This window comes from Drosophila willistoni, chromosome 3R, assembly GCF_018902025.1.
Source record: "Drosophila willistoni isolate 14030-0811.24 chromosome 3R, UCI_dwil_1.1, whole genome shotgun sequence".
NCBI lineage: Eukaryota > Metazoa > Arthropoda > Insecta > Diptera > Drosophilidae > Drosophila > Drosophila willistoni.
In genome coordinates, this window is record NC_061086.1 from 17,888,041 (window position 1) to 17,990,708 (window position 102,668).

Genomic DNA, 102,668 nt, shown 5'->3' on the forward strand with positions numbered 1-102,668 from the left:
ACGCATTATGACAAATCCGGCTAAAATATGCAGCCGGCCAATGGCCGCAGGTAAACTGCCAGCCAAGGCACAAAAAAAAACAACAACAATAATAACAACAGCAACAAACAAAGAAACATCAAGCCAAACGACGCCCACAAAATTATGCATAAAATGTCCTCAGGCCTCGGGAGCAGACGCACAATAGCAACAACAACAACAACAACAACAGCAACTGGAAAAAAGGAGCAAACAAAGATAAATTCCGCTGTCCTGTCAATGTGCCGCGGGCCCATTAAATGACGGAAGTAAATAAGCTTGACAAATTTCCACTCATCATTTTTGCATTAATTCTGGCTCCTTTAACGCACACCGACCAACAGAAAAAAAAACCGCTAACAACAACAGAAACACACACAAAAAATGTCCTTTGATTAATCAAAAAATTTACCACAGAGGCGCCAGCGGTGGCCAAGGCGCCAAACACAACACATGAGGATGAGAAGTGGGGGACAGAACAGAGAACCGAGATAAGAGTGGGAGAAAGTAGGAGGATGTGCGCGGCTCGTCCAAGATACATCTGCTCTCGTACCCGCTAAAACATTCAAAAACAAACCAAAAAAGGAAGAAAAAAAAAAGAAGGAAGATTTCACAGATTTTTGCACGCGATTTGTCAAGCTGACATTTCCGCCGCCAAATGCACAGTGGGCGAAATGATTAAAAGTGCCGCTTAAAAATTGAAGAAAATCAGAACCCAGTTCAAAGTCAGTTGCAAAAAAGTTCAAATTGTTTAATTATAATGGTGATTGCGAATAATTGTTTGGCCCAGTAAAATCTTTTATTTTATTTCAAGTAACTAGTCTTAGTTACTAAGGATTGTCTTATATTTATCAAAAGACCAGCTTCACCTCACTGCAAATAATTCCTTTAAGAATAGAATTTAAACATAACTTAATATATTTTTTCTAAAATGGCAAAATGTTTCACAAATAAAGGATATCTTATAGAACAAAACTAACCGGCAGCAATTTTTTATCCATTAAATTTATTCTTTTTCTTAGGTGTACTATACCACATCATGTTACTTCAAATATTCGTTTCAAAAGTAGTTAGAATTTAATGAAATTTAGATAACTTAAAAATATTTAAAATAATGCTTAAACAGGTCTTCTTTCTAACTTCATCATAATCGGCAAAATTAGAACTAAACCACATAAGAAGATAAGACTGAAGCAATCACTATACCCATTTCAGATTGATATTTTTATTGATGTTTAATGGATTAAATTTTTCTTTGAAACGTTAAAATTAGTTAAGGGTGTTCAAGACAAACCACAAAGAAAGAAGCCTTCTTTAGAATAAAGCAGAATTTTCATTTTTTTAATTTTTAAAAAGAAACTAGACCACGGTGCGAGTTGCCTTTGGTCCTATCGCCCAGACGACGTCGTCATGGCTGGGAATTGGAATTGGATTTTGAGTTTTTGTTGCCGCAAACGAACTCCAACAGACCCAGCATAGACACCAACAACAACAAAAACAACAGTGACAACGACATTCAACATCAGGGCAGTCCAAGTTGATTTAGTAAGTCACGTGGCCGCGAAACTGTAAATTGGCTCATCCTGATCCTGGGTAGGGGAGCGTGTGAAATAAAAGTGACGCTTTTGTATGTGACTGGCTTTTATTTTGGTTTTTTTCCCCCAAATTCTTACTTTTGTCCTCAACACAGTGAGTGCGATGGGGGAAGGAGTAGAGTGAGAAGGTAAGGAATGCAAGAGAGGGCAAGACAAGGAGGCTCTATTTTCTCTAAGCCAAATATTTTTGCACCCAATTTTTTGGTAGGAAAGGCAAATTTATCCTCCGGCCATGAATAATGTTAGGTAAGAAGAGAAGGACAATTTAGGCCGATATAAACCAGCAACACAAGCACAACACATTCAGTACAGTGTATCTTGGCTAAATGTGAAATATCTAAGAAACTTCTAAGCATAACGAAAATACATTTTCCTTTTCAGTTAGTCCTCACTTTTTGTGATTTTATAATTTTGTCTAAGAAAATGTTTTAAATTAAATGAAAACAGTTGAAAAGACCATGGAAACTCTGGTCACCTGCAACCATGAGGGGTGGGACTAGGGGGGGCTGGACATGTAGTTTTAGGCAAATTATATAAAAGCAATAGCTGTACATCATGTGTAAGTAAGTAAGATTTTCCACTCGTTTTTCTATCCCTAGGGACTTAGTAATTTAAAGCCATAACCTTAACCGCTAACGGCATTCAAATGAATTTCTATTTTTCAATCATGGAAAAACTGCCAATCATCGACTTTTGCCTAAAATGTCATTTCAATGGATCACATGGCTTCAGTTGTTGTTGTTGGGACATCAATGCGAAATGTACACTGACACTGATTTAAATTAAATATTTGCCCACTGTCAATCTGTCGATACAATTTCCCATTCTCAAAGTCATTTAATTGCATTCAATATTGTTGGCTTTAATTAAAATAACTAAAATTAAAATTACAACTAGTATAAATCGTAGACTATCTATCCTCTGGGTGTCCCAATTAACCATCCCAGTTCCCTAATCACTTTAAGTTCTAACGCTTAGGCTACTTCTTAGATTAGTCATACCCTTAACTCTTTTAAAAAATTTAATTTTGCAGAGCTTCTAAAATACTATCGACAAAAATTTTCAGTCAACCGATTGGAAATGGCATACACTGGCTTTGCAAAACCATTCAAGTCCATCTCAGTGTGGGGAAGGGTAAAGCAGAGAGCTGAAAAGGGATAGAATCGCATTGATTTTACACTCTGAGCCGGAGCTGTCAATCAAAGTGTTGCTAGCCATGACAAGGCACAACTCACACTCACTCCGGCTCACTTGGTAGCCGTCGGAGCTGGACATGACATGCGTTCAACGCGATGATGGCAATTTAAACATGCACAGGATTTGTGCAGTGGCCCTCCCATTTGTCCGATGATGGCCATGTCGGGGGAGATTTCGCCTGTAATTGGCCCAAGTTTTTAGGCAAAGTTAGCGGGGGCTGTGGCTCTTGCTTTGTTGTAATTAAAAACGCAACGGTCAAAGGTGTGTCAGTGGATTGCAGAGGGGGCAAGAGGGTTCGAGTGTCCCAATGTCCCAAGAGCACTTTGCCAAAAAAGTGCCATTGGCAAAGGTTGTCTTGTCGCTTGAGTTTTGACTGTAACTCTGTCAGTTAAGTCAATGAGACTTAGTTTTTACCCTACATATCGTGCAATTTTTCTTTCCTTCCTTATTGTTTTTTTTCTTTTGCCTTTTTGCTGCAAATGCATTGACATATTGCTGCTATCGGCTAGGGGGCACATGCCTTGTGACTGTCAAAATGTCGCGTCACATGATGCCAACAAGCAAATGGCAATTGCAATCGCCGAACCGAATGCCTATGTCCTTGTCAAGCATCCTTGTCGCCTGTCGGTCGATAGAAAGCCTTTGGCTTTAGCTTTGGCATTAAGTGGACTTGTAATTAAACGATTTGCTCGCTTAATCGTGTGCGTATTTATTGTTCATTGAATACAATCGTGATTATCAATGTTGTGAATACGTTCGGTTGAGTTTCATCCCTCGTACATACATATATCTGTCTATATGTATATGGAGCATACACAAAATCACTTGCCAATTATGGTAACTTTGTAATATCAACTATATAACTTTTGACATATCTTCTTCATAGTCCATGGCAAATATCCCACATGGGTACCATTTAAGCAATATGTCATATGCCAGCCAAGATGCTTAACTTTCCCAGTCTTTTGGGCCATTTTTTATGACACTCTCCCACCCGCAAGCAAACTCATGCCAAGAAGGACTCCAACTCAAACCAGCGAACAACAAAAAATAAATGGGCAACCAAACAGGCGTGCAAAATGTTAAGAAACCTTATATCTCATATACCACATATACTTATATATGTATATAAAAAGGCATATCTGTAAGTACATGGGCCTAACAAGCGGCACAGGAGAGTTACATTGAGGGTTGAGCCCGTGGGCCAAACTGAGCGACGCCGCCGTGTAGTTATAACAAAAAAAAAAAGGAGAAATTTTTATCTTAAAGCGCCTGTCAGTTTGTCTGTCTGCTGATGAAAACGAAGTTGACAATGCGAATGAGTTTCTTATAACAACACAGCAAAAGGCCGTGAAAGAGGATGAGTTTGGGGTAAAAACAAGTTGAAGCGACAGCAAAAAGTGCGAACGTGCCGCCAGACAAGCCGTGATGACGGAATGAATATGGCTGGAGACATGGAGAACTTTTCCTCCATTCCGGCAATCCCATTGGCATGGGGTAAGGATAAGCACTTGGGTTTGCCATTCCTTCCTATGCAAAAGAAAAGAAGTGAAAAATACAAAAAAGGCCAAAAATAACATTTATATACGTATGTACATGCCCATAACAGAGGCGTAGGATGTGTCCTCGTGCAGAGTTCTTATTTACCAAAATCGCTAACCTTGACTTACAAGAGTGGGCCATCCCATCCCTATTGATACGCCCATGTATAATGAATGAGAGATATAAAATACATATGTACTTCTGTTCTGTCGGCTCTTGCTGTGTTTGTTAACGTTTAATAAATCAAAATTACTTTTTATTTCTATGACAGTTATAACGGGGCGTTGCTCGGCATTTGGCTTTTCATTTTTTTATACTCTCTTGGCTCATCTAACAAAGGGTATATAGGAAAATTTCAAACCTTTCTTAATCTCTCTTTTGGATATGCCCAATTTAACTCATTTTCAATATTCCCTCGCTAACTTATGTTCTGTTTAATTGGAATGATTAGGCAAGAGAAGACCTTGGAGCCCTTTAACTCCTTATTAGAATACAAGAGAAACAAATGGAATGGTAGCTTGAATTTTAGAAGATGGAGTAGAAACCGCTGGTACTGAAATTAGTTTTATACAGAATTAATCTGAAAATGATCCAAAAACGCCGCAGGTTATACATAGTAGAACACTCTAAATAATGTTATTAGATGAAATCCCAATACCGAATTTAGAAAAAGGGTACCAAATAGTTGGACCCAAGTTATCATTTTTAAGAGGATTGTTTCCTCATTTCTTTCGCCTGTTTGCCCCTTCCTTTTTTACTTGGTTTGGTCGTCACCAAGTTGCCAGATGAAATCTGTGCGTTAAGGATTCTTCTCAGTTCGTTTCTTTTCTTATTCTGTTTCTTTTTTTTTTACTTGCCACATACTCATGCTTAAAGCTTATCGTCTGCTAAGTGTGCGGATAGCGGGTTTTCGGAAGTTGTGCGGGGGTCGGCGAGGTTTTGTGGTGTGTGCACATTGTTGATTTTTATATTGGGTGCTAAATTCAATGCGCTCACGCCCCCTCCGATGAAAACAGAAACACCAACAACAACAATAAGAAAAGCGAACAGAAGCAACAACAACCACAGCAGCAACAACAAAAAAAAAAGTGTCATTTAATTTCTGGCAACCACCAGCCACAGGAGGTGCCATTCACTCGCACACACAGGATAACACCAATTTCGCTTATGACAGTTATTACAAATGCTTGTTGTCTGTTCCTTGAAAAGAGCAGCAGCGAACAAGAAACGCTGCCACTTTGTGCTTATCCTTCAAATGAAAAGTTATTGTAAGGACCTTCAGCCCCAACAACAAAAACCACCCACCCAACATTGCGCCAATGATGTCTTAAGAATCGATTGTTGCCGCACAAAAAGCACATTAGTGCAGTCTAAAGTCAAAATCGACATTGACTTATACTGGCAGCTTCCACAGCATCTTCTTCTTCTTCTTTCTGTCTTTCTGTGTATTTGTCGGCTTGTCTATTTTTTGTTTTGTTTTATTTTTCATTTTGTTTTTATTCGTTTTTGTTGCTGCTTGGTTGGCTCTGCTGCAATTTTCATTGAATATCAAAATGGAAAACATTTCGAGACAGTAAATTAATTTTTCAAAAATTGGCATCCATCTCATTTTTATAGAGTATTATAGAGTGTTGAAAATGGGTATATTAAGTTTTTAGTTATAATAAGAATCTTGCTCAAAAAAAAAACTTTTTAAATGAAATCCAAGCACAGGGGGACCAAACAACTAACCCAAAAAAGTGTTTATTGTCTTTTAAAACATACATAAACTTAAAATTTGCTGAAAAAGTTCATTCAAAAACCACAAAAGAAATATCAGGTCAAGTTTTTATATTGCTAAAATAAATAAAACAGAATTTTACTAATAAAGTATTAAATCAATTTACTTAACTCCTTAACTTTCAGAGCAAGATATAATAGATAGAATCTAAGATATTATTTCTTAAGAGTAAACAACATTCGTCTTATTTATTGCCTGGCCCCATCTCTAGTTTTGCCTTCTTCAGCTCAGATGTTGAGTTTATTGCTAGCGCATTAAGCAACATGATTTTGATTCCTTTTTTCCATTTTTTTTTTTTTTTTGCTTTTCTTTCGTCTTTTTTTATTTTTATCTGTGAACGCTTGTTCATTTGTTATTATTGTTATTTATCGTTCCACATTGTTTGGCTATTACGATGTCTACTCATGGAATTGAATTATTGACAGCCAGAATTGATCATTTCCCAATGGCACAAGCAAAAGAAGAGAAAAAAAGAACGAAAATTTTTTGCAGGATTAAGAAAGAATAAGAAATGAAAACCAATTCTGAAGTGCTTTAATTATTTTGCTTTACAATCTACACAGTGGCAGTTAAATGAGATTCCATTCATCTCTGGTTCAATAGAAATGCGAATTGATTGTAAATGTATAGAAAACAAATATAAATGCTTCAAAATAATTGTTAATTTTGATATGCCAATACAGTTTATAATAGAATTATTAATACAAGTCAGAAGAGCTCAAATAAACTGAATGAGATTATTAGACATCTGATGTGGATTATTATTGGCAAGTCAGTTTAAAAATGCTTTCAGTTCAAACAATTGCAAAAGGTACTCGTACCAGTGAGACAATTGTTCAATTTAGACAGATTTCAGATGGTTTGTCAAAATGAATTTGATTAAATGATTCTTATCCCATTTCTGCTTATTTTGATTGGCAAATTGTTCAAGATAATTTATCCACTAAATATGCAGGGAAATGAATTTACTAGCAGCTTCAAGAGAAAGACCACAAGCTTCAGGTTCAGCTTCAGCTTCATCTCCTCCTTTCGATTTTGTTATAGCCAGTTGCTGTGGGGCATCCACGTCTTTCGCTTTTCGTGTAAACCAAAAATAGCATCACGTTTTAAATTGCTGCTTATCAAAACATGTTACTGAACTGTAATCTGTTTTTTGCGCTCGCGCGCACGTCAAGACAAGAAAGGAAACGAAATGAATACCACCTTGCCTTCACCTGGTTGCGAGGACTTAGCCCAAAAGCCCAAAAAGAACCCATCAAAGCGGTAGCCTCGAGTGAGCAGCGGCGACGAAGCATAAAATGAGTGAAACCAAGTTGGAAATAAAAACGCAGCCAGCAAACACAAACTGGCACATCATTTATATCCTTAAAAAGAAGAAAAAAAAGACCAAAACGAAAATAAACCCAGTGGATGGAGACTTGCGCGTATGTAAATTGAAACGAGAGAAAACTGCCGGAACGATACCAAGACCAAGACCATGCACAGGGCCAAAGCCAGGACAAGGACCAAGCCGACCCTCACCTGGCTAAGGCTTACTTAGCCAGCGGTAAGCATAAAATATGTACATTAGCACGAATGACTAAACGAGGTGGAACCTGGCTACAGTTACATATGGATCTGGATCGCTCAGGGTTAGTCACACCCGCCACTTGAGCTCAACTCCCAAACCCACCCAGAGGGCCAATCTCTGCTCACTGGCATCGCATAGCAATCTATCATCTGTGCTAGCTGTCGGCGCTCCATAAATTTGTGACACTTTTCTACGAATTTATTACACTAAATAAATCGCGAGATGCAACCTTTCCCCACACATGTTGATATGCTGATATGCTCATTTGGTATTCATTAGAGATGGCCTTGTTTTACCTTTTTGGCCAAGTTAATTAATTGATCAAGACTTGGTAACTGGAATGATTGTGTCAAGCTGACAGCAACTCAAAGTGGAACATTGAGGGGAACTTTAAATGGATTGGATTACTTATTTCCTCTCACTCTCTTTCTCTCTCTCTTTCTCTCTTGTTCTGCTCTTGCCAGTCTTGTCTGTTGTTTGTTGTCTGTTGTCTCTATTGCAAAAGGATGATACCTCAACAATATTGTCCCTCTGGTGACATTGGTGTTGATTTTTGAAATTCCTTGGCACTTGAGAGTGTTCAAGTGGGCCCCAGTGTCTGTGGCTCTGTCAACGTGAGGGCCATGATTGAGCAGCAAAATAGCAAATGAAAACGGAATGCCAATGGAAATGGAAATCGAAAGGGGAAAAAAGGCAAATTAAAAAAGGGTAAATGGAAATATGTTCACAGACTGATTCAAACATACATACAAATTCGATACAAGCTTGATAAAGTAATATTGATAATTAAATTTGATTCCAATTTCAGAAATATTTCATTCTTACATAGATTTCAAATATTAATTCTTCATCTTTTTGAAATTCATTTTTCTGAAAGTAATTAAAAGTTTAACCTATTCATCCCATAAGATTTTCTTATGTTTCTTTTTCTTTTTAAAGCTTAAAATCTGATGATTTGCTTTAGCTGGATCGACTCTTAATGTGAATGTCCCAGTAAAATTTATATTCTTTACTTCAGTTTAAATTAAATTAGATTCCTGACATTCTAAATAATATTAAAACCAAAAACAATATTTTGCATATTATAATAAAAAGCTTCTTAATAAATAGCGTGCCAAGCAGTATCAAATAAACTCATTCGGAATGCCGTATAAATTCCAAGTGCCAACCTAAATCTGGTCTTAAGGCTTAACAATTTGTGAAAAACCTTAGCAAATTATTAAAGCAGCCGCCATGACAAATCCAATTTTTATCATATCCATATATCTAAGCAATCTGAGTGCCCGACAACGTTTTAGTGTTTCTTTTTTTTTTTCTTATTTTTTGTATTATTTATTTATATATTTTTATATACAAACACATTGCGTATACGCAGAGTGGCCGGGACGAGTCATAAGTTAGGTCATCATTATGGATAAACGCAATGTATGTGGGTTTTATGTACTTAACACTTCAGTTTCTGTTTCAGCTTCACATCCAGCCGAGAAATGCCAGCAATGAGTTCAAGTCGTGCAGACCGCTTGATGGGCGATGAAAAGCAGGGAAGGCGGATGGGAGTCGGAGGCTTAGTGTGGCTGGGTGGGCTGCTGGTCGTGGTCGAGGTCGAGCAATGAGCAATTTATCTCGCAGCTGTTTACTGTTTCACTTGGATCGCCCTTGGCCACCATTGCCTCACGCTTGGCTAAAGCCACTTATACCCACACCAACAAGCACGCGTCTGCGTGTGTTGGTGTGTGCATGTGCGGGTGTGCGTAGCTGTAAATACATAAACACATCAAAAATAAAAAGAGACAGCCATGCCAGAAAATGCCAAGTGTCCTTGCAGTCGACGTATGTAGTATTAAATGAGCAAACTGTGAATAAGGCCACGGGCCGTCTACAAAAGTGAAATTAAAACTAAATTGAGGCAAAAAGGGGGTCGTCAGAGTCGTCAATTAAAAGGCAAACCCCACCATGATGCCATGCAGTTTGCATTTCATTTTGCGAAAAGAAAAAAAAGGCGTAAGAGAGGGCTGTTTGAAATGTCTTACATTTGACACAATAAACAAATCAACAATATCACTTATAAGTTTAAGAGCTTCAGTCACTACAAAACTAATATGAATTTCGCGTAGTACTCAATTTAATTTAATAAGATTTAATAAAATTACTAAGAAATAGTATTCTATTACACAAATAAAAAAGGTTACCAATCTAATTTTAGTTGTAAAACATATTTCCACATTTTTGGACTTTTCGTCAGCTTTTTGTTTCGGTAGGATGATCTTTCCTGTACCCGATTTCAAAATTTAATACAAATTTGATTAAATTGTTCTTTTAGTTTAATTAATCCCACAGAGAGAAATCAATACCAAATATTCCAACTAAATTCTAACCTTAGATTTTATACATTTTAATTATTTAAAAATAAGTGTTACAGAAAGAAATTCTCGATTTTTAATAGAATTACCCTCGCATATACAAGTCATGACCACACACATTCAAGTGACAGTTTTTGCAGTCACTACCTCACACGCATAACGTGTACACACATACATACATATATGTATATGCCACGATCTTAAGCATGCTAAATGCAACATCCACACCCCCATTCTACCCTTGAGCCCCTGCACTTGCCGTTTTTGTTTTTTTCCTCTTTTTTCCCATTTTTTTCTCACTCGTTGACGTTTGTTTGTTTGTTTGTTTATTTTGTTGCCTGCTTTTTTTGCCATTGCTTTTATAAGCGCAAAGTGCTCTTCATTATGCGCATCAAGTGAAAGGATAAGTGCAGCGAATACACAAACACACACACACACGCACGCATAGAGTCGCATATGTTATGCCTTTTATGCTTTTCAATAGCCTGCAAACAAAAAATAACCATGCAAAATTACCTTAAACTGTGTGAAAGGAATGAAAGCAATATACGTCATAACGTTGCTAAAAGTCTAACTACTTGCTCAAAATGCACATGATCTAAATTATACATTCTCCTACACTTGCAGGGGTATTTAAAAATGTAACAAGGAAACAAATACCAAAAAAAAGTGTCACATATTGAATTAGGTTTATCCTAGCATTTTTTACTTTGCATTAAATTACCAAATCAATTTGATTTGATAGATAGATGAGAACTACACAAATAAGTAATTAATTTTCTTATTTTTCATTATGCTGGCAGCAGAAAACTACTAAATACCTAAATATTGGTATATATACTTGGTTTTGACATAAGTATAAAAGGTCTCACATTCAATGCACAAAGCCACCTTATATATACTTACACTAAGCATCTTGCTTAATTAGTACGTTAGTCTACAATTAACAAAATTACAGAATGTTCTTCTAATCTAAGCTATGCCCGCCACTGTGCATAATACAAATCGCGTTAAATTTGTAGTGCAAACCCCCTTTAATTGAAATTCACTCATGCATATTGGTGAGTGTGTATGTGTAACGGGTGATTATATCTGTGAGTGTGTGTGTGTGAAAGTATATATAATAGGCGTGTCAATAATCCAACTTATCGAGCCCAAAAACCGATTACCTCACGTTTTGCAATTGCCTATAACAAAAAGTCAACCAGAGCCACCCCCGACAATATATATCCGCAAACCAAATCAAGTGACACACTTGTAAAACTCTTTTTGGTTCTTGGCAAATCGATTGCTTGTCAGGGTCAACTGGCAGCGCTTAGCTTATGACCTCCCCTATTGACGACCTCTTATGGCCAACAATCTACCCATAGAAATCGACGCTGACTGCATTGTTGTTCAAAGGCTTTACGGTTTTAAATTATGTTAGACATGGCCAAGCATAACCAGGCAAAGCCAGCAAACCGATTTGAATTTTTCACACAATTTTCTTGGTAACCATGAAAGAGAATGGTCGTTTCAGTCGTGCTACCAAAGTTTTTTTCTTATTTTGTATACCCTTTTTTTGGACAGAGAGTATATTAAAATAGCAAAAGATTGGAAGATTCTCCATAGTTTTCTCATTTATTTTAATGTAAAATGGAAACGTTTAAATTGTTTGTGGATATTTAATGACTAAGTAATATAAGTAAAAAAAGTAAGGGTATACAATTTTTGATACAAGAAAAAGTAGTATGTTACTGAAACAAATTTTTTTTTGGCCACTTTTTTATCCAGTTTGCCATTGACAGGAGGCAGACAGGCAGACAAAAGGCCTGTGACACCTTTTATATAAGCATCTATGTATACATGTATGTGTTTTTTTTTTTTTTTAATTCCATTTATTACTCGTACATAACAACTTATTAACGTAACATATATAAAAAAGAATATAATAAACAATAAATATTAAGCATCACAAATCAAGGAGAGAACAATACAGTACACTCGTGAAGTTAGAGGGGGGGAGGTGGATACGAATACAGGGTCAAACGGGACTACTTTTGGGTACTGCTTCGCAGGGCCCTGGGCGATCATTCCACGTGCCTCTGACGCTCGAGCCTCCTGAGCTCCTTCATCACCACCGACGCGAAAGTACTGACGGCCTCCCAGGCTCGGGGATTAGCGACCATCAGCCTGGTCAAATTTTCCAGTGTTGCGCGATGCCCCATTGCGCACTCCATGGAGATTCTCGCCGCTTCAAATCTGGGACAATGCAGCAAAACATGCTCGGCGTCTTCGGGTATTCCGCTGCCGCACCAGGTGCATTCGTCCGAAGTTTCGTGGCCGAATCTCTTCAGATACGTCCTGAAGCAGCCGTGACCACTCAGCAGTTGAGTCAGGTAATAGTTTACCTCGCCGTGTTTGCGCAGGACCCACGCGCTAATGTCAGGGATGAGCGTGTGCGTCCACCTTCCCTTGGTCGAGGTGTCCCAGCGCTCTTGCCACCTCCGTATACTGTGTTGCCGCGCTAGACTGCGTGTTTCTCCCGGTCCTACTGAGCTACCTCGTCTGGCCTTAGCGACTGCTTCGATGATCGCTGCCTGATCTTCGATCGGCATCATTCCTGCGATAACGAGCGCCGCGTCATCCGAGATCGTGCGGAATGCACTGCAGACTCTTATCGCGCTTAGCCGGTGGGTTGCTTCGAGTCCTCGTCGGTAGCTTTTCACTCTCATGCCGTCGATCCACGCTGGTACTGCGTAAAGCGCCGTCGATGTGGTGACGCTCGAGAGCAGTAGCCGTCGTCCCTGCCTCGGGCCGCGCGTGTTTAAGAGGATGCGCGATAAAGCGTGTGCGGATTTGGCTGCTTTTTCTCCAGCATGTTGCAGATGCTCCCTAAAACTGAGCCTTGTTTCCAGTAGAACGCCGAGATATTTGATAGCCCTCTTGGATTCAATCACAGCGCTGCCCACCCGTACTTTTGCGGATTCCACAGTCTTTCTGCTGCTGATAAGCACTGCCTCCGTCTTGTGAGCTGCCAACTGGAGGCCGGCGGCCTGGAGCCACTGCTCGACGCTTCTAATGGCGGCATTCGAGCGTTCCTCAACTTCCTTGACGGTCTTAGCGACCACGGCAAGGACTATGTCGTCCGCGAACCCTGTGATGTGGGTGCCAGGCGGAAACTGCAGGCGTAAGACTCCGTCGTACATTGTATTCCAGAGTAAAGGTCCCAGCACCGAGCCTTGGGGCACTCCTCCAGACACTGTCCGCACTACTGGGCCATCATTTGTGGTGTAGCAGATGGTCCTTCCTTGGAAATATTGTCGCACACAACTGAGGAGGTAGTGTGGGACTCCAAAATCGGCTAATGCGACTAGGATACGGCTCCATCTGGCCGAGTTGAAGGCGTTTTTTATGTCTAGGGTGGTTACCAGACAGTACTCTTTCGACCCCCCTTTCCATCTAGCACCGGCGATCGCGTCCGCCGCAAATATACATGTATGTGTGTGTGTGTGTGTGTGGGTGGCTGGTTGAGTGTGGCAAATTATAATGCAAATATCTGAGCTATGTAAAGCAAATTTCTAAGCCAGCTTAGCAGACAAAAGCTTTAATGGTAGAATGTTTTATCTATTTTCAAATGTTAAAGTTTTTGCAACAATTTTCTATATTATTTAATAAATACGCAGAAATTCTTGCAAAATATGCGCATAAATAAATATATTTCATATACTCTCTAACTATATAATCGTGTGCGTGTCTGTGTCTGTTATATGGAAATAAGCATGTAACTCGTCCACAAAGGGAAAAACAATCATTTCGCCATAATAAGCACTAAATATGCAGACCACAAAGACCCACCTCTTAAATGGTAAATCATCTACCTAAAGCGCTACTCATATTGAGAAAATATTAGTTAAAATATGAATAAATTGTGTGTGAAGCAAGTAAATGCAAGAGTATGGAAGAGAAGACCACCTGTATATGTGTGTGTGTGTTTAGGAGGTGTGTCGACAATTCGCCGAATGTTCCGATGTTCCGTAAACATAACGAGCTGAGTAAATTGATTGCATGACGACGCAATGAAGCGCGTCCTGTAAAACCACTTAAAACATGCCCCAGTACATGCCATAAACTCAACAACATTGGTAAACCATTCTCCCCAAGATGGCTATGTGTGTGTGTTTGTGAGGGTAAGAGCGTGTGTAAAAGCAAAGCGCGAATACTCAAAGTCCTCTATGTGTGTGTGTGTGTGAGCCTTGCGTTCTCTTTACTTTCCTGTTTGGTGTTTCATACGCATGCAAAACCGGCAAACATTTAACCGCCGGCTATAAAATTCGATAAATATCGACAAAAGTTCTTTTTTCTGCTTAACTTGTTTGTTGGTTGCTGCTTGGCAAAGTCGAAGACGAGTCAAGGAATCGGCAACTCGATGAGAGTTTATTAAATACAGGATATAGCCCAACCATAAAGGCGTCAAACTTATGCGTACAGTGGTACAAAAACCACAAACGTCATGTCGATTATTATAGAACAATAGGGTAGGGTAGACTAGGATGAAAGGATCACTGTTTCAAGTGTTCCTGATAATCATTTAGACAAAGCATTGCAAAAAGTGTAGCATACTTCTCGGCATAAAGTTGAACTAGAAAAAATTAAAAACCAACAAACAATTTAGATGGGATTTAACAAATTTTTGACTTATGGATTTCAATTCGTATTCTGGTTTAAATAGGAAGATTTTGTCCACGACTCCAATATAATGTGTTTTATCTTGATTGTTTCTAACTGATTTGTAAAGGGACTTTAACAATTAGTAAATTATGTTCAGGAAAACTTTTATAGTAGATCAATATTCTGTGCCTATACTTATTATTATTTCAATCACCCTATATTCTCTTTATAAACACTGTGCAAATTTGGCGCCTTTAATAACGACCACTTGGACCGAATCCATAGCAAAAAGGCGCTACTTCTGCATAAACATCTACCATCCGCTTTTGGCATACATTTCGCTTTCCTCTGCACACAGTCACGAGTACACTCCTTACACTCAGACTCCGGCTCAGACTTCAATTACGTACGTTTCTACCTCTATGTGTGTACAGACATACATACATACATACATATATGTCATGGCCCCCGGGGGATTATCGCTTACATTTTCAGTCAAGTGCGTTCGTTTATTGTGAAAAGTTGAGATGAGTTCAGTTGAAGCTGCAGATATTGTTTGTATGCCGAATGGATGGTTGGCTTTGGCTTGACTTCACCTATGAGGTAAAAGTGAAAAGCAAATTGTCGAGCGTTGATTTGAAAACGTCATGCGGATATACGATTGTATGTATGTACATACATATATATGTAGTATAAGTAGGCACACGTGTTTCCCACTCCACATCTCTTTCTATCTGCATAGCAGCGACATCTTAAGGTACTTATGAGTTATGTGAACGATTTTAATATTTTCCAAAAAAAAAAAAGAGCACAGACAAAATATATGTACGAACATTGTATCTTTACATATGTAAATTGGGAAATTACATATGAGTATAATGTTGATGTAATAGGGAAACGTAATAAATGATTCAACCATTGCCATTTACATTAGATCTCAAAATAAAAAGGGGGAAATTTGCATTTTGTTGTATACAAAACGAATAAATTTGTTAACATGCTCTTCCAATAAGTTTTCCATTGCCTTTTGATCGATGCAAAATATCAATAACGATTTTCTTTCAAGTATATAGAATACGACATTATTTATTTTATCTGTACAGAACCCATCCAAAAGGATTTTTAGATCAATGAAGTTTATCAAATTATAGAATAATATCTAACAGGCATTGCAAATTTAATTGTAAGACTATCTAAATAGTCCTTTTTATTTCACCAATACCTAGATCGACTAATTTCGTAACAAACCAATTTTAAAGCAAGAAACACAAGCTTCCTTGTAAACTTTTATCCTCGCAGAAGTATCAATCTTTAAGTAACCCTAAACAGTTTATATAAACATTAAGAACAATTTGCATTAAAGTTTATTTTGGTCATGTTAATAGTAAGAGGGTCTGCCCATTTTTGGGCAAAGTCTTTAGACTTTTCCTTTTTTATTTGTATCAAGCCAATTTTGTAATCCAATTATGGACTTGCGATGGAGTTAAGCGAGATTTCTGCATCATCCAATCAATGAGTGTTGCTTATTTAAATTGATTTAAATTGTGATTCAATTGATTTAAAGGCGTTGACAAACAACAACTAAAACAATGGTCCATCAAACGACAAAAAAAAATGAAAAAAAAGATGACAACAATCAATTTAATTAAAACTTTTTAACAAGCTTTGGTTCATTTCACTTTTGTTACCGTCAGCGTCTCCGTCTCCGTTCCCGATTCCCTTTTTGCCGCTTTTGATATTGGGCCATTTCGGGATGCTTTCGGTTATGGCAACGTTTCATATTTGATATTAATTAAAAAGTTTACACTGTCGTTGGATGCTTTAAAACAAATTGTTGGCACACAAGCGCCAAAGAGAAATTCTGGGAGAGAAGGAAACGGACAAAAACAACAAAAAGACAAAAAAGGAAAAAATTATTCTCGAAAAAATGAAATCTGTGCTATGTGATGAAAAAGCCAAACACAATGGCAGTTGCATGTTATCCATTCATTTCTACACGACATGTGTGAGTCTCTTTCTCTCTCTCCCTTTCTCTGTCTGATGGCTAGAAGGGAGCTCGTCGAAACGATGGATGAGGAGCAAATGGCAGCGGGACCTCTGGTGCGGGCTCATGTAGTGCCATCGCGTCAAAAGCCCGCGGCGGCGACAGCTGCTAATGTCACGCCTGTCCTGACATCAACTGGAAAAAATGAAACAAAACAAAAATCTACGAAAAAAAAATATACAACCAGTGAAAAAATTAATAAAATCTCTGACAGGACAACAAGAAAATTTTTTGATTGCAACAATCACATCGTTGACCTTCAGTGTGATGTTTGTGAAATGAAATTGATACAAAATACAAAGTTTAAAATTTTTGAAATGTGTAATCACATATGTACACACATACAAGTGTGAAAAAAACTTATATATATTTTGTATTATATTTTGTAAAACAGGTAACATTTTTTTCTAGTCTGACTCTTTAGATATTCACGTATATCTAAAGCAAAACTCATCAACTAATTATAATGAAATCGTTTTTCAGTGAACTGACAATTAGTCTTTATACTTTAATGAGTTCAAGAAACTGTAACTAAACTGACTAATTCAATCTATCATATATCAAATCAAAAGAAACAAAGGCCACTAAAAGGCAAATTAACCTGAAGAAGTACAACGTCTTAACTTGGAATTTAGTAATAGTTAGTTGTAAAAATTATCCAATTTATATTATGAACGTAAACAAACTATTTAAAAATTTACATTCTATGAGATTTCATCAAGCTGTAAAGAATGTTAGTTATGATATTAGTTGAAGAAATGCTTTTACACTTAAATTCTTTTCCTGTCTTTCTCTGATTAATGTAAAACGCTTGCCCTCAAATGATAATGAAATGACCAACAAAAAAAAGGGGGAAAAAAAGAAAATGAAAAGTTACACACAAGAAATTAACTTGTTGACTGACAATTAAAAGGCAACATGCTAGATGAAACCAACGTATGGAGGATGAAGTAGTCTGGTTTGCCCATAAACATGACAGGTTATTCAGACACAAGAGCATCTGTCGCAGGAGCAGATGTTGCTGCTGTTGCTGCTGTTGCTGCTGATGTGGTTGCTACCACAGGTTTATCCTGGTCATGGACATCAACGGGCGTTGCTGGGGCTTCAGCTCATTTAATGTAGTTGTTAATGCATAATGAGCCAAGCGGCTGTTGTCCTTCACTCGCATCAGAGCCACTATAACGACAGCAGATGCGTTTGTCGATTTTTGAAAGCGGTTTAAAACCGAGCGATATTCTTTATACACTGATACATGCGTGCATGTGTGTGTGTGTGTGTATGGTATATAAATTTGTATAGTTTTTATATATGTATTCATGTACCAGAGGGGAGTTGTTTGGGTAAATGTGTGAGCATGCAACATGGTGCATTTTTTATTGACTGCATTTTATATTATTATTTAAAAATTAATTATACGCCACGTTGCATCGCAAAGGGTTTGGAGCTGCATTACTTGAAGCATTTTTACCCTATACCTGCAGGCTAAAGAAGTATTTAAAAGCTTTCAAATGAATACATTCTTGTATATCAAAATATATTTATATTTTTAAAGGTTTTGCCCCTTATCTAACCTAACCTTTTTAGAAAATGTAAAGGAAAAGTTTAACCATCAAGTTAGCCGACTTAATTTTGCTACAAGGTATCTATAAGTCGGCTAAACATTTTAAATGCAAGTAAATGCTTTATTTCAGTTTTCATATTTTTAATTTAAATATTTAAAATATGGACATAATGCTTTTGTTGCTTCTTGTGCTGTTGCTGCTGCTTATTATTAAAAAATAGTTATCACATATTAATCGACATTTACTGTAGTTCAAGAAATTTCTGAATACTTTTCAATCAAAACCGAACAATTTTATAAAAAGGAAAAAAAAAATTTAATAAGCTTTGACATTATTCCCATTGTCTTCTGGCAAATACCCGTCTAACTATAGGTTCTGAATCTTCGTTTTAACCCCACCCCTCGAATCCCTTTCAAATCCATGCAATAGCCATTGTCGAGGTTGTGCTTCTTTTTGCCATCCACTCGCTTTTTGTTTGCCATTTCCGGCATGAGCCAAGTCAAGGCAAGTGAGATCGTGTGCGCGAGACTCATAAAATTGTTGGCTATTTGAACGTTTTTTTGTGCAACCCGAAGCCAAAGCATTGAAAAATAAAACGTGGCAAGTGAAGCTAAGCCAAATACACGCTACACACACCCCCAGACACACACACACCCACAAACACACACTGTCCGAGAGAGCTTTGAAAAGGGTGCAAAGAGTTCAGCGAAAAATAGAGGAAAATCAAGCGCTTGGCTGGAATTTCATACTGTTGGCATGTCCACTATTCCCCTGTGTGTACGAGTCTAAGAGTGGGTCTATGTGTATGTGTTTGTGTGTGTGTTATCCTTTGACAAGCAGCATAAATGTGCAGCATGGCCTGTGCTTCTTCTTCTGGCCTCTGTGTCCCTATCCCTGTCCACATCGATGTGTTGGCCATTTTATTATATTTGCTCGCAGACATTTTTGCTCTAATACGAAAATGGGATTTTAGGATATAAAAATTATGATAGATTACCGTTGCACTCCCTCACATACTCACATAGACAGACTCACTAACACCCACCCACCAACCAAACCCACACACACACACACACACACACACACACACACACACACACATGCAATTGACGTTACTTGACTTTGTTTGGCATCCTTGGCACGACTCGTAACGTCCTACAATCGTGCCATCCTAGTGTCCGTCCGACTATCCGCATCATTGTGAAAATTGCGCCCAGCTTAACTGAAGAAAATCATTTGATGATAAAAGTGGCCCCTCAATTGCTTTGTTGCTTGTTGCACGTTGCCCGTTGCTTCTTGTGCTGCTCATGCAATGGGTTTTCTTTTTTATTAAATTTAAGCCTGAACCAACGAAAGGATAAGAAGGATATGAGAAAGATTGTTATTACACAGCTGACACACCAGCTGACATCAATCAAAATAATAGTAATTCATTATTATTATATCACTCTACATGTAGTTTATTAGAGAGTCACCTATGAGCATTTGATTAACTTTCATTTGGAATTTATACATTTGCCATTAAGCCATTCATATATTAATAATCCAAATTCAAACTAAACAGGACACCTAATGAAAATAACAAATATCGAAGTACTGCCTTGATAAAGTTTCAAAAATTGCTTACTCATATTGGTCTAATAAATCTAAAATAGTATAAAAATTTATACTATCTTGACCTTTCTCAATACGAAATTATTGAATCATATATCAAAAGTGGGTACTCGTCCATTTGAGCGGCCAAAGCGTGAACCATTAATTGTTCAACAGGGCTTCAACAGAGCTCTGTTAATAAGCTGTAAGAAAGCTTCTGTTAACATTGAAAGCCCTTGAAGCGTTATAAAGCTGTCAAACAAAGCTTTAATAAGCTTTGCAATTAAAGTTTTGCCCGTTATAACTTTAAAAATATTGGCCAAGGCAAGTCAAGATCGAAAGGTTTTAACACTAACTATAAATAGGCTACGAAATGAATTCTGAAGCTGTGACTGGAAGCATGTTCTATGTAAAATACAATCGTAATAGTTAGAATTAAACCAAGTAGGTATAAGACTAATTAAATGGTCTATATACTCTAAATACATAAATCTGTTTACTAAATATAGAAGAAATTAACCTTATGTTTAATAAATAATGAATTGATTTCATTTAATTTAGTTTTGCAATCCAAATGTTTAATTTCAAAAAAAGACACATGTAGTTAAATTGCAAATTCGAAACTGTTTAAGAGTTGCTTTATTCGGTTTATACCGGTCAATGCTGTTTTATTTGGAAAGATAACTAACTAACTCACCGTTTGCCAGCACCTGCAGTTACATTTGACCTTGTGGGCACAGAAACCAAAATGACAATAATTTTGTCACAGTTTCGCAAAATAAAAACAATTGAAAATAACATCACGAATATGATATACCCTTACATGGAGTGAAACATATAAAAAATCAGCTTTCTGTTAATTGTAGAGCATGACGATAAGGTCTAAAAGATTAGCTTAATCGCTAATTGACTTATACTTCTTCAAGTCCAACTAAACTAATGAAAAATAATTTGTCTCTTTTCAATCGTTTTGCCACTGGCTTTTCCTTGCATCAAAATGCAGCCAACTGAAACGCGATGGTCAGCCAGTCAGTCAGTCAGCCAGACAGTGCGTTGAAAATTATTATTTTGTTTTAATTAGTTAGACAATGGCGAAATGACTCCATGCAGAGGTCACTGCGATTAGCCAACTGCCCAACTTGTGAGCGTCCAATTAAACAGCTGTCTGGCTCCAAAGGTGACTCACAATCAAAGCCACGAGTTCCACTTCTCCCCAACCTCCCTAACCCCCTTCTCTGTCAATCGACTGAGAAGTGTCGCGTGCTGCTTGGCTTGCCAGAGGCCATCCCACTCACTCACATACACCTTCCATCTCCTTTGGCCACCCGATGACTACCAGAGCAGCGACGACGACTTCAAACAAGTGGGCAAAGCAAAACCGCGTTTTTCTAACTATCGTTCAGTTTCATTCGGATAAGAGTAGATAAAACACTTGCCCACTAACCCGTAAGCGGGAATGAGCGCTATTAATAATTTGTTGTTAATTATTTAAGAGAAATCCTTAAAACTCAATATTTATATCCCAGTGCATGTGTTCCCAAATTTTAAGTGGCCTTTTTTTGTAATTATTTAAAGAACATTTTGTTGAACAAAGTTCGGTAAAAGCAAACATTGAAAAATGGGTAATTCCAGTTCCATTTGTGCCGATCGCAATGCCATAGGCAATTTCGATGAAAATGGGTAAGAAGGAGAAGAGAATTAAAAGAATCATTACGAATGAAGAGACCATATAAAACGGGAGGATCACAGCAATAAATTTACAGAAAAATTTAAATTGTCAAATTGTTATTAACAACTTTAAGTTTTTAACTATAACTTCTCCAATCAACTTTTGATAATTAAACAACAATAAAAGATTTTCATCAGATAAATGTTCCCTATTGTGTTAAAATCGAAAATTGTTCTTTACTCTCTTATTTGACTTTTTTCTGGTTTTTCCTTACAATAAATAAATCGTATTTTCAAAGTGAATTGACAATCTTTTGCAAATATAATATTCAAAAAGAAAATTGTGTTGCAGTTGCAATTTATATATTTTTGTTTATATAAACATCATTTTCTAAGCCTTATATAAATTCAAAATGAGCAAAAATCTCTTTGTAAAATTTTTGAAAATAGTAATTTTTTATAATTAGAAACCAAAAAAAAAACGATTAAATTACATATATGTTTTGAAAAAAACTGAACCATCTTTAAAAACCCCAAAAGTTCCTTTAATACTGGTTAACATTAGTGATCCAAACGTTTTTAATTGAGAATTAAAAATTTAATTTATTTAGAATCCTAAGAGACCAAAGCAAATTGCTCTGATTAGATTTAGATTTATAGATCCTGCACTCGATTACAAATGTCCTTTGTATCTGTCTATCACTGGTGTTTGGTGCTATCCATTAGCAACACATTCGATTTGTTTGAAATCTTTATTAATTAACAATCACTCTTCCCAGGACAAACCTTTGTCTCCTTCACATTCCCGCAAAGTTGTCGTATATTTACACACTTTTTGACTTGTAATTAGCATTTAACGATGCGATTTAATACCGATTTATAGCCACTAATATAAAAGGCACATGGTGCCATCTATAATTTAGTTTGACAGTTGAAAGGCGAATGAGTGTGGCATTAAATCCATATTGTATTACTTTGCCGTACACCAAATGTCTAACAACAAAATATTTATTAACCAATAGTCAGTTAACTTATAGCCGCCTTGTACTTGGTCATGAAATCCTCGGATAACAAAACAAAAAACTCAATTAATATTTATGAAGGTTACCGCAACATGTGTGTACCATATAATACTCAACTTGTTACTTTCAATTTCAATGTAATAATCGGTCAAAACATGCCATAAAATTGAACAGACTGAATTTAATTCGGGCATGTAATTATTTCAGGTGCAAGCATCAAGGTAAAAAGTTTTTTGAAGATTCGTTCAAATATTAGGCGGATCAATAAAAAATAAACAATGTTAGAATATCTTAGTCTGTTAATTTATGAGTTTTAGTTGACCATTGTTAAAGTGAAATTGGAAAATACACTTTAGCACTATGTCAAAGTCTCCAATTTAAAATCCACAGTCTATTAGAAACCGTTTGTGAAAGGCTTTTAAAAATTGACTATATCCTCTTGCTACCTTTAGGAAAATTTTCCATTTAAGCCCAATATGCATTTTTTTCCAATTTATTCATTTTTGCCTGAGTAGCATTAATCAGCAAAAAAAAACATTTCAAAATATTAATTTAAAATGCAAGAAAATGCAAAACCAAAATGAAACTTGTCCCAAATACAATATCAAACACAAAGCGGAAAATAAAGTATTTCGATAATTATTTAAATTCACTTATGTAGGTTCTTTTCACAAAGTACTTTTCATATTTAATTAAATAAAACTGATATTTTTTTAACGCAAAAGAACATTAACTCATACCTATTTCCATTTATGCATCTGTCAGTTTCCGTAAAAGTTACTGACCTTTATGTGAATGACTTGTCAATAGAGTTAATTTGTACCTTCTTAAATGAGTTAAATAAGTTGCTCAAGTCTTATCCATTGAAAAATTCGTGAATGATATTAAATTTTCGTTCTGGCTCTTCTTTGTTTCCCCATTTGAAGGGCCGCCGCCTCTGCAGTCATAATGAAATAATTGTCTAATAGTTTTCACGCAGAGACGAAATGTTATTTATGCCCTGATTGATTGCCATGGAAAGGCGAATGGCTGGTATTAAAAGTGCTAATAGAATATTACCCATGTATACATATATGGATCCCTTATCAGTTCAATGTACGTAGTCAGCTGCTTTCCATCACCCCCACCACCAGCCACTATCAATTCGTTTCCTTGCAGTGCCATTCTAATCAGTGGAAAGCAAGCATAAACAACAACAAAAATTGCAAAGTGTAAAGTGTAAGAGGAGAAATAGAAATCATAGTGAAACCCCAACAGAAAATCAGACGCTGGTCTCAGTTCGATTCCAGTACTGTAGCTTGACAGTCAAAAATCCAAAGAAGAGAAAAGACAGTCCAAAGAGTCCATCATGAGTTTGTCTCTGTGTGCCGGTCTGCAGCGTTATTCGAAAACCTTTGGACGGCTCAAGTTGTTGTGAGTTGCGTATTTTTGTGATTTTTTTTTTTTTGATATTGATTAGACACAGTCAAAACAAGTGGGCGTGACATTAAGCTTATCAATGGCAAGGCACTTTGCCTTGACTTATCAAAGCGCTACTCAAGCATCACCTGTTCCGCTTATGCCAATTTAACTGACAGACAGAAGATGATGATGTTGATAATGGTGATAAAAGTCCAACAAAGTGAAGAAAAAAACAACAGAAAATGAAAAAATTCTCACAGAAAAATAAATATATGGGCATTTGTAAACGTGTTGGCTCTTCATGTTTGTAATTGAATTACAAAGGGAATACCCGCATAACAGGGGCGGAAGAAACCATTTGGAGGTTTATAAATTGAATTTACACAATTTACAATGAAAAGGATTATGATACATTTCCTAAAATGAGTAGAAAGCTTTTCATTATATAGAAACCTGGAGTTTTTTTTGTAGATGGGTGTATATCTTTTAACTTCGTTATATAAATAACCTTATTATACAGACAAAAATCCCAGAAATCAATGATCAATTTGATATATACATTTCATTCTTGATTTCATTATTAGCTTCGTGTTTACTGTCTAATTAGAAAGTCCTACAGAACATTCTAAGGGTTAAAATTTGTTAACAAATTCAAAAAGGATTGCTTAGTTTTTGCACTTTTACTCTCCCGCATTTAGTTGTAATCCGTACCTGTTAGCATAGCTCAATAATCAATACTCAGCCAGCAATTACAATGTCTCTTACACTCACTACCAAGCCTCTCTCTCGCTCCCTTTCCCATATGCTTTCTTCCTCCCTTCCTCAGACTCTCTCACTATGTGTCACTCACTCTGTGTCTCTTTTCCCCCCAAACAGCACACCGATTTACCCAACAGCAAATAATTCCCAAAACCCTTCCAATGGCCAAGTAACGCCATATCATCAGCTTCGGCACGGCTACTATAAGACCACAATTCCCGTTGGCAGTGGGAGAGCCACCAACAACACAGCCACCACAAGCACCACTACCACCACCACCGCCAACGCCGCCAGCAGCTGTTGTCATTGTCGAACAGCTGATATTGGCTCACGCGCACCTCAATCGCAGCTAGTGAGTAACAACAACAACGACAACCACAACGACAATGAGGCACTCAAGCTCTCTCACACACACACCATCAACGATTGTGAGTGTAATTGTGGCAGCGCTGAGACATCATCGGCAACGGCATCGGCAGCGATGTCGGCGCAAAAATGGCGCAGTAGTCGTGTGTATAAAAATCATACGACTACAACGACAACAACACTCGAATACGAACTTTCCAATTTTGCAAAACTAACAACACAAATCAGTACGCATAGCGACGTCGGCAAGGCAACACCATCAACAGCTGACAACACTTCCAGGCAGCAAGAAGAAATTCTATTACCACCACCAGCAACATCATTCACACCACCACAGCCAGCAGGACCCTTTGTATCCTCGTCTTATCATTGGCAGCAATTGCAACAGTCTCTGCACGCTCTACATCAGCAGCAAATTGATAGCAACAACTTGCAACAACAACGTTCTTTTAGTAGCAGCAGCAGCAGCAACAACAACGACAACATGAGCCGAGCCGTCAGCATTGAACAATATGCCCCAAGAGATCGTTGTGGCCTATGGGGCACCGGCGACAATGAAGTCGTTGGCAAAGTCTCTGGATTCGATCGCCTTCACGACAAACGCTATTCAAAGGTAAGTCTCTCAAAAAGACAAAAACTTGGACACACACACACAGACACACTCACACATTCATACATATATGTGTGAATTCAAAGTGGAAAAGTACCAAGACGAAATTTTTGCCAAAAGGGTGGGTTTTTTTCGGTTGTTGTTGCCCTAGGCCTCAATGGGCTTTCATTTGAATGTGTGGCACAAGAAGCAAAGGCAAATGTAGATTCTATATTTAATCCTAGTTGATAGCAAAAAAAAAAGGAAGGCAAACCAATCATCTAATGGATAGATAAAGATTCATAAATATGAAGATTAGTTTTATTCAAGTAATTTTATTGACCCAGAATATATACAAGTTATATTGGTGGCCCTTCTTACTAAACGCTGCCAAAAAATAAACTCTTGTGTTGGCTATTTTTAAAAAATCATAAAACAAAAACCAAACTACTGAAAGACCACAAAAAAAATGTCAGCTAAACAATTTTTTTTTTAAGAATTTTTTGTCATTTCTCATTTTTTGGTTTTTTGGCGTTGTGGGTGACCTTTAGATGACATAGAGAAAGAGACAAGAGGGTAGTGGCTACCGAATCGAGTTGTTGGAGGCAAACACGCGCCACACTGGAAGACCAAAGCTCATGTTTGTTGGTATTTTTATTTTAGTAATTTATTTTTATGGTTGATGTCAGAACAGCATTCTGAGTCCACAGAAAATCGATAGTAAACTGGCAATAATTTGACCAATTAAATTTATTTTGTTTAACATGAAACAATAGAAAAAAGGGAAAAAAGAGTATTGGGTGTGAGTTTTTCTGATGAACAGTTGTTTCGGATTTTTCAATTTTATGATTTTTTTTCTCAACGAATGCATTTTCAAGATCAATGCCAATTTTCAGAGGCACCAATTTTTTCTCTGAGAGTTGACTTTTCCATTGAATTAGCCAGAATGAGAGAGAGAGTATGAGAGCAGAGCAGAATAGAGCGGAAATGAAAATTTGAATGAAAAGATATAAAGTCTGATGGGAGAGTGGGTGTAAGAGAGACACAGAGCGAGGAGAAGTAGAGGGAGACTGAGAGAGAGCTTGCGCATGTGGGTTGTAAGTGGTTCGGGGTGGGCTATTCCAAATAATAATATTTAATTTGCTGTTCCTCTTGAAGTTATTACTTTTTTTTTACTTATCAAGATATTATATTGTGGTACCCGGCCCCTAAAAACAAAATTTAATCATGTTGTCTCTTATCATATTAAATAAAAGACTACGTACATACATACATATATAAATATTTTGCACGCAATCCAACACCCTCTGAGCACACACTGAGTGTGTGTGTGTGTTCGACCTCTCGAACAGCTGATGTTTACATTTTCTTATTTCCAATGGAAAGTTTTATAATTCTTCCTTATCGGCGTCGTGAAAACCATGGAACAAACAAATGACACAGTGGACGCAACCGCATTTAGTCCACAAGAACCAAAAACTGACCTACATTTAGAAATAAATAGAAATTCTTTGATTTAACAACAAAAAAAAAAAAGCGAAACCGAATGGTGATAACTTATATTGTCTGTATCAGCGAAATATATATACATATAGTCTGCGGTTGTCTGGCTCTAGTATCTATCAATTTGTTTTGTTTAACATTTCGTTCACTCTGATTATACACTTGCAGAATAAAGTTATATTAGTTTTAGTCAGCAGCAAGAAAAGGTTTACTTTTTACAAAGCTTTTAGATTTGAATAAAAGTTCAAGTACTCGGCTTCAATCTTCTCTAGACAGTATTTCCAGCTAACAAATAACTATTAATTGGCTTAAAACAGAAGGATTTACCCATTAAGCATACATTTGTAAGGGTATACAAATTTCCCTATGATCTATTCTATTCACTGTCTTCCTCTTTTTTCAAAATTTATAGCCTCACGGAAAATATACAACGAAATTGTTGTAAATTATTCAAGCGGTCAATGTGCTGAAAGACTTGAATTTATTTTAAACAAAACACATTCCAAAGAAAATAGAGATAGAAAGATAGATAAATAGAAATCTTTACTTAATCTTTGTACTGTAGTTGCAGCTTCTTTTGTATCATGATATAAACTTTAGTATCTGCCAGGGTATATCAACTTCGAGGTAAAATAATAAACTTCCGTCTTTTGCATTTTTATCTTTCTATGGACTATGTGCTAGAATTTATCTCCTCTCTTGTTCCATTTATGCTGTCATTTGCATCAACCTCTAATGAGCCTTTTCATCTTTCACTTTGTCATCTTTTTTTTTTTTGTTGTTTTCTGTAAAGGGAAACAATTTCGTTTATATGCCATTCAGTTGAAAATCGTTTTGTCTGTGTCACTAGAAAACGCTTTCGTCATTACGGATGATGATGATGATGATGATGAATATGCCTGGGAGGGAGATAGACTGATTATCAACTTGTCGAACGAGACTAGCTCCAGACAGTCGCCGATCATCAGCTGAGCCAAGCCAAAGCGTGTTTTGATTTCAATTTTGCTTTCTGTTGCCTTTTCGCAGCTAATTTTTGTTTCTTTTTTTGGGTTTTTGCAATTCCAAACGAAATTATACGTATGCGTAATCCCCAGACGGTTCGATTTATTACGTATACACACAAACACACACGCACACAGATGCAGAGTTTGGCAATGTTTTTTTTTTGCCAGAGGTGTCCCCGGTTTCTTGGAAACACTTGTTGCTAGGCGTTTTGAAAGAAATGTTTTCATGCTTATCGTCCATTCAACGATTAAGTACGACGTTACGTTGTGAACGTTTTTTTTTTTTTTGTTTTCAATGTCAACGGTGTCGTTTTCTCACATATTATATTTCACCAGTACGGACTGCTCCTCCTCATGACGTAGACAAAAGTCATTGTTTTTTTTTTGCGTTTTTTGTATATCAGTTATATCAGTTAACAGCTAATAAGTGTTTATGGGGCTCGGTTCTGTTGGGTTTGTTGTTTTGTTGGAGGGTTCACTCACTTCCCGCACGCACACAACGCATGAGTATTTGCCCCTTTTCCAAGTACATTGATTAAATTAATTTAAATGTCATGCTAGTCGGTGATAGTCACTCATTCTTCCCCCCCGGGTACTTTTGTTTAAATCAGTGGCATGAGTGTTGTTGAAGTAGTCGAGCAAAAGCCTTAGTTGACAGTCGAAAACTTCTGACAAATGACCAAAGACTTAATATCATAAACTATTTACCACTAAAACTCATCATGAATTGGCATAAAAATACAAACAACACAAGTCACAATGACTGTAAAGTTAAGCAAATTTGTTCTGGTTTATCCAAATGTATGGGAATTTTTTGCAATACCAAGATAAATTCATTTCGAATTTCGTCATGTTATTAAAGTAAAACGCCTACATATTTTAGTTAAACGAATTATTAACTGAGAATATTACATTTTTAGTAATCGAGGTTTTAACAGATTTGAATTGCCTAAATTGCTGTTAATCTATTTGACCTTTTATATTTTATTTCAGTTGAATATAATTAGATAATTGTGAAACTAACACATGTTATAGACTAATCAAAAATCCATATTAAATGTTAAAACCAATCACGATAGCTTCATATGTTATTCTTTTACTTATTTCTTAGCATTATCTGAAATCAAAAATTGATTATTTATGGTAGTCCTTCTTCATGCATGACTTTAGAAACACGATAATAATGTTTTGATTCATCAAATTACATGTTAGACAAGTATATATAGCTTCTTGAGTGACGCAGTTTGACGGTAAAATATCTCACAACCTTTTAAATTAACTATTCTCCTTGAGGAACTGTTTTTTTGGTAGGCATTGGTAGGCAGTTATTGTTAAAGTTATCTAACTTTTTCGAATATAGATTTAATCTCAATACAATCAAACTTGCCTTTAATGTATTTCTAATGTATAGTCAACAAAGTATTTCTTAAAAATTTAATAATTTTTGTAATTATTTTTCACTTTCTTACGTATGTTTCTTGTTTCTATTCAATGATTTTTGCTTTTACTGTTTTCCGTAATGCAAAATAAAAGTTTAAGGGCTTCAATTATAGATTTAATTTAATTCTTCCAAAGTATTTCTATAATATCGGCTTTATATAATGTTATTATATATTTATTTTTATGTATTTTTGGTACGTTTGATATTTTTACTAAATATTTCCATTTGGAACCCAAAAAATTCTCAATAATTAAACTTAAATAATATGATTTACAATTTTATTCTTATTGTTTTTTTTTATTTTCGCACAATCATTATTTATTTTTTACTATTTTCCGTTACGTATATTAAGAACGCTGGTCAGTAGGAAATGAAATGGTAAAAATTATTATTTTCGGTCAATTTCTTTTTGTATTTTTAATTTAGCAAAAAGTATCTCCAAGGTACATTTTTGTATCAGATTATGTGACTTTTCCTGTTGTCATATAAACACATTTTTAATATTTTCGTGCATTTAATTTGAGGAAGCTAAATTTTAGTTTTTTGCTTTTGTCAGGTCACGACTTTTGGTATTATCATTGTAATCATGACTAATTATGTCCTAATGTGCATATTAGCAGGTTCATTCATAATTTGTTGATGAATTTCATAAATGTGGCAAAACACATCGTAGGAAATTGCGCCAGGTGCACGTTTTTATGTATGTATGTATTCATGTCTTTGCCACAAACAAAGTCATTGGGGATTATGGAAGGGGAGGGTCGAGGCAATTAGCTACGCCCGCAATATAAAATACTGTTACAAACACTTTCAAAATCAACAGCATCATGGGTGGGAAACGAGGCCATACCCAGGGGCTGGTTGAGTCATATCGGTTAAGCTTTCAAAATGCGTGTACATGGATTTGAATACCGGTTTCCATATAGGGAGAGTGCGTTTCAGAATTCGACTTTGAACTTGAAATACGACGGAGCACTGCAAGGTCATGGGGTGTAGATGTCAAGGGAGGCAGATTTCATCTCAGTTGGCGCGTGTCCACGAAGATAAGCAACGACAAACTTTTCCATACGATCATTATAATGATTTTCCATTAACCTCTATTTCTCTTCTCTTTCTTATCTCTTAGGGTCTAGGATTTACTCACGAGGAGCGTCAGCAGCTGGGCATCCATGGCCTGCTGCCATTTGCTGTGCGTAGTGAGGAGGAGCAACTTGTCCATTGCCGCACTCTTCTTGATCGTCTGGAAAATGATCTGGATAAGTACATGTACTTGATTGGTCTGTCGGAGCGCAATGAGCGTCTTTTCTACAAGGTGCTTAGCTCAGACATCGCCCACATGATGCCCCTGGTGTACACGCCCACCGTGGGTTTGGCCTGCCAAAAATACAGTCTTATCTATCAGCACAACAAGGGAATGTACATCTCGATCAAGGACAAGGACCATGTGTACGATGTGATCAAGAATTGGCCAGAGGAGGACGTGCGCGCCATTGTGGTGACGGACGGCGAACGTATCCTGGGTCTCGGAGATCTCGGTGCCAATGGCATGGGCATCCCTGTCGGCAAGCTGTCGCTGTACACAGCTCTGGCCGGCATTAAGCCAAGCCAGTGTCTGCCCATCACCCTGGATGTTGGTACCAACACTCAATCCATTCTGGATGATCCCCTGTATGTGGGACTACGTCAGAAGCGTCCCTCTGGCGAGCTCTATGATGACTTTATTGAGGAGTTCATGCGTGCCTGTGTGCGTCGCTTTGGCCAGAATGTTCTCATCCAATTCGAGGACTTTGCCAATGCCAATGCATTCCGTTTGCTTTCGAAATATCGCAACGATTATTGCACCTTCAATGATGATATTCAGGGCACTGCCTCGGTGGCCGTGGCTGGTCTTTTGGCCTCTTTGAAGATTAAGAAGACAAATTTGAAGGATAACGTGTTGCTGTTCCTTGGTGCTGGTGAGGCCGCTTTGGGTATTGCCAACCTTTGTACTATGGCCATGAAGGCTGAAGGTCTCACCGATGAGGAGGCCAAAAAGCGCATTTGGATGGTGGACAGGTAAGTTACGATAATTCAATAAAGAGGATGAAGTCAACTAATCATAATTTTCCTGTTTTTCTTAGCCGTGGTGTTATTGTACGCGATCGTCCAAAGGGTGGTATTACCGAGCACAAGTTGCACTTTGCCCAGACTCACGAACCCATCGACACTCTAGAGGAGGCAGTTCGTCGCGTTCGCCCCAATGTGCTGATCGGTGCTGCTGCCCAGGGCGGTGCCTTCACTCAAGAGATTCTCGAGCAAATGGCCGAAATTAATGAGACACCAATCATTTTTGCTTTATCAAACCCCACCAGCAAGGCCGAGTGTACCGCCGAGGAGGCCTACACCCACACCAAGGGCAGATGCATCTTTGCCTCTGGCTCACCCTTTGCCCCCGTCACCTACAACAACCGCAAATTCTATCCTGGCCAAGGCAACAACTCGTACATCTTTCCGGGTGTGGCACTTGGTGTTCTCGCCGCTGGTATGTTGACCATTCCCGAGGAGGTGTTCCTGGTGGCCGCTGAGCGTCTGGCCGAGCTTGTCTCCAAAGAGGATTTGAACAAGGGCAGCCTATACCCGCCACTCTCATCCATTGTCAACTGCTCGATAGCCATTGCCGAGAAGATTGTCGACTATGCCTACAAGAACAAATTGGCTACCGTGCGCCCTGAGCCCGTCAACAAAGTGGCCTTCATCAAGGCCCAAATGTACGATCTGGATTACCCACGTGCCGTGCCTGTCACCTACCACTTGTAAATGGACTGATTATCTTGTTGTCTTTGTCATCAGCGCAATGTATTTGCCATTCCATTAGCTTCGAAAAGCCCAAGGAATACAACAACACACACATAATATCACACGACGGTAATGCAGCGGGCATGAGCAGTACTTTTACTCATGTTATTTATTTTATAATGTCGCACATTTCTTTCCTAGCTTATAGTCAAATTGTATCACACCACCACCTCAATCCACATCTATGTATCCTCCTTCACACCTTCGTTCTGTTTGTGATCTAATAATCTAAATGAAATATAGCAAACTCTTTACTTAATATTTCACATCAACTTTAACAAAAGGCAAACAATTTTTATGATTTTTATTAAATATACAAACATATGTAAATGGGATGTTAATATGCTATAAATATACATATATATACATATGTCAACACAAATTATATTAAGTATCTACAACTACAAAATATAAATATTAAAATATAAAAGCAAAGTATACAAATTATATTGGATTTAGATAAATGTGGGATGATTATTTTAAATTCTAAATGAAATCAACTATCACTATTTATAAGAAATATGTGAAGAAGCCAGGGAGAAAGTGTAATATTTGAATTTACCGCTTGATTCAAAAACTAGTCTGGCAGCCCTTATTTCATACGATATGGCAACACTGACTTAAATAGTGCTGGACCAGTTGTAGAAGAAGAAAAAAAGTTAAATCAACAAAATCTCCGAATCTGTATGCAAAAGCAAATTAGAATTGTTTTTTGGTTAATTTCTCATTTAAAGTTACTTAAGCTTTTTAATTTTAACAACAATTTTGTGATATGTGCCGAATAATTAACTGGCCGAAAAATAGCCAATTCGACGGCAAACAAGCTAAGATGTCATCACTGTTCGTTGAGCAAGAGTGGTAGAGTGTGGGTGTTCTTATTAACAAAGCCGAAAGCATTTCACCTGCCCGAAATAAAAAATATGGAAAAGCTCAAGGTAGGTTCATAGTTCAACTTGTTAAAATATAAAGTATCAGATAATTATCACCCGATTCGTTTTGCACCCACACAGCGACGGTGTGAGCAGCGCCAATTGATGGACGAGCTAAAGCAGCGACAGGTAAGTTATAAATAAACCTCAATTAAATGCATGTACCAACATTATAGTATGTGAATGTGTGTCTCTTTGTCTGCAGGTCATAACGGATAACCTACTGCAAAAGATACTCTACTCTAAACGCCTGCTAGTGGATCATGTGGAGGCCCTTGAATTATGTATGCAACAACTGAATGAAACTTGTCCCTCCCCTCACCGACAACTGTTGACCACGCGGAATGCCTGCCTACTCGTGGGCTGCTCCGTGCTAGAGCATTTTATAACTCCAAGAAGTATGCGAATCTTGCTATTGCCTTCGGCCCTAATCACCGGCACTTTTGGTGCTCTGTATGCGGTTAAGAGTGTTTTCGTGTGCCGCAACAAGATAGTGGAGCGCAAGTTGGAGCAGCTGGTGCAGACCATTGATGAGTTTGGCAACTGCATAAGACGCAATATGACTTACTTTCAAGAGATTATCATTATGAAACAGGCGGAACTTATTGAGTAGGCAGATGAATCATTGGAAATTGTTATGAAAACTAATTTTTCTTTATACATTCTTAAAGATCCCGTCAAATTGAACGTGCCTGGGATTGCATAACAGCAGCCAAAGAGGTGACCGAAATACTGTATGATGCTACCCGTAAACTGGAGACGGATTATCCCCTGCCAACCAAATACGGCCCATATTACGCCCCCATGGAAGAGCTGCGCGACTGCGACTATTTTAAAACCAACGTGACGGACTACAGTCCAAAGCACATCAAGGTTTTTGAAATGCATCCAATCCATTTTTCAATTACTTTATGAAATGTTGTTTCTTCTGCAGGATTTCCACAACATCTTTGCCTATGTGCAGTCACAGTATCTTCTTCGACTAGCATTGACCATCACAACAAGGCCGTCGATTTCCCAGCTCAGTGACGAGTTAGTGAAAATCGATTGCCTGGTGCGTCAGTTAGTCCAGGAGGAGGAGCAACACTTTAGGAATCTGGCGACAGCTATGCAGAACAAGAAGCAACTGGAACTAGCCGAATTGCATGCCAATAAAACGGAGCAACAGCGAAGTGGTCCCATTGCAGTGCTGCAACACTCCTCCTTGAAACTGAGTGCCTGCATGGTGGCCGTAGCCGGCGAGTGTCAAGCCCTAGATGTTACTCTTCAACAATTGACCGCCGCGGAGGCAGCCAACAAGAACAATGCCAGCCAATTGGCGGCAGTGGCCAACAATATGCACGGCATTGAGAATGCCTTGGCCGTTTGCTGTGATGACTTCCAACGTCTAATGCTGGTCTATAACAAGTTTCTAAACAGCAAGCTCGATTTGGATAATAAGTCAGCGTCTCCTGTCGCCTCAGCCCAAGATAAGGAATTCCCCGAGAGTATTCTGCGCGTAGAGTACTCACAGAATTCCAGTGAACCGCAGGAGAAGGATGACTTCTATGCCTACATGTACGATGAGCATGAGGCACAAGATTTTGACGCTGACCAACAGCAGGCACCCTTTCCCACACCCGAGAAGCAGTTACTCAATTTTGAGAAACGCATTACCAAGGGCAAGTTCAAGCCGGTATTGAAGCAACTTAAGGATCGCATCGATCCCATACGACAGGTCATGTTAGAGAAGGAACGTGAAGTTCTTGCCTCAAAGGGCATCAATGTGGACGAGCTATTCGCTCAAACGGAAAAGGAACAAAAAGATAATCGTTTGACCGACCAGCAAAGGAATTACGATGGATCTGTCTCTGGCTCGGAATCGGACTCAGCTGAAGAATCACCCGCGTTCAAGGAGCGCACCAAAAAACTCAAGGAACGTGATAACTTTGCCGAAATGCGTCAATTTCTGGCACAAAAACAGAAACTTAATTTGTTTAACTTAAATGGAACGGAACCCATACGACCACCAGTTTCAATTGAAGAGGAGCTGCTGGAGAGCGAGTGTTAGAACCATTTACATTAACCAAGTTTTTATCAACATCCCCCAAAATGTTTTTTATCTGTTAGAAATGTTTTATCTGCAACAACAAAAAAATATCTATTTAAGATAAGCGCAACAAGAAGCGCTTCCTCTGATAATTTTGCCGTTGATTTTGTTCCTTTTATTTGCGTTTTTAAAGCTATTTTTAAATTATTGCTGTACAAAACAAATGGCACGCAAATTAATAAACTTTCTGATGTACATATACCTATATAATAATTTAAAGCAAGACTTTTATAAACAAAAAAAACTGAAAGGAAGACAATTTGGCTTTTGGATTATCAATGAAGAGCTAATAAAATATAAATTTAAGATATTCTATTGATCTAGAAATCAATGAGGGCAAAAAGAACTTACTCTTTGAATTATTAGTAGTCCAATTATTCGACTTTGTCAAAAGTTTGTATAAAATTGTTATTTATTTTAAGTATTGATTACATGCTAGTTAATCGGAACTTAAGTACAATACGAAACATCGGATGGCAAGCTCTAAACACTAAAAGTAAAATGGGATCAAATCGGTAGGATCGGTCTCACATTTTAATTACATATACATATGTACAGGTTAAGCACTCACATGCCTCTTTGCAGTGGGTGGAACAATTCGTGGACATCTTTGGCTCAAAAATTAATACACTGTATTACTCTTTCTCTCTCTCTATCTGTTTTACTGATGGCTCAAGCATTCGCCGCCCCGGTGACAGCAGCATTGGATGGATTTTGGAATTTGCTGGTAACCGAAGCCGGTTGGAGCTGTGAGAATGCTGATAGGTTGCTGCCCCTTACACTGGTGTAGCGTATGGGCTGGACTCCATAGTCACTGCCCTTTAGGCGACGCCTCACACACACCACAATGAAGCCAATGATCAAACCGAGGACCACAACAAAGCTGGCAATGATGGCAGTAAGGATTATATAGCGGCGACGCAGGAAACGTGGCGGTTCCTCATCGACTGCTCGATATTTCTTCGGTATAACCATATTGCAAATGTAATCGGCCGTCAAATTAGAAAGTTGTGCACCAGCCAGGATATAGGGCGTATCGCAGCGTGCCACATCCGATGACTGTTGAATGTGTGGTCTATCGGCCAGGTCCAAAGCCTGGAAGAGATCACAATTGCAAAACCAGGGATTACCAGCAATGGCGAAGCTGCGAAGTCGTGACCAGGTTGCATTGCTGCTACTCGCATTCAGGGTGAGAGTGGTCAATGCATTCTGAGAGAGATCCAGTTGGGTCAGATTGCGACTTTCCACCAAGTCATCGAGCTCTATACGCTCAAGTTTGGGATTATGAGAGCAATCCAATTGCTCCAGAGCGGGCAATCTCAAAGATCCTCGATCTAAGACACGCAGAGAACGATTGTCACTGATATTGAGACGACGCAATGCCTCCAATTTTGGAAAATTTTGTGCATTGAAAACGACAAAAGCATTGTCCGCTAGATTCAATTGTATCAGCGATTTACCCAACAGCTGAATGCCACTTGGAACCTGTGCAAATAAATTTCCAGACACATCCAAGAAACGCAAATTGCTAAGAGTTCCAAACAGTTCAGTTGGCAGCGTTGTCATCTCATTGTGAGATAAATCCAAACGCTGCAAAGTGGTCACAGCAGCAATTGAGGCTGTGGTGGCCGCATCCAAGACATTGAGACGATTATAGGCCAAAGCAAGCTTGGTCAGTTGTGGTGTGTGCTCGAATAGCTTACGATCCAAACGGGCAATACGATTATGGCTAAGATCCAAATCTTTCAGAGCGATAGGCTCATATTTGGTAGCCTTGAAGGGACCACGAAACAGATCAGGTTTCAGTGCCTCGTCTGAAATCTCATTCCAGCTGAGATAAAGACCCTCCACATTGGGCACATCCATGAATAGTGGCGCCTGCAACTGTTGCATGCCGCAGTGGCGACACGACAAAGTCAATGTTGCATTTGTGGCTGGCAATTGCTGCAAGAGACGTATACGATTGCCCGAGTAGGAGGCAACTATCTCCACTCCTGTGGATTGGGTACCAAACTCTGTGGGCCAACGTGCCAGAATGTGTTCGAAATTCTTCATGGCACAGTTCAGAGTTTGATGAATGCGTTTACTACTATCCTGGGTGCTGAGGCAGACGCATGTTTCGCATATATTCGCCACAGGCTGGTATGGTATATCCTCATGCTGGGCATAGACCTGGAACCGAAGCAGCAACGCTATGCCACTGAGAAGCTGCAAAAGAAAAGCCAAGATTAGTGACTAATAAAAGGAGAACTTTATAGTATTTCAAAAAATATCTTTAACCATTAAAGTGTAAGGGAAACATATGAAAACTAACCCAACATTCTTTGTTTATTATGAATTTATTGACCGATTTGCAAATGCGTATTCTTTATATATAGGTCGATGCCATCGATCGATTTTAAAGTGGTTTACGGCAGTTACGAAATTTGATTGAACCTTTGTGCAAGGTAAGAAGATTAATGATGACTGTTTTGGTGAATAAACAACAATATGGATATGAGTCAGTATACCAAAAATATTAAACCTTAAAAACACCTGGTGAGAATATTATTTCTATAGTCTTTGAAAACACTTGCATTTGAGTTTACGTGCCTAGGCCACACTTTAAAGTCTCTACATATTGGTAAATTATTATAACGAAAACTGATACTTTCATATATTATTTTTCTTCCCCCCTTTAACTACATACATATCTCTGACCCCGAAACGTAGGGAACTAGAATGTACAAGATAAGATAATAAATTTTGTCGCATACCTACACTCTTTTTGTTTTTTAGTTTTTTTACTTACCAACAGCAAAAAGGTGTGCTTCATTTCTATATACGTATGTCGTTTATAATTTAAGATTTCGTTGAAGATTTTTCCAAAGATCTGCAAACAAAAATTACAAGAGTTTCCGTTTTGTTTTTAGCAATTTTTCACGAGCGAACCAAGTAAATGCAACAAACCGATCCGAAGAGCTTGTGGAAAATAGAACTAAATTAATGAATCAAGCCGACAACTGACTACAAGAGCCCGTTCGTTGGCATTATATGTATTTGTTTTGATTAGATACGAGACGGAGAGATACTGATAGGCGATCACTGAGAGAGCGAAAGAGAGTCTGACAAAACAGTTATGGTAGTGGGCTTTGAAATACCCTTTACCAACTTCTAAAAGAGATATTTAGTGTAGAACTCATAATGTTCTTGAAATTGGCATCAAAGTCCTGCTGTCCTATCATTTGGTATGCCTATTCTATACTCACTTGAACCAAGGCAAACGTAAACATATTTTGTATTCTTGTTCGATTCCCATAAAGTCGTCTATATGGTGAAAATATATTGCAACTAATATTTTTAAAATAGATATTGAATCCATTCTTCGCAACGTTGAAGGAGTTCAAAGTAATAATTAATTATTATTAACTTAACTTGATTCAGCTATTCCCTAAAGTATGCTAAGAATATCAAAACAGCTAAACTCTAAGCTTATTCCAAAAAAAATTGAATTGAGATGTAATTACTCACCCTTTACGCTAATAAAAAAGATTCTAATAGGATTAAAACTAACGTAATGACTTAGAAGTTGTTACAACTTCAAGATCTTGGTCTAAATCAAAATATATTCCATAAGGTGTCGGCTTTTACTATACTTTAAACTTAATATGCCTTTTTGAAGCTTCTTCGTTACTGGGTATACAAACAAAGACTGCTCTCTGCTCTTTATTTCTGGGAACGTCGTAGAATATGTCTTTTTCTTTCTAAGTAAAAGTGAATTCCATTTGAGTCATTTACCATTCGGCGGCTGCTGGTTCTATCTCTTTACCCGCAAGGCCGTGGCGGCATCGGCGGCGGCGGCAGCGTTGATGTTTCTTTAATACTTTGGAACCACACTGAGACACGGCGGTGACTAAAGTGCAGCTGCCTCACGACAACAGCAACAACAAAGACACTATATATGTATGTACATTCGTATAGAAATGATGATTTTTGACTCCAGATAAGATAATAAATTGTGTCATGTCGCAAGGCAATTCGTTCTCATTTCCATTCACATTTCCAGTTGACTCAAATGGAATAAAATTAATAGGGAAAGAGTCTCTTCCAATTAGAAACAGATGGCAATTACAAGACGGGCAAGTGTCATTGGGTTCCATTGAACTTTTAAAGATCAAATTGAGCTGTTCGCCACATTGTACCGCAAAAATAAATAAAAACAAACAAAACACAAATGCTTGTGGCACTATGGAAATTGGTTGCATAAACACTGTGGCGAGACAAATGGCCCCAGTCTCGGATAGCCAGCCAGACAGGCGTACAGACCGAGTTATAGAAACACTGTACAAATATATGTGTTTTAGTGAGTCATGGATCTTGCGTTATGTACCCAGCACACTTATAGGAAGAGTATATTGAGACTTTCTAGATCTTGATCTGCATCTAAGTAACTTAATATCAAACTTGACACTGACTGTTTGAAAACACTGACACAAGATCGCTCTACCCAGTTTTCTTTTTAATTTTCTAGACCTAACACAAATTGGTAGTGGGTAACACAAAGCCGTTTCACTTGTTTAAGCCATTGCATAAAGTACGTGCACTCACAACAACAAACTGAAAAGAAATACGTAGATATATATATTCTAAGATTGAATAGACAGTCTCTTTTACGATTTTGTCTTGCAGAAGTTCAGCTCGATTTGGCATACATTTATGATGGGTATACGTGAGTAAACGTCTTTGACGTATACGTGATAAATTGAAATTTCACTAGCATTGTATGTTCGTGATAACTAACTTCTTTTTTTCGTAGTGTATTTCACTAATTTCTTAGATGAACTTTTCATAAGAAACAGCACAAACAAAACATAAAACAGTCGCGACTTGGTCTCGGTCTCGTCTCGGTTTTTGCCTTTTCAACTTGCAAATGAAACCCGTTTGCCGTGTTGCAGCACTGTTTGCAGCTGCCACAATCGATGCTCATCCTCAACATCCTCGTCTTAAATCAACGCGCATTGAAATTGAAACCAAAATAAGTGAGAGAACAATGCGAACTTTGCAAACGAACGTGTTACCTGCCTCTGCCTGTTGCTCAAAATGAACTGAAACTGGAAATTTGTTTGTGGCTGGATATCGATTCCCGTTCCCACAATGCTGGACACACACAGCCCTCGTCCGCCAAAAGAAACCGGTCGGTCGTTGGCCGAATTTGAAACCAAGACAGAGAGAGAGAGAGAGAAAGAGAGACCTCAAGCACACACACACACACACATTTATCTTGTTTATGCTATTGTCGAGCAGACTTAATATTAATGGAGGGCAGCTGGTTCTTCCAAATGCAACTTGCAACTGCAACGGAAACGCCGTTCGTGGCAAGATCGTTAAATATTTAAGTATATACATGTACCTACCAGTACTTCCTGCGATGCGGTAACATTAAAGTGAATTAAAACCAAAATTTCGTCATTTAAAAGAACAAACATTTATGCAATTAACAACTATGCCTATCTATGGTGCATATAATAATCAATAGCCGTGGAGAAAGCTGCAAAACCTAAGCCGCCGATGATGCCAGCTTTAATGCCAGCCCGGAGGCCAATCAAACCACCTGTTATGCCACCTGCATATGTGCCATTTCGCCAATCGGTGACTCCGCGTTTCTGTGGGAAAAATGAAGAGGCGTTGTATTATTTAACTGGGTAATCTTTACACTCTTTTTCAGTCACTTACGCTCTCTATGGTACACTCAACAATAGAGAACACAGCGCCAATTAATGCAAAATTCTTGGCATAGGAATGCGTTGTGGCACGCATCTCACGGAAAACCTCACGAGCCGTTTGTTTCTTTTCATTGGCAAATGGATCAGCCATATTAGGATTAACGGAGGCACTGAACAAACCCAAAGCAGCTCCCAGGCCATATCCTACAAGGGGAAAATCATAAATAAAAATCATGAAATCTAAGCTTTGCTTCGTCCTTACCCATAACACAGGCCATGGCACACTTAAATCCACAACTCTCAACAGCCGTTTCTATCATTTTCTCCTCGTTGGTCTTTATCTTGACAGGACCATTGGTTTTGGGTATAACTATATTTTCACGGTATCTTTGAAAATTGCCCACAAATTTCAGAGCCATTTTATCAAGCTCGGCATTATCAAACATCCGCGGGGGAGTAATTTCTTTGGGCTGCTCCCCAGAATTGGGCAGCATGGACATCGTTAATGTTTATTAAATGCTGTTTCTTTTATACAGAAAATGTACACTTTAATTGAAATGGAAATAAGCGTGTTTACGAGTTACAAAAAAATAATTGTTCCAAAATTGTTATCACATCGTTGAAACAGCTGTTATTTTCGAAGGGCTGGATTAACACAATTAGTGTTACCAGGTCATCTGAGCGTAAAAAAGCTAAATAAACATTTCTAGCTTTTTTTCCTAGAGAATTTTAAAAAGTTTTTATTTTAAATTATTGTAAACTTTTCAAATCGTTATTAGAGAAAATGCCTATCGGCTAAAATATTCTGGATTTTAAACAACCTTAATATATAATTAATCCACAGAAACGAATAGAGCTTGTTTATTAATTGGATAATCAAATTGGTGCATTAAATAATTTAAATGAAATAAATTATATAGTTTGACTATAGCAATTTTTTAGATAATAATAGATAATCTGTTGACTATTTGCTATGTTTCTTTCAACGTTTTACTTGACAGACAATTAGCAATTGAATTCTGATTGCCACTGCAATTCTAAAGTTCTTTTCAATTTTATACCCTCTCAGATTGATGTAGATTAGATTTCCCACTTGAAAAGTCATTACCCTAATTAACTAGAGACTTCCATTGCTTACTTTAAAAGTGCTGGTACTTATTTATAAACTAATTTGATTGAAATTGTCGACTTTTTAGTGTGGAAATCAAATTCAGTGCCCAATTATATGTGAATGATTACCTAAATATTAAATTTTATTTCTATCACAATTTAATTATACACAAATACCATGAAACGGAGAGAAATATACGGAAACTGCGGATATTAGAAGTTGAGTCAAGTTCATCTTTGGAGTGCCCTTTTTGGCGGAATTGGAAACGTTAGTTAAAAGCATATAGCAGTAACAAAATGACACAGAACCCTATAACGGCTCCCAAAATAAGGGAATCCCGGCGTTTTTTGATATTAATACGTTGAATAAGACTGCAAGAAACCAGAAATTAGTTACCATTTCATTGCACACTGAGATACTTTGTAGACTTACCTGGATATTAAGGGAAAACGATTCGATATGTCATTGAAGCGTGTCTGCATTCGCTTGAAGGCATGCCGCTGGGCATGCAGATTTTCTCGCGTCTCGATGGCAATGTTGATCTGATCGTTGATCATGTGGCTGGCACTGCCCAAGTGGCCGCTCTCCTTCATATACATTTCCCGACGACTTAGTCCCGAAATCGATGGACTACCGGTACTGGTGGTGGCCAAGCCCGAACCACGTAGCAGTTCCTCCCGCTCGATACGCGTAGTGTGATTAGCGCAAATCTTATTGAACTCCTGTCGATAGCCCTGCAGTATTTCCCTGTGACGCTGCAGAGTGTGCATGGCGGCTGCACCTGTTGCGGGCAGGTCAGACATGGATTCGTTTAGCGATGATAACTGTAAAAGACAAGTAGCCAAAGTGAGTCACACAAAGTAAAGAATCTGTTTAGGGTTGGTTAATAAACTTCCTTCTACCTTTTCCAGCATTTGCTCAATCTCCTCCGACAGGGATTCGAAGACATGTTCTCCCAACAATGGTGATGTGTCAGCTGTTATGCTGTTGCTAATGCCACCAGCTCCAATCTTGCTAAATGCCACAAGTTTCAGATCGATTTCATTTTCGAGTGTGCGGGCCTGCTTTCGCAGCACTAATCAAAAATAGGAAGAGGTTAAGGCAGAGTTGTAACTGAATTGAAATGTCGAAATCAGGATATAACTCGGATTACCATCATAGCTAGAGCCTCCCATTTAATTTATTTGTTTCTAAGCCTTTGTGAGTCGTAAATTTAGTGTGACCGTTCTAAACACAGAGTTTTATTGTAATCGATACTTACCACCATATGACACTACTACATTCGTAATATATTTTAATTTCTAATCAAACTCACATCACAAGCTCAATGCAATTCAAACAGTCAAATTGTATAAAGAATTAAATTAGTAGGTTAACATCCACAATTAATGAAACTTACCAAAAATAGTGGATTTTAAATAAATTTACTTTTAACTTGTCTGATTAAAGCTAATGGCGTGTTATTTGGGCGTAAAATCTTTTGCACATCTGTATGTACCAGGGATGGAATAAATGGTTTTTTTTTGTTTTTGCTTTTCGATTTGTTCACCAAACGTCACAAAAACACAGTTATCTGGCGGAAATTATTGAGAAATTTATATTTATTAAATGCCAAGGCGTTTCAGGAAATTGTCTACCAATCATTATGGCACCTACTAACTCAGCCAGCGCCAGTGACAAGATGAATTATGCTCTCCAAGTGGCTTTGCAGACCATGAAAGAGCGTTGTATACAATTGCAACAGCGGGTCAGCAAAATGGAGGAGGAGAACCTGCGTCTCCGTGAAGGCACAAATATGCAATCGGACTCAGGTGACAGCTTGACTTTGCGGTCGCAAGTATCGGAATTGCAACGACAGAAGGAGCAATTAGAGGAACAAATCAACATGGTGTCCAATGAGAATCGTCGATTGTGGTCACGTCTTTCACAGATTTCTAAGGATCAACAGCTAGAAGCATCTCAGGCACAGACTGCATCCAAAACCGACGATGAGTCGACCACTGACTTGCGTGCCAATCAAAACCTTATTCGTTCAAAGACATTCACACAGCACTCGCCAAATCCGCACTTGCGTCAGAAGATGATCTCGGATGAAATGAGTCTTGAGGAAATCGCCCTTGATGACTTTGGAGCCAATGACACAGACTTGGGCTATCCTTATGGCCTGCAGGTGCCAATGCATGAGACCGGAGGAATATCGACAGATTCAGATGCCAATTTGGATGCCAAACGTTGCATGGACGGCTTGCAGGATTTGCGTCGCGAGGCCATGAAACAGCAACAGGAACTTACATCGGTCCTAACACTGCTAGAAAGTCGCATTGGTAAGAGAACCTTGACCGCTTATCAGAAACTATTAGTCAGTTATGCGATTTCTTTGTCTTTGGTTATCTTATCTAGCGTTGCAGCCCTGTCCTGAATGCGCCCAAAAGGCTGCCCATAAACCGGAAATGGCCGATAAGAGCCTCGAAACAGATGAGAGCCTCAACAACGAATTAAAGCAGTATGACAAAGAGCAGATCGATGCTACCCACAATGGACATGATCAGGGTCATGGGCCAACACCTCCGCGCCTTAATATCATACAGGAGAAAATCCAGGCCGATGCCATGGAAAAGACATGCCCCATGTGCGGCAAGCTATATTCCAGCCAGATATCGTTTAAAGCATTTCGCGAGCATGTCGAAATGCATTTCATTGACGAAACAATCGAATTAGAGAACAATAGCATCGATCGACAGTTCGAGTTTGTCTCTCATACTGTGGGCGATTTCTGACCCAATAAACATATCCATCTATCTTATCACAGAGCTCTTACAAAATGACTATTTCTGCTTCTGTGTTCAAGTTGCAAACCGTGTGCTCTTTTAATTTCAACCTAAAACTGTTAAAGTTATATTATATAAGTGCATACTTAATTATAAGCGCGTGTATGTATATTTTAAGTTTATTGTGACTGGATTGCAAAATACAATATATTTGATATTTATCCCAGCTCTCAATCTCGTGGACAACTTTCGAAAATTGAAGAATTTAATTTTTTTCGCCAAACTATCAGTAGCAAAACTATTGAAAAGTGAAACTATTTTAATTGAAAAGTAATGGAAAAAATTAATAGAAAACGCTCGTTACTGCTCCCATTATGATTTGGCATTGTTATGACGATTGTGCCGATTTAATGTCGGAAGTTAAATAATTATACTACGGTTATCAAAAGAAGCAATTATGGCACAGCAAAGGTGTTGTAAGAAACCAGTTTACCAATGAGAAGCAACTGAAATCAATGAATTGTGACTAAAAAAAAAAAGGAAAAACATAATCTACAAACCAAAATTTACAATCAGCATAGACTTACTCACCTTTTGGTCTACCCCATGACTAAGTGGGCCATTCTTATAATTAATTCACAAGAATATTAACGTCACCGTTCCACAAGCTCTGCCCAAATTTTGCCCTTGTTTTAAATTAGTATCTGTTACTATTTCTTTTCATTTTTTATTTGGTTTTATTTGCTTTACAAAACTTGTATAACATTCCAATTTGGCCAATTTACATATTTGCCAAATCCAGTTGCGATTTTTGTCTACATATTTTAAATTATATCATCAAATTTTTTAATGCTCTCGGTTAGTGAAGAATTTGAAGAGTTTTTTGTTACCCTCGGAGAGGGTATTACAAATTTGTCAAAGTGTTTGTCATTCATTAACGAATTTAACCGATTTTTATTAGGGAGAATGTTAAATATTATCTGCATTTAGTTTGTCTATGATTTAGACATGACTTTTAGTTTAAACACAAGACTTTAAGAGGGGATCTTATCAGTTTTCTTCAAAATTAAGTGGAATTTGCCTTATGTGTATAATTAACATATTAAAATTTAAACTAAAGTAAAAAAAACTGTTAAAAAACGTCTTAGTACGTCGCCCAGAAAAATAGCATAATTTTTTGATTTTCCCATATTTTTTAATAACAGAAATAAAAATTAAATGTTAGCTTCTTGATATTGAACTACTGAAGATATTTGAATATTTTGCTTTATATAAAAGAGTTTATAAATGTTTTCTCGTAAAGTGCCTACAATATTCGTTGTGACGTGATTTTTTTTCAGTGACTAAATAAAAAATTATATGGCAGAAATGGAAATGATTTAAATTCGTCTAAAGATGCTGTTAATTATATACTTTATGGCCAAACATAGTAACTGTTTAATAGAATAATTAAGCAAAATCTCTAATAGAGCTACAATTTTAAATATTTTTTTAATTGTATGTGTAGGATATAAATATTTGTGGGATATTGATATGGAAAAGGGTCAGAAGTTTATATTAAAAGTACGTTTAAAATCTACTTGCATACGAACATTTGCATATGTATATTTCAAAAGATTTCATAAACTTTCAACATAGCTTAAAATACTTACAAAATATTCTTAACGAGTGGAATTCATTAAAAAATGTGGCAAAAAGTAAAAATTGAAGTTTTGGAATATTGTTGGGAATTCCCTTAAACATTTTACCTCTATCTACATGTGTTACTCAATTATGTTAGGTTCCATATGTATTTGTAGTTGTTGTTGGTGTCTTGCACCTATAACTTTTACATAAATCAAGTTGAAGAGAAAGATAAGTTTAATGGCATGTTGCTATGTACAGTATTTGACGATATTTCCGCAATTCTGAATGTTACGTTCGAAATTTCAAATCAATTGATCGATCATTCATCATTCCATTTCGAAAATATAACTCAACTGAAGTGGCAATTAAACTGCCACATTATTGCTACTGTTTGACGTTTTCCTTGCCTTGCCACATACACCCCACATCTTAAGATTCGTTTCGATTCCGTTTCCATTTCCCTTCCAATTGCCAACCATAAGCCAAGACAGCGGTTGGCGGTTTGTCTGCTAACCGCTCTGCTCCTACACATAACGTATAACTTCAACTATAAAAGTTATGTGGCGCTTTCTGAACCGTTTCAGTTCAGTTGTGCGTCGGCCACAGAGGCCACCGTTATACACATACATATATCTCATAGAAAAAAAAAACAAACAAACTAACAACAACAAATTATGCAAAATAATTGTCAGTGTGCATCGGAATACAATTGAAATCGCAATCAGAATTAGAATTACAACAATCACAATTCAGACAAACCGGCATAATGCAATCCAGTGTTTTTCACAGACTTTTTCTATTACTACCGCTCGCCTATCAGCATACATCGAATGGTATTGTAATTGTTAAATGGCAAAATACATATATCTCAATATTTTTATACATAATTTTGTGCGAATTGGAATTACTCAGAGCACACACACACACACACATAAGATCAGAGATGTTGGCTCTGCCTTTTTTTTTAGGGCCAATAATTAATCATCCATAAAAAATCCCCACACTAATTTGTGTCTTCAGACCAATTTGGAGTGATTGGTCATGGTCTTTTTTTTATAAATTTTATAAGAGGATTTATCAGCTGCTTAGTGCGTGAAAGAAAGTGAAAATATGTTGTTAGCTGAATCGATTAATGAATTGTGTATAAAAATCTTACAGATGCTGATCATAAAGTGACACATTGGAATTATGAATACCATGGCACAAATTGGGGCGGCACTTGTCAATCGGGTGTCCAGCAATCTCCTATACAATTGGCCTATGACAAAGTAAGCTATAATAATAAATCGGAAATGATCTGAACTAAAATTTATAATGTTTTGAAATAAGTGAAAGTGCAATAGATCTTAGCTCACGTTAGTTGGTTAATTGTTATTATTTAATTTCTGTTCAAGAACAAACAAATGACTTGAAATATTTCTCAATAATTTCATGTAATGATAAAATTTCACGTTAACATTTTCTTGAGTTTAACTATATGAAGTTGTATTTAGTTTTACCTTTAAATGGGTTTATTCCCATTATGAGCAACAAGTGGTAAGGTATATTAATAACTATAAAATGTGTTAATGTTTTCATATAATCGTGAACATGATATAGCTTGGTCGGTCTCTCGATTTCGAGACAACCTATTTTAGTATTCTAAAAGATCGTCAATTACAAAGAGAGACATAAAATTTTGTTTACAAAACCAAAAGCTAAAATTGTTAAGTTTAATGATTTTCAATTCTTTTTGGTTACTTCAATGCGCAAAATAAGTTTTAAAAGCATGTAGGGGACTCAGGCCCAGTTGTGACATTCTCAAATATTTTTGAAATGCGGTATTGAATGACAGTTTGAGCCCTGTAAATCATGTTTGTTAGACGTTCTGCAGTTTTTGGACAGACCCCAACGTTAATAATCGTATTGTATATACGCGTACCAAACATCGTGTTGAAAATCGTGCGAAAAAAGTTTTTTTCCATTTTTTTCAAAATACCAAAATATTCTGGAAGATCTCGATCGGGAATGTTCATTCGAAGTGCGCTAATATGCAAGCAAGTTATTTCGCTTGCAAAAACTGCGAAAGTGACATGGACGACGAGGGCTTAAAATCGTTCTCATTTATGGCCATTTTCTTTTGGGTTTTTTCATTGTTTTTGGCTTTGAAGCCCTTCAAAATAAGTAAACCATTAAATCACAACAATTCGAGTGACATTCCTTTCATATTTTCTTATTTTCAGTGAATTTCTTAAGTTGAGTCATAACATAAAGTTAAAAAAAGTTATCCAAATTAAATCTGTTCCAAAATTTTTTGAGTAACTCAAATAAACATACATTCTTTGGAAAAAAGTTGCGTTTGGTTAATATTTAAATGTTAAACTTCTTAATTTTTCATTTTCCCGAACTGAAGAAAAAATTTCGAGGTTTTTCAAAACCCGGGTCATAACTGGGCCCTCTCCCCTACATAAATATATAATAAGTTGATCTTGATTAAATAATGATATCGTTTGGTGTCTCTCTTTAAAGACTGAATTTTTTGGTATTTTAGTATTTGACATTTCTTTAAAGAAAAAATTAACAATTAAACAGTTTTTAAATCAACGATCACAAATTCTATATAGTTTAATCTTTAGATTTGAAAAAAAGCTAAATTAATTATAAAGATAATGCTTTACAGCTTGATAGCATAGAAATTATAGCCACATTTGTATTGAGGAACAACATATCCTTAGATCGCAGTAATAAAATTGAAATGCATCTTAAAGTTTTATTAAAATTGTAAAATATCTCTTAGTACCAAAGGAGAAAAAGTCGTTTGTTTATCCGGCTTAAAGAGTTAACAAAAAGAGTCTTGGGGACCATGATAAACCTTTATTAAATAGATGGTATGGCAAAGTCGTTGAACTGATAATTGACTTAACTATTTGTACATCTGCTTTGTATGTAAAGTTGTGAATGTATATGTAAGTGTACCTACTGTAATGTGAGTGAAAGAATTTCTCACAATTACCCCTTCGATAAGGTAGACGACGCCACGTGCATCTTTCATTCATTTGTTGTCTAGCAACTTCACGCTATGATTTTGAAATAATCTTCAGTTGCAGTCATTGGCAGTTAATTTGATAAATGAGTATGATGTATAAATTACTTCCGAATTGCCCTAATTTAGGCACTTTTCAAACTCACTTTTCACAAAATTACAATAATTTAGCATTGATATTTCCAATTTACAAGTTACTTAACCCCTTTTTATGTCATGCTTTCTATGCGCAGGCGTACACAGTTCCCTTACCGCGAATTGTATTTAAAAATTATGATGTAAGGCTAAAAGAACCATTGATATTGGAAAACAATGGGCATTCAGGTAAGTTTCATAGTCAATCAATACTCAAAGAATAAGGTTTATTGATATTATTGTTTTAAAACTAGTTCATATGGACATACCAGAGACACAGAATGGTAATAAACCCTACATTATGGGAGGCTTACTTAAAGGACGCTATCAGGCAGAGGGTTTTCACTTCCATTGGGGATCCCCGAAGTCACGCGGATCTGAACATTCAATCAGTGAGAGGCGATTCGATGTTGAAATGCATATTGTACATCGAAATGTTCGTTACGATGATTTGAAAGAGGCTGTCAAACATGACGATGGTATTGCTGTCTTGGGAATAATGTTTAAAATTGTCAGGGTTAGTATGAGCAATATTTTCTAACCAATTGGAGTTGTTTATATTTATATTTTAATCTTTTATTACACAGAATCCCGATCGCATTTATCCTGGACTCAATAAGGTCTTTGCTGAAATGTCAAATGTCGTTAAGTACAAATCCGAATCAGAAATTTCTGGCTCCATAAGCGTTGGTCAATTATTGGGTGATTTGGATACACGTAACTTCTTCACCTACAAGGGATCACTGACCACTCCAGATTGCAATGAGGCTGTTACATGGACGGTGTTTTCTCAAGTTTTGCCCATACCTTTTGGTCATGTGGCAAAATTATGGCGCATCCGAGACTCTAGTGGTCATAGCTTAATTAACAATTATCGTTCGACACAACCACTAAATGGACGTAGTGTTTTCTATCGAACCACCATTGATGGTACAATGGGCAAGTGAACAAAGCTAAAGCCAAATATAATAATTAAAATAATTATATTTATTTTAAATTTTAACTATTTATGTATGCTTATTTTCAAAGAATTCAATTAAATATTGAAAATATTGATATTAAAAAAGGATTCCAGCCTTTTTATAAATTAATAATAATTAATAACTCTTTAATTTAAAGCGTGAAACGCGCAATTTATTATGAGAAGAAATCTGAAAACGTAAATATCATTTGAACACCATAAAATTAACAATTTGTCACGTTACGATATAATCTTTTTATGACACACAAAGGGAACTTCCACTATCCAGATTATATGCATCTATAAACAAAGAAAAATACACAAAGATTGTAATATTAAGTAATTACTCAAAACTTTTTCAAATAGTGTTCGAATAGTGTTCAAAGTGTTTGCTGTAAAGTGTGATGAATTTAATATAATAAACTTTACAAAAGCAGGTAGGAGAAAGATGAATATATTGGCAGAGGCTCAGGCCTAAACCTACAGACGATCAAATTTCTTAGGTGACATTGACTAAGAGAACCGTTTACCACTTCAAGGCTACTTTCATCTCTTGACCATAGTAAACCACCTTTGTTTACTATATTCTGTTTACTGGATCAAATTGGAGATTAGCTCTAATTGCTTTTGTTTCGGTTCCAGTCACTTCCTCATTCTAGTGAAAATTTAATCTACTTGAGTTTGGGCTTTAAGAAATACAGTACTGTAAACAACAAGTTTGTCCAAAATGTTTTCATTAAAATTCACGGAAATCTAAAAAATCAACGTTTATGTACGATAGCATAAAAATTGTTAAATGTGTGGCCAGCACTGTACGTTAAACCTTAGATATGTATATATTAAAGTGATAGTGTCCACTTATTGTTTGAGTAAACATTTCAAGAGAGTTTGATAGGAACAACAAAGCACAGTCAGCAGATTTAATAAACGTTTATAGAGTTCCAAAGAAATCTGTTAGTTGAATATTTACAATCTGAGTGAAAATCATTGATAGCCTTTGAGATCATATGGCCATCTTAGTATAAATCCGCAACATTGTAATGGTAAAGGAGTTTCATCCCAGTCTCGAGTCAATTGCCTGCCCTTCTAACTTTTAAAATATTGTGCCATAAGTCTTTGGATTATTTAGCTCATCTCCTCATTCGATATAAAATCTTCAAGTCCTAGATGATATACTTATTTATTGGATCGTTCAACCTGTGCAACAGGCTTTAATTATTGGCAACGGAAAGAAAAATCACATGTGTGGATGAGGCGGCCTTTGCAAAAGTTAATTGTCGAGCTGGTTTTGCAACTCTAACAGCGCTTCAATCTCTATGTAAATTTAGCAATAGGCCTAAGACAGGGCTGGGCGGTGCAAGCAGGAGGGAACGGGGACAGGGACTGCAACGGAGGGCTTCGCTTATCAGCTTCTAGGAAAGTCATTAGAAAAAGTCGTTGTCGCTCTGTTTTTTCTTTTTTTTTTCTTGCGTTTTTTAATAATTTTTTTGTGTTATTTTTATTGGACTGGTAGGTATAAATGGTCCTGCTTGGCTCGAGACAAGTCACAGTCGAGTTGGAAACTTCAACGGGAGCAAACAGAAAACAGAAGAGTCAAATATAAAGAAGAGTTCTTAGTTGCAAAAGATGTTTGTTTTAAGGTTTTGGTGGCCATTGGCTATACTCAGCTGCTCGTCGGCCCTGATTGGTGAGTTTTCCCATAGGAATATACATATATAGTATAAATTATATTTCATGAATATCAAGCAGAGATCCCAGCTGACTATTTAACTGCCATAAGACAAGATCGAGCCGACGAAGATGCAGCTGGTGATTATAATTACGATCATCAAGGAGCTGATTGGACTGGCACCTGTGACACTGGACAGAGGCAATCGCCCATTGATCTCATATTCAGTGATGTGAGTTAATATTCCCGAAAAGATTTCTTAATAACTTGATCTTTGGTCAATTCAACAGTCCACGCTGAGTTCCATTCCCCGCATACGTTTCAACAATTATAATCAATCTCTGCGAACTCCGTTGGTCCTCACAAACAATGGACATACAGGTGAAAAGGCTTTTCCTCAACCAAAACTCTTAACTGAACTTTAAGTCTTTAGCCAACATGGTCTTACCATTGACCCGAGGAGGTCAACGTCCTTATATCAATGGCGGCCTGCTGCCCGGAGACTTCGAGGTTCAAAGTGTTCATTTCCATTGGGGATCTAGGTCGAGCAAGGGTTCAGAACATGCCATTAATTTTGTGCGTTACGATGTCGAGATGCATATTGTGCATAAGAACAGACGTTATGAATCCATGGGTGAGGCCACCCAACAGCCGGATGGTTTAGCCGTATTGGGTGTAATGTTCCGTGCTGTTCCCCGGTCACGTCCCAATTCGCAGCTCTATGGACTCAATAAGATCTTCAATCAAGTGCCACGCATTGTTGAATACAATTCAAATGTGACCATTTCGGGGCAATTGAATGTTGGCCAACTGTTGGGGGATGTCGTCACTGGCGAATTTTATACCTACAATGGTAAAATGAATGTCATTAAAATGTTTAAGCAGTTATAAATTAATTGATCATACCTTTCAAGGCTCTCTAACGACACCCGATTGCGCTGAATCTGTGACTTGGACTGTCTTTAGTGACATACTTGATTTTCCCGAGCGGCAGATAGCGAAACTCTGGACTCTCAAGGACTCGCGCAGTCGTCCTTTGATCAATAACTATCGTGACATACAGGATACAAATGGACGACCTGTCTATTATAGAGCATTGCAGAAACTATAAAAAAATAAAAAGAGGAAAAAAACAAATCGATTTTAAAAATTTTATCTTGAAAAGTGTCTTCTAATTCACTGATTAGTTTGGTATTCAACAGAGAACAGTTGATCACAAGTTTTTAAAAAATATATTTACATCAGTGAGAACAGTTTTCGATTTCGTCTGACTGAATTTTAAGTGTTGCCCTTTTTAATCTTAATCTCTTAACTCAATCTTGCACGATACGTTAGACCCACGTTTTACGTCTTCTTCTTTGAGGTTCAATGTACTCGCTCCTTGTGTGAATAAACCCTAATGCTTCCCCTTTTAAAGAGACGTTTAATATATAATTAGTTACGTATGAAATGTATCTGTGTTGCTTCAGTATCGCGAATTTCATGGCTTCCAGCTTTCAATTAAATGGTCCAGCAATAAAAATCCCTTTAATTAATGAACTAGTTTTAAGGTAGGTACTATAAATCGGGTTTTCCATTTGATAAATTAAAAATAAATTACCGGAGTTTGTCTTTTCAGAGTTAGTCTTATTGATAAATCCCAATTTTTTAACATGTTGAGTTTAAATAAGTACAGAATTTACCCTGCATAGAAAAGTTAAGGACTTATGAATCTAGATTTCTTTCATATACTTTTCTAGGACTAAATATGTGTATTTTTAATACCAGAGTGGGCAGAAATGATACCATATTTGTCGAACCTCTCACCAGTGCATAATTGAGTGATAAACGAGTGGAATTTCTATGACAAAATTAAGACCTTAATAAAAGAATAACAACAAGCACGACATAATTTCGATTGCCAGTTATTGAAACCGCCAAAGAACTTTTTTTGAATTGCAATGGTCATACTGTTTCGTATCGTGCAACTTTTTATCGAGCTGCATCAACCCTCGGCTTGCTAACTTTATTGCATACTTAAAGGGGTAGCAATGCATTTTTCGAGCTCACTTGAGAATCAACTGGTGCTGAGTGCAAGACATATAAATTTGCTTAAATTCATATTAAACAAAAATTGTGAAGAATGATGAAACCACTATCAGAAAAAGTGTATCAGGAGGATAGGAAGCTTGATGAGGTGGTCTGGTTAAGACGAGAAGATGTTGGTAGCAGCAAATTGCCAATTGTTTACTCCAAAAAGTATGCGGTCCGCTTTGCTGGCCTTGAAAAGTTGCATCCCTTTGATGCAGCCAAAGGAAAACATATACATAAGGTACATACGCCCACTTTTTACTTCAAACTACTTTTATATTGTAACTCCCACTTACATCGCCCATGGCTTATGGCCAAAAATAACTCTTTTTGCCATTCGTAGAGACTATGCGCAGAACTCCTATTGGGAAACGGTGACTTCTATGAACCAAAAGAGGTTACCAAAGAGCAATTGCGCCGCATACATACTCGAAAATATTTAACATCGCTGGAGTGCAGCATGAATGTGGCATCAATTGCTGAGGTCCCACTGCTAAGTTTCGTACCCAATACATATGTCCAATCGTGCTACTTGCGTCCGATGCGTTTCCAAACTGCCGGCTCCATTTTGGCCGGCAAGTTGGCCTTGGAATACGGATGGTCTATCAATTTGGGAGGTGGATTTCATCATTGTTGCACCTCGAAGGGTGGCGGTTTCTGCCCTTATGCCGATATATCCATGCTGGTCGTTCGACTCTTTGAGTTGGAACCGTTTCGTGTGCAACGCATTATGATTGTGGACCTGGATGCTCATCAGGGTAATGGACATGAACGTGATTTTCACAATGTGGCCGCTGTTTACATTCTGGACATGTACAATGCATCCATCTACCCAAAGGATCATGAGGCCAAAACCACCATACGATGCGCTGTAGAGCTACGTCCGCGTACCGAGGACTCTTTCTACTTGAAGAAATTGGCCCAATGCCTAAAAACGGCAGTTGCTGAGTTTAAACCGAATGTGGTGATCTACAATGCAGGCACCGATATACTCGACGGCGATCCGTTGGGCAATTTGGCCATCACACCGGGCGGAGTTATGGAAAGAGATCGCCTTGTGTTTAGCACATTTCGTGCATTGAATATACCAATTATCATGTTGCTCAGTGGTGGCTACGTCAAGAAATCGGCTTGTGTTATAGCCGACTCGATTGTTAATCTACGACGAAAGGGTTTGCTTAACTAAATTGAAAATTAGCAATGTATGAATGAGAGAAGAGATTGTGCTGATAAAATCAAAGAATTTATAAACCAAAGGATAATTGTGTGCTGTGAGGTATAGAGGGAAAAGTGTTTGAAAAATGAAACCACATTTAATCCTAAAAAAATATATACTTAATTCAACAAACAATAATATATGTATGTATGTCTACTCAAAGATAAATGTTAGAGGATGAATTCTACAGATATAAACTATTTTTGTATATTTCGGACAGTTTTGTAAACGAAATTCTAACAAATATCCAAATTTTTACCATTTATCCTAAGAATATTTATTTATATTCGTTATAGTTAATTATAATTCAAACGATTATGAAAATTATCATAAATCCTACTAACTGTGGTAAAAAATTTGCTAAAAGCGCTGTTAAGTTTCAAAATCACAATCCCAGACTATACAATATAAATTATAAATATATTTTTGTAGGAGCTAAAATTTTAATTCTATACATTAAGGAACCTATTCTTTAACCTCTTAATGGAAATTCAAAGATATCTCGAAATTGACAGTCATTTGATCATATTTCTCACTTGCTTTAAATTATCTATTTTAAAAAGTAACATTGCTAAACTTTACCATTGAAAGATCCTGTAAGCTCAATAGTTTATTCATTCATCAATGGAATAATAACAATAAATAAATGAATCGATATATTAAATTACATAGATATCACGTGAATCGGGTCAAATTAAAAAAGAACTATATTCTATATACCTTTACAAGAAGTCATTTGAGATTCCATTAATTGTCTAAAATAGAGGAATACTTAAAAAAGAGAGAGAGATGCCATTAATTGTCTAAACTAGAGGAATACTTAAAAAAGAAATCATCATTTGAGATTCCCACAATTGTCTAAAATAGAGGAACACTTAAAAAAGAAATCATCATTTGAGATTCCATTAATTGTCTAAAATAGAGGAATACTTAAAAAAGAGAGAGATGCCATTAATTGTCTAAAATAGAAGAATACTTAAAAAAGAAATCATCATTTGAGATTCCATTAATTGTCTAAAATAGAGGAATACTTAAAAAAGAAATCATCATTTGAGATTCCGTTAATTGTCTAAAATAGAGGAATACTTAAATAAGAGAGAAATGCCATTAATTGTCCAAAATAGAGGAATACCTAAAAAAGAAATCATCATTTGAGATTCCAATGATTGCTAATATATCGGAATACTTAAAAAAGAAATCATCATTTGAGATTCCGTTAATTGTCTAAAATAGAGGAATACTAAAAAAAGAGAGAGATGCCATTAATTGTCTAAAATAGAGGAATACTTAAAAAGGATATCATTATTTGAGATTCCAATAATTGTCTAAAATAGAGGAATACTTAAATAAGAGAGAGAAGCCATTATTTGTCTAAAATAGAGGAATACTAAAAAAAGAAATCATCATTTAAGATTCCGTTAATTGTCTAAAATAGAGGAATACTTAAATAAGAGAGAGAAGCCATTATTTGTCTAAAATAGAGGAATACTTAAAAAAGAAATTATCATTTGAGATTCCTTTAATTGTCTAAAATAGAGGAATACTAAAAAAAGAGAGAGATGCCATTAATTGTCTAAAATAGAGGAATACTTAAAAAGGATATCATTATTTGAGATTCCAATCATTGTCTAAAATAGAGGAATACTTAAAAAAGAAATCATCATTTAAGATTCCTTTAATTGTCTAAAATAGAGGAAAACTTAAAAAAGAAATCTCATTTCAGATTCCTTTAATTGTCTAAAATCTCTATTTTATTCCTCTGAATACTTAAAAAAGAAATCATCATTTAAGATTCCGTTAATTGTCTAAAATAGAGGAATACTTAAATAAGAGAGAGAAGCCATTATTTGTCTAAAATAGAGGAATACTAAAAAAAGAAATCATCATTTGAGATTCCAATAATTGTCTTAAATAGAGGAATACTTAAAAAAGAGAGAGAAGCCATTAATTGTCTAAAATACAGGAATACCTAAAAAAGAAAACATTTGAGATTCCATTAGGCGTCTAAAATAGAGGAACACTTCAAAAAATAAATGTCTATTTTCAATGTTTAATAAAATGTAATTGAATAAAATTAAAAGATATTATTCTTGATATTGGTTGGGAATCAAAACAGCGTCGTCAAAATGCATAAATCTTTAAAATTCAAAAGAATTAAAAAAATCAATGGCAACAAAAATACTAATTTATTTAAGCTTTATTTTCGCGCTCAGCATTTGAAAGTTTGCTAATAAGAAACAAATATGGTCCCACATGTAAATTGAAAACATCTACATAGGCCTCTATCTACATGTAAAAAACTTTCGAAATTGCCCGGCAATGAAAACAAATATGAAGTAAAAAACACAAAGTTTTTATGATTTTAAAAAAAAAGAAGAGTTTTTCTAATGAAAAAATGTGAACTGAAAAACTCACCGACATTTTAGGCATTGCATAATTAAATAAGTCTACCTTTTAAACAAAGATTGAAGTACAACTAATTGGATTGTTCTGAGATTGATGAACATATTTTTTATATAAGTTTAGGATAGATAATTTCTTATAAAGGAGATACCCTGTATACCGGCACTTTAATCAGTGACAATCCCCAACTTTGTTGCTGCTCAGCTGCTTAGTCGACTGGTTTCTCCAACGCTAGGCTTATCAATTAAATTTTACGTTATATACTGATTGGATTCTGTTATATTTACTCTACTGACGAAGTCCCAACACCTGCAAACCGCATTGTTTTCATTTGTAAGGCCAAACACCTGCCTTTACTCCATTAGTATCAAAAAGCCGATGGATTGATAAACCCCACACAAAAAAAAAAAATTGCTCATCGTCTGGTCAAAAATTATCATAGCCAAGACGCCAAAACCGTTGGCTATTTAAACTTCCTCACATTTGGGAATAGTTTCATTCACAGTATTAAAGTGCGTTTGACAGCACCAAGTGGACAGTTGAGATAACAAAGAAGCAAATCAAACTGAAATTTCATAATAAATACAAAAAAATGTTGCGGCTAGAATTTGTGCTCTTGATAATCGTTGGTCTGTCGACCATAAATGCCACCACGGTGCAAGAATGTAAGTTGCATTTAAAATTGCGATTTATTTAAACGAAATTACAAGGAACCTTTGATTTGATTGTACGGCTTGACTACTAATCATACCCCAACAAAATTAGAAATATGATTTGTGATTCATTCAATCGACTTTAAACCTCGACATGTTTATGTGCAGTGTCATTAATCTGATCGCGATACATAGAGCTTCTGTTATTTATAAGTTTTGTGAATTGGTAACAATCACCTGTGAGGAAATTAAATATGTACATACACATTTGATATTAGACAAGTGTGGTAAAATACTGTGTTGATAAGTCCTTATCAAATACTTTTAGTTTTTTCCTTTTTTTTTTATGCCTTTAAAAAAAAGACAAGAATTTTTTTAATGAACAACTGTGAATTGAAAAAATCAGGGAAGATTAAAGAACAAGTAATAGAATCGTTCAAAGGATTGATGAACATAATTTAATATATGCTTTGGATAGGGAGAATTCTAATGACAACAAGTGACAATCTAAATAATTCTTTTCGAAGGACATGTACTATGTAAGCAAAGCATTTTGTTGAAAATGTTGATTCTAGAATTCATATATAACAGTTTTATATCCAAAAGAAGCATTTATAAATTCCCCTTGATTCGGTATGTATTTGTATATTAGAACTTTAGGCAATAAATTAGGAAACACTCAAAATTCGATCACTAGAAACTGTTCCCTTAAAAATGGATTATACGTAAAAATTTTTCTAATGATATACATATTTGCAATTAAAAATGATAATAAAAATCACTTCTTTAATAATTTACGTTGTGCCAAGTGTTATATTTTAGTTAAAAGAGTCAATTTCAATACATTTTGAAGTCTGTTATAGAAAAGCTTTTCATTTCGACTACTTAAAAAATTTCATTGCATATTTTGCGGCTTTTGTCTTCTAAAAGATACAATGGAATTTTTAACAAAATTGCTGTAATTTCCCTGATGCATTCTGACCTTTTTTTTATATAATTTCCAAGTTTCAAATCCTTTGGCTTAATCCTTATTTTCTTTCAATTCCAGGCAAAGATAAACCCTTTCCATTGAGTGTGCGTGTGGAGAACTGTGAAGAGCCGCCGTGTGTTGTCTACAAGGGCAGCAGCGCTGTCATGGAGGTACACTTTTTGGGCAGTAAGTTATTCACATTGATTGTCCTTTTTTGTAGAGTTTTTGATTTAGTTTTCAATAATTTTAGATAAGAATGACATGAGGAACATAACTGCCAAAACCACAGCTAAGGTATTTGGCATGAATCTTCCTTATGAACTGCCCGAAGAGGTATCCGATGTCTGCTCGAATCTAATGTACGGCGCCATTTGTCCCATCGATAAGAACGAGGATGTAACATATAAATTCAACTTCTATGTCGAGCCATCGTTTCCCGAAATAACAGCTGACGTCACTGTGACACTGAACGATGAACAAAACGAACCGATCACTTGTTTCATCTGCAGTTGTAAACTGCGCAAGGGTACGACTACCCAACGCGAGGAATTGGTGTTGGATTGGCGTGTCCAAAACTAAAAGAGAGGAGGGCTTCCACACACCACGACTGTTGCTTCCAGACTGATTTTGGCATTCACGACTGGCTGAATAATAAACTCTTGACTTGCGAAATGATAACTAATGTTTTGTTTACCTTGAATACGTCATCGATTCCAATGCACTCGTGCAGCCATAGATTAGTCAATTGATTAAAATAGATTTATAAGAAAGAAGTCATCGATGACGTTGTGATTTGCACCGAAATACAAAAAACTTTTTGTGATTAAGTAGCACAAATGCTAATAAAATCACTTTTGATAATCATTTATTGGCCAGTAGCAGCAGCAGCAGAGGCAGCAGGTGAAACAAATTGTCCATATGGTTAACAGGTTCCGATGGGAATTCTTATCAACTTCTGTTTTAAGTGCAAATGAACACTTTAAGAAATTTCAGCTAATATTTCTAAGAAAATTTTAAATGCCAGTAAATATTTATACAATTCTATTACCTCGCTTTTTCTACGTATTTATAAAGAAATTAGGTTGAAATTTATACAAATAGTTTGAAAAGATTATAAAACTGAGGACCTGAAGCAAACACAAAAAGAAAAAAGTAATCCAAAGACAAATTTGGAAAGAATCTGCTTAAAGTTTTATTTTTACAGTGTATGTGTTTTTGCCCAATCTGATAGCTACTATTTCAACTCATTGATAACTGGGTACACATTTCTTCTTCTTCTTCTTAACAATACAATTGGCTGCATGTCCCAACAGGTGTGTTAGGTCTGTCTATAATCATACATATTTATAACGTCGTAAACCACTTGAACTGGACAGGACAATTTGTCGTACAATCGATCAATAATTGAATATGAGCCAACCGATTGAGAAACTAAGCGATTTTTTATGGCCAATGCACTTGAAAACGCGCAAATCAAATCTAATAAAATGCCCATCTCAACAAAGTTTCTAGTAATAAACATGAAATAACAAACTAATAGTTAAATTTCTTACTAAAATATTTTTAATATAATAAAATTTGCTATTCAAAAATCATCTATCACAGTAATCAATGCGAATCTAGCTAATTAGTTTAGGTAATTCATCTATAATTTAGTTGAGATAGTTAAGCTCATAGACTTTTGTGCCTCCAGAATTCTTAACAACCTTGATGTCGCATACAAAACACGTGGCCGTCTCTCCATCTTGATCGGCCAAATAAATTTCTATTTTCACTCCAATCTCAGGATATTCACCAATGGGAAAAGTAAACAAATAAGTCACATCTTCGGTTGGGTAGAGAGGACAATAGGCTCCATACATGAGATTGGGACAGACAGCAGCCACCTCGGGCGGCAGTTCATAGGGCACTGTAATAATGCCCAAAGTGGTGGCCTTCACCAAGGTAGTAAGCTTGGTTATGTATTTATCGACGGCAAAATCGATTTCAAACTTCTGAGTTGTTCCTTTGACAACAAGACACGGTGGCGTTACGCATCCATGAACACGGACCTCCAGCGGAAATGGTTTACTCCCAGAGCCTTAAAGAGAAATATTTGATTAATTTTGAATGCCGTTTTTTATGGTATCCTTTAGAACTTACATTGTTTCACTTCAGTTGCGGGATTTACGTTTTCAGCACAAGCGCCGATGATAAGGCAAAGGCCAAGGTAAATTTTAAAGTCGATTTTCATATTGTGTTATAGTACTTGCTCTTTGATTTTATGAATGTGGTAGACTAGCTATGTTGCCAACATTTATATAGCATATGCTAAGAGAGTATTAACGGCGATTTCGAGTGATTTTTGCTTTTTTTTTTGCTAAGTTGGTTAATCTTATCGGCCCAACCGACACCAAATTTCATTTGTCGAACGGAAAGTAACCTCACTGGTCATCGAAAGCAATGCTTGCCAAATTGTCTCTCAAAGTTTGAGAAGCATTACAACTTGAACACGCCCACATTATTGCTCAAACATCCAATAAAATAATAATTTATAATTAAAGAGCACTCAACAACCTACTTGATATTGTAGTATATCATCCATTATCGATTATCAAGTGCTCAATTGAAATCTTTATCAATGAGCTTTACAGCTAAGCCATCCTTTAAGAGGACACCTGTTGACCAAACATTCAAATGGGGGCATTTCTTGGCCGGCATAGTTTTCAAAACAGATAGGCAAAACCTTATCTCACACATATTTAGATTGGCTTTAGTAGGCAAAGTAAACTTGAAAAGCTTTTGCCACTTTTGACATTATCACTTTTCCGTTGAACCGCTCTTAAAAAAAATATGCTAGTTGTTAGTTTGAAATTTGATTTCCTTGCGTAAATTAAATATCATAATCTCTGGCTTTTAAAACGTTTTCCATATAAATTGATTTACGTGTAGGGGCTTTTGATACCGAATATGAATATTTAAACATCGCCACTATCCGTAATAGTTTCATTCACTTCTACAAAGCGTTTGTGAAAGCATTGACAAAATGTTGTTAATCTATTTGTTTGTGTCCTTAGTTGGATTTGCTGCAGTCAATTCTACTAAAGTTCAACAATGTAAGTCAACTGAATTAAGTTAAAATCGAAAGAGAAAATGAGTTGACAGAAATCTTAACAATTACATTGACTTACTTACTTCTACTAAGAGCTTCGAGAAATCTCCACTCCAACTTATATAAACTTTGTAAGAGATTTAATAAAGTGTGTGTAATAAAATACGAGATTTAAAGTGATTAAATTTTGATGATGTTAAAGGTTTCAGTTTGAGAATATAAAGTTCGAGAATGTAAAATGCAAAACGAAATAGTTAAAATTTCTAAGAAATCTTTAGAATTTTGAAAAATTTAAATTGCGACTATAATTTGAGACTTAAATCCTATCCTATCTCTAAAGTTAGATCGAACTGCACATGGTGTGCGAATTTTATTATAATCGGTTAAGTGGTTTAGGAGTCCATTGTGACACGAGATTTATATATATTAAGATGTGTTTAGTGACATAAACAATTTACGTATGTAATGTTTACAATATTTGACAACGGTTTTAAATTTGAAGCTTTATTATCGATACCCAAAGAATCTGTCTAGGCGCAATCATCAGTTTACATCAGTAAAAATTGCATTGCAGACTTAAATTATTAATATCTTACAATTTAAAGATAGACTTAATAAAGCTTGCTTAAAACCCATAAAATTGTCTCTAAATTGTAGAGATTTGGTACTGACTTTTCATCATACCTCTATCTGCACACTTATTTCTTAAACGATAGTCCTTTAGAATGAAATAGTATGCAATTTTTGGGCTTACTCATGGACCATTAATAAACTCTGAACTCACATATTTCCACCACAACCTCAGTACAACCTCTCATATCCTATATCTGCTCAGAGTCATCTATAAGTATAAAATATTAATCCTGCCCTATTTATCTCTTAGATTTAATGATTTTTAGTCGATTTGTCTGTTTTCTTTTTTACTGCTTGTTATACAAAATATGTATATTATATATTATACGGCTTATTATACAAAAGCTGTAAATCCCCAAACCTCGTCATTAGTCTAAAATTAAGACTTTACTTTAACAAATGTTTACAATGAGATGAATATATTAAAAATATCTATCGAATTTTAGGCAATGGAATACCCCTACCTCTGAGTGTCGCAGTAGAGAACTGCGAAGAGCCGCCATGTACAGTGTATAAGGGCACCACAACTATTATGGAGGTTCTATTCTTGGGCAGTAAGTTTATCTATTTAACCCTTATTTAATAATTGAATTATTTTATGATTTCGTTTGAAAACTTGAAACTTATTTCAGCCAAGAACGACATAAAAAGGATCACAGCAAAAGCCACTGCCAGGGTTTTTGGTATGAATATTCCGTATCAACTAGCCGATGAGATATCCGATGTGTGTGCCAATCTAATGTACGAAGCCATTTGTCCCATATACAAGGATGAAGATGTTACCTACAAAATGAATTTCTATGCAGATCCTTTATTTCCTGACATTACAGCTGATGTCACGACCATATTGTACGATGAGGAAGATGAACCAATAACTTGCTTCATTTGCAGTTTTAAGGTTCGCAAGCCAATATAAATGGCGGGGATTTGCGTCTAATTTGATTTGGCGCCATAATTTATAAAGTTTTAATCCAAATAATAAAGTTTAAATTCTAAAGATGATAGGCAATGTTTACCTCTACTACGTCATGGTTTCCAATGCACTCATGCAGACTTGGCCATTGATAATCGAATTGTATCGCTGATATGACGTTGCAATTTGCACCTAAACTGATTAATTAATTTGATTAACATTGTGGCCACGATAATCTTTTATTGATCAGCAGCAAGCCAAAGAAATTGTCCATATGGTCAGTTGGTTCAGATGGCGAATTTCTTATCACCTTCAATTTAAGTGCAAACAAACACTTGAAAAAATCGTTGCGAATAATATTTTTGCGTCTGATTTGCTAACATTGGCTGACCTCCTTTCACCAACACAATTTAATGGGTAATTTCTTACAGTGCATTATGTTTGCCATAATCTAAGAGAAATCTGATAACCGAGTACGTTTTTTCCTGCATTTGCCAACAGGTGGGTTAGGTGCGTCTAATAGCCATTATCAGGCATTAGGACTTTTAAATAATTAATTGATTTACCAAAGCATTATTTCCCAAACTTTTTATGGCTTATGAACTTAAAAACGAGCAAATAAAATTCGCCAAATTGCTTGTTCTATAATTGGAATATGAAAGCAAATATCAGATAACTATATTTAAAATAATGTTTAGTTTTTTGTTGATTAAATTACGCTTTATATAACAGATTTCATTTAAAAAAAAAATGTATATCACAGTAAATTATAAATAGAATATTTAACTTTAGTTGAGATAATTGAGCTCATAGACTTTCGTCCCTCCGGTATTCTTAACGACCTTGATGTCACACACAAAACAAGTGGCCGTATCTCCATCTTGATCCACCAAATAAATTTCTATTTTCACTCCAATCTCAGGATAATCACCAATGGGAAAACTAAACAAATAAGTCACATCTTCGGTTGGATAGAGAGGACAATAGGCTCCATACATGAGATTGGGGCAGACAGCAGACACCTCGGGCGGCAGGTCATAGGGCACTGTAATAATGCCCAAAGTGGTGGCCTTCACCAAGGCAGTGAGTTGAGTAATATATTTGTCCACGGCAAAATCGATTTCGAAGTCCTGTGTAGATCCCTTGACAATATTGCATGGCGGAGTGACACAACCATGAACACGGACCTCTAGCGGAAATGGTTTACTGCCCGAGCCTATTTGAAAAGGACATATATATTTGTAAATAATAATATTGGAATGATTATCCTTAAAACTTACATTGTTTCACATCAGTGGCTGGATTTGCATTTTCAGCTTGAATCATGGCAATTAGGCAAAGGCCAAGGCAAATTAAAATGTTGACTTTCATCTTGTGTTTCAGTTCTTGTTCTTTCAAATAACTATTATGACTGACTAGCTAAGTTAGCAGCATTTATATAGCTGAGTCTAAGAGAGCCATTTAGTTCATATTGAGTAAAGTTTCCCAGGCTTCATATCTTATCGGCAAGAAACCTGGCAATTTGTGATTTGTTGAGCACCGCAATCATTGGAAATTGAGTGAGTTAATTTAGACTGGAATACAAATATTAATGGCAATTTTCTGTTGGAATAATTAACAATAAATTAACAAATTTATAAAGTATTTTTGGAAAATTTGTAGTGCGAATCCAAAAAATATATTTACTAAAATTTGTGGCAAAAATTGTTAGCACAATGAAAAAAAGAACCACAAAGGCTATGCCAAAAATAAATCTTTGAGCACTCAACTGACAGTCACTAAGCTCAAAATGCGAAAAAAAAGAAGAAGAGAAAAGTGAAACCCACAGACATTTGTGCGTCGACCAAAGCCATTGTCAATATGTGAAACTGGCTAAAAGTAAGCTTGAAAATATAATTTTTCCTTCCCCCAAAATATTTTAGAAAGGTAAGCCAGAGAGATGTGTTTGAAAACTTTATGAAACTAGTTAGACTGACGATTATATTCTTTTTCGAGACAGATTTAAAAATGGAAGACATCAAGAAAATTTCCCAAAAACAATATTCAAAAAACCTATTAACATCCAAATGATTAGAATAGAAATCTTAATTATTAAAAACGTCTGTTAAGAAGTATTCCAGAGTCAAATATTCTAAGAATCATTTTAAAACCAAATTCTTAAAAAAGAATTTTACTATCGAATGATCCTAGACGCATCGTTCATAAACATAATTTTTAGGTAAAGATAGAGAAGAAATTTCAATCTCAATTAGTTCCAAAGCAACCCTCTTTCATTTTTTGTTGTTGCATAACCAACGAGGGTGGCAACTTGGGATGTTGCACAGCATGAGATTTCCATGACATGCTTTTGAACTTGCTTCCTGTCTGCCTCTTGGCCGTATCCCTTGCCTGGGCCCCAGAGACGAATGTCACATGCTGCAGAGTTGTAATTGTTGTGACATTATTTAATATGTCAAAGCAATGGGAAAAATTCTACACAAAAAAGAAATAGAAGAAAACAGGAAACACGAGAAAAGGAAAACCTCAATGTGCTTGTGTGTGTGTGTCTTTTTACTTAAGGCTTTTACAAAAAAGGGAACCGCAATATTTGATTAGCATCACCATCGATGAGACCTTTCATTGATTTCCTACATATATGGGATTCTACTTATTTTCAGTGTCATTTAATACAATTATCTGATCCGGAAAATCGAACGAATCGAGCAACACGTAAGAAACAACATACTTTTACTGCAAGACATTTCCGTTTTAACCCCATCCAAAACATTTCCGTTGGCACTTTGCCGGAGAAAAAGAAATTTTACATATGTGAAAGCTTATCTCACATATTCCCCAATGCATTATAAGCTTAACTTTGATGTGCCTTTTGAATTCGATAATACGGAAAATGGAAATGGATGTGCTTGGGATAAAAATAGAAAACATTTTTTGCTTATGAATATTAAATATGTGAAATATTTCAACTAGTTTTCTCCCGCCCTCCTAAGAATCTGGCATAATACTCTCCCTTCTCTTAGCGAAAACCTGTCAACAAACTCAATTAATTTGTCAAATCAATGCCAACGTCAAAGGCCAACAATTTGTCACGCCAGTTATTTGTGTTCTCTCCATGCTGGTTGTCCTTTTGTGGGTCCTGGCTTCAATTTCAGTTTGATTTTTGTTTGCTTGTATGTAATCTAATATGAGCAGGCATTGTGTCTCAATTAGTTGACATTTTCTTTCTCGTGTTGTTAATTTTTCATTAAATTTTGTTTCTCCACTCATTAGATATGGTTTACGAGGGTATATTAGTGTGTCTAAGGACTAGAATCGTTCTGTAATATATGTATGTAGGAAGTTAAAGCAAGAAAGAGTTGACTCGAAGTTCAGAAAAGACTGAACTGGAGGGATTTTGAAAAGTATTTTCAAGCATATTCCTAGACTATTCCCGTGTAAGGTAAGAAGGAGAGTATAAATACAAGGTATTACATAGCCTACAAGACAATTTAAGCTCACAAAATTTGTCACTTATTTCGGTGTGGGCAACATGTGTTGTCAATTAATATAGGAATTCACAATTTACCCACCCTCTCAACAGGTGTTTGGGTGTGTGTTTGTATGATTATCAAACAAAAACTCCCTTTATCAGGGTAACTTTACTTCAAGGCTTTCGCTTTCGTTTCTCTTATTCTCTTCCTGGTTAGTTTGAACTATCGACGTGCATTCAAGTGTTAGTTTTTTAACAATCTAGTTGTCGGTCAACTGACCAACTGGCCTTGAGACAATTTTTTTTGTAGCTCATTCAATGATTTTCACCTGCAGCCCAGTTGAATACACTTTGATGTGGTATTTGCACAACCAATTTGCATATGCCGTCATGCAAAAATTATTAAATTTTTCCAGCCAACGAACGTAAGACCTTTCCCCTCACTCAAAAGTCTGTTAATTAATTTACATCAACCCTCCGATTGAAGGATTCTGGCTGGCAGCAGGCCTTAGCTCTGTAATTAAATGAATGCAAAATTCATGTTAGCCAAAATCACAAAAAACATGCGTTTCAACAAAATTTTCTTCCTTTCGAGTCACCTGACGTGTTGGCATTTTCTAACGCAATTTCCCTTTGGACTTTTCAAGTGAAAAATAGCTCGCATCTTATTTGCATAGGGTTAGAACATACATTTGAGGTGTATTTACAATTAAGTAATGTTACGACGAAACTTCTTGTGGTGCACAATTATGTAGTATGGAGTCCCCCCTATAATTTTTTGTGGATATTCAGGTGCATTGCGCTGAACTTTTAGGTCAAAGTTTGAAAATTACTTGTAGTGTAGATGAAATTTTCATGCTAAGCAATGCGATTTCTATAGAACTTTCAAATTAGACGTTAGCTGGCAGAGGTAATTTCTCAAGAAAAATGTTAAACCATTGATGGGAAACATGTTTTGGATTTTTTATTGAATACACTTTGTAAAAAAAATCACTTGGCTTTAGTTTGAAAGCTGAAAAAATGAAGTACTCAATGGAGGAAAAATAGATAATCTATTTTGATAAAAGGTTTCAATTAAAAACTTTCAAAGAGAGAATAGAAAATGATCAAATAATAAGAGACAAATAAATTATCCTTCTATAGTGGAATGGATAAACCGAGAATAACTAGGAAATACTTCTTATATATTGGCTTGTATAAGAAATATTAATTTTTTTTTCATATTATGTATAATTTTTTCAATATTAGTTTCCTCTTAAAGCGACTATAATGAAACAACAAACGGCCCAAAAGTATTCCAGTATTTAATTAGACTTCCAGCAACAATTTATAATAAAGCATTTAAATTTTTAAATACCGTTAACTACAGGAGATTAGGAAAATACAAATATACATAGATAACCCTACATAATCATTCAAATATATTTAGAAAATTTAGATTTATTAATCTTTTTTAATAAAAATTCCGAAGTAAACCAAAAAAATGTCACAGAAAAGTTTCATCACATTTTTTTCTTTTAGTTAATTATACAAAGTGCAATGCAAATTGAATTCAAGCAATTGAGTGCTTAAAAGTATTTCATCCTTACATTATTTAATCATTATTAAAAAATCAATTTTCCACACACACGCAAACATAAACACTCACGCATACACACACACACACACAAATTAACTTATTTTGGCAAGCTGTGTAAATCGCTTAGCTAATTTGCATTTAAAACAGTTGAATTTATGAAAATATTGATGAAATTTTTGGGTAACAGAACAACAAGGTCGCAAGTGCCTGTCACCCCATTGACTCGGTAGACTCTGTAGACTCTTCTCTTCCAGAGTCAAGTGGGTGTAAGAAATTGTATAAAACTTGCTTCAAATTGCCTATGCATATAAATTGATGTTAATGCGACTGGTAGCTAACAGTCGATCGTGTGCTGTCCGTTGGGGTTGCAGCCCTAAAATATGCAATAGAAATTCTGAACTTGAAGCAAAAAATGTTGCTACCCATAAATCATGGTTAATCGCTTGTTAATTTTATTTTCATTTAGCCCCGGCGTTGATAAGTCAGTGGCAGTTTGGGTTCGTTTGCACCGAATCCAGAACCCAGAAATCTATACCAACAGGTGTTTGGCTATAAACACAAGTACGTACTCATTTAAAAATAAAACGGGGAGTGCGTAATTTGCCTCTAGTTTCTAACAAAAGTTCACTTGCACTGGGATATCATTAACACAGGTTAGCATGATGTGACGTTTAGTTAAATGTACTTATGTACCTCATTACCTTCGGGCTGAGTTAAAAACGGGGGGAAATACATACGTACGTCCATTTAAATATGAAATTAAGTAGTGTTATCAAAAACGTGATGCAATTTAATATTCAATTAAGTTACTTTGTTTACTAGCCGACAGGTTTTAACTATTATAAACTATTGATGATAAATTTACCTATTAAATTGCTTGACCAAGACGATAGGGAAAAGGGAGATAGAAGAAGTGAGCAGTGCTCATAAATATGTAAAGAGAATGAATAAACTCTAGAATCCATAGATTCGACCATCTTTATGTTCCTTCTAATGTTCATATCCAAATATTATAAACAAAAGTACCTATTGAAAGATCTTTATAGAGTTTTCTGTTTACTTTTAATATTCTTTAGCGGAAAATGAATGTGAATTTAAAGGGAAAAGTCTTAATTTACTTAATCTGACTGGTATTTGCTCAATTTTTGGAAATATGTATGTACTTACCTTATCAGGAAATCAATTACTTAGCCAAAATATAAAGATTTCAAGTTAACGTAGCGAGTGCAGAAAAATTTCTTAGTACATTGTTTGTACCAGTTAATCAAAGTGATTAGATTAACACGCTGTTCCGAGTGCAATTGAACGTAGTTCATATGTATTTTTTAGTATAAATATCATAGAATTGCCAGTCAAGAATCACACAATTCAATAAGCTTAAACAGTGAACAGAACTATGGCAAATATGTCGAACATCTATATTCTTTTCATTTTTGGTTTAACGTGGACTTTTGCCCAGGCCAATACACCCATCAGACAATGTGAGTAACTGTTGAAAAGAGAGAAAGAGAGAGAAACGCTAAATTATACTTATCTGTATATTAATGCAATATTTTTTGTTTAGGTGCGGACGAGAATGTGGCCATGCCATTAATGGTACAAATTAACGATTGTGATTCATCTCCCTGTGATTTATTGAAAGATTCGGAGGCCACCATAGCCATTCAATTTGTAGCCCGTAAGTAGCAAAACACTCTACAAATATAAATGACTAAGTTACTAAAACATTGGAACTTTCCTTTTTGCAGACCGCAATAGTATGCGACAGCTGAGTGCTCAAGTTCATCTTACCTCATTGGGTGTCACTATACCCTACGATTTGGAGGCTTCACGTGGAAATGTTTGCTCCAATCTGCTGCATGGTGCCTATTGTCCCTTAGATGCTGGTGAGGATGTTACCTATCAATTGCTTTTGCCCATTGCCACAAGTCAACCGGAAGTGCCCACACGTTTGGAAGTTAAACTTGTCGATGATCAGGAGGGCAACGTAATCGCCTGTTTCTTGGCCGATACACGCATTAAGAAGCCAAATTCAAGTTGAATTCATATTGGATCTAGAATCTATATGGGTTATAAGCTATAACAAACATTGTATCAATGTGTTAGGGGCATTTGTTTTAATGCCAATTGACGATGGCAGCGTTAGTCCGTCTTATGTAAATATTATTTAGCATTTAGAAACACTATTAGCAGTTATAAATAAATAATTACGGTAAACATAATGTATATGTGAATTAATTACGGTGCACGACCAAAAACCTCATATTAAGACTAAGACGGCTTAGGGCGCCCAGAATCGGCTTAATTAAATGACGCAGCAAATTACGCAACATTCATTTTACTAAAAGTGATTAAAAGGATGAGAAGTGGCGCCAACCCAAAGGGAAAGGTAATTTGAGGCGCATTGTTCTTGTTGTTATTGCACACTGCGTGTGGTTTTTCATAAATTTTAAACTTTTCCATCTATGTATGTATGTATTCCCATTTACACGCACATTGCAACCGCATTATATGTATATTGGCACTATATAGCCCTATGGCTTCCTTCCTGCCAACGCCAACGCTAATTGGCTTTTCAACACTTTGGAGCTTCCGTCTGCCTGATTGTGTATATATGTATGTACATATATACATATACACGTTCGATGTTGAAGTCTAATGAATATAAGCCCTGATGGTTGCACATATCCGTCGGTTAGCTAATTGAGTCGTTTGACTAGGTGGTGACATATAACTAAGGGTTACAAATTGGATCCAAACTACCTCTAAAAGCAATGCAAATTCAAATTAATGGACTCCACCCATAGAAAATAAATATGTATAGATGGGTTTGTTCTTTCTATACCATAATGAATTTCAAAAGAACAAACTATTAATTACTAAATTCTGAATTGCTTAAAAAATTATTATTATTCGAATTATTTACTCTTATTTAACTTTGTGATTTAGATCTCGAAAGTATATCGTCGTTTTAAAAATTTATTAAGCATTTTAATTCCATTCCGCCTGGGAAAAAATTCAATAAATAGACTGTTAATTTAAATTAAATTTGGCCCTGTTGTTTTACCTGTCTTACCGCAAATCAAGCAACACAGAAATTCCCGAAAAACGATTGAAAAGGCTTTCGCAGCATCCTATATAAACTTAAAAGGATTTTAACATAATTTATGTTCAATATTTCAATAGTGCCAACACTTTACTACGACTGTCCTCTACGAATGCCAAATCTGGTATAGAATATTCCAAAAAAATCTATTATCCGATTTGCTTATGAGGTTATTAATATGGGAGTATAATCGTAGGTTCATTTATATAAACGATACTTTATTAGAATTATTGCTACCTATTTAATGAAATCATGGTGCAAATATCCATGACTAAACTGCTTTTTATTTTAAATTCACAACACAATGAAGCTTCTACTGTGCGGTTTGTTTGTTTTCCTACTCGAAAACTGTCTATTCCGTGATGCTCAAATGGAGGTGGATGTATTTTTTGATGATGAAGACAAACCTACTAAGGTGGGTAAATAGATAACTAAGTTTTAAATAAACATTTCATCAAATATGGAATTTATTTCTATTAACTCCGCAGAGAGCTGATATCAAAATTCATCACATCAATGCCTTTGGCGAGGGACGTTTTATGAAAGTGAAAACCCACATATATGAGGATCGAACTCATTTCGATATGCATGCCGAACTGTTTAAGCAATTGGGTAGTAACTATCTGATCATGAACATAAGAATGCGTGCCAAGCCAGAAGGCAAAGATTCCTTTGTAAAGTTATTTGAATGGAAAGGATTAGATTTCTGTGGCTTTTTAACCGAATACAATACGAATCCTATGATGCAAAATTTTTTAAAGAAATCTATGCAATTAAGTGATGTCATCGTTTGTCCAGTCCGAGTGGGCAATTATTCTGTTACGAACGTGAGTGTCGTGGATAATGTGCATGCAGAAAATTTTCAAAACGGGACCTATAAATTATTTTTCGAAATTATCGAAGAAACTGGAGAGTCACCCAAATTGTTTGCCTTCCAGGTGACAACAATAATACGCATATTCGATATATAAATGGAGATATATTTATGTACGTATATATATGTATGTATAAATAAACGTTTCATTACAGCAGTATGTAAAATCTGTGTGGTTTTGACTTATTCTATTTTACATAATGTAGAAAGGTCGTATCAAATATTAGGAGAAACTTTGCCATTATCAGTGTGTACATAAAAACGCTACAAAATTCCGAAAAAATAAGATATATTTTTGATCGTATGGGGTATATGTTACCTCTAATGCACTTATAACATTATATAGAAAGCTTCTCCTATGTTCTCTTGCTAAAAAATAGAAACCTGAAAAAAGAAATCTTACCAAGTAGTCAAAATGAAATGGTAAAAAAATTGAACATCTGAAAATCTCCTCACAGGACAATCGGAGCAATTGATTACAGAAGTTTTTATATTTTCTATTCTTTTGAAGGGCGCTGATTTTTCTAACCAAAAAAGGGCATAAATCGTCTGAAGGACTTTCTAGGACTTGATTAATAAGAATCCCAGCCAGGCTTTTGGTTTCATAAAGGTATATTTATATAAATGCATATACAGAAAATTTTCTCCTAGCTGTTGCCTAGAATCTGATTAAAAATATAGCGATATAATCGTAGATTCATTTGTAAAAACGATATTTAATTAGAATTAATGCTACCTATTAGTTGTGTGTGCTTATGATGAAAATATCCATGACTAAACCGTATGCCATTTTAATATCATTACACAATGAAGCTTGTTCTGTGCGGTTTGTTTGTTTTCCTGCTCGAATTTTGTCTATTCCATGAAGGTCAAACAAAGGCAGACGTATTTTTGGATGATGAAGATAAACTTACTAAGGTTGGTACACAAATAAATGAGCTTCGATTTATTCTTAATAAAATATATATTTATTTTCCTCAGAGAGCTGATATTAAAATTCACCACATAAATGCCTATGGCGAGTCGCATTTCATGAGAGTGAAAACTCACATTTACGAGGATCGAACTCATTTCGATGTGCATGTCCAGCTGTTCAAGCAATTGGGTAGCAACTATCTGATCATGAATATTAGAATGCGTGCCCAACCGGAAGGTAGAGACGGTTTTGTAAAGATTTTCGATTGGAGAGGATTGGATTTGTGTGCTTTTTTAACCGAGTACAACACGAATCCTGTATTGCAGCATTATTTCAAAAAATCTCTGGATTTAAATCAAATTGTTGAATGTCCTGTTCGTGTGGCTAATTATTCCGTAACGAATGTGAGCGTTGTGGATAATTTACATGCCGACATCTTTCAAAATGGCACCTACAAATTGTTTTTTGAAATTGTTGAAGAAACTGGAGAATCACCCAAGTTGCTTGCCTTTCAGGTGACTGCAATAGTACGAGTGTTTGATATCTAAAATGGGATGTACTCATATAAATGTTTTAAATAAATGATCTGAAACGATTTGCTACAGTTATTAAATTTGTTTACACGATGAAATGGGTCTAGTTTACACAGAAATTCATTCATATCTTTTAGTTTAGCTGATTGAAAGCCTTAGATTCAGTCCTTCTAAATTAAAATATTTACTTGACTAAGTAAATTTTTCTTCGAGTCGTTTTTTCCGGTTTAGTTAGCTATTTTAAGGCCTATTTAAGGCATTTTCTAAATTTGTTTTAATTATTGGAGTAAACCATGCGGATCCGTTTTAATTGACAGCAAATTATGAACTGTACAAATATTTTCCATTCAATTTTGTCAGTCTGCCAGCTTCGTAGCTGTTTCAATTCGAAATTCATTACGTAATGAAATTCGTACTGTGCGGTTTGTTTGTTTTCATCCTCGTTAGTTGTAGATTTCAAGAGGCCCAAATGAAAGGAGATATATTCTTTGAAGAGTCATATGAACCACGCAAGGTTTGGTTAAATAATATTCTTATTTTTTGTAATTTATTTCAATTATCTGCAGAAAGTCGATATTAAAATACATCATGTCAATGCATATGGAGCTTCGAGTTATATGAAAGTCAGAGTCTATGTACATGAGGATCGAACAGAATTCGATATATTTAGCGAACTCTTCAAGTCGGTGGGTAACAATTATCTGATCATGAACATGAAGCTACGGGCCAAACTGGATGGCAGTGATAAATTTGTTTCATTATATCAATGGAAAGGCATGGATTTCTGTGGTTTCTTGAGTGAATTCAAATCAAATCCCATTATTCAGCAGCTCTTTAAGAAATCTATGCATTTAAATGAATTGATTATTTGTCCCATACCTGCGGGTAATTATTCAGCTACCAATTTCAATGTCGAGAATAATATACATGCGAAATACTATAAAAATGGCACATATAAAATGTTTTTCGAAATAATCGAAGAATGTGGAGAGATACCAAAATTATTTGCATTTCAGGTGACTATAATGGTACGCATTATGGATACCTATATAAATGGGGCGTAACAAAAACAATAAACGATTTCATTTGATTGTCTGAAACGCTTTTTGACACTGGTCATTACAATCACCGCATTTTATTTTCATTACGACATGAGATTTATTCAGACCGAGTTGTTGGTTTTGGGTCTCTTTTGCTGTATTCATTTGCTTTATGGCGATATAATGGATTCGGAAGAGGAAAAACAGGTAACTACTTGCCATTGAAAGGAGAGATTTCATTTTGTATTCATTACTTTGAATTGGCTTTCCTTTTTAGCCAATTGTTGTTATTAAAATTGATCACATCAATATCTTTGGCGAACCGCAATATATGCGAGTATCGACCGATATACACGATGATCGTACTCATTTTGATATAAATGTGAAACTGATCCGCGAATTGGGCAGTAACTTTCTATTCCTGAATGTACGTTTGCGTGTTAAGGCCCAAGGAGCAGATCATTTTGTACGCATGGTGGAATGGAAACGTTTGGACTTTTGTGGTTTTCTCACTGAGTATAACACCAACGAGGTGATGCGATTCATGTTTCGAAAATCGGTGCAGTGGAAAGAGATTATTGGGTGTCCTGTGCGAATTGGAAACTACACGATTCACAGCATAAATGTCGCTGACAGTATGTATCCGGCAAACTTGCAGAGTGGCATATATAAGTTTTTTGTTGAAGTAGTTGAGGGGAATGGTGAGATAGCCAAAGTATTTGCCATGCAGGTGACCACAATGGTAAATGTGACCCAAGAATAAATCGAACGAACCCAAAAAGTAATCGATGTGAACAGAGCACACACATATGTATATGTATGGCTGTCTATACGTAGGTATAACATATCGAACAATGGCAATGTAATTACAGGACAAGGACACTATTTACACGCACTCACCCTTATGAGTGGATGGACGAGGATTGTAAGCGGATTTTATACTCTCGTTTTTCCGCCTTCAATTTTCCCATTTTATTTTTTTTCTCTTCTTGCCATTGTGCGTCATCATTCACTTGGAGTTCGACTTGCCCTCCTGCTTCTTCTTCCTTGGCATATTGAAAATCGTTTAAAGCGTCCAAGTGCAGCGTCCGATTATGGTGATTATCTGTGGGAGATTGCGTGTGTGTGTGTCTGTGTGTTGTCCTTGGATTTCCCGCGGGATATTTGCGGTTTTTCCCTTCTTATAACTTTGAAGCCATATGTGAGCTTTGTTCGTGATCTCTTTTGCTATAATTAATAGAAAAACAATATGTTCAATGGGTAATCAATGAAACGAAGCCAATTCCAAATATAACAAAACACGCAGAATGATAACTAAACAATGTTATGTAGTTAGCCAAATAAGCCACTAAAACCCCTTTTGAATACTTGGTAAAAAAAAACTTTTACCTTTTTATTTATTGTAATTTGATATTTTAATGGATGTTGAGTCATTTCTTACTCCGTTGTTATGACCTCCATTAATTAAAAGCCCTATAATGCGGTTTCATCCATAAAAGGGTTGGGCCACACAGTTAGCCGCACCCTTCATAGCTTTTTACGCACAATAAAATCCATTTTCCTGGTTCCATTCATCGCTTTTTTTTTTGCAAATTCAATTTGCTGAAAAATAATGCCAGCGTTTATTAAAAAATCAAAATGAAAAGTACCCATTGCCAATCATGGGGGGGTACATTGAAGAGATTCCAACAATTTTCAAGTGTGGAAAACTCTCACTCTTGGTTGCACTTATGTGTGACCTTTGCAAATTCAATTTGTCGCCTTTTTATCTAAAAACATTTTCTATTAGCCTGGATATAAAGGGGAGTGCGAGTTATGTTCAGCTGCCAATAAGGCAGTTGAAAAGGTCAATAACTTGCAGTTAGACTTGGGATATATAATTTAAAGGTGGAAAACCATTATCTACAGCATCCCCATGGATTTATCTTGAATGTTTATTCACATCTATTGATAGCTCTTCAATTTTCCACTGAATTTTCCTACCATTTCCTTTTGCCATGCATGTATGGCACATGTTATCACATACAATTTTGGGAAATTGAATCAATCAAAATCGATTTTATTCGCAACAAAGTTGGCAGTAAATCTAATTTTAAGTAGACTTGAAATGGCGTACTTGTTTTTTTTTTTTGTTTTAAATGGAAATTGTTTTTTCTCAGACCGAGGTTTTTCTTTCATCGCTGTCGCCCTCTTTGAATTTGGATGGACTTTCTTTGGGCAATTAAAAAGGCGTTGAGTTGAGCAATTAAATACACGAACTAGCGGAGAATAATTTACTTAAATAACGCAATGTTGCGTAATTCTGTTTCACAGTTTTGTAATTAAAAGCATTTGCATAAGAATTGCATATGAGGAACCAAAAAAAAAAACCACCGCAGGCATACTTTCATGCCACTCTAATTAAAAGTAGACCCCTTGAGGCCAGGATACTTTGTGGTCGAGTCCCGGCCATTAAAGGTCATCAACGTAGTCGAACTTAAGTGCAGTTTGAGTGACTGGTTTGACAATAGCGTTTTGTCAAATGCGTGACATACAGGAAGCTTTCAATGTCCTTTAAATTCTAAGCCAAATGAGAGGTGGGTGACTGGAAATAAAGCTGTTAAACTTTAACATGATATATTTATAAACTATTCTTGATTTGTTTTGCACTGTTAAAGTGTTTTTCTTCTTCAAGCGTCGATATTTTAAAGGCAATACTTCATATATCTAGATGGACAATGTCTTTATTTATTGATCATTTGATTGAATTTTAAAATACTTAAAATACTTAAATTTTGGTCTTCATATCTTCATATCATAAATGGTAGAGTCTTAACTATTACTCAGAGAATATACAAAATATATAAACATAGGTTTTATAAACATTTTGTGAAGACACTAGAGGATATAGATAGGACAAGCACGATCACTGTAGATTCATAATAGGTTAGTCTTTTTTATACCCTTGCAGAGGGTATTATAAAATTTGTCAGATGTTTGTAACGCACAGAAGGAGACGTTTTCGACCCTATAAAGTATATATGTATTCTTGATCAGCATTCAAAGCTAAGTCGATAAGTCAATTACACGCCGCCATCTTAAGAGCTATCGGGATAAAACTTGATATTTGAGCTACTTATAACGCGGAGCCGATTAAGTATGAAAATTGTCAGGATCGGACTGCTATATCATATAGTTAAACAAGAAACATAGATGAAAAAATTGGAGTATCTCTATGAAAATTACTAATATGATAATTTTGGAAATAAAACATCAGATCCTGAAATTTTAATCAGATCGGATAAATATAACACAAGTTACAGTCAATACAAATCGGCTCTACTACGTCATTGCTTGAAATCCACAGACAAGCTGAGCACACGCAGACGCAACGTTACGTAAATTGCATGTGTATGCGTGCCAATCGCAGCATGCATGTGGAAGAAGAAGAAAAAGAAATGGAAATGATATTTGGAAGGTTTTGTCTCTGCATTGATGAATTGATAATACAGAAAAAGAGCTTGGAACATACAAATATTATGGACAAGGACTGCAAGGGTATATAAACTTATAAGTTAGCTTCTTTGATATTTGTGTATTCAATCCGTATATATAATATGAACAATAAACAGCTTATAAACAAACTAATGCGGCCCACATTTTCGTGTTTTATATACACAAGTTTATTATAATTATAGTAGTAGTTGTTATTGATAATATTTGTTTTCCATTATTTTTGGATTTGTTGAAAACATTAAATACTAATACTTATGACAATTTTATGTGTCAATTAATGCAGTAAGTCATGCGTAGATTTTTGACTTTGTAGCTATCATTAATTTATTTTCCATTGACAACTTGACAGCCATGAAGTCACTTCAATCCATTGCATTATTCGTAATTCTTGTAAATTTGGCCATTAAATCAGCTCGAGCTCATGTGAAATTTACAAATATCAAATGTGAAAGCTTTGACAAGACGTTTTGCGAATTTTCACAATGTGAGTTAAAGGTGCTAGGTCGTGGCATTATCGGTTGTAGTGTCTATATAAAGGTGCATCAGTTGCCTTTAGAAAAAATAGCTGTAAGTTGATTTATATAGCGTAAGTATCTGCTAAACCTCATTACTTTTTCAGTTTGCTGCAAGTTTGAATAGAAAATTTAATGGTTATCGTCCATTTTTGTACAATATAACATTTAATTTCTGTGAATTTATGATACATCCGAGACGTTATCCCTGGTTTCAATTAACCTTTAATGCCATTCGTAATTTCAGTAATTTTAATCACAAATGTCCCATGAATGTGAGTGTAAATGCTAAAATAACTTTTGCTTATTAAACTACCTTAATTTTTCAGCATGACATTAGTGTTTCGAAAATGATCTTGAAAGATGAAATGTTTGCCCAAATACCATTACCGAGCGGCAGCTACATGATAGATCTACTCGGAATGTCCAGAAAGAAGCAGCTTGGACAAGTTAACGTGTTTTTCGATGTGGAAGGATTATAAAATATATTTCAATGCATGAGATTCATTTTGCGGACATAACATTTTTATTCGTTTGCCAATTAAGCAAATATTATTTGATAGCATCTCGCAAATTTGTTGTTAATAGTGAAATCAATGATTTCTGAGACCTTTGTAAATCCTTTGTACAGAAAATAAATCACATGAGCCTAATTAAGAGCCCATTACCCACCCCTTATCGAAATAATGTAAACAGATATTTATCATAAACCGCAAGTGAACCTCAGTGAAACCAAACCACCCTAAGGGTGGCATACAACATGTTGCGGTTGCACTGCAGGGGGGCAAGAAGGAAGGGTAAGTATCGCAACGTGTGTAATTTGACACTTGAGCCATGATGTTTTAGAGCAACGGCAGCAATCTGCATACAATTAGCCAGAACGAACAACAAACTGACTATGAAAACTGTGTTTTCCCCAACCGTCTCGTTAGCACGAAATTTCCTTGGATAATTATTAAGAACATCAAGTGTCAGGAACAGGTAACTTAGCATCTTTGCAATATGCTAATGAGCCCTTCCTTTGCAGACCAAAACCATTCAGTCCCAAGGACCTTAGCAAAGCCGCAAAACGATGCAAAGTGTTGACTTGTTGACCTTCCTTTACAATCGCAATGAAAGAAAAATTCTGATGTTGCGGAAAAAAAGAGCTGAAAAGCTAAAAACTTAATGGGTAAGTTTTTTTTCGATAAAAGCATTTTCTTTATCGTTTTTTTTCTTCCTTGGTTTTCTTTTTTTATTACGAAAAGTGAAATTTAATTTGATTTGTGCTCCGCACAAAAGTTCATAATTACATTCCTGTTAATTAAGCTCACTTGTTGTGTCCTGTTGCCGGTTTTTGTTGCCAGAGTCGCGACTCACAATTTTAATCAAGTTTTTATTGGCCCATGCCGTCTAATTAATTGCATTCAGCGGCTGCAAACCATTTAAAGGCACAACATTTTACAAAACTTTTCATATAAAATAGAGTTGAATCCCAGCTTAGTTCTAAACTGAAAAAAAAAATATTTATTCGTAGTATTTTAAATCGATTTAAATTCATAACAAATAACCAAAGCCTTTAGCCTAATTTTAAGGTATTTTATGAAATTTTAATTTCAGAAATAGTTTAAACAAATTCAATAATTCTAAGTAAGGTATAAAAAAAACGGTAAAACTATAAAAACTAAAATTATTTGACAATTTTATATATACTTATAAATAATATTATCGAGTTTTGAAACCAATCAATGATATAAAAGAAATCTTAAGGTTTTTGTTTAACACTTTTTTACCTTGAGCTTAATACAAAGGTAATCAACAAAGAAGATTCCAAGATTTCTTCGATTATTTTTAGTTTTTCTATGGGACTCCTTTCTTAACATGTAAAGTTACTTATGGTTTGCTTTAAAAAGTTTTCAATGAAATGTCAATATATGTATACACAAAATACTTTCTTAGATTAAAATTTGTAAATTATTAAAACACCCACTCTGCTGTGTTTTGTTGAATAACTAAAACTGGCGCCATTTTGAAAACCCATAACCTCATGGGAAACGACATTAAAATTTCAAAACCACAAAAAAGAATCCTTTGGTTCTTAAAATGTCTGAACAAGACGGACGTTGGCTGATGCTGATGATGCTGCTCGGAAAAAGAAACATTTCCACCCAACTCAACATGCACAACACGGTTAGGGCGGGCATACAAAACAAAAAGGACAAAAGGCAATTTCCCCACCTTTACTGCTGGCCCTCAGTTGGCCTCCTCCCTAAGCCTCCTCCACCTCTTCCTTCTTTTCCACCTTGTTGTTAGCTCGGTACACGGCGATGGTGAAAAATAACTCCAATGCATTGAAATTCTTCATTTGCAATTCAATGACATTCCATTCTCATACGGTTACCATAAAGATAAGTGGTCTGAGTTGGGAGTGGGCGTGGCATTGTCCACTGCCAATGAGCGTCGCCAAAGCAACAGATGCCAGAAGCTGCTGTTGCTGCTACTGCTGAGCGCTCTGATGTCCCTTAAATGCCAAGACCCTATGATGTGTGTGTGTGTGTGTGTTTGTATGCAATGTCATTCAATAGTGCTGCAAAGCTATACGGGGCGTGGCAACGCATGCGCTGTTCCCTGCGTGGGAGTCGAAAAGGGGTTGGGATGACAAGTCATGCTATGCCAAGTTAACGAATCCAAAGGCAGCTTTCAGGCAGGATTCTTACACATAGGCCGTGCGAGCGAGAGCCCCTGCCCGCTCATGGATAGATGCCAACGGCATCTGTATGTGGATGTGAGTGGGTGAGACTTGGGTGGTGGTGGATTTGCTGATGATTGGGATTGTGCCAATGCAGGGCCATGCATCGGTTTCACGTATTCCTTGGCCATTGTGACAGGTGGCGGCAGAGAATACAGTTCAGTCCACTTTGACGGCTGCGACAAGAAAGTTGCGTGTGACGGCTAACGGCAGCAATCGAATTAAATGCTTGGTGCATGGTAAAAAAGTGACCTAAACATAATATCACATGGAAAAAGTGTAAACTCCAATAAGTGAATTAAAAAAAAAAACTTAATCGACAAAACCCATTTAAACCAAAGTTGAAATATTAAATATAAATTGCAAAAGAAATTCTTTATCAAGGTAAAGTGGAAAGAAACCAATAAAAGAATGCAGTTTACAATTTAAAGTGTATTCAAAATTGCAAGTGAAAGCTATAGAACTTAAGAATTAATTGGCCAATCAGAAATGAATCTTACCTGGAAAACAAAAAATTGGGAAATCATTTATTAAATTTTTATTAAACATTAATAACAATTTGCTTGAATAGAGTGTGAAACGATTTTCAAAGTGCATAAATAAATTGAGTGCATAAACTTCATGAGGTTTTGTTAGAATCGGATAACATTTTATTGCTTCAACACCTGCCTTACTGGCTTGTATGCCTTTTCCCTTGACAGTATATCCCAGATAATCTATTGATGACTTTAAAAATTCATATTTATCTACTCTCAATTAAGAATTCTTAAAATTTAAAAGAATTCTTTTAAAATTGAAAAATGCTCTTCTATGTCCTCAGTTGCGATCATTATATCATCTAAATATATTTCGATTAATCCTATCTTTGAAAAGTGCGAGACGCATTTGTCAAGACATACGGCATTCTAAAATATTCAAACTGTCCTATTTGCGATGTAAATGATGTAAATTTGATTGATTCTTCATCCATTACTACATGGTTGAATGCATCTAATGCTTTAGTCATTTGGTTTAAATATTCTCGAATACTTAAATATCTGAGCTTACTTGATCTGCAATCTAAACTACTTAATATAAGTAGATTAAAACAATAACAAAGATGTCCATTTTGATTGAAAAAGAGCATTGAACGATTGGAAATCCTTGTATTCCTTTCTGTTTAATTTGACCAAATTTGACTATTATAAAGTTTAAAATTAAATGCGATCAGAACATTCCCTTATACAATGGATAATAATAGCATATTTGCTACATGTTTAACTATTAAAGATATATCTGATATATAATAAATAAATGCAAAGTGGGTTTAAGTACAGGGACTTCCTAGTATACGATAACTGAACAAAAAACTCATTACCAAAAGCAAAATTGAAACCAAACCACACTTTTTATTAATTATACATCTTTTGTTAAGTTAAGGACACAACGTTTAAAAGATAATTTAATGATTTCGGAAAGGAATCGTTTAATTTGCATCCAGTTGACTATACATATACTGAAAAATTGTAAAGATTTTGCAAAATTTATGTAATTAGAGTTAGGATTTAGGTAGAAATATCAATTTTATATATGTCGAAATATCTAAAATGGGTTATCTATAATTATAAATCTTCAATTACAAAACCATTCAAGCAAAATATTTTCTCCCTTCTTTCCGATAGGCTTATAATTGTGGAAATAAGTGTAATTCAAAAAGAATTCATTGATCAAACGATTGACGAAACGGCAAAATATTGCCTTTAAGAAGGACATAAACATGAATTCGCAAACGCATACACAGCCCCTGCCACTTCAGAATCAATTGTCGCATTCGCAGCAACTTCTACAAGCTTCCCAACATACATCCTCACATCCGCAGCAACATCCTCATCCGCATCCGCATTCAACACATTACGCCGAGTGCCGCATATTACCAGCAATCAGCGAGACATTTCCGCAATTTAGTCAACATCGTCCGGCAATTTCGCTGCTGTCACCATTGGATCTATCCCTGCGTGCAACGACCAACATTGTGCCAATTACACCCCCCTCGACGCCTTCGCCACCCCGCAAGCGTCAGAGATTAATGTCCGAGGAGAATTACCTGTGGCGACCGCACATGGTCACTACGCCGGGTCCCACAGCGACAGCCACAGTGGCCATGGAAGCAGCATCGCATGCTGCGCTTGTCCTGCAGCCTTCTGCCAGTGGCTATTTCCAACAGGCTCCAGTCCAACCCCAATTGGGTGGCAGTTGCTTTGGTTTGCGCAGCTTTGAAGGGTCGCCTTATAATAAAAGTCATTTTCACGAGATGAAAAATAGCTTTGAACAAATTTCGGCAAGTCAATCGAGCGTGGCCAGAATTGAAACTCATATAGCAGCAGCAGCAGCGACGGCCACGGCAACATCTCGAGCAGCTTCGCCTCATACCCCCATCTATGTGGATGATGAGACAATTGTGTTGACCGAGGACGAAGATGAAACAGTTGTCAGTTCCCATGACTACAATGACGGCAACACGGACATTGAGGAAGGCGAAGAGGACGAAAATCAGCAGGTAGATAAGGACAATGACGGAACCGATGACGAAGAGGAGGTATTTGTGGATGTCCTGGGCAATGACGATGACTTGGATGAGGTAACTGACCTGCAAACGCAGACCACAGCACTCAAGCGTAATGAGCTACTCTATGACGATGAAGAGCTTCATAATCAGGCAATAGAGGGTCTGGCCAAATTATTTGATCGCGACTTCTCACAGCGGCTAGCAGACCAGAGCGAAGTTAATGAAGAAGTCAACGCAACTAATGAGAAAACCTACACAGATTTAAGTAACAATGCCATAGTTGAGAATAGCCCTTGTACGGATAGTACACGGTCCTCGTTTCTCTCACCACCTCCCATCCAGCATTCGCTACCTTTACCAGCCCCTCCCATCCGACCCCAAAAAGAACGCACCGAACGTAAGCGGACTAAACTCCGTAAACATACGGCTGTAGATGAGGAGACCATCAGTCCTGTATCCGGTACTATAATACGCAAGCTGCGCGACGATGAGGAATTGGTAGTTCGCAAAGGTGACATTGATCCGGCTTTCAACGTGGTCGAAATCACTGAAGAGGCCAAGGCCATTTTGGCCAGCATCGATAATAAGATTGGCGACTACATGTGTCAGCTTTGTCGCACTGTCTACGATGATGCCTTCATGCTGGCCCAGCATCGTTGTCCCCGCATTGTCCACATCGAGTACAAGTGCTCCGAATGCGAAAAGGTGAGTCCTAATAATATTTTCTGCTAGATATTTCAAAGGTGAATTTACGTAGAACTCTCGGACAAGTCAAATTGAAAACATACATTATAAAATGTATACATATTTAAAAATACAAAATAATGATTAATCTTTTTAAAGAAATTTTGAAATAGAGATTGAACTAAATAAAATGGAAAATTCTTTTGCAGGTTTTCAATTGCCCTGCCAATTTGGCCTCCCATCGACGTTGGCATAAACCGAAAACGGACTCTGCCAGTGGAGCACAAAGTAAGAAGCGAGCCAGTACCTCGAATGAGGTACAAAATGTCAATGAGGAGTCAAACAGGGTGACTGATGATGCATCTGATGGGATTTATCCCTGTCATGATTGTGGCAAGACTTTCCGTCGGTAAGTTTAATATTCCATTCCATTTTCTGTGAGTTTCAACTATTTGTACCAAATCTTTTCTAGCCATGCCTACCTGAAGAAACACCAGGCCTCACATCAAATGCTGGAGAATCTTACAAATTTGGATTTCTTTAAAGCACAGCAGTCCCATCAACATCATCACAATCATCAGATGCATCAGGTGCAGCAACAGCAGCAGCAGCAGCAGCAGCAACAACAGCCCGCCGCCGCTGCAACTGCTTCCGCGTATGGGGCTCTGCCACGCCCACCACCCCATTGTTTGCCCATGTATCCCACACCAGCGCCAGCAAAGAATTATGCCAGTGGTCAGCGTTTGCCCAATGGCTTTCCATTTCCACCCTTCGATCAGCGTCGTTTCTACACTCTGGGTGAGTTGTATCTCTCCCAGCACTTGGAACGTCAGACATCGGCCTTTCAGTACGTCCATGCGAATCACCTGAGGCAACTGTCGAATGTGGCCCACAATCTACTGCCACCCATGCCAGTCAAATGACCCAATCCCAATGTGTTGCGTCCAGTCCCACGAATTGCAGCAACAAATGCAACAGCGCCGACGGCAACAGCAACAGCAACGGCGACAGCAACAACGGCGGCAACACTAAATCGACAAGTGGACGTGCTACCAACTAGTGGACATGCCTTCAATTGGGTTGCCCCATTACCACCACCTGGACAGGATGCCAGCAATGTTGCCATTTAGAGCCACACAATTTAATTAGTTCAAGTTTATTAAATAAATTAATTATGCAAAATATCTGAGTAAATTGTTTCCTTGTTTTCTCGTGGAAATTATTTTTCGTGTTATCATTAATTCTTGAGAGCATAGGTCACAGCTTGAGCCAAGTAATTGACATCCCTCACCCCGAGGAATATTGAAGATTTCGGACCTGCAACGGTAAGGAAGAAAGTTGAAAAGAAGTTACAAAAGTTTCAGAAATTTACTATTTACTCACCCTGTACAAAGACAAGACTATCGGAAGGCAAAAAACCATTCAAGGTTCTTTCAATACTGGTAAACAGAACTAAGTTAAGTGTGTGTTTATCTCTTGGTAAATCTGTCAATGTTTCATTTAGCATTTGGAGCTGTTCCCTTTTGTTCATTTCCGCATGAACAAACTGCTCAACAATTAAAAGATAACCAGCATTTGATCGATTAAGAACCTGTAGAGTTTTCTTCAACATCAATTGAAATGAGGATACTTTAAGATTTCTGTTTAGATCACCATTCGAAAGAACAGCCATTAGATAATCATATTTGCTGCCATTTATGGCCTCAAGTTCACCAAAATGCTGAATGAGTTCAAATCTTTGTCGTGTTTGGTCTTCGACTTGTCTTAGTTTCTGTAGACGCCAATTTTTGAGCAAATTTCGTTCATAACTGGCCCTGCACAAGTTATCATCAATGGGATCGGAATTGGTGACAGGAACTTCATGGTTAAACATTTGCCTACCGCCGCCCATTATGACATTCAGATGTTTTCCAGTTTCACCAAAGATTAATTGCGTGGCTATATCATCATTACAGAGCGTTTCGTTGGACGATTGCTTTTCACACTCGTTAGACAGATTGGAAGCATGTTTTCCATAGAGAGCAGCTCCTGTTGGTCCTGTCAGACGTTGATTGGTTACAAATCCTGTGCGTAAACCAGCCAATTGCGCCTGACGCAACAAACTCAATAGATGGCCATCCTTTGCCTGGCTACTGCAATTCGTATTCATCATTTGCAATACATCTAACGGGACTCCCGTCCATAATGCTTGATGTATCCAATTCTTTGGACATGGAATTATACAATTCATTTTCAATCTGGCCACATGGGAAAACTGATCCCATACGAAATTTGTATTCTCTTTACTGTTATTGATATTTAGGGGAAATCTGTTGGCAGCTAATTCTTCATATCCAATACCTTCAATCACAAATATTCTCACATTTTTAACTGTATTCTCAGTCGATGGCTCTTTTAAGGCCATATTTACCTCTTCTATTCCCTTATCGTACCACAACTTTTGCTCAACAGACACACGATCTTTCCAATAGTTTACATCTGCCACATTGGCAACTTCATTCTCCACCTCATAGCGCATTGTAAGGCCAATGCATATGACAGTTATCAGAAGGGTTAATAATACGGATCCAGCTAATATAAAGATTTGAGTTGATTTTAAACGCACTAGCAGGCATAGCTGTTTAATCGGACGATGTCTTGTTGTAGTTTTCATGACAAAATAATAAAGACAACTAAACTTGCCTTTTAGGAGGAAAACAATTGTTTAGAATATCTCACTTATCTACTGTGAGATAATAATATTTAAGGTCTTTTACAGCCCTCACCCATAGAACAAGCATTACTTGGTTTAATTGTTTTTTATTAACAAAAGAAACGTCATGAATATTGTATGCAATAATTGACAGATAAACAAATGCAAAAGCTACACTGAGAGAAGCATTTCTAGTAATTTAGACTACGTAAGACTACGTAGACTCGTAAATGGCATAAAACCTTCCAATTAGTATACATAAATTTGATTAGATTAGATTGGCACTTTTCTCTTGGCTTTAAGTATGTACTGAACCGCTTTTCCCTCTATAGGAACAAGTCTAAAAGAAACTAATCAATGGTATCAGCCAACTTGCTTGGAAAAATAGTTAATATCATATTATTTGTAATTTTAAAAAATTTACAAGCAATTTATATATGTTTCTATCTATTTGCACAGTGTAAATATAAATTGAACTATGGGTTCGGCCCATGCAAATTCCGAGGGCATTTGCTGCATATGCCTCAAAGGTCAATGACGTCTATGCCCCTCTGGCATATAAACTATTGCCCTAATGGATGGGCGTCTCTTGACAACCACGCCCACTCACTAACGCATATAAATGACAAACAGAAATATGCTTCTAATTGCCATTACCAATTCTCATTTAACTACATATAACCACCCCCGGTTCAACATATTGGGCTGGGAAATTGCGTTTATGAATTTTCAATTGATAGACTAAACGTTTTGGACATTTGTCATATTGAGATAGGTATGCGTATGTGAAATTGTTTGTGCTCAATTACCTGACATTAACCTGCTGTCTATCTATCCATCATTTCGTCGCTTTTAGGTCGCCCTGCATAGACATGTGGTCAGTTTTCCCTTTATGCCTGCACATTTTCTACACTTAACTGTCACAATTTCAATTTAAGGTGAACATTACCTTGACAATTCGCAATTTGACATTTGAATGTGAACCAGTTGCATAATGTTCTGCATTTATTATGCCAAAGTGCGTACAGTGCGTATGGATAATATCATGTATTGGAAAAAACAGAATGGTAGAAGTCGAAAACTGTCTCATCATTATTAAATATCAATCATTTAGATATTCTGCGATTATGGGGATAATTGATATAATTATAAGTACATTTATTTTTACTTAAAACTCATGATTTTTTTAATATTTCTATTCAATAATTTGATCAGAATTTATTTTAAAAGTGATGGCGAACATGTTAAACGTTTTAGCGCTTTATTTTCTCTTCATTGTATTTTCTACGAGCTTAGTAAGTATCAAAATATTTCCTCTAAAAATTTTAGTAGTAAAAAACTCTTGTAATTCGTGTCTAGGAAGCCGCAAAATTCAAAAGTTTATACTGTGAAACATTTGATCCAAACTATGGGGAGATACAATTATGTGAATTAAAAGCCATTAACCGCTCAAACAGTATAATTAATTTCAGTTATTATCTGAAAAGCACAATTAAAGGATCAAAAGTAAGTAACTAATCGTAAGAAAAAACTTGAATGAAATTCTAATTTTCACTTTTATAGATTCAAGTACAATTGCTAAAGCGCAGCAGCAATGGTTGGCATCCATTTCTCTATGATATTCAATTTGATACCTGTGATTTGATTGAAAAGAATAAACCATATTTGGCCAATTTGATGTTTTCTTACTTAAGACCATTTATAAATTTAAAAAGAACTTGCCCGAAAGTGAGCTATGTATATATAAAATCATTTGAGTTGTAAATAATACTGTATAATTCTTTATATTTTCAGCCTAATTTTCTATTTAAAGTCACAAATTATCAATTGGATTTTGATGAATTCCATAAACGGTTTCCCATAGAAACTGGAGAATATGGTATTATTATAACTGGGATTTATGGCTCTGAAAAGAAATTTTCAGCAAATGCTACACTTGTATACTCCAATTACAGAGAATAGCAAAGGAAATAAAGAAAATTTCTTTAATGGTTTTAATGTTTCTGTCAAAGACTTTTTTTTGTCACAAAATTTGTGTCTACTGACTTTAATCTGATGTTTATTCTGTATAGTTTCTAAAGAAAACTTAATTTCTTACTTTTTGCTACCTACTTCCAATTAAATTATTAAAAATGAATTACATAAAATCAAACCATATCATACTTTAGATAAAGTTTCTGCATTTGAAATTACTGATATGTTTTCATCATTTTTCCATTGTTTACATAAATTACCTGTCATTAAATTGCTACCTTTATCCATCAGGTTGTTTGCCTTTGAAGTTGTCTTTGCATTGACATGTGGTCAGTTTCAAGTCAGTTCAACTGTCACAATTTCAATTTGCCTGTGACTGTGGCTGAAAGCTGTTTTTACTATGGATTGGCCTGTTTGTCTATTTGTTAGAAGTGACCTTTTCTTATATCAACTTAACCATCGTGCTGTGATATGACATGTCACACATAGTGCGTATACGTAATTGTTTCTCCATAAGGTAGGGATGAAAATGAGAGATGAGTAGCTTAATTTGGTAACGTTTGGTCCGTTTATTGGCTGAGCTTTCGTTAACCAAAGCTTTTATGCGGCGCCATCTATTGCTCATGAAATGCAATTCAACAGGTCGAACATTTGTATCTGTACTGCAGTTTATATATGTATATATAGCTACCTATCACGAGAGTTCTCTTGGTTCGTTGATTCCAAGTTGGAATGGGAGAAAGGACACGCTGGAGAGCCAATTGCATTTTGCCTTTGACAAATTAATCGATTTACAATTTGGATATATGTATGTACCTACATATAACGACCTATATTTTAGACACTTTTTCGAAGAAGGTCACTGGGAAGTGGTTCAAGAAGTAGAATAATTCATAAGTGGAATATTAAATTTACACGTTAAATTGTTTGCATTTTTCCTTAGGCAAACAAGTTAAGTAAACTGAAAGAATAAAAAACTCTTTCTTAAAGAACATTATTATTAAGGGTTTTTCCTTTTCTTTTATGAATAAAGACAGCGTTAGATAGACATTTAAATATACAAATTTAAGAAGAAAATTCAATCGTAAAGAATCTGATATCTTTAACCAAAAAATCGCATTGTAAAACAAAAATATTGAAATTAACTCTATTTAAAGATCTTAAAAACTAAGTTATTAATTGCCACTTTAAAAATAACCACAAGCAATCTAAAACTTGAAAATGTTTTGCTATTTTATTATCTCTTTCCATCTGTAGACAAAAATTGCATGCATATTATAACCACAATCAAGTCCTTGACCATTACAGGATGCAATTAGTGTCGTATGGCAGCTAGAGCCACAGGCTCGTGTCAGGACCAAGTACTCCGCCATGAAGTGATTTGACAAGAGTATCCTTCTATTGACGCATATGGTCAACATTTTACATAGTAAACTGGACCTGTCAAGGTCGAATGTACACGTCAAAGTCCTGCTGCAGGCACAAAAGTTTTCCTCTAGCTGCATCATGCCAACGCCCACGTCTACGCCCACGTCCACGCCCACGCCTACGCCCAGTCCCAAGCGGTGGGAGCAATGAATGTTAGTGCAAAATTTAGATAAAGCGAGATAGATATACCTGTATACACATAGAGCAGAGCAAGAGAGAGAGAGGGAGAGAACGAGAGGGAGAACAATCGGATGCTGCATACACACAGCTTGAACTGGTTGTAAGTATAAGTTCGTTTGGTTGCCCTGATTCTGACCTTGTCCTCTAAATGGCATTTTTCCCCTACCCATCTCTATCATAATCATTTTCATTATGGTTTTTCACATTTGTTGGCGTCTGCTTCACATTTCCCATATGGCTAACAAGATGCTTTCGTGACATATTTTAGAATTAAGTTGATTTTAATTTGATTATTCTTTATTTGCTTTTTTAATTAATTGCCAAGTTACTTGCAATTTAGAATTCCAAAGCAGAAAATTCAATCGTACATAGATATATACATATACACAGATACATATATAGAAGTGGGTGCTTTATTTTTGAGACTGAAGTTTACTAATAAACAATATACCAATTACTAGAATTTATATACATACATATGTATTATCTATACCGAATGAATTAAATAAATATTCTTCTAAAATTATATAGAGCAATTTGATATGAGCTCACATGAAGTACACAGCGAATATATGAATTTGTAATATAGACACAATATATATATATTAATATTAAGAGCAATCATTGGAACGGGAAATACCAAAAGCTTCTTTAATAATTTGGATTGTCTTTCGAATGCCGATTCGAATTGTGGCACTTAAATGATTGCTTGTTAGCGTGAAATGCCATTCTTTTCCCCTTTACAGCTTTTGGGAATTATAGTCATCTACAACTTAATCTGAAAACTTCTTTAATATAATATATAGTAATCCGTTGTGGATTACTCCCTGTCTTTTCCGTCCGGTTTACTATATCTTACGTCTTATCCGTCTGTTTTAACAATTTTAAAGATATTGTTCTTAACATATTTATTTGGAGAGGTCTCTATCTTAGGGAAAATAAAAAAACCAGAAGTTTTTGAATTCAAAATTAGTTTTAATATAATATAATATAATATTCAATCGGGAAATACGTCCTAAACAAAACCTAAATTGACCATGTTACAAAGTTTTTGCGTTAGAGATACTATAAAATTGAAACTTCATCTAGACTAAAGGAGAAACTGTAACACCTGAATGGAGTCTGCAGCTCGGAGAGGAGGCGTCCGGACACCCTGGATCCGTTCCCTGGCCCCACCTCATCGATACTGGTATTTATTTGATCTACACATTGCCATAATGTAAAACAATGTTAATTATTTTTGCTAGATTATTAAGATAAGGGTATAAGAAAATAATCTACCCATAGACATACACACATACAGATGTACATACATACATACATATATGTCCCGCATAATCGAGAACGTAATATTATTATAATTATAATTGCTATTTTTATACGCTTGATTGCATTTCAATCTAATTTAACTTACATCAACATTAAGTCTTTGGCAGTTTCAAAATTGATAAGTGCAATGGAATTCAAATTTTTTTTAAATTTCTCGATTGTAAAGAATTTCTAGGAACTCTATATTTTTATGTAGAAGTAGAAAATATGATAAGGCCAGAAAGAAGCTGCAAATTATTGATTATGCCTCATGCTTGTGTGGGTGTCAGTGTGCGTGTGTGTGTGTTTGTTTGACTATATATATACATACATATAGTATCTGTGTGGCTGTACTAAAAATATAGTTGAAAACTGACAGCGCAGCGCAACACAAACACATGCATCCGTTCTATATAGACACACACACACTTATGTACGTACATATGTAGTACATGTGCATTTTGATTTTGGCCTTGAACGTGAATTGCATTTGCTAAAGAGAGGCAGTCCCGTATGAACGAGATGGCTGCGAAGACATACAGAGAGAGCGAACGGCAGTGCAAAAGAGATAGAGATGCTTAAATTAAATGAGAGTGTGAGAAGGAGAGAGGACACACACATACATACAGACATATAGAAAACGGCAAAGAAATTTAGCCAAAGCGAAAAGTTTGAAATGCACACAAACATGCGCAACGCCTGCATTTCCCGCTCTCAGCCACACTTACACACACACACATATTCAGAAAGCTAGCGGAAAAGAGAGAGAAAATGTATATAGGTACACGTTATATGTTTGCATGTGCAGTGACGCACACCCTTAACTAAAATTTCAAGGTTATCCTCTTCCTCTCTCGCTTTCGCGTTCTCTCTCTCACTCTCTCTTTCCCTCTTTCTATTATTTTTCCCATTTTAGTTTTTGGCATATACAAATATTCCGTGTAAAATTGCATTATCAATATAACAAATTTTTCACTAACGATAAAGAAAGCAAGATCGTAGATCTATATTATCTATTAGGCTCTATTTAAATCTTAAGGAAACAACTTGAAGAACGCAGTATTAAGGAGAATTGAGTTAGATTAGTCTATGTAGTTAGATTATTTATTTTATTCAAGTTGCCTACCTTTTTATTATCAGTAAAGTTTGAAACTGCTTTTTAATAAAATTGTGTCAAGATATATTGAGTAATACAAGGTGTTATTATTTTATTTAGTTCACTTGATTGAGAAAGGGTTTCAAAGACTTCAAAAATATACTGTTAGAATATGTAGAATTATCGAAATATTTTTAGAAATTTCGTTGACAACCTCAAAATTTTTGTCCAATATTGTCAGATTGCCTTTGAAGTAAGCGAAGCTCAAATGAAAGCTTTTCTTTAGTATATTTACTGACGCAAGATGCAAGATGTACCTACCAAATACATATACTATACATACATACATACATCCATATGTACATACTTATGTATGTATGTGCAATTGGCACTATGTCAGTTCAACCCACAGTGCTGCCCCCTGGTTTCAGCCCATTAAATGCCAAAGTTGAATGCACAAAACTGTAAAAACAAGCAAACGAAATCGAAATTGAGAATTATTTGCCATAGCCAAATGAATGTACATACATATGTATTTATGTACATACTGTTCATACATATGTGTATATGCTTGGCTGGTTAGTTGCATAAAATGTGCATCCTACTCTCCCCCCACCCCTTTTGCCTTATCACTCTCTCTTTCTCGCCTGGGACAAACATGAAAGCGAAATTTCTGGCACATATTTTTAAATGCCGACTGCAGACAAAACGTCGCAAACAAAAAGAAGACAATACACGACTATGATTCATCCAAAGAGAGTGAAATGGCAAAAGAGAATGAGAGCGAGAGAAAGCTTGCAAAGTCCGCCCACTATAAAAAAATCTACAGGGCGAGAAACAAAGCAGCTGCAATGCAAAAAGCTTTTGCCGAAAGCTGAGCGGCAAATGCATGCATTCTTTCTCTCTCTCTCTCTCATTATTTTCCTTTCCCTTTTGTATCTCCTGTTGGTTGTTCCATTTCACGTTGTTTCACAAACACACACACACACACACTTAAACACTGCTGAATCCTTGTAGCAAGTATTTCAAGTTCACTGTCAAGGTCACCTACTCTTGACATGCGCTGCGAGCGCAACAACAATTTCACATAAAGGGGTAAGCGGCACAAGGCATACGTTTGCAGCTTCGAAACGAACTTGCACACTGCTTTTGAAATGTTTATATATACCCCCTTCCGACCACCCCATCAGTTGTAACTCACCCTTTTGTTTGTCATCGTTGTATTAGTTTGTTGATTTCCCTTCACATTGCTCTTTCGTTCAGCAAAAGCGAAGAGAAGTGGAGGCCCATGTGGCAATATTTTTGAAAAGTTTCCAACACATGCACCTATTTATATATAAAAACTGGTCTTAACTGACCTATTTTTTCGCCGCTGCCCGAAGTTTTGTTCCCGAAGGTTTTCGTTTCCTTTGGAGGACTTCTTTGCCCGCCTCTAATTCCTTTAAATACGGTCCTGGGTAAAGTTAGGAATGGGTATCTATATTTCTATTTACTAGAATATGTCAACAAAAACATTATTTACTTTATAAACTTTTTTTTTTTGTTTTTAATTTTGAGCTTCGAAACTTGCCTAACAATTTTAACAATTTTAATGAATTGTAATTCCCAGGGAGAGCAAATGCTTCATTATATTAGTGCATATAAAGAATTTTTCTGTAACATTTTTATAGCATGAAATACATTGATTTTGAATTGCAATATTCCTTCATTCTACACAATTTCAAACGATGCTTAACCTAATCAAATTTATCGCACTCTAAGTGAAATTCCTTTAAGCATTTTTCTTGAATATCTATTGAATTCCCTTTCCAACCTGCCGTTCTCTCTGTCTCTCTCTCTCTTCGCCTTTCTCTTTCTTCCGCATACTGAGCATACACAATCAGCGTTTATTGTGGATTTGCGCTTGTCCCGTTGGTATGTGTATACGTACGTATACGTAATATATATACATTTATATGTACATATGTATGTACATAATAAATTATACATTGTACCAGGCATGCAACTGTACGAATGTATCTGTGTTTAGTTCTAAGGTACCCTTTTTAGAATACTTCGTTGCGCATGACATAAGAAAACGGCGCACGATTGTGAATCAGCAGCAGATTGGCAGCAAATTATGAAATGCTGCTCTCCTCTTCCTTTCACATGCACCAACATCTGTTGCATATAGCCATGGGAATCTATGGTTGAGTATTTGTGTATGTGTGTGTGTGTGTGTGTGTTTCCCATACTTGGTGAAAAGTCAGCGGCTTTAAGATACAATGTGTACTAAAGGTATGTATTGAAAACGTTGCAGGCCAAGCATTTAATTTAATTAAACAATTAAACAAACATGGCGGCAAACACACACACACTCACACACAAACATTTAGTTTTTAGTAGGTACTTACATTTGCTTTCCCCCCCCCCCCAAAACAAATTCAATTAAGAAATTAAAATCGCAAACCAAATAACAACAACAACAACAGAAACGAGCAATGATGCCGAGAGGGAGAGTGAGTAAGAGAGAGAGCGAGAGTAAGAGGGAGAGACAGAACGTATAAAATTGCAACACACGCACATTTGTCAATCGAAATCGCGTGACATATGCATGTCCAGATATAGGAAAAAATATCTGTACACTCTGACAGTTAGTACTATAGTCAATCAGTCTTGTTGCAAGCAGCAGTTAGTCAATAAATGAGCTAATTATATATACATATATAGGATTTTGCAACCCAGACAAAATCGTATCGACAAAATAAAGCGCATACACTAAATACAGGAAACTATCAATATAAAGGAAGATGGACTCATGTTGCCTCTTCTCTTGTTTCAGCCATCCCACAATGGTCAATACTTTGTTAGGCTATCATTCGTAAAAGATCCTTGAATAAGCACACACATTGACATTCATATGCACTATAAACCCATAAAGTGTGTCATTTGATCTGAGTATTTACTGTACAAGTGGCAGTAACTAAGGCGCGGTCAGGGTAGACTGCACAAGTTAAACTGCTAGTATGAAAAGAGGGAGATGAAACCTCTGCCAGAGAAAGATGGAATGTCCGAACGAATGGGACAACAATTTCAAATGAAGGAATGTGTGAGAGAGACAGAGAGAGAGATAGCCAAAATGGGGAAGCGGGATCAGATGCACATTTTGTTCTTGCTTCAGTATTAGTGAGAATTTGACTCAAAACAGAGAGGGCCTACGCTTGTTTCGCTATATTACATAACAGCCTTGAACTTGAGCCGAGCTTCGGGTCGCTTGGTTGCGTTTTTTCGGTTTCTGTCAATTTCTGAGTCAGTTATAGTCGCTCTCTCTCCCTCTCTCTCTCTCGCTCGCTCAGCTGGTGCTGCTGCTTCTGTTCCACCATTCCCTATTGCAGTTGCAAGCAAGCCATCATAACCACCCCCACTCTCACCCTCACCCTTACAAACAAACACACACACACACACTTGTTCATTTCATCTCTGTGTGTTCCATTTTCGCAAAGCTCTCAATGCTCAGCGACTGCGACGTTAGCCGCAACGTTGACGTTGACAGCGACGACGGCTGGGTCTGGGTCTGGCATATTCTGTTTGGCCAGAGCTCTGGCATTGAAATCGCGACAAGCAAGCAGCCAACAACTCAAAAGTTCCATCATCCCTAAGGGAAAACGTTTAACAAAACAATTAAAACACCTCAACCAGATGAAAAACAATAACAAATCCAAAAAAATCAAATCAGTTAAATAAAAATTCTAAAAACGAATTATTGCGGCAATTAAATATTGAAAAACAAATTTGCTAAATAATTGTTTGAAACGAAAACAAAAATAAAAGAAAACATCCCCAACAAATAAAACGCAATATAAATTGATCATTCTGTCATAACAACAATAAAATATCAGTTAACTATTTAAGGTATAAATCATACTTAACCAGGTCTAATCAACAATCGTTCAAGTGCGCATTCTTTGGTTTCATTTGGAAAATATGCAAAAACAAAAAAACAAAAAAAAAATGCATGTGGCTAAAACAAATTTTTAAGAAATATTATTAATTTAGCTGCCCTAAATGATTACGTGCTCGAAACTTGTGAGTTATGCTTATATAATTTATAATAAAACAAAACACAAAAGAAGAAAAAAACCAAAATGAGGAAAAAAAATGTTCAATATTGACAGTGAAATTTATATGGAAACATTTCATCAGCCAGAAATTAAAGGTATGACAAAAAAATAATTATTAGAGATGGGCAAAAACCTTTTTATTTGGTGGCTAACTAGGAATATGGAATACACAATAAAATGATCTACAAGGGAGAGCTTAAAATTAATATTTTTAAATTTAAATTTGTTAGTGAAAAAAGGAAAAAATTAATTAGGATCTCTAGTTAAGTTCGTATTCTTTCATTTCAAAAACATTTCAAAGCCTTTTTATGTTTGATATCTTTAACTAATTTCAACAATTTAAATAGAAAAAGGAATAGTTTGCCTTCAATTTGTTCAATCTCAATTTTAACATCTGCGAAAATATTCGTCCCATATCATTTCGAATTAGATAAAATTATTTGGAAGCAATATTTTCTAGAAAATTTGAAGTTATATTATTTTGAACCAAAAGGCTAAGGCTCACTTCGTTTAAATTCCTTGATTTCATTTGAGAATCTAAGTATCATGATGTCATTTATCAGTGTTTATTGTAATAGTTTTTCACCACTGTGCGAAACAGGAATCATGGCTAAGCAAAAAGCAAAAGTGAGTCCCAAACACAAACACAAAACACATGCAAAGATAAAAAGCAAAAGCAAAAAAAAAAGAGTGCGCAGATACAGATAACTGGGGAGGGAGGGGAAGAAAAGATTTCAGTTTTTGGTGAGCAAGAACCAACACATTTACATGGCTCACACACACACATATATTCACACATTTTTAGTGCGATGTAGATAAAGAACCAAAGAACGGGTAGAATAATGAATGAAAAAAGGAAAAAGCCAAAAAAAAAAAAATTAAATTAAGAATGGTAACTAACAAAAGGGAAAGAGCAATACAGAGACACTCCGAGAGCGAGAGAGAGAGAGACAGAGAAAGAGAGAAAACCAAAAGCAATTGCTGAAGGCCAACTGCTGCCATGATGAAGATGATGCGGTTGGTGGTGGCGGACAAAGAACGGTGTGTGGGGCAGTAGGGCAAAGCAAAAGCGTACTGAGGTGCCACAACCACACTGGAAGATTGCGAGCAACGACAACAACAACAACGACAACGGCAACGACAACCAAAAGAGCAGAAATCAGAGAAACAGGAACAGGAAGAAATGAAAAACTTGACGAAACTAAAGCCAACGAGAGATAGATAGAGAGAGAGAGAGAGAGAGACATTAAGAACGCTGGCTAGAGAGAGATAGGGAGGAATCGAGTGAGGGAGATATCGAAAAGTATATATGTACCAAGAGAGAGAGAGAGAGCAAGTAAAGAGAGAGCGCGCCCTCGCTCTGAAAAACAAAAGCTAAACTAGAAGATAGAAGCTCTACCTTAGCTATCGAACTTTCCATGCGGCCTGACATTGAGCAGCGGCACCTTTAAGCGATCGCAAGCCCCTGTACACACACTCACACACAAGTTGCTCTTCCTCAGTACCCTTCGCGTTCATTCGCGTTCGCATTCATCACGTGTCGTGGCCAATATTGAGACGCATTATCCTTAAGAAACGTAAAAGGATATGTACATAATCAATTGTATGTGCAGCAACCCTTGTTTTTATGGCATTCCAAGAAAAGCGGCGAAATATTTTGTGTGGCATAAAATAAAATTGTGAGTGAGTGAGTAAACTAAATTGCGTCGTAGTTGTTCATATTTCTGCACCCCCCTTCCCTTCCCCTGCACCCCGCACCAGCATTACCATTATTCTGTCGGCGTCATCAATGCCGATAATTGTCACCGTGCCCCCCCACCCCGCTCGCACTGAGATTTGTCATTATTGTTATTGTTGTGAAAAATACAGTCAACAATGGCTAAGAGCAAAGTTTGTCGCACACAAACAAACACACACACACACACACAAACTGACGTTTCGGTGGAATTTGCAGAAATATAAAAAAAATTATTTATAACATAAACAACACGAATTAAGCCCGCAAACGAAAAATAGCGCAAAAAAATTATATATATAAAAAAAGAGGAAGCAAACGAAAAAAATTTGCAACAACAAAAATAAACAAAAGAAATTCAAAATAAAAAAAAAAATCTATTAACAATTCCATTAACCAAAAAGAAAAGAACGTAAATAACATTTGCCCAGAGGGGGAAAGAAAAACATAAGCAAAAAGAGAAAAAACAAAAAAACCAAAAAAACGAATATTTTTCTTTGGAACTTTTCGCGAAATTATGATGTGTTTTTATGTGAGTGTGTGTGGGTGAGTATGGGTGTGTGCCAGTGATTTTTAGCATTTGCTTTGGTTTTGGGTAACCGCCCCGTTATGATTTTCAATATTTTCCACATTCCGTTTGTAAACCGGAATTTGTCGGATTTTCGTTTCGATTACATAAATTACCTCATTTTACATTGCATACTTAAGGGGATAATTTTGCATGTGAAGAAGTTCTTACAACAAAATTTAAGGAAAATGCATGTCCTTTCCTTTGGCAGCACTCACTAAAGTTAGAGAAGTTGCCACACTTTTGTAATTTAACAAGAAATGATTTTGAGATCCTTTGAATACTGTGCTCATTGTTCAAATTTTGGGCAATCTTCTTTTAAGACAAAAGTGTCTCTTTTCAGTTCCATTGTGTCAGTTTATCTACAAATGTTGTTGGATTTGAATAAAAAAGGATTTGATGTTAAATCAAGGTTTAAATTTTTGAGATTTGTTGTTAAGGTTTTACACAACCCAACGAAAAATCGTTAAACAAAACTAAAGGACTAACTTAATATCAACTAAATTTATAGCTTATCTTCCATATGTATCTAAGGCAGTCTTTAGTCAATGGAACTTTTTAAAGCTTTTGTTTTTCATTTCGTTTTGCCGTCGGCGCTGTAGCAAATCACTTCTATAATATTCCTCTCATGTAAACTCATGTCATAATCTAAATAAGAATCCCACAAGGAAAGATTTTTGAAAACAAAACGCCAAACTGATTTGGACCCCGAATTCGTTATGGTATACCAAAACATGATGTCACAAATTATTAAACCCTTCCGCAACATTTAGTTATAATAATTGACATCAAAATGCAATAACTTTTATCGGTTATAGCTAAATTTATTTGTTAAGTGACTCGCTTTTTGTTATGGATCAGAGATATTATTACGTGTAATTGAATTGGAAATCCCATTAAATTGAAAACCATCGGATGATGATGACTGTATTCATTTGCCATAACCAGCCTGTTGCTTTGTAAATCGCATCACGTGCACCATCTGGTGGAAGTTCCATCTATATATTTGTTAGCTCTCTGGTGATCCAAGTCTATGATCAAATAGTTATATATACAATATTTAACTCGGCACTATCTGTGACACACGATCTGACAAATGACAAAACAAAACCAGTGGAAAAAACAAAAAAAATATAAGTTAAATGCGGTGAACAATACTGTGAAATTATAAACTATAGCAACAACAACAACAACAAAATTGTGATGCACTTCACAAGCAGCAGGCAGCAGCGGTGGCGGCTGCCCACTCAATCAAGATCTAAATGTAACCTCACCTCACCTGACCGCAAAAGTACAACAAAAAACAACAAAAAAATAACATTGTTGGATAGTGTATTGTATTCTCGTATCTGAACTTGACTCGAGTTTTGTTTGCGTGTTGCTTTTGTTTGCACAAGATACATATGTACATTCATACGACTAAATGGCATTTCGAATAGATGTATGTAGGATTCTATATACAAATACTGTACTCGTTTATTTTACGTAACATTTCTCGGGCATGCAACCCCCGGAAGCGCAATTCCCCTGCCTCACACACACACACAAGAAAATATTCATTTTGTTTTCTATATATGGCAAATGGGGGGAAAAATTCATCTTTCGGTCTAGAAGTGTTTGTTAATTGTAAAGAGGCAAAAAGTGGCGTC

The 102,668-nt window shown here is 36.1% G+C and overlaps 15 protein-coding genes and 2 long non-coding RNA genes across 22 annotated transcripts; 11 read left to right on the forward strand and 6 right to left on the reverse strand.

Moving 5' to 3' along the window:
• The first annotated feature begins 21,324 nt into the window (after positions 1-21,324).
• Positions 21,325-32,758, forward strand: LOC6647502 (NADP-dependent malic enzyme). Of its 2 annotated transcripts, none has more exons than XM_023178267.2 (4): positions 21,325-21,591; positions 24,879-25,740; positions 30,791-31,719; positions 31,785-32,758. In XM_023178267.2, the coding sequence occupies exons 1-4, from the start codon at positions 21,530-21,532 to the stop codon at positions 32,458-32,460; spliced, it is 2,529 nt and encodes an 842-aa protein (XP_023034035.1). In that variant the 5' UTR covers positions 21,325-21,529; the 3' UTR covers positions 32,461-32,758. The 2 variants fall into 2 exon arrangements, with proteins under 2 accessions (XP_023034035.1, XP_002070728.3); XM_002070692.4 differs by lacking the exon at positions 21,325-21,591 and adding an exon at positions 23,935-24,014.
• Positions 32,759-33,335: 577 nt separating this feature from the next.
• LOC6647501 lies at positions 33,336-35,736 on the forward strand. The gene is made up of 5 exons (XM_002070691.4): positions 33,336-33,434; positions 33,510-33,557; positions 33,634-34,037; positions 34,100-34,301; positions 34,363-35,736. The coding sequence occupies exons 1-5, from the start codon at positions 33,420-33,422 to the stop codon at positions 35,476-35,478; spliced, it is 1,785 nt and encodes a 594-aa protein (XP_002070727.1). The 5' UTR covers positions 33,336-33,419; the 3' UTR covers positions 35,479-35,736.
• Positions 35,737-35,911: 175 nt separating this feature from the next.
• LOC6647500 (slit homolog 1 protein) lies at positions 35,912-38,524 on the reverse strand. Its single transcript, XM_002070690.4, has 2 exons — positions 38,309-38,524; positions 35,912-37,725 (listed from the first exon to the last, which is right to left on the reverse strand). The coding sequence occupies exons 1-2, from the start codon at positions 38,330-38,332 to the stop codon at positions 36,190-36,192; spliced, it is 1,560 nt and encodes a 519-aa protein (XP_002070726.1). The 5' UTR covers positions 38,333-38,524; the 3' UTR covers positions 35,912-36,189.
• A 605-nt stretch (positions 38,525-39,129) lies between these two features.
• LOC124462104 lies at positions 39,130-41,844 on the forward strand. Of its 3 annotated transcripts, none has more exons than XR_006955378.1 (2): positions 39,130-40,127; positions 40,186-41,844. It is a non-coding gene; the product is annotated as an uncharacterized LOC124462104 (long non-coding RNA). The 3 variants fall into 3 exon arrangements; XR_006955379.1 differs by having other exon boundaries at positions 40,189-41,844; XR_006955380.1 differs by having other exon boundaries at positions 39,130-40,090.
• A 596-nt stretch (positions 41,845-42,440) lies between these two features.
• Positions 42,441-43,563, reverse strand: LOC6647498 (Golgi SNAP receptor complex member 1). The gene is made up of 4 exons (XM_002070688.4): positions 43,484-43,563; positions 43,233-43,405; positions 42,763-43,154; positions 42,441-42,701 (listed from the first exon to the last, which is right to left on the reverse strand). The coding sequence occupies exons 1-4, from the start codon at positions 43,503-43,505 to the stop codon at positions 42,599-42,601; spliced, it is 690 nt and encodes a 229-aa protein (XP_002070724.1). The 5' UTR covers positions 43,506-43,563; the 3' UTR covers positions 42,441-42,598.
• A 292-nt stretch (positions 43,564-43,855) lies between these two features.
• LOC6647497 (protein spindle-F) lies at positions 43,856-45,140 on the forward strand. The gene is made up of 2 exons (XM_002070687.4): positions 43,856-44,654; positions 44,731-45,140. Exons 1-2 carry the CDS (start codon positions 43,976-43,978, stop codon positions 45,105-45,107), a joined length of 1,056 nt encoding a protein of 351 aa, XP_002070723.3. The 5' UTR covers positions 43,856-43,975; the 3' UTR covers positions 45,108-45,140.
• An 11-nt stretch (positions 45,141-45,151) lies between these two features.
• LOC6648224 (carbonic anhydrase 2) lies at positions 45,152-50,887 on the forward strand. Of its 2 annotated transcripts, none has more exons than XM_023178277.2 (5): positions 45,152-45,260; positions 47,883-47,992; positions 49,980-50,070; positions 50,136-50,398; positions 50,469-50,882. In XM_023178277.2, exons 1-5 carry the CDS (start codon positions 45,152-45,154, stop codon positions 50,826-50,828), a joined length of 933 nt encoding a protein of 310 aa, XP_023034045.2. In that variant the 3' UTR covers positions 50,829-50,882. The 2 variants fall into 2 exon arrangements, with proteins under 2 accessions (XP_023034045.2, XP_046869440.1); XM_047013484.1 differs by lacking the exon at positions 45,152-45,260 and adding an exon at positions 47,476-47,557 and having other exon boundaries at positions 50,469-50,887.
• LOC111519183 lies at positions 50,848-59,909 on the reverse strand. Of its 2 annotated transcripts, none has more exons than XR_002724269.2 (4): positions 59,836-59,909; positions 53,418-53,616; positions 52,960-53,356; positions 50,848-51,142 (listed from the first exon to the last, which is right to left on the reverse strand). It is a non-coding gene; the product is annotated as an uncharacterized LOC111519183 (long non-coding RNA). The 2 variants fall into 2 exon arrangements; XR_006955377.1 differs by having other exon boundaries at positions 51,272-53,356.
• LOC6648222 (histone deacetylase 11) lies at positions 54,618-57,822 on the forward strand. The gene is made up of 2 exons (XM_002070684.4): positions 54,618-54,822; positions 54,925-57,822. The coding sequence occupies exons 1-2, from the start codon at positions 54,634-54,636 to the stop codon at positions 55,765-55,767; spliced, it is 1,032 nt and encodes a 343-aa protein (XP_002070720.2). The 5' UTR covers positions 54,618-54,633; the 3' UTR covers positions 55,768-57,822.
• Positions 58,679-60,501, forward strand: LOC6648221 (mite group 2 allergen Lep d 2). Its single transcript, XM_002070683.4, has 3 exons — positions 58,679-58,865; positions 59,902-60,009; positions 60,074-60,501. Exons 1-3 carry the CDS (start codon positions 58,793-58,795, stop codon positions 60,400-60,402), a joined length of 510 nt encoding a protein of 169 aa, XP_002070719.1. The 5' UTR covers positions 58,679-58,792; the 3' UTR covers positions 60,403-60,501.
• A 907-nt stretch (positions 60,502-61,408) lies between these two features.
• Positions 61,409-62,056, reverse strand: LOC6648220 (NPC intracellular cholesterol transporter 2 homolog a). The gene is made up of 2 exons (XM_002070682.2): positions 61,966-62,056; positions 61,409-61,903 (listed from the first exon to the last, which is right to left on the reverse strand). The coding sequence occupies exons 1-2, from the start codon at positions 62,054-62,056 to the stop codon at positions 61,476-61,478; spliced, it is 519 nt and encodes a 172-aa protein (XP_002070718.1). The 3' UTR covers positions 61,409-61,475.
• Positions 62,057-62,848: 792 nt separating this feature from the next.
• On the forward strand, positions 62,849-71,691 carry LOC6648219. The gene is made up of 6 exons (XM_002070681.2): positions 62,849-62,918; positions 63,994-64,101; positions 64,180-64,459; positions 70,898-70,986; positions 71,070-71,183; positions 71,254-71,691. The coding sequence occupies exons 1-6, from the start codon at positions 62,849-62,851 to the stop codon at positions 71,544-71,546; spliced, it is 954 nt and encodes a 317-aa protein (XP_002070717.2). The 3' UTR covers positions 71,547-71,691.
• Positions 65,101-65,837, reverse strand: LOC6648218 (NPC intracellular cholesterol transporter 2 homolog a). Its single transcript, XM_002070680.3, has 2 exons — positions 65,741-65,837; positions 65,101-65,676 (listed from the first exon to the last, which is right to left on the reverse strand). Exons 1-2 carry the CDS (start codon positions 65,829-65,831, stop codon positions 65,249-65,251), a joined length of 519 nt encoding a protein of 172 aa, XP_002070716.1. The 5' UTR covers positions 65,832-65,837; the 3' UTR covers positions 65,101-65,248.
• A 1,224-nt stretch (positions 71,692-72,915) lies between the features above and the next one.
• Positions 72,916-73,582, forward strand: LOC6647521. Its single transcript, XM_002070678.2, has 2 exons — positions 72,916-73,026; positions 73,088-73,582. Exons 1-2 carry the CDS (start codon positions 72,916-72,918, stop codon positions 73,580-73,582), a joined length of 606 nt encoding a protein of 201 aa, XP_002070714.2.
• Positions 73,583-76,157: 2,575 nt separating this feature from the next.
• Positions 76,158-76,737, forward strand: LOC26529462. Its single transcript, XM_015177491.1, has 2 exons — positions 76,158-76,181; positions 76,252-76,737. Exons 1-2 carry the CDS (start codon positions 76,158-76,160, stop codon positions 76,735-76,737), a joined length of 510 nt encoding a protein of 169 aa, XP_015032977.1.
• Positions 76,738-84,465: 7,728 nt separating this feature from the next.
• LOC6647519 lies at positions 84,466-87,122 on the forward strand. Its single transcript, XM_047009615.1, is given in 4 exon segments — positions 84,466-85,049; positions 85,119-85,959; positions 86,148-86,347; positions 86,411-87,122. Coding segments are annotated over 4 exon segments (2,283 nt in total). The 3' UTR covers positions 87,069-87,122.
• On the reverse strand, positions 87,079-88,589 carry LOC111519190 (alkaline phosphatase 4). Its single transcript, XM_023178635.2, has 2 exons — positions 87,322-88,589; positions 87,079-87,255 (listed from the first exon to the last, which is right to left on the reverse strand). Exons 1-2 carry the CDS (start codon positions 88,454-88,456, stop codon positions 87,176-87,178), a joined length of 1,215 nt encoding a protein of 404 aa, XP_023034403.1. The 5' UTR covers positions 88,457-88,589; the 3' UTR covers positions 87,079-87,175.
• Between the last annotated feature and the right edge of the window lie 14,079 nt (positions 88,590-102,668).

Bases quoted from the DNA above. Each gene is read 5' to 3' on its own strand.
- LOC6647521 (XM_002070678.2), top strand. From the start codon at position 72,916: ATGAAGCTTCTACTGTGCGGTTTGTTTGTTTTCCTACTCGAAAACTGT. The intron at 73,027-73,087 runs GTGGGTAAATAG...AATTTATTTCTA, and splicing joins ATGAAGACAAACCTACTAAG to TTAACTCCGCAGAGAGCTGA.
- LOC111519190 (XM_023178635.2), bottom strand. From the start codon at position 88,456: ATGCGCTATGAGGTGGAGAATGAAGTTGCCAATGTGGCAGATGTAAAC. The intron at 87,256-87,321 runs GTGAGTAAATAG...TTACCGTTGCAG, and splicing joins TAGTCTTGTCTTTGTACAGG to GTCCGAAATCTTCAATATTC.
- LOC6647497 (XM_002070687.4), top strand. From the start codon at position 43,976: ATGGCACCTACTAACTCAGCCAGCGCCAGTGACAAGATGAATTATGCT. The intron at 44,655-44,730 runs GTAAGAGAACCT...TATCTTATCTAG, and splicing joins ACTGCTAGAAAGTCGCATTG to CGTTGCAGCCCTGTCCTGAA.
- LOC6647498 (XM_002070688.4), bottom strand. From the start codon at position 43,505: ATGGGAGGCTCTAGCTATGATG. The intron at 43,155-43,232 runs GTAGAAGGAAGT...TGTCTTTTACAG, and splicing joins TTGAGCAAATGCTGGAAAAG to TTATCATCGCTAAACGAATC. The intron at 42,702-42,762 runs GTAAGTCTACAA...GGTTTCTTGCAG, and splicing joins CGTTTTCCCTTAATATCCAG to TCTTATTCAACGTATTAATA.
- LOC6648221 (XM_002070683.4), top strand. From the start codon at position 58,793: ATGTTGCGGCTAGAATTTGTGCTCTTGATAATCGTTGGTCTGTCGACC. The intron at 58,866-59,901 runs GTAAGTTGCATT...TTTCAATTCCAG, and splicing joins TGCCACCACGGTGCAAGAAT to GCAAAGATAAACCCTTTCCA. The intron at 60,010-60,073 runs GTAAGTTATTCA...CAATAATTTTAG, and splicing joins GGAGGTACACTTTTTGGGCA to ATAAGAATGACATGAGGAAC.
- LOC6648222 (XM_002070684.4), top strand. From the start codon at position 54,634: ATGATGAAACCACTATCAGAAAAAGTGTATCAGGAGGATAGGAAGCTT. The intron at 54,823-54,924 runs GTACATACGCCC...TGCCATTCGTAG, and splicing joins AAGGAAAACATATACATAAG to AGACTATGCGCAGAACTCCT.
- LOC6648219 (XM_002070681.2), top strand. From the start codon at position 62,849: ATGTTGTTAATCTATTTGTTTGTGTCCTTAGTTGGATTTGCTGCAGTC. The intron at 62,919-63,993 runs GTAAGTCAACTG...ATCGAATTTTAG, and splicing joins TTCTACTAAAGTTCAACAAT to GCAATGGAATACCCCTACCT. The intron at 70,987-71,069 runs GTGAGTAACTGT...TTTTTTGTTTAG, and splicing joins CAATACACCCATCAGACAAT to GTGCGGACGAGAATGTGGCC.
- LOC6647501 (XM_002070691.4), top strand. The intron at 34,038-34,099 runs GTAGGCAGATGA...ACATTCTTAAAG, and splicing joins AAACAGGCGGAACTTATTGA to ATCCCGTCAAATTGAACGTG. The intron at 34,302-34,362 runs GTTTTTGAAATG...TTTCTTCTGCAG, and splicing joins ACAGTCCAAAGCACATCAAG to GATTTCCACAACATCTTTGC.
- LOC6647502 (XM_002070692.4), top strand. From the start codon at position 23,950: ATGAGTTTGTCTCTGTGTGCCGGTCTGCAGCGTTATTCGAAAACCTTT. The intron at 24,015-24,878 runs GTGAGTTGCGTA...CCCCCCAAACAG, and splicing joins TTTGGACGGCTCAAGTTGTT to CACACCGATTTACCCAACAG. The intron at 25,741-30,790 runs GTAAGTCTCTCA...CTTATCTCTTAG, and splicing joins ACGACAAACGCTATTCAAAG to GGTCTAGGATTTACTCACGA.
- LOC6648218 (XM_002070680.3), bottom strand. From the start codon at position 65,831: ATGAAAGTCAACATTTTAATTTGCCTTGGCCTTTGCCTAATTGCCATG. The intron at 65,677-65,740 runs GTAAGTTTTAAG...CTTTTCAAATAG, and splicing joins AGCCACTGATGTGAAACAAT to GCTCGGGCAGTAAACCATTT.
- LOC6648220 (XM_002070682.2), bottom strand. From the start codon at position 62,056: ATGAAAATCGACTTTAAAATTTACCTTGGCCTTTGCCTTATCATCGGC. The intron at 61,904-61,965 runs GTAAGTTCTAAA...TTTCTCTTTAAG, and splicing joins CGCAACTGAAGTGAAACAAT to GCTCTGGGAGTAAACCATTT.
- LOC6647500 (XM_002070690.4), bottom strand. From the start codon at position 38,332: ATGAAGCACACCTTTTTGCTGTTG. The intron at 37,726-38,308 runs GTAAGTAAAAAA...TTTCTTTTGCAG, and splicing joins AGCACACCTTTTTGCTGTTG to CTTCTCAGTGGCATAGCGTT.
- LOC26529462 (XM_015177491.1), top strand. From the start codon at position 76,158: ATGGATTCGGAAGAGGAAAAACAG. The intron at 76,182-76,251 runs GTAACTACTTGC...TTTCCTTTTTAG, and splicing joins ATTCGGAAGAGGAAAAACAG to CCAATTGTTGTTATTAAAAT.
- LOC6648224 (XM_023178277.2), top strand. From the start codon at position 45,152: ATGACTATTTCTGCTTCTGTGTTCAAGTTGCAAACCGTGTGCTCTTTT. The intron at 45,261-47,882 runs GTATGTATATTT...AAAATCTTACAG, and splicing joins ATACTTAATTATAAGCGCGT to ATGCTGATCATAAAGTGACA. The intron at 50,399-50,468 runs GTTAGTATGAGC...TTTATTACACAG, and splicing joins TAATGTTTAAAATTGTCAGG to AATCCCGATCGCATTTATCC.